Source organism: Equus quagga, chromosome 10, assembly GCF_021613505.1.
Source record: "Equus quagga isolate Etosha38 chromosome 10, UCLA_HA_Equagga_1.0, whole genome shotgun sequence".
Lineage (NCBI taxonomy): Eukaryota > Metazoa > Chordata > Mammalia > Perissodactyla > Equidae > Equus > Equus quagga.
In genome coordinates this window covers 38,282,403-38,393,090 of record NC_060276.1, presented here as the reverse complement: position 1 = coordinate 38,393,090, position 110,688 = coordinate 38,282,403, and the positions used below count along the sequence as shown (strand labels likewise).

The following is a 110,688-nucleotide window of genomic DNA, read 5'->3' as shown; positions in this document are numbered from 1 at the left end:
AGCCCTGAGCTAACTACTGCCAGTCCTCCTCTTTTTTTTGCTGAGGAAGCCTGGCCCGGAGCTAACATCCGTGCCCATCTTCCTCTACTTTATACGTGGGACGCCTACGACAGCATGGCTTTTTGCCAAGCGGCGCCATGTCCGCACCCGGGATCCGAACTGGCGAACTCGGGGCCACCGGGAAGCGGAACGTACGAACTTAACCACTGCGCCACGGGGCCGGCCCTCCAGAGCTACTTTTTTAAACATTGGTTTGTGCTATGCTGCAAATCTTTTATCAGAGATCCTTCATAATCAAGTCCCTTGCTTAGGATCTTCTGGAATCTTGGATTTTGTCCCGTATTTTTTTATCCCCCCACTTTTTTTTAGCATTAGTTTTAATGTAAGTTCTACTGTTCTAATTGGCATAGACTTGAACATTACATTTAAAGCTTGCCTTCAATCCCACCCCTTAAATTATATTTGCATTAGTCTTGGATAAAATTAAAGTAAGTTACATATTTAGCATTCATTCCTAATAAATTGATAAGCATAGCACTGGAGACTCAGGTATTTATATTGTGTTGAATTGAATATTTTTCAATGAGAAATTAGACTTAATCAAGTAAATACCCTAGAGATGCATCACTTCCTTGTGAGTACATTTCCCCAATGGTGTCATAGTACTTGTTGCTTAAGCTCAAATCAGAAGTGCTTTAAAGACAGAATATAAAATGATTGTCAAAGGCTTATCATCAACTACATTTTTTCCTTTTCCCATTTTCTCTTGTTGGCTCTATTTTTTGTCATTTGTATTTTTTTCATCTTGGTGTCTAAATAAATCATCTATGTGAAAAGAAGCAGTGATATTTGGAAGTCTAGGCCAGGACCAGGACCCTGTGGGCATGCTGGTTGTTCACTGTAAGGACTGGCCACAATTTGACAGACAATAGAATCCAGGAGTTGGAAAAACTTGAAAAGGCAGCTAATTTGTAGATGGATGTATTGTAAATAATCTTGGAATATGAAGAGCAGAGTTCTAGTACCAGCTCTATCATTTAGAGGCTGCATGCCCTTTTGGATGAGTTATTTTACTTTTCCAAGCCTCCACTTGCTCATCTTTAAAATGGGGATATTATCTTCTTCAGGGTATTGTTGCAAGGATTAAATGAGGTAATAGATATCAAAAATAATTTTTAAATTATAAAACAACTATGAATATAAGGAAGTAGTAATACTAGCTTCTTGCTCCAAGCTAGTCAAAAAAGATGGTTACCTTGATATCAGGGCAAGGAACACAACTCTGTGCTTTGGTAGAACTGACACTAACCAACTCTGAAAGCAAAGAAATAGTTTGGCTTGTAATCTCCTTGGCATTAAGCTGAATACCGTTCACAAAATGATGTCTGATATAGGAAACAGGTTTGGGTATTAAGGAATTTCCTCACCTACCTATACTCATAGATTATTCCCTTCCAGAGCATATTTGCCACAGATGTGTATAAACATGTTACAAGAACCCGTTATGCTTATTGATGAATAGTACTTTATATTTTCATTTAATAAACATTTTATTGAGTGTGTCTATTATATGCCAGACATTATTCTGGATACTTTACTTACATTGTCTCTAATTTTCACATAACCTTGGTGTCAGGTGGGGGTCTCTCTGCTGGGGATGGACAGAGGGTACATATAGGGCGATGAAGAGGCTGTTTACATTCTCACAATGACCTCTAGCTCTGAGGGCCTCCTTTTTGCTGAATTTCTATTGTTTGTTCATTTTACAGTTCAAATTGGAAGATTGCTTATCGTCTTGCCATGTTGTACATGCTTATTCTGTATTCCACACAGCATCCACTCAAAGTGTGAAACCTAGCTTCTTCTCCAATTTAGGCATAGATTATATTCACTTGAGGCATTCGTGTATATGGTCGATTTTACTAAAGGGGAAGGAAGGATTTAGTTGCAGCATCACAAATAACTTCAAATTAACATCTCATACCACCTGGGATTTTTTTCCTCTGGCCAGTTCACCCCACTTAGAGGGACAGTCTCTCATTGCTTACTCTCTTTCTCATCTTTCCCTCACATCTTTGATTTCTCCCTATACCCCAACTGCGCTGCTGATTCAATTATGTAAAATATTTTAGGAAAGGCTTATTTCCTAAATGAGCCTTGGGCTTTCCTTTGCATATCCAGACCCATCTAAGTATTAGCTCAGTGAAAAAGTAAAAAATAGCCTATTACTCTCGCTTTCAGGATCCATCCTCCTTATAAGGCAGTAATGGTTACAAATAGCTTTTTTTCCCATAATACCAAATAACACTGTAAGGGTTGGTATCATCCTCATTTTATAGATGAGTAAAAAACTCAAAGAATTAAATGATTTGTCCAGAATTAAAGTCAGATTTTGAATCTAGGTCCATTTGAATCCAGATCCTGTGGACTTTCTACCAAATAAGACATGATTCAAAAAAGAAATTGGAAAAGATGCACTTTAAGTTCTTCTGATCTTGAAAATAGGAAATTGCTTTGAAAATTCATAGCATCTGAATCCATTCGGAATAGGAACAGGTAGCTTTACCATTGTAGCACAAGGATGCTGTTTAAGAAGGTAGGGAAATACATTAAGTGACAAGTTTCAGTGATTTGAAAAATCCTGCGTGATATCAGATAAATGGGACATTTATTATGGTTAATTAAATTTCATCTTTTAAAATTCATTTATGCATTGATTGTACCTAATAAATATTTATTAATCCTTTCCACCTTTTGCATTGTATTTCTTTTAAAATAGGTTTTCTAATACCTGCTGTTTTTTATTACAGAGACAATTAAAGGCAGATGCTAAAAAGGCTATTGGAAGGCTTCAACTGCGCACACTGAAACAAGGAGACAAGGTGCATTTATGACTTTTAAATGCTATTTGTTTTAAAGCAATGCTTAGCAAGCCATTATTAAAGCTAAGTGTTCTTCCAAAGTATGCTTTTCCTTGGAACTTATGAATCTTACTGCCTTTTTAAAAATCTGTTTGATGCTGGAGGTAGGCTGAATAATGGCTCCGAAAGATATCTAGGTCCTAATCCGTGGAACCTATGAATGTCACCTTATATGGCAAAAAAGACTGCAGCTGTGATTAAGTTAAGGATCTTGAGATGGGGAGATTATCCTGGATTATCTGGGTGGGTCCTAAATTTAATCACAGTGTCATTATAGAAGGAAGGAAGAGGGAGATTTGACTTAGTATAGTAGGAGATGCAACGATGGAAGCAAGAGGTTGAGTGATGCAAGAAAGGGGCCATAAGCCAAGGAATGCAGACAGCCTCTAGAAGCTGGAAAAGATAAGGAAAAGGATTCTCCCCTGAAGCCTTCAAAGGAGCACAGCACTGCCAATACCTTGATTTTTAGACTTCTGATTTCCAGAACAATAAGAGAATAAATTCGTATTATTTTAAGCCACTAAATTACAGTAATTTGTTACAGCAATAACAGGAAACTAATACAATGCTTCAGTACAACTTTAATTGAACATCCATTTTCAGATTTAGGACAGTTGAAAGCTACCACTGATATGTAAAACAAGTATCAAAAATAGCTATAGAATTTATTGGAATAAAAAATACCATCTATAATAGCATCAAAACCATTAAATACTTAGGTATCAATCTTACAAAATATGTGCAAGATCTATATGCTGAAAATTGTAAAACACCGAAGAAAGAAAGAAATCAAAGAATAAATAAATGGAGAGAGACATCATGTTCATAGGGCAGAAGACTCACTTATCGAGTTGTCAATTCCGCCAATCTATAATCTATAGATTCAATGCAGTTTTAATTAAAATCCTAGTGGTAACTTTTGTATAAATCAACAAGTTGGTTGTAAGTTTACGTGGAAAAGCCAAAGAACTAGAGCAACCAAAATAATTTTGATAAAGAGGAACAAATTTGGATTGCTCACATTACCTCATTTGCAGAATTATTTTCAAGCTACAGTAGTTAAGATATTGTGGTACTGGAGAAAGGATAGACCTTTGGATCAATGGAACAGAAGACTCCAGAAATAGACCCACACGTAAATGATCAATTGATTTTCAACAAAGGTGCAAAGGCAATTCAATGAAGAAAGGATAGCCAATTGTTGGCTTTCTATATGTAATGATTGGATATCTATATGCAAAAAAATGAACCTCAAGCCATACATCATATACCCTCTGTAAAAATTAGCTCAAAATGGACCACAGACCTAAATACAAAACCTAGAACTGTGAAATTTTTAGAAGAAAACTTTGGAGAAAGCTATCTTCGTGAATTGAGGTAGGCAGAGATTACTTGGGTATGACAGGAAAACAAGTCCATTAAAGAAAAAAATGAGAAATTTAACTTTATCAAAGTTAAGAATTTTTGCTCTTTGAAAGATACTGTTAAGAGAATGAAATTACAAGCCGTATACTGGGAGAAAATATTTACAAATCACATATCTGATAAACTGTATTCAGAATATATAAAAAACTCTCCAGACTCAACAGTAAGAAAACAACCTAATGAAAAATGGGCAAAAAAGACATTTTACCAAACAATATATATGGATAGCAAAAAAACACATAAAAAGATGCTCAACATTATTAGTCATTAGGGAAATGCAAATTGAAACCACAATGAGATACTACAGCACATTCATTAGAATGACTAAAACAAATACGATACCAAGAGCTGACTAAGATGCGGAACAACTAGAACTCTCATACATTTGCTGATGAGAATGCAGTGTACAGGCAGTTTGGAAAAGAGTTTGGCAGTTCTTTATGAAGTCAAATATATACTTTTCAAACAACCCAGCAATCTTACTACTAGATATTTACCACACAGGAAAAAAATATGTTCGCATAAAAACATGTATGCAATTGTTCCTAGCAGCTTTATTCATAATTACCAAAAACTGGAAAGAACCCAAATGTCCTTCAACTGGTGAATGGATAAACAATTGTGGTATATCTATATTCTGGAATACTATTTAGCAATAAAAAGGAGGGGACCCTACTGATAGATCCAGCAACATGGATGAATCTCAAATGCATTATGTTAAGTGAAAGAAGCCACACTCAAAGGCTAGATAGTGCACAATTCCATTTATATGACATTCTGGAAGAGCCAAAATTATAGGAACTGAAAACAGATCAGTAGTTGCCAGAGAGTGGAGGTGAGAGGAGGGGTTAACTACAAAGGGGTACAGAGGAATTTCTTGGGGTAATAGAACTATTCTATATCTTGATTGTGGTGGGGATTAAGTGACTGCATGTTCGTGTACTAAAAAGAGTGAATTTTGCTGCATGTGGATTATACCTTAATTTTTCTTAATGGGAAAACATAGCTATAGAACTTGTACAAATGGCATTTGTGAATTCTAAAACCAGGAAAAACAGTTTAAATCAGTGCTACAAGTTTCTCTTTGTACTGCTCTTTTGGTTGACTTTATTCTTTTACCTTTTCTAAATCTAAATTATTTTATTTTCAAATTTCAGTTATACAATACAATGTTATCAACTATAGTCACCATATTTTACGTTAGATCCTCAGACCTTATTCATCTTATAACTGAAAGTTTGTACCCTTTTACCAACCTTGCCCTATTCCCCCCATCCCCCTGCCCCTGGCAACCACTTTTCTACTCTCTGATTCTATAAGTTTGACTGTTTTTTTAGATTCCAGTTAAGTCTGAATAATTTTAAATCACTTATTGAAACGTAGTCATTTAGTGATATGATGTTCCTCCTTCTGTAGGAATTTATGCAATTTAAATATGTGTATATTCTGATCTTGCTCTGTACTTTAATGTACTTTTCTTATCCATCGGAGTAACAATAACTATTTGCTCATAGGAAATTGGCCCTGATGGAGATAGTTGTGCTGTGTGCATTGAACTATATAAACCAAATGATTTGGTGCGCATTTTAACCTGCAAGTAAGTTTGATTTTCTTTTATATCATCGGTAAGAATAGCTGATTTACAAAAATAATTGTAATGGGGGAAACTATTTTGAATGTTCCCAAATTGATGTAAAGAGAGTGTATATTTGTAAATTGTTCTCGTTTAAATATAGATGAATGCTTTATTTTTTAATATCATTGAAATTGGTATAAGTCTAAAGTTCCCATAATCTGGCACAGTTTGGAAAGTAGTTCTATATGAAACTGAGAACTTAGCACCATAATTTTATATAGGTATTTAATTTAATTTAAATTCAATTATTTACTTATTTAATTTAAGGTCATTCTAATAATCCTATTAGGGAAAAAGTAAAATAAACTTATGAGCACCTACTTGGAAGTCTTCATTCCTAGTTCTTTATTATCTGTCTCCTAAAAGTTGTTCTTAACACTTTCTTTTAGGTAGTAAATAGTTTTTTCTTGGAACGTATCACATTGCCTAAGGAATCAGCATTATGTTGTACTCTGTACTTTATTGTACTATATTATTGAGAATGATGAACTGTGCCATTTTATAGTTAGAGAATGACAACACGATTAAGATCTGAAATACTGAACAAAGTCTTAGTTCAGGTAGCATCTTAGCCATTTTTCAAGTAATTAGTATTGAAAATAGTTTCTTTTTTAAGTTAGGGTAATGAGGCTTTTATATTTAAAAGTATAGTATTATGAAATTTCCAAATTTTGTTTCTGTGGCTCCTTCTTAGTATTTATGCTGTAATAGTGTGTTTAAAAGAAAAAAGGCATATTCAAAGACTAAGTAAAATTACAGGGTAACTTGTCAATATATTAGGCAAAGTAGAGCCACTGCTTTACAACTGATAACTAAATTATGTGTTTTTTCCTTCATTAGCCATATTTTCCATAAGACATGTGTTGACCCTTGGCTGCTAGAACACAGGACTTGCCCCATGTGCAAATGTGATATACTCAAAGCTTTGGGAATTGAGGTAAACATTGCTAAACTATTTACATGAAGGAACTTAAGCAGTCTGTTATTTATGTAGGTGGGCCTTCAGGAAAATAACATCCTTATTTTTTAGCTATGTAATGTACCAGACTTACAGTTTATACTGAAAATTGGAACTGTTTACATCATAGTGACAGTGAGGTGCCATGTTGGACCACCTCCATTTTCCTTCTTCCTCCCTCTCCTCAAATGTACTGATTGTTTGGTCAGAATGTGAAGTGATAGCCATATAAACTACCAACTGGCTTCTGATACCCCTTGCTGTTTTTTACTCTCTTACTATTGCATAGTAACCACACTTGTAATTAAATGAGCATGTATAGTTTGAGAAAGCACAATAGATATTAAATTATAATTATATTTGGTAAATGAAAAAAACTACCTATTTCGCAAGACACACAACAGAAGGTTGAGCTCAACAAAATCTTCGTGACTTGAAGAGATACGTAGATGACAGTGATTCTCAATTCCCCTAGGGGACAGCATTAATTTTTGTTTTAGTGCCTTCCTTGTACCAGGCATTATATTATGAAGTGCTGGGATCACCCAGATAAACATGTCAAATGTGAAGGCAGTCTGCCTATAACATCTTTCACCCCATTGGTGGACCCAGATACTCCAACTGCTCTGGCTGAGACCAGCAGGAGATTTTTGTGATCCTCAAAAGGGATTACAGGTTTGAAAGGTTAAGAAGCATTGCTCTAATATCACCTATGAAGAAACTTTGTAATGATATGTCAAGGAAAAGCATGCACTGTGAGAGTCTTTTAATTTGTTCAAATGCTTTCCAAAGGTGGATGTTGAAGATGGATCAGTGTCTTTACAAGTCCCTGTATCCAATGAAACATCCAATAGTGCCTCCCCTCATGAAGAAGATAATCGCAGTGAGACTGCGTCATCTGGATATGCTTCAGTTCAGGGAGCAGATGAACCGCCTTTGGAGGAGCACGTGCAGTCAGCAAGTAAGCACCATTCTGAGAGGCAATGAGTGCTCCACAAATGATCCATTGTGGATCATATGCCCAGCAGAGTACTCCTGCTTTTTAGCATTTGTTCCATTCATCCCTTAACACATTCCAGGTTTTTTCTAGTAATAACGATGCAATGCAAGAGGCACCCCTACCTTAACTTAGTATACACATATTCAAATGTACCTGAAACAGATGAAATGCATCAGGAGTGGGGACTATTCACAGAAGAAAAATTTTGTTGGAAAGCTTCTCTCTGATGCATTTATGTGTTAGCTTATTAACTTACAGAGGCTAAAGAGAAACTTTAAACTTTAGAAGCCGTTGTTTATTGCAGATCAATCAGAAACTAAACTAAAGGAGTCCTGAAATGATCAAATAGAATTCAATTTACAAAAGCTTGATTTATACACAACTTTTCAGGAACTCATCCTTTGCACAGTTTGGAAACTGTGCTTAAGAATGATATGTGCTGCCGCCTGTTGATTATTTACCATGAAATGAACAAACCATGGAAACTAAAATTGAAAATACTATTTTCAAAATTCACGTGAATCAGGGGCTGGCCCCGTGGCCGAGTGGTTAAGTTCGCACACTCCGCTGCAGGCGGCCCAGTGTTTCGTTGGTTTGAATCCTGGGCGCGGACATGGCACTGCGCGTCAGACCACGCTGAGGCAGCGTCCCACATGCCACAACTAGAAGAACCCACAATGAAGAATACACAACTATGTACCGGGGGGCTTTGGGGAGAAAAAGGAAAAAATAAAATCTTAAAAAAAAAAAAAATTCACGTGAATCAGCATTGCAACTTGGTAATGTCATACCTGTGGAGAAATTTTAGGGAATTCTGTTACCTTTTTCCTTAGAAAGAGAAAACCCCTATACGAATTATTTTTCCTGTCTTTAACTTCCACCCTTTTCATGGTTTTTCTTGGTTTGATAGTTTTTTCTCAGTCCTCATTTTGAGATAACCTAGTTCTGGCATAAAAGTAGAAGGAAAACTAAATGTCATGATGACTTGTGAAAGTTTCAGCTTCATGTGACATAAACCTTTGTACTCTGTAGGCTTATCAGTGCTATAGATACCATTTCTGAAGAAATCACAAAGAATATTATCATGCAAAAACAAACCTCATATTTCTTGTAATCTAATCTTCAGACGTCCTAGAGCACAAAGTAGTCATAAAAATCTTAGCAGTCTGTGGATTATTCTACCTATAATAGAGAATCATTGTCTGTTTGCCCCAGATGATTTTTTGTTCCCATTGCTGTGTGGTAATAGAATCCAGTAAAGATAAAGGAGAGCGTACAGGACAATTCAGTTTATTGCTAGGCTTATTTTTAAAAGTTCCAACCTACTTTTTTGTGTTCTCTTCTTCTTGGGGAGGAGGGTGGTAAGCAGAAAAATTTTTGAGAAGCAAATGAGAATTTGAGAAGCAAATGAAATGATGATCCACATTCTTCCTCCAGTGTTCTTTATCTGGATGAATAGTACTAATACCCACCCAGGTACCTCAAACCAGAAACTAGGGAGGTCCCAGATTCTTCTCTTTCCCCTTTCCTATTGATGCAATATCCTTCTTCTTTAATCCAGCCCTTAATTTACAGCCTTAATTCCACAGTCTTAGTCTGAGCCACTATCTTCTCTCTGCCCATTCCTTCCGCTCTTCTTCCCCCAAGAAATTGGGGGAGCCCATTCTAAATCTCGTTCCTCCTTTACAACTCGCCCCTCTTTGAGAAGCCTCCGTTGACTCGCATGTGTGGCTCTACTGTCTGCTTCCATAGAACTTCTATCATTGCACTTACTGCACTGAATTGGTTTAAAACTTTTAAAAGTTCGTTTGGGTAGGGACAGTGTCTTATTCATTGTTGTATACTCAGCACCTAGCACAGCCTGCCACATAGTAGATACTCAAAGAAGTATTGAATGAATGACCACACAGAATAGATTTAATTTTATTTAAGATTATGTATTACTAATTTGGGTATCTTTCCTATTAAGCATTGATTATTATGGCGATAGTTGATTTAAATAACTTTGTAAACATACAGTTGATTTGTTTATGTGTGTGTGTCCCATCCTTGTGCTAAGTTCTATTAGAGCACTGATTTTCAAACATAACCATATATCAAGTCACCTGGAGGGCTTGTTAAAACAGAGGGGCCGCCACCAGTTTCTAACTCAGTAGGTCTGGGGTAGGGCCTGAGAATTTTCATTTCTAAGAAGTTCGCAGGTGATACTGATACTGCTGGTCCAGGGACCACACCTTCAGAACCACTGCATAAGGGCCCCAGTTCTTAACCTTAGCTGCACATTAGAATCACCCGGAGAAACTTCAAACATTACTGATGCCCGGGCTCTACCTTAGAATGGTTGAATCAGAATCCATGAGGGGTGGGGCGCAAGCACAGGTATTTTTAATTTTTTTAATTTTAATTTTGAAATAATTTCAGGCTGACTGAAAAAAAGTTTCAAAAATAATACAAAGAATGCCCTATACCCTTCCCCCAACTTCTCCAAATGTTAACATCTTATATAACCATATACAATTATCAAAACCAGGAAATGAACTGGCAAAATATTATTAACTAGGCTACAGATCTTACTCAAATTTCACCAATTGACCCACTAATGTCCTGTTTCTCTCCTAGGATCCCACATTGCATTTCCTTTCTTCTCTTTTTTTTTCCAGCTTTATTGAGATATACTTGACATATAACATTGTGTAACTTTAAGGTGTACAACATGATGATTTGAATCACGTATATATTGCAAAATGATTACCACAGTAAGGTTAGTTAACAAATCCATCAGCTTGCATAATTAAAATTTGTGTGTGTGTATGTGGTGAGAACATTTAAGATCTACTCTCTTAGCAGCTTTCAAGTATACAATACACTCTTGGTAACTATAGTCATCATGCTGTACATTAAGCCCCAGAACTTATTCATCCTATAACTGGGAATTTGTACCCTTTGACCAACATTTCCCCATTTCTCTCACACTCCTAGCCCCTGGAAGCTACCATTCTACTCTCTGTTTGTATAAGTTTGCCTTTTTTTTTAATTTTAATTTTTTTTTTAGATTCCACATATAAGTGAGATCATACAGTATTTGTCTTTTTCTGTCTGACTTATTTCACTTAGCACAAGGCCTTCAAGCGTCATCCATGTTATTGCAAATGGCAGGATTTCCTTCTTTCTCCTTGCTGAATAATATTCCATTTTATATATACATATATATACACACACATATATATGTATATACACACACACATATATATACATATATATATACATACACACATTACTTTTTTACTACTTTTTTTTTTTTGGTGAGGAAGATTGGTGCCCTAAACTAGCATCTATTGCCAATCTTCCTTTTTGCTTGAGGAAAATTGTCGCTGAGCTAACATCTGTGCCCATCTTCTTCTATTTTTTGCATGTGGGACACCACCACAGCATGGGTTGATGAGTGGTGTGTAGGTCCACGCCCAGGATCTGAACCTGTTAACCCAGGCTGCCAAAGTGGAGTGCGTGAACTTAACCACACCGCATTTTCTGAATCCATTCATCTGTCAATGGACACTTATGTTGTTTCTCTGTTTGGCTATTGTGAATAATGCTGCAGTGAACATGGAGGTGCAGATATCTCTTTAAGATGGTGATTTCATCTCCTTCGGATAAATACCCACTAATGGAGATTGCTGGATCATATGGTGGTTCTCTTTTTAATTTTTTGAGGATCCTCCATTCTGTTTTCCATAGTGACTGCACCAATTTACATTCCCACCAGCAGTGCACAAGCGTTCCCTTTTCTCCACGTCCTTGCCAACATTTATCTCTCATCTTTTTTTTTTTTTTTTGAGGAAGATCAGCCCTGAGCTAACATCTACCAATCCTCCTCTTTTTGCTGAGGAAGACTGGCCCTGAGCTAACATCCCTGCCCATCTTCCTCTACTTTATATGTGGGACGCCTACCACAGCATGGCTTGGTGAGCAGTGTCACGTCCGCACCCAGGATCTGAACTGGTGGACCCCAGGCCACTGAAGCAGAAAGTGCAAACTTAACAGCACCACCGGGCCAGCCCCTATCTCTTGTCTTTTTGATAGTAGCTATTCTAACAAGTGTGTGGAGGTATCTCACTGTGGTTTTGATTTGCATTTCCCTGATGATTAGTCATGTTGAGCGTCTTTTTATGTACATGTTGGCCGTTTGTATGTATTCTTTGGAAAAATATCTATTCAGTTCCTCTGCCCATTTTTTAATTGGATTATTCAGTTTTTTTGCTATTGAGTTGTATGAGTTCCCTATATATTTTGTATATTAGCCCCTTATCTCATATGTGATTTGCATATATTTTCTCCCATTCTGTGGGCTGCCTCTTCATTCTCTTGATTGTTTCTTTTGTGATGCTTTTTAGTTTGACGTTGTCCCACTTTTTGATTTTTGCTTTTGTTACTTCTGCTTTTGATGTCATATCCAAAAAATCATTGCCAAGACCAATGTCAAGGAGCTTTTCCCCTATGTTTTCTTCTAGGAATTTTATGGTTTCAGGTCTTATGTTTAAGCCCTTAATCCATTTTGAGTTCATTTTTGTGAATGGTGTAAGATGTCCAGTAAGGGATCCAGTTTCATTCTATTGCATGTGAATATCCAGATTATCCAAGGCCATTTGTAGAAAAGACTATCTTTTCTCCATTGAATGTTTTTGACTCCCTTGTCAAATATTAGTCGACCACATATGCTTGGGTTTACTTCTAGGCTCTCAGTTCTGTTCCATTGATCTATGTGTCTGTTTTTATGCCAGTACCATATTATTTTGATTATGATAGCTTTGTAGTATACTTTGAAATCAGGAAGTGTGATGCCTCCTGCTTTGTTCTTCTTAGGAATTGCTTTGGATATCTGGAGTCTTTTGTGGTTCCATATGAATTTTTGGATTTTTTTTTCTATTTCTGTGAAAAATGCTATTGGAAGTTTGATAGAGATTGCATTGAATCTACAGATGTCTTTGGGTATATGGACATTTTAACAATATTAATTCTTCTGATCCACGAACACAGGATATCTTTCAGTTTATTTGTATCTTCTTCCATATCTTTCATCAGTGTCTTATAGTTTTCAGAACAGATCTTTTACCTCCTTGGTTAAATTTATGCATAAGTATTTTATTGTTTTTGATGCTGCTTTAAATGAGATTGTTTATTTCTCTTTCAGATATTTCATTATTAGTGTACAGAAATGCAACTGATTTTTATATGTTGATTTTGTATGCTGCAAATGTACTGAATGCATTTATTAGTTTAACAGTCTTTTGGTCGAGTTGTTAGCATTTTCTCTATATAATGAGGTCATGTCATCTGGAAACAGAGTTTTACTTCTTCCCTTCCAATTTAGAAGCCTTTGATTTCTTTTTCTTGACTAATTGCTCTGACTAGGACTTCCAGTACTACGTTGAATAGGAGTAGCGAGACCAGGTACCCTTGTCTTATTTCTGATTTTAAAGGAAGAGCTTTCAGCTTTTCACCCTTGAGTGTGATGTTAGCTGTGGGTTTGTCATATATGGCTTTTGTTGTCTTTGGGTATATTCCCTCTATACCCAATTTGTTAAAAGGTCCATATTGCATTTAATTGTCATGTCTTCCTAGTCTCTAATCTGTGACTGTTCTTTAATCTTTGTCTTTCATGACCCTGACGCTTTTGAAAACTACTGGTCAGGTGTTTTGTAGAATATCCTCCAATTTGGACTTATCTGCTGTTTCCTAGTGATTAAATTCATTGTCCATTCCCTATTTCTGGCAAAAATACCACAGAAATGATGATGTACCCTTCTCTGCCTCACATCATATAATGAGGCACATGGTGTCCATGTTTTATTACTGATGATTTTAACTTTGCTCACTTGGTTAAGGTGGTGTCTGGTAAGCTTCTCCTTTTAAAGTTACTATTTTTCCCTTTATAATTATTAATTACCTTATAGAGAGACAGTTGGAGACTATGCAAATATCCTATTTTTCATCATACTTTTACCCACTAATTTTAGCATCACTGATGCTTGTTTGCAATAATTATTACTGAAGTGTGTGCCAAGTGATGATTTTCTATTTCCATCCTTTTTTCTACATTAATTAAGCTTCTATTTTAAGGAAGAGCTATCCTTTCTCCATTTATTTATTAAATTATTTATTTATAATAGTATGGACTCATAGGTATTTCTTCTATTCTACAATATTATTCTCGTGTTTTTTTTTTAAAGATTGGCCCTGAGCTAACATCTGTTGCCAGTCTTTTTCTTTTCTTCTTCTTCTCCCCAAAGCCCCCCAGTATGTAGTTATATATTCTAGTTATACGTCCTTCTGCTTCTGCTATGTGGGACGCCGCCTCAGCATGGCTTGATGAGTGGTGCTACATCTGCACCCAGGATCCAAACTGGTGAAACCCTGGGCTACTGAAGCAGAACCACTCAGCTACGGGGCTGGCCCCTCTGGTGACTTTTATTGTTTAGATCATCCTAGATTTGGTCATTGGGAGCTCCCTCAAGTTGGTTTTTGTTTTCTTTCAACATGGCCCCTCAGTTTTTTGAGCACTGCCTTATTTTGTGGCACCACAAGATGTCCTAGGCCAGGGATTGTCAAACTTTTTCTGTAAAGGGCCAGATAGTAAATATTTTGGGCTCTGAAGGCCATAAGTCTTTGTTGCATTTTTTCTTTTTTGCTTTGTTTGTCTTACAACCTTTTAAAAATGTGAAAACTACTCTTATCTGTGGAGTTGACTTGCAGTCTGTTGTTTGCTCACCCCTAGGCTAGAATCTAAGTTAATCTTGCTCTCGCCCTGCCCTTGCCCTAGAATCAGCAATTTCTTCAGGGGGGCCATTTATTGGAGAACAGTACTTTGAAAACAAGATCTGGGCACTAGGTATGCTCATTGCTGTTGGGGTGTCATTGCTATTAGCCCTTTCAATGAATAAAGCTTAGAAGTATGTGTATGTACTCACACAAATATCCACACACCTCTATATCTGTCTATCTATCTATCTATCTATCTATCTATCTATCTATCTATATGTCTGTCTTTCTGTCTGTCTGAGAAACAGTGAGCTCATACTAATACATCTGATTCCAGTCTAACACCACAGAGTTTATTCTAGCCCTCCCCTTTCCTTATTTGCAACTCCTTTCTCTAACAGTGAGAAACCTGGCTCTCATTATCCACAATATATTTACTTATTTGTTCAATCCTAGAATACACAAAGTAATTTCAACATTGCTAACTCACACTCCTGTGAAAAACAATTTCACTAACTAGTGTAGTTCCCTTTGTTTTTAGCCTCTAGGATATAGTCAAAATACTGTTTTCCAAAGTTACTTACATTAGTTCTTTTCTTCCCCACTCTTTTCAGGATGGTTATATATTTTATTCATAATATAATTATGTTCATTTGTTACTGTTTGTATTCCATTTTGGGAACTCCTCCCAACTTCCTGGTTGGTTTTTTTTTTTTTAGTCTGTCTATCTATCTATGCATATGAAAAAGCATAGGTAATTTTTTAAAGCGCCCAAGTGACTGAAATGGGAAGCCAAGTTTAAGAACTGTTATGTTTAGGACAGAGAAGAAGCAGAAGACATAACTTGTGCTCTTAAGGAGGCTATAATCTAGGTAGAAGTAAACACACATGTGAATCAGAAAAAGAGAAATTGTAGATCAATATAATAATGTCATATGTGCTTTAGTAAGTATAGCATAAACCGTATAATTATTAAACAAATCCGAGTATGATGGAATTAGACAAGACAGCCTTCTTAGATATGAGTGTTGAATTTTGTCTTAAAGAAGAGAGAGGTAAAATCATCCTAAAATTGTCATTTTTTTTAAAGATGAAAATCTTCAGCTGGTAAACCATGAAGCAAATTCTGTGGCAGTGGATGTTGTTCCTCATGTTGACAACCCAACCTTTGAAGAAGATGAAACTCCTGATCAAGATAACGCTGTTCGAGAAATTAAATCATAAAATCTGTGTAAATAGAAAACTTGAACCTTTAGTAATAACAGAACTGCCAATCAGGGCCTAGTTTACTATTAATGAACTGGATAAACAATAAAGTAAGGATGATATTGAAAGTGCTGAGATGACTACTATTATGCTATAGTTAAATGGCTTAAAATATTTAACCTATTAACTTTTTTCCAAAAACTCATTATAATGTTTTTCATAGGCAAGTTTCCTCTCAATAGTGATAGCAACATTTTTAAACATTTAAAACTCTCTTCAAGTAGTCATGTTTTTCATTTATAACAATTTTCTTATAAAAAACATGGTTGCTTTTAAAATGTGGAGTAGCTGTAATCACTTTATTTTGTGATAGTATCTTAATTAAAAATACTACTACTTGAGCTTGGGCTATATGTGTCAGGGTTTTTCTCCAGGTGCTTATATTGATCTGGAATTGTAATGTAAAAAGCAATGCAAACTTAGGCTAGTACTTCATGAAATGTCTATTTAAGCTACATTAAGTTGATAGAACAAGATTAAAGCAAAATATTCATTTTAACTATTTCTTGTTTTTAAAATTAGGCTAAATGTACTTCATGTGAGTGTCAAGCATAGTTTATCAGAGAATATGGACTGGACTGGATTGATTGGTATATTAGTGACACCAATTTCACATGTGATTATAGACAAAAAGTTTCCTTACAAAAATGCCGTATAACTATTTCTCAAACTTTACTTATGGGATTTTCAAAAGCAGAGTGTATAAATTATCATACTATTTGAAAATGATAATGAGTAAGTCACACAAAAATTGGTAATTGATCTTTGTGTATGAATTAGTCTACAGAAATTAGTCTGTAGAAAGTGTTCTCCAAACAATGTTGACTTTGAAAATTGAGTTTACATTTTACCTAAATGGGCTTAAATTACACTAGGTAAAGTAAAATTCTGTCCATGTAGCTATAAATTTCGTGAATGCATTTTCTTGGTGTTTGAAAAAGAATTGGGGGGAGGGTGGGGAGAATTCCAGGTGCCTTAATATAAAGTTTGAAACTTCATCCACCAAAGTTAAATAGAGCTATTTAAAATGCACTTTACTTGTATTCTGTGTGGCTTATCTTTGGTTTTAGAGTTTTGTTTCCAGCGAAAATTCAGCAGAATTTAGGCAAAAGCAGAAAAGACATGTATTTTTGTTTGCTAAGTGTAGAATGGATGAAACCATTGCATTCTTGTATACTGATTTGAAATGCTGTAAATAAGTTCCAATTTGTATTGATTCTCTTTAAATATGAAATGTAAATAAAATATTCCAATAAAAGTTTGTGTCTGGTATTTAGTTTAGCTATCATATATTAACTTTCCATATATGCTTGGGTTTGGGAGGAAAAATGGTTGGATGTAAATGGTCATTGATATGTTTGGTCAATAAAAACTAAAACTTTAGCATGATCTATATTTACATATTTCATTACATAGAGAGAAACTGCTGCTATTGTAATATAACTGAACCTGCAATGAATTATTTTTCAATGTTGGCAAGGTAAATAATGAGGTTGACCACTGATAAGATAAGATTAGAAAAAGAACTTGATGCCAGTCCATCTTTATATTACCCAAGACATAAGGCCATTTTATTACTTTAAAGTTTTCTTTTCCTTCAACCTTCTCTTTGGCAGTATGATTGTTGGGATGCTGTTAATGAGTTAAGTGCATCTCTTTCTTTTGTAAAACATGTTAAGAATAAACAGGTGCTTGGAACACTTCAGAACCATGATTATCAAACCAGGGTACACATGTCTTATGTGACACTATACCAGGTGTATGTGTGTGTGATGCCACGCAGTAAACTTGGCCTATAGTCTTAGAGTTAATTATTTAAGTTTTATGGGGGTTCTTTGTGGGGGGAGTTTATAATTTTTTAATTTTTAACAGCTGTATTGAAGTATAATTTACACACCAAAAATTCATCCATTGTAAATGTACAGTTCCATGATGTATAGAGTTGTGCAACTATCACCACAATCCAGTTTTAGAACATTCCATCACCCTAGAAAGTTCCCTCATACCCATTTGCAATCAATTTCTGCTCCATTCCCAGTCCCAGGTAACCACCAATCTGCTTTCTGTCCCTATAGATTTGCCTATTCTGGACATGTCCTATAAATGGAATCAGACAATATGTGGTCTTTTGTAACTGGCTTCTTCCACTTAGCATAATGTTTTCAACGTTCATCCATGTTGAAGCATGCATCAGTACTTCATTCCTTTTCAATGCTGAATAACATTCCATCGTATGGATATGCCACATTTGGTTATCATTTCATCAGTTAATGAGCACTTGGATTGTTCCCATTTTTTTGACCATTATGGATAATGCTGCTATGAATATCCACATACAAGTCTTTGTATAGATGTATGTTTTTGATTCTCTTGGGTATATATAAAGGAGAGGAATTCTATGTCACTTGTGAATTTTCTTCCTGCTATTATCTTTTGATAATAAAAAAGATAGTTTGTGCAACAGACTCTATTACTCTCACATAATAATAAAAATAAAAGCTGATTCCTTTAAGAGTGGCAGTAGATACATTTATACTATTTAGGGAATCTGACTTAAGAAGGAGGGGTCTTCTGAAAGTTCATTTGTAAGTTTAGCAGAAGTCAGATTGTATTATCTTATAAATAAGAATGTACATGGTCCCAGGTAAAACAGTACAAATACATTTAGATATAATTGGAATGCTAGGAACATTCCTTCTCCCCCCCACATCTAGTTTTTGTTCATTTACTAAATATTTTAATTAAGTTCTATAACATCTAGAGAAATTCTATAACCTTAGGGCTATAACAAATTTTGAGGTAGTTACCTTACTCATTGCCTCTTCTGTTTGGAGTGGGTTTTAAAAATATTTTTAAACATATTAAACAATATCAAGTTTAGATTTACATAATACATGAAACTTAAAAGAAATTCATGATTATCATGGGCACTTTGTCCTCCAGAGATAAATGTTCATTGTCCCCTGCCTTAAAGCTAATTCAGTGAAAATTTTGAAAAACACTACCCACTAATTCTTTACTTTTTTTCCTCCAGAAACGAGATCTCATAAATGTGAGACACTTGCGGACACACCTAGATTTTGATGGTTAGAGAGCAGTATGTATAAATAGGGTTTAGCATGCATGGTTAGTGGCAATTTCTACTCCAACTGATATCCCAGTTCCAAACCACTGCCTTAGAAAATTTTAATGGGCATGTCCTGATATAAACTTTTTCAAAAGCAATTCAGTCATGTAAAATTCATTAACAGAGCTTATTTTTTTAAAAGATACCTATGTAGGTCTTAATGGAAATGTGATTAATTACCCCCAATTTGTTGTAGAGTTTGATTTCCAAATATCTAATTTGCTTTAAATCAGTGCATCTAAAACTTTATGTGCCCACAAATTACCTGGAGATCTTGTTAAAATGTACGCTCTGATTCAGCTGGTCTGGAATGGGGTCTGAGATTCTGAATTTCCATCTAGCTCCGTGGGTGATACAGATGTTGCTGGTCCAGGCACCGCATTTTGAGTAGCAGAGCTTTAAATGGTTCTCCTCTAGCAGTGCTCCACCTGTTTTCTTACTGCTTCTAAACCTGCTGCAGACTGTAAAGCAGCAACTAAGCTGGTGGAATTCGTTTCAAATAAGAATCCAGTAGAATCTTGAGTGACAGCCTCAGCTTTTCTATGGCACAGGGTTTGGAATTGCTATTTGGGTTTTCCTAGTATCTTTTCACGTAGGTGTTTGAGGTTATGATTTAGAAGTCTGAGCCAGCTAGAAGACTAACCTCTGGATAAATGAAGTATTATTCAACTCTGCGTGGTATAACATTGTGTCCATAAATATGTGGCTTGGATAAGTCAGAAAACAAGAATGGAAGCAGACCGATGAGTTGGAAAGCTACTATAATAGTGTAGCAGGAAAGTGATGTGAGGCTGATCTGCAGTGATAATAGGAGGATGGGATGGCCTTTTGAAAAAGAAGTAGAGGTGTGTGTATGAGACAGCGTAGATGGTAAGAGTAAGAAGTTTAAGATTTTTCCAAGGTTCTTAGCTTCAGCACCTTGGCGAACAGTGGTGCTCTGAACTATGAGAACCTAGTAGGAGAAGCAACTTTGGACAGGGGGGATTTGGGAGAAATTAGTCTGGCTTTGGACATGTTGTATTTGAGGTATCTATAAACCATATGCATAGGTAGTAGAGTGTCATGGTTTGCAGTCAGACAAATCTAGATTCAAATCCCAGCTCTGTCATGTATTTAGCTATTTGATCTTAGGCAAGTTACTTAACTTCTCTGAGCCTTCTGTTATTCATCTTTAAAGTAAAGATGTACAAATGTGCAAGCTTATTAATGAGGATTAAATGACTATATAGTACCAGTACAGTACCAGCAGTGATATCCAAGGCAGTTTGTAATTCCAGTTCTTACCTAAAAACAATTTACATGACCGTACACAACTGAATAGTGAATAGAGTGACATGTTTTGTTTTTTAAGGCACTTTCAGAAAAATAGTTTTATTTGCAAAGGGTGGAAATACAGTTTATGATCAAGCCAAAATTTTATATCACAGGGGTGATTTAATTTGGAAAAAAATCTTTTCTTACATAATCAGTGAAATATTTGTTTACTAAAGCAGGAACTCTCTAAATGCCCTGCTATGAACCAAAAGTGGGTCTGATTCTATAACAGGGAGCATGTAGATATATCTGGTTGAAGTTACCGAGTAAGGAGGCAGAGGAACCGTCCAGTTTTGGACAGCCTTTGCCACAACTCTAACTTTTAAGGGTATTGGAAAAGAATGGGGTTTGATGAGGAAGGAAATAAAAATGGAAAGTAACGGTGAATGAAAGAAGGACACCTCACATCTCTCCATTTGCTTCATTTACTGATCTTTCACCAAGAAGGTAAGAAATGATCTTCCTTAGTACACATCCAAATTGGGATGGCTTTTCCCAAGAATACATTGCAGTTTGGGCTGTGGGAAGATTGCCTCCTCCTATCCTCTCCAGAAAGCTGCCTTGGGACTACTTACTGCCTCTTAGTGGAAGAGAATCCCAAATTGACCCTGTTCTCACCCCCAAGAAAAATCCCTGCTTGTAGCACACACCTGCTTCCCTTGAGCTGGCCCACATCTTGGGAAGGTTAAGCCAGAGACGTTCCTCCAAGGCAGAGTTCTTTGGCTCCATGACTTGGCATCTGGGTGTGCCGCACCCCATTTTTTATCCAAATGGCCTTGAGGCTTCATTCTCAAAATAGCTTGCCAAGAGCCCCTTGTTTTTTGTGCACTGCCTCCCAAGTCGTTCATTCCTATAAACCTGTTTTCGCTTTTAGTGCACTCTTTAATTTTGGTGGGTTTAGTTATCGCAATAAATAAAACGCGTCCCTCAAATAATTCCTCACTGCGATGTCATGCAAATTACCGACCTCATTCACCTTAATGTTTAAGTGGCTGCATATCATTGCCAAGGTACGAAGAGGTGAAGGCTGCGCTGAAAAGGATTTTTTAAAAGAGTTTAAGAAAGAAAAAAAATTGCTCATAAATTGTTTAGATCTTGAAAAGCAAAATCGGACAAGACATTTTCTGTGGCTGATTACATTAGTTAAATAAACAGATTGAGGCGGCGATGGGGTAAGGGAGGGGTGCACCGCGTGAAGAAAACCGCGTGGCTTCTGGAGATTTTATATTCTTCCTGCATGGGCAGAAAGAGCTTAATCTAAGGAAGATTTTGAATTAGACAAGGAATCGTATCAGACTCCACTTACGTGTGACTTTGGATAAATCACCTCACCTGTCTGCACTTTTGTTTATTTACGTGCAAAGTGGGGAATAAGATCTACTTCGCAAGACTTCTGCAAGGATTACGTGAGATAATGTACGCGAAATCGCCTTAGTACGTAGTAAGAGCTCATGAAATATTAGTTGCTGCCACTGCTGCTTCCCAGAATGGGCAATTCGTTACTCCAAAATTCCGGAAACTTTGTTTTCTACAGTTCGACACCCTTGGCTGTAAAACGACCAGAAGCAGCAAGACTTCTATACCTGGGGCTCACTCATTTGAAGAAAAAACGCTTTAAACTTTAGATAGGCAACATACACTTAACTGGTGGCGGGACCCGCTTTGAAAGCACCCCTATCCAGCTCTCACCCCAGTGGATTGTGGGAAGTGTAGTCCCGCGCTCCAGTTGGTTGAGTCCGGAAAAGCGGGTAGGAAACTACAACTTCCAGGAGGTGAAGAAGCGGGACTATTTCCCAGTCGGGCGGTAGCGCGGTGGGAGGGAGTTGGCAAGCTCGCTGCATACGTGGGAGAGAAGGGAGGGTTGGGGGAAGTGTGGAAAACCTGAACCTGAGCCGCTGCCGCCTGAGGAAGATTTGGTGGGAGGAGAAGTAGAGGGGAAGAGGCGGGTGGAGGGTGAGGTGAGGAGGGCATCTGGGTCGCTGTTCCCGGGCGGCACAAAGTTCTTCGCGATGTGGCTGAAGCCTGAGGAAGTGCTCCTGAAAAATGCGCTGAAGCTGTGGCTGATGGAAAGGTCCAACGACTACTTCGTGCTGCAGCGGCGTCGGGGCTACGGGGAGGAAGGCGGAGGGGGGCTCACAGGTAAGCTGTGGCCACCCCCACCCGCCTCGGGGCCGTGTTCGCTGGTACTTAAAAGGTGGTGAGGAAAACTGTTACTCGTCGCCACCCGCCGCCGGATCCCAAACCCTGGGCGGAGGGGCTGGGTTTCTCCCGCCGCCACCTTTCGGTTGCCCTCCCTCCCCGACTCAGGAGACTGCCTCCCTGGACGAGCTGTTGCTCTTTGGGTGGGACGGGAAAGGGGAGGAGGGGTTGTTTCCGAGGCAGAGGAAGAATCTGAGGCAAAGGAGGGGTTCTTCTGAGGCAAAGTACCTGCCCTGTCGCTTCCCATGGGGGAGGGGGCTGATGACGAGTGTTAGACCTCGACAGGTCGCGTTTGGGCTGGTAACAGAGGCCAGTTCGCAGTTGGGTACTGAACTTTTTTCACAGACCCCCCTGTCGGTGATCGCCACCCTGGGGAGTGTAAGCGTGTCTGTGGGGGGCGGGGAGGATGGCGAGGAGACCGGGAGGACCCCCAATCACATCCTGAGGGATGGGCCTCAAATGGGAGATTGCGGGGGAGGGGCGCCCGGGTGTGAAGGAGGGCGAGGGGTAGGTCTCAGATTTGCCGACCTCTCCCCACTTGAGCGTCTTTTACTACGTCTCCAAATTCTCAATCCTGAGGATCCCTTCTCAAAGTAACCGTCGTAATTCATTTCTCTCGAGTGTTTGGCGCTGCCCTTTCTTTCAAAGCCATGATTGTAAGCAAACCAATTAAACAAACGGAAGTTGAAGTCTTCCCGCCGAATCCATCCTGCCTTCAATTCTTTGATTTACAAATCAAGTGTTCCTTGCTCAAGTGTTTAAAGCCTCCAAAGAATTGTACTTTGAGACCACTCGTCACGAGCAGGACATTCAAACTTTTGGACGTTGTGGAGACCAGAGCTCTTCTACCTGACAATTTCTAGTTTGTTACTGTGGTCTTGGACTGGTCGACTAGGCTTAATTTAGGCAGCATGATATAGTGGGAAGAGGCCAAAACCCTGCATTTTAGTCTCATCCTCCTCTTTTGAATGACATTTCGACAAATTCTTTTGTTTACTCAACCTTAAGCACTTACTGTGTGCCACATGAACTGCTAGGGTACAAAGACAATTAAAATTAAGTTCTCTGCCTTTGAAGTGCTCATTATCTGGATAAGGGGGAGAGGGTGAGGTTAGGGGGAAGTAACCAGTAAACCAGGCAAATTATAATTATAACCAAATAACTGAAGGTTTTGGTAAAGATTCATGGAGATGACATTGCTTTTCCTCTTCTGTAAAATGATGTCTACCTCACATCATAGTAGATGCCAAATCCCTATATGTTGTTAAGAAGGTGATAAACATGTACTATTTCCTTTTTGTAAGCCACCCCCAGAGTGGAAAGAATTTTGACATTCTACAGGATATATATTTTTTAAATCTTGCAAGACCTATTTGTCTGATCCAGCTTCTAAAAAGAGCCTCTTGAAAATACGGCAACAAAAATTGCCTCGTTATACTTGACATTTTGCCATTTTCTGATTTTTAAAAATTACAAGTGTTATTTTTCAAAGGAGTCTTTCCACTTAATAGATGCATATATTTTCCAGATTAAAATTTGAGAATCAATATTCACAATTACCCAGTGATGTAATTTACCCTCTTGCGTCTACTGAGACCAGGTCAGAATATATTTAAAATAGATCTTATAGCCCTGTGTTACAGCATAATATTTTGGTTCCCCATAATTTTACTTGACCAAAATTTTTCTGATGTTCCTGCCTACATTAACCAAAGAAGTGTATTTCATTTTGTACCATTGTATTCCTGAAAAGTAATAGGTAAATCAGATTCTTGAGAATCAAATCACTGTAATGTAGTATTAAGTGGATTTTTACTTGTTGCTAATTTCCTGTAAATAATCATTCCTTGTTTTCTGTGTCTTGTTTTTCATTTGGTAAACTTTCTTAAAGTATGGACCAGTTGCACCAGTTTCTTATCTCTATCCTTCCCACTCCCATTTACTCTTCCCCATGTCTCTGGAATAAGAAATTTGTCTGAAGAAATGAACCAAGATTTCTACCACACATGTATGTTGAGAATAGCTGTAGCCCCATTTTTGTGGTCAATTTGTTCTCTGCATGATTGTTTTACCTGTCAGATGCTTGAAATTACCACATGAGAGCTGGCACTGTATTTTATGTAAATTAAACAAACTGAATCAGAAAGGAGCAAAGAGACTTTTTTTAAGGTTTGGTGTGGTTTTTTTGGTCCGGAGCAGAAGTGTGTGCTGATTTTCATGGCTGCTCAATTACTGTATTCTTATTTAAAATGGTGAAGTCAAGAGCTTTGCTGTGCTTCGCCACTAATCCACATTTGCATTAGCTCTCACAGGAGTTTGTGTGCCAGCATAAGCTTGCCTTTGCCCATTTGGTTTGCTAAAATCCGATGTTATGTGCTACCCCTTTAAAAGAGTTGTTTACATATTTTGTTTAATAAAGAAAAGATAATGACCATCTAGAAATGTTAATAGTTGTACTTCTTTAAGATTTCATTTTTTTGCCCTGTGATAATTGGCAATAACTACCAGCAATGTAATGACTTTCTCTGTGGACTTGGTGAAGTTACTTGGCTCTCTCTTTTTTCTAATAATGGAATTTGAGCAACAGAGAACTCTAGGATGTTTATATCAGAAGCCTAGTTTGGAAGTTAGAATTCTGAGGTCCGTTTCTAAATTTCTGAAACACTTGTGGTGGAAATTTGGTAGATTACTTACTGTTTGCCTAACTTTAATTGTCCTAGTTTATAGCAGGGTGAACTATCTTGTGGACATTTTTATTATATATAAGATTTTTTTTTACAGATAAAGTGATTTTCTTTCATTTAGAGAAGTAATTCCTCCTTCTGAATTTTTGCAGTTCCTTTACATTATCCCTTGTTCCTCCTGGCTGATAAAATGACTTTTCTGTGGCAGCTAAATTTAGTACCTGGTTTTATGTAGTTAAAAATAATTCAGGCATATTTGGCTTATTAAGCACAAATCAACAATTTGCTCTGCTTGGCAGATGGGAGCTACTACATAAGTGGAACTATGGGGCTACATCCTATTGAGTACTCTGGGTTGTGGGACTTAGGAGGATCTGCCAGTCAGGAAGCTTTAATTTAGATAGTTTGTTATGCGTATTTTACTCTTGAATTTCCCATATCTGAATACTGTAAGCAAGTTGCTGTGTGTTGGATTGATAGTCTCCCTCAGTAGCCCTTGTTTTTGTGATGTAGAACAAAGACTAAGACATAAAGCTTATTAAAATGGAGGAGTTTTAGACATTCTGTTTCCTTATCTTCCTTCTCATCTTGGCAGCATTACTTTGAAATTAAAGCATCTGTAAAAACTAGAACATGATAACATTTGAAATGAGCTTTCCACTTCAAAATGTTTTATGATATTTATATAAACTTAACAAATCACCGCGTAAACAATTTGTCATAATTAAACACCTACCTAATAAACAGTAAGGTAGCCTTTTAAAAAACTTCTTAGTGACCATCCCTCAAATATGTAAGGCTTTTCGATTCTTTTTCTCCACCCTGAACTCAAGGAGCCCAACTCTGAAAATGTTCTCATTAAGTTTTTCTTAGCAAACTATTCCTTCATTCCATGCTTACAAAGGAACCATCTGATAAAATTTTGGCCTCCCAAGTACCTCATTACTGGGGCCGGGGTGCCCAAAGGGTGGCCATGCCATTTCATTTTAGATAAGAAAAGATCAACCCCTCTACACACACACACACACACACACACACACACACACGAACACACAGACAGTAAATTAATAAATCCCAAGGGAGGGCAAATCACAATGTGGGATCCCCTCCTACTTCCCTCCCTGGAATATTTTGATCCATGTGAAATCAAGTGAAAAAGTACCTTTAAAGATCTCTTTGAATGAGAAAGGACAGCTTTGTAGGAGGTTTTGAGATATGAAGGATGGTTAGTGCCACCACTTTTTCTTGGTGGTAGTGGAAGGATTATTGACTGCATACCTATAAGCTTCAGACCTTTTTTTAGATACCTATTGATACACTGCTCTCTCTCCCTTTCCCCTCCCTGCTTGCTACTGGGGTGTTTCCTTCCTTAAGCATAGGCTGGAAACTGCTACTCCAGTTCGCCTTAGGGTCATGAATCCTCAGTCTTCAAGAGTAAAGTTAAAGTAGTAATGATGTAGATGTGTGCAAAGAGGGTTTTTTTGGTTAAGATATTGGAGATTTCTAATGTAAGTAAGAAACTAATATTTGCTATCAAGTAGATTTCATTCTAATGAAAAACACAAGACTAAAAAGTGATGACACTTACTGACTTTTGTTTTTCAGAACCTCCTAAAAAGCTGTCCTTTCTTAGTCAGAGATGTTTAAAGGTACCTTTTTCCCTAATTTCACATGAATCAAAATGTTCCAGGGAGGGAACGGAGCACAGTGTAATTTTCCCTCCCCAGGGGTGACCCTATGGGATTTTGTTTATAAGTCAGCTACAAACCAACATCCACAAATACGTGAATGTCCCACCAAGTCCAGTGATTCTACTTACCCCATTAACCCTGCTTCTTTTATCTTCCCTGACTCTTTAATATTTTTATGTCTCTATTTAGCTGTGATTATTTTATAACGGCTTTGTTTTCTCATCTGTAAAGTGGGAACAAAACTTATCTTCCCTACCTCATGGCATTGTTATGTGAGTCAAATTAATTTTGAAACCTGTGAGCAACAGTATGAACATTTGATGCTCATTTGTCTATTAATGTAGGAGGATGGTAAGTGCCATTTTCTGTACCTGAAGACCAAAGGAGGATCTATATTTGTGCCATTTTCCCTAGTTATTACTTTTCCCATGTATATGGAAATGGATTTGGAGTAGTAACATTGAATACGTCCAGTATGCAATGATATCACAGCAAAAGCAAAACGTTGATAGTTATTCATTCAAGAATTTTGGTATGATAGAGATTATGCATTTATGATTTATAATCAGGATGAGGTACAAGTATTGGAATAAAATGTGATGAGAGCGTTTCTTTTTTATCTATGATTGCCCCAAACCTAGAAGTTCTCAAACAGTGCTTCGACAGATAGAAGCATCACTTGTCTTACTGAGTGATATCGAAGACTACATGTAACTTTAGTTCCCTTAGTTATATTTTTCAAAACATAATACTTGAAGAAAAAATAATGATTCAGCTGGTGAAAGCCCATGCTTCTGGTGGACGGTTGTGGAAGGACTATGGATATAAGTTAAGCTAAAAATTACTAATAAAATAAAGGGCACTATAATGTTTACCATGTTGCTGTACAGCTATGACATGGATTTTATATTAGCTTTGTGTTAGAAAATTTGCCCATTTTTCCACGTTTTGCTGCTGCTATATAAGCATAAAAGGTAAGAGTCAATCGTAAATGTGATGTACAGGATACATTCATTCAACAGATATTTACCAAATGCCTTCTAAAAACCAAGCACTGTTTTAGGTGCTGGAGACAACAGCAGTAAATAAAACAAAATCCCTATTGTCATGGGGCTAATATTCTAGTTGAGGATAGCAAATAAATAATATATTATATAGCTGGTGGTGACAAGTGATATGAAGAAAAAGAAAGTGAGGTATAGTGATAGGGGCAGGGGTTAGTATTTTAGATAATTTTGGTCTGGGAAGGCCTGTTTAAGGTGACCTATGAGCAGAGACCAGAGGGACTAGAGTATATGAGCCAAGCAGATATTTGCTGGTAGAGTGAATATATGTATTTCTTTCTAGGAATTTTGCTGTAAAGGGAAGCAGAGAAATGGGGTCATAGCTGGCTACTGTCATGAGTCTTGGATATAGAGTAGTGAATAATACAGAAATAGTTCTGGGCCTGGCCTGGTGGCACAGCGGTTAAGTACACACATTCCGCTTTGGCGGCCCGGGGTTTGCCGGTTCCCGATCCTGGGTACGGACATGGCAACGCTTGTCAAACCATGCTGTGAAAGGTATCCCACATAGAAAGAAGTGGAAGATGGGCACGGATGTTAGCTCAGGACCAGTCTTCCTCAGCAAAAAGAGGAGGATTGGTGGCAGATGTTAGTTCAGGGCTAATCTTCCTCAAAAAAAAAAAGAAAAAAAACAGAAATAGTTCCTACCCTCGCAGAGTTTATAATCTGGTGGGACAGACAAATAATAAACAAGCAAGCAAACAAATATATAATTACTGGGGTAATCAGTAATAATATCAGCCTGGTTTGGTAATCAGTAATAATATCAGCCTGGTTTTGGTGGTTTATAGTCATGAATGAGGGGTATTTGAAACCCCCAAAGCAGTTTTCCAAGGCGAGCTCTGGTGTAAAGTATGCTTCTCAGATGTCTTGTTAAATGATACAAAGATTTCCTAAAAGTGGTGATTAATAACAATAGGTGATATTCTGGTGGCAGAATTCATTCCAATGTGACATCTGTGAAGCATCTTGCCAAGAACCAGTTTGGATTGTTTTTTAATTAAATCAGCCAACTATGAGCCCTAACAATATCTGGAATATAGTTTGGTAAAGAGAAATGGGAGGACATTCTAAGTGGGAGGAATAATATGATGGTGCAAAAGCAAAAGATGGCAGTTGTTGGGGACACAGCAAGAATTCCAGATTCATTTGTTTGTGGTTGAAAATATGAGACTGAAGATACAGTGCCCTTAGCAACTAGAAAAAGTTGTTGAAGAGCAATGTCCTCATCTATAGAAGAGGAAAACCTGAGAATAGAGAATTAAAGGGAACTGAAAATTAAACCTTTGTTTTTTGTCTCCACTGCTCTTTCAACTCCAGCCTACGTGGTCTTGTTTTTTTCTCCCTTAATCCAGTATAAAAAAGTGAAGGTTTATAAAAGAAGGGATAATCACATTTGTTGATTTTTATCATTATATTAGTTGTCCTCTTGTTTTAAACTAAGCAGAATAATGGCCAGCTTCAGTTCTTTTAAATAATATTCTTAAAGTACTGTGCTGTATATGAGTTGATTCATTTGCTGCCACATTTGCTTGTTGCTTTGCACCTAGGAATTCAGTTGTTGTATTTTCTTTAAGTTTCTGAGGGCCACTCTTTTTATACATTGATATATAAGTCTTGAAGTGTAAAAAGGTGCTGTAAATAAAGATGGTAACAATTCTCATGTTTCCTTATGTTTTAATCTTTAGAAATGTAGGTGCGTTTGATTGATAATTCACGTATTTTTTTTCCCACATGACATCGTAATCTGCCATTTGTGGCATCAGTTACTTCCCTAAAAAAACTCTAAAACCTTTAATGAACTAAGATTTCAGTTAGGGAAGGAAATGAGTTCTTACATATATCCAGTTTTCGTAAATGTCTTTAAAAGAGTGCAGGGAGAGGGAAAACAGGACAAAAGAAGAATCATTTTTATTAACTGTTTTCCAAAACTCTTAAAGTTGGCAGCTTTCCCAGTCCTGTTTTAAGGACTTAGATCTGGTAGCAAAAGCAATAGAATCAGGAAAACCCACAACCTTTATTGAAAACACTACTTTCTCCTATTTGAGTGTATTTCCTGCTAAGTGTTTTGGCGTTTTACTAATTAGTTTGTTTATTAACATTTAAGGAAGTTGAGATTATAAAAAATTCAGTAAAGGTGTGTTTGTTTGACTGTATAAACATGGCAGCTTATGACAAGATACAGAATCTACTGTAACGTTCCAGCAGTCATTTCTATGGCCAAAATTTATACTCGAACATTTTACTTAGAATGGAAATAAACCTTGTTTGTAATTAGGAAGTTCATTTAAATGACTCTTCTGCAGCTAGAGCAGTGTTGCCTTACACAGTGCACTCAATCTAGTTTACAAGCAGAAAGAGCCACTTGTCAAACTGAAGTGTACTAAACCAACACTTTGATAATGAGTACCACCTTCAAGCTGTGGCTGTTTTAATGGTCTCTCCTCCACTACTCAGCCCTTGGTCTTGCCTGTTTGTCATTATCATTTACCTAATACAAAAAAAGGAATGTTTACCAAATTTGCGAGTGTCTGTAAGTTGAAAGGGACAATTAATAGCATAGATCAGTTTTCTCCATACTGGCTGCATGCTATATTCAACTGAGAACCTTTTAAAATAAACTAAATGACACTGGAGTATTTATGGGCAAAATAATATCTGGGATTTACTTTAAAATACTCCAGGAGGGATAAATGACAGAAAATTGACAAAACGATAATTATTAAAGTTAGGTGATGGGCACATAGAAGTTTCAAAATATTATTCTCTTTATTTTGTTCGTATGTTTGAAAAATTTTTTAATACAAAGTTAAGGAAAAAAATAGAGTACCCAGGCCCTACCCAGATAAATTAGAATTTCTGGGTTTTAGTAGTTTTGTGTTTTGGGGTTTTTTTTTTTTAAGTTTTTTTTTCCTTTTTCTCCCCAAAGCCCTCCGTGTATATGGTTGTATATTTTTAGTTGTGGGTCCTTCTAGTTGTGGCATGTGGGACGCCACCTCAGCATGGCCTGACCAGTGGTACCATGTCTGCGCCCAGGATTCCAACTGGCAAAACCCTGGGCTGCTGAAGCGGAACTCACAAACCTAACCACTCGGCCACGGGCCGGCCCCTGGGCTTTAGTAGTTTTGAAACTTAATCTTGAGTAGTTTCAGTAACTCTTCCAAATGATTCAAATTTGCAGTTTGGGTTGAGAATCACTATCATAGAAGATAAAAATCAAGATTCAGAAAGATCTTGGAAAGTTAGAATGCTCAGTTGAAATCAATGAGATAAAATTTAACGTGGGTAAATGTAAACTGCATTTAGGTTTTTAAATAAATCAGCTATACAGGATGGAGAATACCTAGGTTGGTGCTAATATTTGTGAAAGAGATAAAAGTAGGTTAGTTGATCACAAGCTTGGTATGATAATATGACATAGTGGCTAAAATGTGTGATCTTAGACTGCATTAATAGAACCATGGAGCCCACAATATTAAAAAACCCTCCAGGGGGCCAGCCCCGTGACGGATTGGTTAAGTTCGGGTGCTCCACTTCTGCAGCCCATGGTTTCGCTGGTTCAGATCCTGGGCACGGACATAGTGTCACTCCTCAGGCCACGTTGAGGCGGCGTCCCACATTCCACAACTAGAAGGACCCACAACTAAAATATACCACTATGTACTGGGGGACTTTGGGGAGAAAAAGCAAAAACAAACAAGCAAAAAACCCTGCATTTGTTCAGATTATATGTGGTCTTCAGGTTTGAATGACATTTTATAAAAGACTTTTATGTTAAGAGAATAGTAAAAGAAATAATAAGAGGCACAGACAATCTCATGCAACAAACATTTGAAAGAGCTAGGTATATTTTAAGCTAGGAGAAGAAAAGAATAAGCAAGAGCAGACGATAGCTATAACCCATAATATCTGAAGACCCGTCATGTTGGATAGAGTATATGTTTTGTATTGCCCCAAAGTTGCAAGGAAGTAGCATTTTATTTATCCTAGGAAAGATCTTCCTTTTTCTTTTTTTTTAAGTGTGTAAGAAATAGCTTTATTTTTCTATCTTAAAGGTTAAAAATACTCATAAAAATTTCAGAAAATCTGTATAAAGAAAATAATGATCACCCACTGCCCAGAGATAATCGCTGTAACTAGGATCGGCTACCTAATTTGTGGGGCCCAATACAAAATGAAAATGCAAGGCTCTTTGTTCAAGAATTAAGAATTTCAAGACGGTGACAGCATTAAACCAAGCACAGAGCCCTTTTGAGCATGGGGCCCTATGGACAGGTCACAATCTCATGAAGCCAGCCCGACTGTGACATTTGGATATATAAATCCTTTCATATTTTAGAGAAAGGCCTTTGTAATTAATAGAAATTCCCACCAATGCACTAGGCTGTCTTTGGGAGAAGTAAACTCACTGGGGTTTTAAAGGGAAAAGCTAGGCTTTCTACCAGGGATACTAGAGTAGATGAATGTTCTAAAGGTTGGACTACATGACCTGTTAGGATATTTTTCATCTCTAAGGTCAATGGTACTCTAGCTCCCTTCAGCCAAAAAAAAAAAAATGGTGAACAATAGTCATTACCTGCAAATTGTCTATTTTTAAAAAAAATCATAGAACTTTGCTTTTTTGTTATCTTGCTATGCCATTTGATAAAAAGTACTTCATGTCAGTTATGGTGGTGAGTTTCCTTAAGAAGTTTGGTGTTACTTATATGGCAGAATGCTACCAAAACCTCATAGACCTTTACCAGGTGTAGAACATCGGTACCTTACTTGGTTATAGACATTCAAAGGATGATTTGAATTTCTTGATATATTTAAATCTCTTGTTCTGTCATGCAGCTGGCAGTATCTGTTCTCTTCCCAATTTACTACAGTGTAGAACTTCCCATGTGTAGGCTGATTCATGACTTTGGATGTTCAGGCTGTCAGATGATAAACCTCTGTGTATATGGAAAAGCAACCCACAGTTATCTGCTTGTTTTCTTGTACTTTTAGAACCCAGACATTGGCACATATTGATTCCTGAATGACTTGCAGCGACTTGATGATGATTATAGCTTAATGAGCTGGAAGAGTTCCCCCAGCAACTGGAAATGTATTCTAGCGCTAGCTTCCAAATTATTTGTTGCAGTTTTACACTAACTGCCTGATTTAATGCACTGAAAAACTGAACAATTTCCTTTCTATATAGTGTAAGGCACTTAGAATCTTGCAAACATTTCTGCTGCAAAAAAATGACCTTCTTGTCAGTGATTTTGACCACTTTGTCCCCAGCCTCAAAATTTTCTATCAGAGAACTAATTGTTATTATGTTACTCAGGAATGATTATCTGTGGCCTGTCCTTTCTTCTGCCTCCTCACACATCCACACTACCACTGTTATCTTTCAGCTGAGCCAAACTTTTCTTTACCTCTTGGTTCTTTCTTGAGTTCTTCTAATACTGCTTTTTTTAGTGTATGTAAATAAGGAAATAGAATTTGAGCTAGTTTTATTTGAAGTGTGGTAAAGGTGAAATAAATGATTTTCCTCTCAAATTTAAAATTACTTTTTTGAAATCTATTTTAGAATTTAAATTTTTGGAAGGCAAATCTAGGAGCTAAAACAGTGCTGTGTTTAATAAATGCTATTTTTGCAGTTATAATTTATTTATTTTGATAATTTTGTCATTATTATATCTATATTTATATACATAGATGTTCATATACTTGAATCCGTTTTTTCAACCTGAAGATAGTTACCTCTTTTGGTTGTCTTTTACTACCACTCTTTTATCTTTGAGTATTTTTACTTTCTTGTCTTCAAACTGAGAACATTTTCCTTTTTTCCATTTCCTGGATAATTTCAGTCACATTGCTCTGAAGAGGCTATCTGCATATGTGTAGCTCTCACTTTTCTTTCTTTATCTTTGGACAACTTCCGCTTTTACTTTTTATCCTTGATCTCTTAGACAGATCTCCAATTTCTCAGTCACTTCTTCATACTGAAAATGATAGAATTATTTTTACTTTTATCTCCAAAACCCCTAGTAATTCATTATTAGTTGAAATATAATTACTTCCTCTGTCTCTCCTCTTCATTCCTATTCTCTCTTCCTAAGTACCTCCTCTTTCATAATATTTGTCTGGATTTTCTTATTTCTATTTCTTAAAGTCTTCTATTCATACTGTAACTTTTTTCATATCAGATAACTTTTTTCTTTTTTTGAGGAAGATGAGCCCTGAGCTAACTACTCCCAGTCCTCATCTTTTTCCTGAGGAAGACTGGCCGTGAGCTAACATCCATGCCCATCTTCCTCTACTTTATACATGGGACACCTACCACAGCATGGCTTTTGCCAAGCGGTGCCATGTCCGCACCCGGGATCCGAACTGGCGAATGCCCGGCCACTGAGAAGCAGAACTTGCGCGCTTAACCGCTGCGCCACTAGGCCGGCCCCCATATCAGACAACTTCTTTTCTCAATAATCTGCACACGTTCCCATTGCCAAAATCTTCTTTCTCGATATTTTATCCCTACTATCAAAACCCTCTGTCAGATTGCTAATTGATAATATGCTGCATTTGTGACTCCTATTTTTACTTTTTACTGATTCCTACATCCACTCGCCTACGTTTCCTTTCAGGTGAATGAAATTTCTCTTTATTTCTTTGTTCTATCTCCTACTCATCTAATTTACCTCCCTCTATGCTTATAATAACTTCCTAACTCACATCTGCCAACCTACCTATATTTTCATGCAAAGCTTGCTTGAAATCTTAACTTCTTTTAAGTGGGTAAAGATGGGAAAATAGCCAAAAACCTGGTTTATAATTGATTCAATTTTTTTCTCAAAAATCTGTATTCTAAATTAAAGAGAAATGCCTCAAAAAGCAAAACCAACACTCAACTAATCAAAGCTTCCAGAAAAGGAAGGTAGATATATATTTCAGCCATCTCATTGATATAGTTAAGTCAACAAATTTTGCTCCTATTGTGCCAGCAATATGTTGAAAGTTAGGGATACAAACCCACAAGTAGAAGGCATGTTTGTTCTCCTCTGAGAACTAATAATGTAGAGGAGACAAGATTAATATGTATGAAGCGCTTAGAAAGTAGTTGTAATAACTAGCCTAATAATCAAAATGCTAGGTTGTGTCGTATAGACTTTTAAGTGCTATAAGTAATCAGAGAAAAAGGAAGGCATTATTGCTTAGGGTTGCCAGTGAGGATTTCATAGGGGAAGTGGATCTTGAAGAAAATGTAGAATTTGGACTAGCTGGACTGAGCTAGATGACTTGCATTAGCATTTCTAGGTAAAAAGAGAATCGCTTAGCAAAGACCCTAAAGGAGAAATTGATTGATTGTTAAGAAAACAGCAAACGTTGTTCTAGGGAGGAGTAGGAATAATTAAATTGGAACGAATTGATCAAAAGCCTTGAATTCCAAATTGAGGAAAAAAGAATTGTTAAAAAGAAAATACCTTTACCTAAGCATTTTAATTAATCAAGGTTTTATCTTTTTTAAATATCCAGGATTTTCTTATATAATAATAGAATTAGCTAACGTTAAGTGTTTTACTATGTGCTGAGGATTGTTCTAAGTGTTTTATATGTAGTAATAACTCATTTCATCTTTACAACAACCTTTTGTGTTAAGTTCTATTTTAACCCCTTTATTTTATAAATGGGAATGATGAAAAGGTAATACAACTGGCTCAATTGACACAAGTAAGTAACAGAGCCAGGATTCAAACTCAGGTAGTCTCTGGTACCAAAATCTACATTCTTATCTGCTATATACACAGCCTTGTAAAGGAGGTATATAAGTGCTGCAAATATATCATGACATTTGGACAATTGAACCTGACTTTCTTTTTTATTGCAATATAATTTTCTCAAGCACAACTCACATCAGAACCCTGTAATCTCTTCATCCCAAATATATTTTTTCTTTAAGAAAAATATAAGGAAACCTTGGACTAGAAATTTAAAAAAAATTAATCCTTTGGTGGTTTGTCATATGAAGTGATATTGATTTTATGTCTTGTCAAATCCTTATTTCAATAGTCTCTTTATTACAACAGGGCTTCTGGTTGGGACTCTTGATTCAGTCTTAGACTCTACTGCTAAAGTAGCTCCATTTCGCATCCTACACCAGACACCAGATTCTCAAGTTTACCTGTCAATTGCATGTGGTAAGTATGATTTTAAAAATATTATTCAAGCAAATAAGGATATTAAGAAATTGAATATTTAGATTTATTTATACTCCCTAGTTGTTTTGATTTAGAAACGAGTTAAATGTGCAGCTCTATTTTGAGAGAATAGCAAGGCATCTAATTGCTTATTTAAGAAGGATTACAGATTATTATGGTTTTTAAAAAATCCATTAGTGTGGATTCAGGGACCTGAAGCATGTGTTCCAACAGTGCTGATTCTGAGCAAAGTTTGCTCAGTGCTACTGTTAGATGACTTCTTTCTTCAACTTCTCCTGCTTCACCCAACTGCTGGGAAGACGAGGACTCCCCATGAAATACTTTGTTTCATTTCTAGTAACTCAGATGAGGAGAATCAAGCCCAAAACTTAAAGGATGTCCCCTAAGTAAGTATAAGCCTAAAAAAGTGACCCTTTTTTAGGTAGACACTTATGTTCTCACAAAGAAATATGAAGGGATATCTTACAGGTAATGCTACATATTCATTCATGCTGGGGTGGTTCAGACGCTTCCACATATATAAATTGTGGGTTGAAAAGGAATTAGAATATTTTTCCTAATAAAGCAACTCAAAATAAAAAAAAACACAGTGACAATTTGTTATTTCTTTTATGATGCCATTGTAATGTTGGTCTAAATTAGAATTCCAGATTTCTGGCCTTTTAATGCTGAAAGACTGCCTTTTTCTCTTTCTCTCTTTCTTCTCCCCCTCTTTATACTCTTTAAGTATATCAAGTAGATATACTTTTAAAAAAAGCATGTGAATTTCTGGATAGTTCATATGTGTGAACATATAACATACAATTAATTTTTTAAGATGTGTGGCTTGTTTTTTGCATCTCCCTCTAAATTTTCATTAGTGTTTTGGGGAGTGTTTTCTCTTGGCTCTCTTAAATTGAATGCCATTTCACCTAAATGAAAAAGACATTACACCTGCTGACATCATGAGACATCTCTAACTTCAACTCTAAATCTGGTTGGTAGAAATTATTTAGACTAAAATATCCTTTCTACTTAAAAAAAGTATGATTATACAACTTATTCCCCCAAATTAACCTGATGCAGAAATTTAGTAATTATCTGCTAGTGAAACTTCCTTATACCTAAAAGATCAAAAATAAAGGCCTTAAAATTTCCTCATGACTTTTATTTGTGGTTCATCTAAGAAAGTTATTACACTTGGTATGATGACTTTAGTAAGATGAAAACAATTCTAACTGAATTCTAGGGAATAGGCAATTTTGCAGTTTCAGTAAATTTTTTAATGTGTCCCTTTCCATACATCATAAAACATACTAAGAAGTCAAGATATTTCTTTTGAATGAGATTTGTATAATCTTCAATGCTAGGGAGATCTTAAAGGTATGTGGGTTGTAGAGGGAGATTGATAGATATTGAAATGTTCTTCAAGCCAAAGGAACCCAGAGTCAACTGTAATATTTAGTCTGACCCTTAACAAGCCACCTAACACTGATTCAGTAGGTCACATGGATTTAACCTTGCTACAGGGTTTCTAACCTTCATGAAATTTCTTTAAGTTGAGTAGGTCTTTTAGTGAAAGAGTTGACTCTGAGCAAAGGCTTCATACCTTCTGAGATAAGTAGAGTTGCCACAATTGAAATCCACGTTTATACAGTGTGCATAGGATTGTCACATGCATGCTGTTTTCAGTCACAGATTATAGACACAATACTAACTGTATTATTTGAAGACCGAGGACTAAATTATGTATATTTATGTTCTGGTACTCTGCATAGTCTCTTAAAAGATACCGGTTACTGTAGGCACCAGTTATTAACATCTTGTTTTTAGAATTTTATATCTTTTCTCATGAGTTATATTTACTTTTCTTTCATTAAATATTTTATTCTATTTATAATGAAAAATAGTGTTCATGTCCACATATAAGGATGAAATAGAGAATAAATATAATACCTTTATTCCTTTATGATCATTATTTTTTAAAATAAGCAAATATAATTTTATTTCTTTTTAAACTAAGATTGTGAATATCAAGAGCAGTTTTGTTGTGGAGTTTTCTTTCAGTCTTTTATTCTCTTTCATTGTTCATCAGGAGCCAACAGAGAAGAAATAACCAAACATTGGGATTGGTTGGAACAAAATATCATGAAGACCTTATCTGTGTTTGATTCAAATGAAGATATTACTAATTTTGTACAAGGAAAAATAAGAGTAAGTGGCATGGATATATTTTGTAGATGGAGTATTAAAATCTTTGAAGCTCTTATTTGAGGATCAAATGTTGCACGGAAGGTCACTGTTTTACTGGCGCCTTTCAGGAATGGCAGAAGCTCGCATATGAATGTCAGAATCAGTGTTAAAGAACATTGTAAAGCCAGTGATTATTCTTTGGTGCCCTTGTCAGTGCTCTTAGGGATATTTTCATTTCAATATCTCTTGAGTTTGGAGTTTGAATGAACCCTTCGTTCAATCAAAAGAATATTTAGCACCTGTATTTGTGGTAGCTCCTTGTGAGGCATTAGAAAAAGCCTAATTACAAAATTAAAGAAAATATGCTATTCTCTGCCTTAAGAGAAACATGTATGTGTACACATAAATGCATATGATATATGTACTTGTGTAGATATACTGTACACAGTTGTATTCAACAAACTGTTTAAATATGTGAACTATATTTTCACTGGTAGGTAATGATTAATTTTCAGAAAACATTTTGTCTCCTTTAGGGATTGATTGCTGAAGAGGGAAAACATTCTTTTGCAAAAGAAGATGATCCTGAGAAATTTCGAGAAGCCCTTTTGAAATTTGAAAAATGTTTTGGTTTACCAGAGCAGGAGAAGTTAGTGACCTATTACTCGTGCAGTTATTGGAAAGGACGGGTTCCTTGTCAGGGTTGGCTCTATCTTAGCACCAACTTTCTGAGCTTCTATTCTTTTCTGTTGGGATCAGAAAGTAAGTGGTTTCTGTTACTTACCATGACTTTGAACTTGCTGACTGACCTATCAACTCTGTGGTGGTGTTAGGTTATATATAAAGTAATAGGATTAATATTAAGGGTAATTAAACTATACATTAAAAAGTTCACTTCATCTAGAGAAAGAATCCTTTTAAGGCTAGTTGCTTAATATAGGAACCATTAGAAGTGTGTATAGAATACCTTGCATTTTGTGAGAAGTGAATGAATATTTAATAAGTGATGATGGTCATCTGGCATATAACTCTTTTCTTTTCCTTGTTCTAAACTACCTACTTTATTCAATCCATGTTTCAAAGGATAAATATAGTAGCCATAGTACCTAGTGGCCCACAGCTGCAAAGAAGAATCAAACAGTACTGTTCATAGCACACGTATAGCTTTTACATCAGTGTTTATGTAATTATGTAAAGTAGCAGATTTAAATATAAAATCAGAATAACTTTTAAAAAAATCTTTAGAATTATATCTTTTCCTAGAATCAGTAATTATTGTATGTTCATGGTTATGCTTGAAAATTTTAACTAATCTTGAACTCTAAAATATTTTCTTCGTTCATAGCATTTTTCAAGTGGTTAACCATTGTTTTGAAAGACCTGAGTGACAAACATTAATCAATATTGAGAAATTTAATCATATCTGCTTATGACTCTTATTTGCAGTAAAACTCATCATCTCCTGGGATGCTGTCTCAAAACTTGAAAAGACTTCAAATGTCATACTGACAGAGAGTATTCATGTGTGTTCCCAAGGGGAGAATCACTACTTTTCCATGTTTTTGCATATTAACCAAACATACCTTCTTATGGAACAGCTAGCAAACTATGCTATAAAGAGACTTTTTGATAAGGAAACGTTTGATAATGACCCATTCCTTGATGATCCTCTACAAATCACCAAAAGGTATTCAAAGCTTAATTAAGATTTATTTTTTAAAGTATTGTTTGACCAAAGAATGGTAGCATTGATTAGCATTATAAATTAACTGTTCTGTGTTACATAATAGTTTTCCTTTAGGGTTAATCATCGAGTGGCTTTTTTTTAGTTTATTCATATGCATTTCACGAATAGTATTCTCCCCATGAAATTTAATCCTAAGAAGTAATAGACGTTAGGTTTGAAAATTACTTCTTGAGATCCCAGTAGGATTTGCCCTCGAGTGCTTTTAGAAATGTGGAGATTTTTGTGTGTCTGGTTAGTCTAACTCTAAATTTCTCTGTCAATAGTCTAGATAATTTCAGGTCCAAAGTTATTAAATGTGCTGTTTATTTTTAAACATAATTTACAGACAGCATCATTTTTTATGAAGAGGCAGGTTAGTGGGATCAGTGGAGCAAGGGCTTTAGAACGAGTAGAGCAACCCTTGGATGAGGCATAATCTCTCAGGACCTCACTTCCTCATCTGTCATTTATACCTCAGAGAGCACTGGGAAGGAATGAACAATATAATGTGTGAAAAAGCACTTTGTAAAATAGAAAGCACTAGATAAGTATTAAACACCATTAGTGCCTGCATCAGAAGTATCTGATAGCTGTTTGCTACTATATTTGGTTTGCTGAAGCTGACCAGAGCCCTTTCATCCTGCTCAACACTCAGAACAGTTGACTGAAATGAGCATGCCAAACAGAGGGGAGAGAGAAGATCCAGAAATAGCTAGTGAAAGCAGCTTCTGGCAAGGAGGATGAGGGTATAGACTGTATGGGAAAGTGTAAGCGGAACCTAAGCCGCAGTCCTATGGACAGACCAGAATGAGTGACCTGGAGGGCTGTGTGATTACTACATAGCCCTAACTGGGTACAGTTGTTCCTCTTGCCTGTTTCTAGACAATTCCTAAAATCTATATGCATAAGAATTCCTTTGGCAGCCTACTTGCTTCTCTAAAAAATAGATCAGTGAGGTGAACTTTTTACTCCTTATTACCAAAATTAGGTTCCAGTGTGCATGATTTATAAATAGAACTCTATAAGGATTAAGAATCCTGGTTATGTTATATTATAGTTGGGCATTTGTTTTTGTAATTTGTTCCCTGATTGGCCCCCATAAACATAAAATTTTTATCATTTTATTTCCCTTCAAATATCCTCTAAATGGTCATCTATAAATGAGTTATTCATTACCAAGTCTGTATTTAATGAGATATAGGAAATCCGTTTTTGTCTATGTGTATTTATAAGAGAAGCTATTGAAAATCATATATAGCTAAATCCTTTTTTCTAGTAAGATAAAAAGAATAATAGCTTACTTAGACTTAATCTCCGAATAACTTTTTTCTAAAATGGAATATCTTTATTGCTTTGGCTTATTGTTTTTACAAATATGTATTACTTCTATAACTTAAACAATACATAAGCATAATAACAATAGTTAAGATTAGTATAGGGGCCAGCCTGGTGGCACAGCAGTTAAGTGCGCACCTTCCGCTTTGGCGGCCCGAGGTTTGCCGATTCGGATCCCGGGTGTGGACATGGCACTGCTTGTCAAGCCATGCTGTGGTAGGTGTCCCACATATAAAGTAGAGGAAGATGGGCATGGATGTTAGCTCAGGGCCAGTCTTCCTCAGCAAAAAGAGGAGGATTGGTAGTAAATGTTAGCTCAGGGCTAATCTTCCTCAAAACAACAACAAAAAAACACAAATGATCAGTGTATATCCTTCCAGGCACTTTAATGCTTGAGTTGAAAAAATATTTGCAAAAAACATGAATGGGACTAAACATCACATATTATTCTACAACCTGCTTTTTTTCCCCTTAAAATAACATGCCATGGACATCTTTTCCTTCATATAAATAGACCTCATCCTTTTAAATAATAGTGAAATAACCCACCAAAGTATAATTTAAGTGAGGTTAAAATTGATATGGTTTTCTGTTCATATTTACCAGAATTATTTTGAAAGACATGATGAAGTGCCACATATTCAAATAGTATATGCTGGAATGGTGAATTTAGTTTTAACTTTGTTGGCTTTGAGTTAGAACTTGCATAATTTACTCACTATCCCAGGTGGCATTGCTGCTTAGCACAAGTGTTTAGTCCCTCTAGAAAAATTGTATTATTTTAAGCAATTGTTTTTTATTTATATATTTATATATCAGTTAACAAGTAATCTGTATTTATTGGCATATATCCTGTGCCCAGTACTGTGTAAGCATGTTGTTTCATCTTGCCTCTATTTTGGATTTTTTTAAACATTCATTTAAATTTTTGCTTCACTTAATTTTTTTTTTTTAAGATTTTATTTTTTTCCTTTGTCTCCCCAAAGCCCCCCGATACATAGTTGTATATTCTTCATTGTGGGTCCTTCTAGTTGTGACATGTGGGACGCTGCCTCAGCGTGGTTTGATGAGCAGTGCCATGTCCATGCCCAGGATTCGAACCAACAAAACACTGGGCCACCTGCAGCAGAGTGCACGAACTTAACCACTCAGCCACGGGACCAGCCCCTGCTTCGCTTAATTTTAATATTATCTTTTATGCACTATTCTTCCTAAATTTTGATGCCATAAATTTTCATTTTTTAATTTTGTTTGAATTGGGGAACTCTCTTGATTTTCTGATAATGAGATATAAAAATTATTGTCTGCCAAGATTGGTTTTAGCCATATTCACACACTATGAATATATAATAATATAATAATAATCTTCCAGCAAATGACCCCTTAACAGATGGTTTGAAGACCTACATCATCTCTAACTTTTGGTCATTGTAATCTACTAATAAAACAAAATTGGAAAAGAGAACAAACAAATTTGTTAGGAATCAATGTGTTTCTTCCATTTCATAATTTGTTGAAGAACATAGCATGTAGTGTTTAATCTTTCTGCTTTACAGCACATTTAGATTAATCAATATAGGCATGTGTACACTTTATAAGTCATCATTTGAGCCCCCCTTTTTTCTTTCCTACAGAGGTCTGGAAAATCGAGCCCACAGTGAGCAGTTTAATGCTTTTTTTAGGCTACCCAAAGAAGAGACTTTGAAAGAAGTACATGAGTGTTTCTTATGGCTACCATTCAGTCACTTCAATACTCATGGAAAAATGTGCATCTCAGAAAACTATATCTGCTTTGCTAGCCAGGATGGCAATCTGTGTAGTGTAATCATTCCATTACGAGAGGTAATGTAAATTTGGATATATATCAGTTTTCAGTTTGAAAATGTTATTCACAGAGTAAATTGTCCTTTAGTTCTGTAAATTATTAAAAGTTCAATATCCAACATCCTTTTAGTAATTTTAAAATAATCATTTTTTTAAGTTCAGTATTATTCTTCAGGATAAGACTACCATTCTTCAGGGTAAGAGAGCTAGGATAAGAGCCTTATAGCTCTTACTGAAAGTGAAAATAGAAAAAAATTAAAAATTGATAAACAAGATAAGGGTTTAGGATGACTCAGTGGAACATGATCACTCAGACATTTATGAGATTAATACCAAAACTTAGACTGTTGCATTTGATACACACAGTCAAAAAGAATGGCACTGATAGCTTTTTTGTAAGTCAGAAGTAGTCAGCTTTGGAGCACTGAATTTATCATTTTTAAAGGCTTCAAGTTAGTTAAACTTTTTCCCTGAGAAGTGAAAGAACTTGCACTGAGGTTCCTTGTATCAGTGGTACAACTAGTTTCCAAAGTCTATTTCTTTTTCTTTTTTTTTTTTTTAAAGATTTTATTTTTTCCTTTTTGTCCCCAAAGCCCCCCGGTACATAGTTGTATATTCTTCGTTGTGGGTCCTCCTAGTTGTGGCATGTGGGACGCTGCCTCAGCGTGGTCTGATGAGCAGTGCCATGTCCGTGCCCAGGATTCGAACCAACGAAACACTGGGCCGCCTGCAGCGGAGCGCACGAACTTAACCACTCAGCCACGGCGCCAGCCCCTCCAAAGTCTATTTCTTAGTAAGTCATACCACAGGCCCAAACTTTTAGCCACAAAAGGGTAAGCTAAAAACATTTTGCGTTAAGGTGTCAGCAACAAGGGAAAATGTGATTCATTTGTAATATGTTTTCACCCCGCAGGTCTTAGCCGTAGATAAGACAAATGAGTCCAGCAAATCTGTCATCATTAGCATCAAAGGAAAGACAGCTTTTCGCTTCATTGAAGTTAAAGACTTTGAGCAACTGGTGGCAAAACTCAGGCTCAAGTGTGGGGCAGCTTCAACTCAGTATCATGATATTAGCACAGAGGTAATTATATAGTAATCAAATCAGTTTGAAAACAAGGTTTGTGTTTCGGGTGGTGCATTCTTTCAAAAGGAGTTCATAGTACCTTTTTTATTCATACTTAGGTTTATTTTTTAAAAGACTAAAATCAAAGAAATTATATTCTCTAAGTCACACCATAAAACAGAAGTAAGAATTAAGGACTATCCTTTTTTAGAAACTCATACTTTCAAAAAATTATCATTTGGTCTTTCTTGACTATATTTACTGTTTATCATGTACACACCTTGTATTTTCATATATCATGGCTTTTAACAACTCAAACTGTATTTGAGAATTCAAGAATGCCTTGAAAAAGGACCTCTCCTCTTATTCTTATAGAGGGGCAGCAATCTTAAACCAATCTGACTACCTTTTATTTAATAACCAGTAGGCCAGCCTTATTTACATAATCTAGTCCAAAGCAAAATAGTGGCGTATGTATTTACTAGTTTAATATTAGAGAAGGGAAATATTCTTGGCAAAGAGTGGTTCAGAGCCTAATTTTAATGTTTAGTATGTCGTTCATGGAACTGTATAGTTACAATTCCAATTAATTTTCTTTTTCAATGCCTGGGAACATGTTTTAATAGATTGATAAGACTTACCACATTGTAACTATATATATTTTAATTAAAATTTCAAAGAAAAAATCAAGATTGGCTTTACTGGCTATATTTTATTTGGATTGGATTTTAGAGGCTCTTGCCTCTCTCTCCAGAGTAGAGACTAGAAATATTACATTAAGTCAATTATAATGCAGTATTGATAAGAATAACTTTCCGTTTGATAATAGAAAAGCACAATGAAAACATGTAATTAAAAAAATACATATATCTCAGTTCCAGACACAGAACCTTCATGTTGACCATCGGTTTTCATGCCCCAACTTTCTAATCTTTTATTCTCTTCAAGTATGTACCCAGGATATTCCTTAGTTTGATGTGAGGACACAAGTAAAATCTGATCAGTCTTTGTAGTTTCTCTTCCAGTGGTCTCATATTCTTTCTTATATCACTTTTTTTCCTGTCCTATTCCATTTCAGATTCAGTGTGTTAGATTTAGTGCTCTTCTTATGTTTCCTTCTCCTTCAATTTATCTGTGTCTCTTAAACCTGAAGAACTAGAATTTTTCCCCTGAAAACTCTCAAGTGCCTCTAGTATACTGGGTATACTCAGTTGTCAAGAAAGAATTTTGTTTCAAAATGAGTTTACCATCTTTTCAGATGTATGTCAGAGTTCTACAATTTTCTAGTTTCTCTTAGCTGTATTTAGAGGTTTTAGTAAAGATATGTACAAAATACCAGTCAGTATATTAATTTTCTTGGAAATTTGTTTTGTCATAACATCCTATTTTCACTTAAGATTTTTATGTTAGCAATGGTGAAAATATTGACTTGTTTTAGTATTATCTGTGTATGTCTAGCTTTAATGATGGCACATTTTAAAAATTAGCAGAGCTTTTAAACAAGAGCTAGTTCCATTTGATCTCTAAATGACAGAAATTGTAGTTACGTTAGTTATAGCTAGACCTAGAATGCTGAAACAAAAAGAAAAAATTGCATTCTATAATTCTACCATATCTGGTAAATTTTACACAAACAACAAGACTTTTTAATCTAAATCTCAAAGCAGTTTAAATCAACAAATCTAAATATGAATACGGAAAGGACTTTAGGAAATTTTTCTTTTGAGTACATCAAAAACTGATGCAAAAGAAAGTGTTCCCAGAAGTAGTTGGGATTATGGGTAAGTACCAGTTCTGTCCAAATTTTTGAATGTGTCAATTAAAATTGTCCACATTCTATTAAGTTATGTTAAAATCTGGGTACATACACAGGTTTTGAAAAATTCTAATTAAGTGCTTAGAAAACATATTACTCTTAACTTTTATTGACACATATACTCAAGAAATATGACTAGATACGGTAATTTTTCAAAACTACTAAATGAAAGAAAAATGAGCCCTTTTAGCTAAGTTTTAAGCAAAGTGGCCTAAGAAAGAAGAGCACTGCTGAATATCCTTTACTTGATGCTTTGAAGCTGCATTATAAGTGGATCTTAGGAACTATGGAATGTCAAGACGGGGTAGAAATTGAGCTTTGCCTTAAAGTGTTTAAAAGGGCAAATATCTTCTACAGATTATCAAAGCATATGTAAACATACTTGTTTCACTAGTTCTCATAACCAGCACTATCTATCTTTCTAAGTTTTTAAATTAGAAGTAATAGCTTCCTTATCCTACACAATAATGCGGATAAAAATTATAGTGTAACCCGAGCAACTGGTGTTTACTTTAATAAGAATAAAGTAATGTCTCCTGTAACTATAAATTAGACATAGGTGTTTTAGCTGTAAGGAGTAGATTTATTTCTATGCAAGGAAAACAAATTTTATTAAAAGTAAAAGTAACACTAATTTTATATTATTCACTATGAACAGGAGCCTATGTTAAGATAAGCTTCTGATCTTTAAGAGAAGTGTTTCTTTGTGTTTTTTGTTATAATTTTTGCTTTTACAGGTCGTTTCTGGACCCCAAGCATCATTATTATGCTGAGTTTGTGAGATATTCTAATTTAAATCTGGTAGTTTGTAGAACAGTTACACATAAAGAAATGTTAATCTTAGCCGTGTCTTTCCTTCACTGTTAGAAGCCATATACTACTTCTAAAGTCACCCAAAAACCAAACTGGTCTAAGAGTACATGTTATAGAGTCAACAACCTACGTTGCTTCCTCACATGATTGGATTTTGCCTAGGCACTAAATGTCTGATGAGTGCCAAATTTATTCCCGTCACAAGGGTGAGCACCCAAATTAATGGGCATATAGAATCGGAATGGCCATGAAGTAAAACTTTCCATTCAAAAGAGCCAGAGCGAAAAAAAAAGTTCAGAAATTTAAGCTTGGTTTCTTGAATAATCTACTTTATTATACTCTTCAAACAATTCCAATATTAAATTGCTTTAAGCCGACATCTTTGAAGGTGAATGTGTTAATGTGATTTTATAAATGCTTAAGACGTAATCATAGATAGAACTGGCACTTTTGCCATCCCTTTTATAAATTTATGTTTGGGATCTCATTACTTAGATTATTTTTCTTTTCCTTCTTGGATACTTGTCCTGTGGTTTGGATATATTACTAATAGATAAACTGGTACTTCAATCATATGCCTTAAACTAAGGGAATGTACTTTGTTTGAGATCCAGAGCTACAACCATGAATTTTTCAATCTGTTTTGCAAAAACATAACCCCTCATTAAAACAGCAAATTTTAAAATGAACAGTAAGTAGATTTGTCAATAAAAGCTTTTTAAAAAGGAAGAGAAGTGTTGTAATTTGGACCTATACTCGCTAATCATTATTTTTTATTGTAAGCTTCTTCTGTCCTACCCTTATATTCGGACATTGATTTGAATACTCCTTTCTAACTTTCCCTGAATCCTCTTAATATCCAACCCTTCTAGGGCTTGTTGGCTTCTTGGGTTTCAAGCTGAAACACCGCTGGACTGCTCTACCCTAAGCTTCTACGTTTCCTCTGCCTCAGTCATGGGCATTCTTTTCATCTTGCTTAAGCTACTAAAGTTAAAGAGATTATGTTAGTGAGCTTTTTTTCCCCACTACCTCTAGTGGTAACAGTAGTACCTCTAGTGGTAACTTCTGGTATAGTTAGAATCCACAGAAGCTGGGTAACTGATCTGTTTTAAAAAGTAAAGCTTGGGAGATAATAAAATTCATGTGGAAATGCAAGGGACCCAGAATAGCTAAAACAGTATTGAAGAGGAAGAATAAAGTTGGACTCACCCTTTTCAATTTCAAAACTTTCAACAAGAGTGCCAAGTAAATTCAACTAGGGGAAGATAGTCTTTTCAACAAATAGTCCTGGAACAATGGATATCAACATACCAAAAAAAATGAAGTTTGACCCTTTCCTTAGACCATACACAAAAATTAATTCAAAATGAATTGAAGACCTAAATGTAAGAGCTGAAACTGTAAAACTCTTAGAGAAAACATAGAAGTAAATCTTCATGTCCTTGAACTAGGCAGTTTTTTCTTACCTGTGACACCAAAAGTACATGACAAAAGAAAATAAATAGGCAAATTGGACTAAATCAAAATTAAAAGCTTTTGTCCTACAAATGATAACATCAAGAAAGTGAAAAGACAATCCACAGAATGGGAGAAAATATTTGCAAATTATCTATCTGGTAAAAGACATCTATCCAGAATGCATAAAGAACTCTTAACAACTCAATAATAAAAGGCAAACCCAATTTTTTAAAATGGTAAAAGGATTTGAATAAACATTTCTCCAAACAAGGTAAGGGATTGACCAGTAAGCACATGAAGATGGTCAACATAATTAGTCATTAGGGAAATTCAAATTAAAACCACAATAAGATACCATTTCATACCCACTAGGGTGGTTATAATACAAAAGACAGACAATAACAAGTGTTGAGGAGGATATGAACAAATTGAAATCCTCATACTTTGTTGACTGATTCTTTTTTAAAAAAATAATTTCTCTTTTCTGATATGCACTATTTGGTGGGACATACTTTCCTTTATATTTTTAATTCATAGACTTTATTTCTTAGAGCAGTTTTAGGTTTATGGAAAAATTGAACAGACAATACAGAGAGTTCTCATATACATACACCCACCCTCTACCCTGCCAGTTGTTCCTATTATTAACATCTTGCATTTACATGGTACATTTGTTACAATGATGAACCAATATTGATACATTATTATTAACTAAAGTCCATAGTTTACATTAGGGTCCACTCTTTGTATTGTACAGTTCTATAGGTTTTGTCAAATGCATAATATCATGTGTCCACCATTATAGTATCATGCTGAATAATTTCCCTGCGCTAAAAATCCCCTTGGTTTAACTGTTTGTCCTTCCCCCCAACTATTGGCAACCACTGATCTTTTTACTGTCTCTGTAATCTTGCCTTTTCCAGAATGTTATATAGTTGGAATCATACCATATATATCCTTTTCAAACTGGCTTCTTTTCCTTAGCAATATGCATTTAAGGTTCCTCTATATCTTTTTGTGGTTTGCTAGCTCATTTCTTTTTTTTAGAATTAAAAAAAAATCCAACAGATATTTATTGAACTTCAGCCATGTGTGTCAGGAACTGTGCTAGGTTCTTTTTTTCCAGCTTTATTTTGATATAAGTGATATATAACATTGTGTAAGTTTAAGGTGTACAATGTGATGATTTGGTACACGTATATATTTTGAAATGATTACCACAGTTAGGTTAGTTAACATATCCTTCACCACACATAATTACAATTTTGTTGTTGTTATAGTGAGAACATTTAGAATCAACTCTCATAGCAACTTTCCAGTATACAATACAGTATTGTTAACTCTAGTCACCATGCTGTACATTAGACCCCTAGAACTTATTCCTCATATAATTGGCAGTTTGTACCCATTGACCAACACCTCCTCATTTCCCCCTACTTCTAGCCCCTGGCAACCAGCATTTTACTCTCTGCTTCTATGAGTTTCGGTATTTGAGATTCTACATATAAGTGAGATCATATGGTATTTGTCTTTCTCTGTCTTATTTCACTTAGTGTAATGCCCTCGAGGTCCATCCATATTAAAAATGGCAGGACTTCTTTTTGTAATGGCTGAATAATATTCCATTGTATATGTGTATATATATCACATTTTCTTTATCCATTCATTTGTCAACAAACAGTTTGTTTCCGTTTCTCGGCTATTGTAAATAATGCTGCAGTGAACATGGGAGTGCAGATACCTCTTCAAGATAGTGATTTCATTTCCTCTGGAGAAATACCCAGAAGTGAGATTGCTGGATCATATGGTAGTTCTACTTTTAATTTTTTGAGGAACCTTCATACTATTTTCCATAGTGGCTGCACCAATTTAAATTTTCACCAACAGTGCACTAGGGTTCCCTTTTCTCTACATCCTCATCAATACTTATCTCCTCTTTTTTTTTTTTTTAAAGATTGGCACCTGAACTAATATCTGTTGCCAGTCTTTTTTTCTTCTTCTTCTTCTCCCTCCCAAAGGCCCCCCAGTAAAACATAGTTGGATATTCTAGTTGTGAGTGCTTCTGGTTTTGCTCTGTGGGATGCTGCCTCAGCATGACCTGACAAGCAGTGCCATGTCTGCACCCAGGATCCGAACCAGTGAAACCCTGGGCTGCCGAAGCGGAGGGCACGAACTTAACCACTCGGACCTGGGTCCGGCCCCTCCTCTTTTTGATAATAGTCATTCTAGCAGATGTGAGGTGATATCTCATTGTGGTTTTGATGTGCATTTCCTGATGATTAGTAGTGTTGAGCACCTTTTTATGTACTTGTTGGCCATTTGTATGTCGTCTTTATAAAAATAGCTATTCAGGTCCTTTGTCCATTTTTAAATTGGATTTTTTATTTTTGCTATTGAGTTGTGTGAGTTCTTTTTATATTGTGGATATTAACCCCTTGTCTCATATAGGGTTTGCAAATATTTTCTTCCATTCCATATGTTGCCTTTTCATTTTGTTGATTTTTCTTTTCCTATGCAGAAGTTTCTTATCTTGATGTAGTCTCATTTATTGATTTTTGCCTATGCTTTTGGTGTCATATCCAAAAAATCATTACTAAAACCAGTGTCAAGGAAATTTTTCCCTGTGTTTTCTTCTAGGAGTTATACGGTTTCATGTCTTACGTTTAAGTTCTTAATTCATTTCCCCAGTGAGTAGTCTTGGCTCCCTTGTCAAATATTAGTTTACTGTATATGTGGGTTTATTTCTGGGCTCTCAGTTCTGTTCCATTTGTCTGTGTGTCTGTTTTTATGCCTGTACCACACTGTTTTGATTACTGTAGCTATGTAATATGGTTTGAAATCAGGAGGTGTGATGCCTCGAACTTTCTTCTTTCTACAGGACTGCTTTGGCAATTCAGGGTCTCTTGTGATTCCATATGAATTTTAGGATTTTTTTCTATTTCTGTGAAAAATGCCATTGTAAATTTGATAGGGATTTCCTTGAATCTGTAGATGGCTTTGGATAGCGTGGACGTTTTAATATTAATTCTTCTGATCCATGAACACAAGATATGTTTCCATTTATTTGTATCTTCCTCAGTTTCTTTCATCACTGTCTTATAGTTTTTGGTGTATAGATCTTTCACTTCCCTGGTTTAATTTATTCCTAAGTATTTTGTTGTTTTTAATGCTAATGTAAATAAGATTTTTTTTTAATTTCTTTTTCAGATAGTTCATTGTTACTGTATAGAAACACAACTGGTTTTGTTTGTTAATTTTATATCCTGAAACTACTGAATTCATTGATTAATTCTAGCAGGTTTTTGGTAGAGTGTTTAGGATTTTCTATATATAAGATCTTCAGCAAACAGAGACAATTTTACTTCTTTCTTTCTGATTTAGATGCCTTTTCTTTCTTTTTCTTGCCTAATTTCTCTGGCTAAGACTTTCTAGTACTATGTTGAATAGGAGTGGCGAGGATAGGCACCCTTATCTTGTTCCTGATCTTAGAGTGAAAGCTTTCAACCTTTTACCATGGAGTATAATGTTAGTTGTCGACTCGTCATATATGGCCTTTATTATATTGAGGTATGTTCCTTCTGTACCGATTTTGTTGAGAGTTTTCAGCATGAAAGGATGTTAAATTTTGTCAAATGCTTTTTCTGCATCTATTGAGATGATCATATGATTTTTATCTTTAATTCTATTAATGTAGTGTATCACATTTATTGATTTGTGTATGCTGAATTATCCTTGCCTCCAAGGGAGCATGATCCTTTCAATGTGCTGTTGAATTCGGTTTGCTAGTACTTTGTTGGTAATTTTTACATCTGTAATCATCAGGAATTTTTGCCTGTAGTTTTGTTTCTTGCAGTGTCCTTATCTGGCTTTAGTATCAGGGAAATGCTGGCCTCATAAAATGAGTTTGGGAGTGTTCTCTCCTCTTCAATTTTTTGGAAGAGTTTGAGAAAGATTAGTATTCTTATTTAAATGTTTGATAAAATTCACCTGTAAAGCCATCTGGTCCAGGACTCTTCTTTGTTGGGAGGTTTTGGATTACAGATTCAGTCTCTTTTAAAAAATCAACTCTTAGTTTTGTTGATAGTTCATTTCTCTTTATTGCTGAAAAATATTCCATTGTCTGGATATAACACAGTGTTTATCCATTCACCTATTGAAAGACACCTTAGTTGCTTCCAATTTTTGCCAATTATGAATAAAGCTGCTATAAATATTTAATTGCAGGTTTTTGTGTGTACATAAGTTTTCAGTTTACTTTGATACATGCCTAGGAGTATAATTGCTGAATCATATGCTAAGACTATGTTTCGCTTTGTAAAAACTTCCCATATCATTGTCTAAAGTGGCTGTACCATTTTGCATTCCCACCAGCAATGAATGAGAGTTCTTGTTCCACATCTTCAGTAGCACTTGGTGTTGTCAGTGGTTTCAATTTTACCATTTTAATAGGTGTGCAGAGGTATCTCCTTGTTGTTTTAATTTGCAGTTCCCTAATGACATGATGTTGAGCATCTCTTTGTATGATTATTTGTCATCTTTATATCTTCTTTGGTGAAGTCTCTGTTTAGATCTTTTGCCCACTTTTTAACTGGGTCCTTTATTTTTTTAAACATAGTTTCCTTTAGTTTTGTGAATATATTTATAATAGCTGCTTTACATTCTTAATTTGCAAAATCCAAGAACTAGGCCCCTTTAGGGACATTTTCTTTCTGTTGCTTTTTTTTTTTTAATAGTTCTTGTTTTCATTTTTAAACCTGGCTTTCTTGGATCACTCCCTGAGTCAGTATAAATTAGTGGTCAGCCAATGATGAGTCAGAAGATTTCCCTAAATGCCTTGAACCATTAAGTTTTCTACCTTTTGTCAAGGGGATCTTTTTGTGAAGGAGTTCCTCAAACTTCAGACAGTTTATAAATAAGCTTTAGCTTTGATTTCTTATTTCCAAAGTCAGCCAGAGCTGAGTGACTGGGGCCTTCTCCTATCCCATTCCTTTCCCCGGCAGGTTCACAGCACTGTTCATGCACACATACTTCCAGATCCCCTCGAATATGTTGGAACCTTTCAGAGTTCCCTGTGGTCATCTGGTTCTCCAGGTTTTCCTTTTAAATTTTTAGCCAGGCTCTTATTTGCCCTAAACTGAAATCACAGCCTTAGGCAGCTGTGATGTTATCAGCGGGATTGCTATGGTTTTCTGTAATGCCTTGGTAATGGGGCTTTTTTTCACAGAGCTGAGCTCTGAGTCAAATCAAATGATACCAACCCCCTAGGAATGGAGATTTTCGAGGGAGCTGCTGGTTTGGTCAAAATATTGACTGAGTTCTGGGGATGGGGCTTTTAATGAAACTCCAAAAGATCCATTGGCTGTGATAATGCTGCCTTTCATGGTTACCACACTGTAGAGCTTGGGAGGGAGTGGGGATGGTAATAGCCTCAAGTTAAAACTTCACAAACTCTGGCCTTCTTAGTGAGGTTCATTAGTTTTGCTTGAGTTGATGGTTTTCAGTTTATTCTGTGCCTTTGATTAATTTCCAGTGTTCTGAACTATTTTTTTCAAAGTTTTGCCAGTATTTTGTTGCTTTTGTAGGGGAGTGGGTTCACTTAAGGTCCTGAGTTTCCTGTTCCAGAAGTTGGCTTGTTGCCATCTCTAATTTTGATAGAAAAACAATGTCTCTCTGAGATATTGCTTTAATATTATTATTTATATAGATTGTGGTTTATAAGTAATGGATAAAGCATTAGCACTTTTCCTTCTCGCACAAACTTTTAAACATACATTTAGAACAATTTACATTCTTTCTTTTTTAGGTTCCAATTAGTTCTGATTCTACAGACCCATCTGATAATATTGAGGTACGATCTTTGACATGTCAGAGAGAATGCAGTAAAACTGTGAACACCGAAGCCTTAATGACGGTATTTCACCCTCAGAATTTGGAGACTCTTAATACCAAAATGGTAGGAAAACAAAATATTTAAATCTCTGGACTGAAACAGTTGATCAAAAATAAAAATCTTAAAGCAGACTAAAAAGTACTACATCTGAAAACTCTTCGTTTGGGCTTGAAAAGGTTTTCCAGCGGGTGCTACTGTGTGACTTGTTTGGTTCCGTTACATAAAAGGATTATTATCGAGAACTAAGATAAAAGGTGAAAGTTGAACATTGAGTTTTATTTGTGTAGATTTCTAATAATCAATCCTAATTGAGGTAATTTGGGGAGAATGATGGTTCAAAGCTTTACCGCCTAAGTGTCATGCTTTTCCCATTTTTATGTGAGTTTAGCTAAGAATTAAAATAGTGAATTAAAGCTGTTTTGCTCACATGGATTTAAAAGATTTTCACGATGACAGTGGTCCAGTGTTTGGCCCCTCTGTGAATACTGATTTTGACTTTCTGTGTTATTGATTTCCGTAGGTATTGTTTCATGGTGAAGAGAGTTATCAAGTTGTTTGAAAGAAGTTACTTTCTCACCTTAGTTGCTTTGGTTTTTTTGTTATAGTTAAAAGAAAAGATGAAGGAACAGTCATGGAACATCCTATTTGCAGAATGTGGGCGTGGTGTTAGCATGTTTCGGACCAAAAAGACTCGAGATCTGGTTGTACGAGGGATTCCAGAGACCTTAAGAGGAGAGCTCTGGATGCTTTTTTCAGGTATTACATTTATTCACTTTATTCATTTTACAGACATTAACTATGCCCCTTCTAGGAGTTACGCACTAAACTAAATAAAAATAATTACAAAGATGGCTAGGACAAAGTCTTAATCATCATGAGTTCAGACTAGTCAAAGAGAGTAAGGTTAAGATAGTTATGTGTACTATATCCACACATCCATTGTGTGAGCAGATTGGTTTATTAGGCAAGATATGACTAATTGGAGGGGGCAGAATCTCCATCTGTAGTGTCAAAGGAAAGTTAAGGGGAAAAAAACATTTCATGAAAATGTTATTTTGTTGGATAAGGTTAGTGTCCTGATGTTATAGATTCTAGTGTGAAGCTTTTTCTTTTCTTTTGTTTGTACTCAGATATCACTTGAGCATAAAGCTAAATTTAAAGGTAATTCAATTCTTCATGTATATATGCACATAGTAGCTTTATTATATTCCTGTTCTTTTGTATGTTACAGGTGCTGTTAATGACATGGCTGCTAATCCTGGCTATTATGCTGAAGTGGTTGAGCAGTCCTTAGGGACCAGCAACTTGGCTACTGAAGAAATTGAACGTGATTTGCGCCGCTCCCTCCCTGAGCACCCAGCCTTTCAGAGTGACACTGGCATATCTGCTCTGAGGCGGGTACTCACTGCTTATGCATACAGGAATCCCAAAATTGGATACTGCCAGGTATGACTTCATCATGAGCCCACTGTGTACATGTTCCAAATGATAAAATCACATTAAATCCAGCTCTACTAATTTGAAAACTGTGATAATAAGGACAGAGGTTGGGCTGAGATTGATAGTGGATTTTTGTGTGTGTGTATGTGAGGAAAATTGGCCCTGAGCTAACATCTGTTGCCAGTCTTCCTCTTTTTGCTTGAGGAAGATGTCACTGAGCTAACATCTGTGCCAATCTTCCTCTATTTTATGCGAGATGCTACCACAGCATGGCTTGACCAGCAGTGCTAGATCTGCGCCTGGGATCCAAACATGCAAACCCAGGGTTGCCAAAGCAGAACGTGCGAACTTAACCACTACAGCAACGGGCCAACCCTGATAGTGGATTCTTTTAATCTAAGTAGAATGGTAGTAGGAATACCTAATAGAATTGATACTTTGTTAATTCATTTTTCTTTTACATTTAACAAAGATTTATTGAATTCCTGCTCTGTAAGAGATACTGTACTAGTTGCTTAAGACTGTATAAAGGTGAATCAGATAAGAATCCTGCCCTTAAAAGTATATAGACTCGTAGGTATTGTAGGGCAGGAAGACAAGACCTCTAGGTCCTTCTAGCTGGGCTACCAATTAAATTGACTTGAGACAGAATAACAAGAGAAAATCTAACCAAGCTTTATAACATGTATACATGGAGGAAACCCAGAAAAAACTGAGCAACTTGCCAGAATGGCTGAGGTTGCTACCTTAAATACTATCTTCAGCTAAAGACAAAGGAGGATGTTGGGAGTGGCAGGAGTCAGTTACTGGAGATTACCAGAGAAGCACAGTATACAAGAGTAAGCTTATTATACAGATTTAAGTCCTTGCCTTCCACATTGATAAGAGTTTCTAGAGATAAAGTCATCCCCCTCTTCCTGGTACAGAGAGGCAGATATCTTTACAAATGGATATTTCCCTTACAAATGTAAATATCTCTTACAAAGGGTAACTTCTGCTTGGTTTTCAGAGCTTTTTCCATGTCTGCAGTTTTTACAAAAATAACCAGCCAAATATAATCCTCATGCCAAAGACACACATGTTGAGGTGGCAAATTCTGATCCCCGACAGTATTAAAACATATTCATTAGCAAATAAAAAACAAATGAGAAAAATTTTTAGAGAAATAGAAAGTCCCCTCAGGATTTACAATAGGGATAAATTATTTTCATCTGGAGGAATCAGAGGCTTCATGGAAGAGCTAGTATTTGTAGGTTTCGAAAAATTGGTGAATTTTGGATGTATGGAGAGGGAATGAAAAAACATTCCAGGTGAAGGGATCAGTGTAACCAAACACAGACAGAGGTAAATGTGGAATGTATATAGGCCCATGTTCTGTTTAGAAGTGTAGGGTGAATGAAGTGAATAGTTGGAGAAAAAAATCAATAAGGTAGATTGGGATAGGCCAGGAGTTTGAATTTTATTTTGTAGGCAGTGGAGGAATCATTAAAAAAAAGTCCTTTAGGAGCACACTCCTGGCGTATGATAGACCGCTAACACAAATATAATGTCAAACAGGTAAGAACTCAAACACGATAGAATTTTACTCAAAGGAATAAACCGAGGAGGGCGAGTATTCAAGTCAGTAGGCAGCTCTCCTCCATGAGATTATTCTGAGACGTAGGCTGACAGCAGGCTCTGTCATCTGCAAAACATGGTTTCCAAGGTGCTCTTTCATTGCCATTACTATTCACAGGATGGAGAAGAAAGCATGGAGAAACAATTGTGGGAGATTTTATCAGCTAGACCTGGAAGGTGCACAGATTACTTCATCCACATTCTATTGAAGGATCTTGGTCTCAGGGCCACATATATTCACAAAGAAATCTGCAAAATGTAGTGTAGCTGAGCATACATACATCCAGAGACTATGGAAGAAGGGGAGATTGGATTATGGTGGATAACTAGTACTCTCCTCACCACACATTCATTTATAATGGGTTGAGCACCCATAATAATTACATATAAATCCTATCTATCAGTAGAAATTTAACAATAGGGAATTTTTTTTGAAAAGCAATTTAAGTGAATGGATCATCTAAATGACAAGTATTTCGCATATTTTAGCATCTCTGAAAGGTACAAAAGAAGCATAATGCATCTTTTCTCAAAGAGCTTACAGTCACAGAACCTGCCTGCAATATTATCTATTTGCAGTAGTTTAGAGGCAGCTTCAAAGTAGGCAGTGCTTGATTTTGACTTCTAAAAGATAAGAGCAAAGTTAGAAACATGGAAGACCAGAGGAAAGTTATTCCGAGTTAAGGTAACAATGTAAACAACACCGTTCAGGCAACAATAAGCCTTCCATGGAGATCAGACTGGCTAGGTTCATGTTGCAATCAAGAAGTAAATAAGTTTGTGTGGGACAAGGTCATAGAGACTCTTTCAAGCCTAGGAAGAGTTTGAATTTAATATGGTAAACAAGTTTTATTACTTTTGATCAAAAACCCATGTGAGCCATACTGACTCATTATGGCTGGCTGACTAGCTTGCTTTATTTATCTTTCCTTCCTTCCCCCCTCCCTGCCTCCTTTCCTTCCATCTATCAGATCTATCTTCCTTCCCTCCCCTCCCCTCCCTCCTCCCCTCTCCTCCCCCCTCCCCTCTCCTCTTCTCCCCCTCCACTCCCCCCTGCCCCCTTCCCTTCCCACCCCTTCCCTCTAGAAATATAACTCACATACCACAAAATTTGCCCCTTAGTGTTTTTTATTAAATGTGCAAAGTCATGCAACCATCATCAGTATCGAATTCCAGGCACTTTTATCACCCCAAAAAGAAGCCCCATATATATTAGCAGTTACTCCCCATTTCTCCCTACCCACAACCCTGGGCAGTCACTCTGCTTTTCTGTCCCTATGGATTTGCCTATTGTGGACATTTTATCTAAGTGGAATGATACAATATGTAGTCTTTTATGTCTGCCTTCTTTAACTTAGCATATTGTTTTCAAGGTCCATGTTGTAGCATGTGTTAGTACTTCGTTTCTTGTTAGAGCTGAGTAATATTCCATTGTATGGATATATCACATTTTGTTTATTCAACAGTTGATGGGTTTTTTGGGTTGTTTCCATGTCTTGTCTGTTACAAATATTGCTGCTGTGGATATTCATGTACAGCTATTTGTGTAAACATTGGTTTTAATTTTTTGGATATATATCTAGAAGTAGAATTGCTGAGTTATATGGAAACTCTACGTTTAACATTTTGGGGCACTGCCAAAATATTTTTCAAAGAGACTGCACCATTTTATATTCCCACCAGCAATGTATAAGGGTTCTAATTTCTCCAAATCCTCGATTACACTTCTTATTGTCTCTCTTGATTATATCTGTAAGGGAAGAAGACAATTCCCCTACCCTCTAGGTCCTCCTAGCTGGTCTAGAAATTAAATTGACATGAGACAGAATAACAGGAGAAAATCAAACAAAGCTTTGTAACATGTATATGTGGGAGAAACCCAGGAAAACTGAGGAACTCAGCCAGAATGGCTGAGGCTGTCAACTTAAATACCATCTGCAGCTAATGACAAAGAAGGATGTTGAGCATAGTGGTTTGGGACTTCAAAGGGGAGGAAGGCAATTCACAAGGAAATGGAAAAGCAAATGATTAATAGACATTACTTAGATAAGAATGGGCTTAGCAAGTACTGTCACCATTTACCAATACCCAGAGTCATCTATGATGATGGCCTGTCCTGAGGACAGGCCTTTTATCTTTTTCTTTTTTTTTTTTTGAGGAAGATTAACCCTGAGCTAACTACTGCCAGTCCTCCTCTTTTTTGCTGAGGCAACCTGGCACTGAGCTAACATCTGTGCCCATCTTCCTCTACTTTATATGTGGGGCGCCTACCACAGCATGGTGTGCCAATCAGTGCCATGTCCGCATCCAAGATCTGAACTGGCAAACCATGGGCCACCAAGAAGCAGAATGTGCGCACTTAACTGCTGTGCCACTGGACCGGCCCCCAGGCCTTTTATCTTAAATTCTTTGAAGCAGTTGTTGGGGAAGGTCAAAGTTTGTTTCAGAGTCTTTTGTCCTTAAAAATAATAAAGCCAAAATGTTGGGGTAGCCAATTCTGATCCCCCACAATCCCACCTTTGAAACTTTAAGAAGTTTCATAGTCCAGAAGCTGAGTTGGTAGATCAGTCCAGTTAAATTCATTTAGGAGATGGTGGTGCAGGTGGGCTCCCAAAGTTAAGCCTATATTGTTTAAGTAAGCAATCAGGTATTTAACAAGAAGCATTTCTATGGAAACAAAAAGGGAAACAAGGTTAATGCGTGGAGAAAACTATAAACCAGATTCTGAGCCCTGGGAACAGTCTGTCAAGATTTTTAAATGTCAGGATTGAAGCAGCTTTTGCAGCTTGAAATGTCTCTGATGGTGTCACTTGGTGTTCAGGTATCCTTTTGAGTGGCTTACATAGCAACAGGCATACTATTTTTGTGATCTCAAGTTTATATCAAGTTATCCAGCTTTATTTTGCAGGGCTTTAGGAACAAGGGTGGTTTTAGTTCTCAGTGATTTCAAATGAAAATGATGGAAAAAATTGAAAACGTTAGTTTGGAGATTTGTAGTCAGATATTTCAGGAAACTAGAAGAATTCAGGATCCAGTCCACTTTACAAGTAGAAAACAAAAATCTCAAAGACAATTAAGAGAACTAGAATCTAATATCCACAATTGTGTGTTATATTTTTTACTGAAACATATTTTTTTTCTCTAAAATCACCCTCATTTTTACCAAAGATAGCTAAATTAAGACTCATTGGTTGGAAAAATTAGTCTAGTTTCAATAAACTTGGCCCAATTATTTACATAAGTACAACAAGAATAGCAATTGATCACATAGGAAGCTTTAAATCTGTTTTGTTGCAACATTTCATAAGGAATATCAGATTGAACTTTATAGGCCTCTTGAGGCCAAGAAAACCAAACCAAAGACTTGTCAGAATTCATCTGTCATACCTATAGATTTTGGTGAATTTTTTTCTTCTCTTGAGGTTTCCCAAAATATTCTGAGGTTTCTTGCACCTGTCAGAGAAATGACCTTCTTTACTCACCTGGTAAGGTGGATAGAAACCCTGTAAATAAGCTACCAGGCCAATATTTCCAAGGGGCTTTATTTCATAAAGTCCAATCTTTGTTTTTCAAAAGCTGTCTGGTTATATCTGAGTTTATGCCTGTTTCTCTCAAATATTTCATTCCAGTCAAATCTTTGGTAGTATAACTGAAGATTTCAGTTGTGTCCTGTTATAAGGAGAACAGATTCTTATTGAACTTATGTATATAACTATATTGCCATGAAAATAAAAATATTTACTTGCTAAGAGTTTTTAAATTCTGGAGGGATCAGGTAGGGAGAAAAAGATAAATGTTTCAATTCTGTTTACAAACGTACAACTTACCAAATTGTTACAAGTTATAGTTAGCTTAAGAGGAAAAAGAAGTTTTTTGTTTTCTTTTCTTTTTAATCTGGAAAAGCAAGACATTAAAAATCAATATTTTAAAGAAAAGTCATAAAAATTCAGATCATTCTCATCAGTTTATTCATCCCCATGTAATCAACTCTTGATCCTGATCTTCTGATAGCAGTTTTATGAAGTTATCAGTTTCTCAGAGTTCTGTAATTTTTTGCCCAGTTTTATGATCTAAAAATTTATCGGAATCCTGTATTCTAGAGGAAGTGTCAGAGTCCTCTCAATGAATCTTTCCAAAGATGAAAACATATTTGCAAAAGCATCAGAGTAAAACAATAACTGTCTGTTAATGACAAAAGACTTAAAGATGACAATTGACAGAGAAACTTGGTTATTTTTATGACATACAATACTTTAAGATAATAACTAGAATTATGACTGATAACCAAGACAGAGCAGAATTTTAGGAATGTTATATAATTTTTTAAACACTTATATCAATAACATTTACCCACAAATATCATAGGTCTGTATGAAACAATGCTTAGTTATCCATTTAACCACGGTGACAATTAAAGATTTTTAGTTGAATGTAGATTAAATAGCTGTAAGAAAAACCTTAGTACCTTTGATTAAAGACCTGATAATACAGGAAATTTATTTTGATAAAGCATAAAATCAAAGAAAAAGCCTTTTATAATCTCTTTATCCAGAGCAAACTAAAAGTTTAAGAAAATTATCCTTTTAGGAGAGGGAAAAAACCAAATTCTAATTTTGTACTAGCTTACTTTTGATATTAAAAGTCATTTATTTAATTAAATTCATTTTAATTTTAGCCAACTTGGGGCCAGCCCTGTGGCTGAGTGGTTAAGTTCACAGGCTCCTCTTCAGCGGCCCAGGGTTTTGCCAGTTTGGATCCTGGGCATGGACATGGCACTGCTCATCAAGCCATGTTGAGGTTGCATCCCCACATAGCACAACCAGAAGGACCTACAACTAGAATATACAACTATGTACTGGGGGTCTTTGGGAATAAAAAGAAGGAAAAAAACAAGAAGATTGGCCACAGATGTTAGCTCCAGTGCCAGTCTTTAAAAAAAATTTTTTTAGCCAGGTTGACCATGTACAACTCTTTCCTCGGAGTTCCTCCTCTACAAACCTTCTATAACTTTTTTTTACATTCGGAATTTGTCCCATGCCTTTTTTCTTCCCTTCTAGTACTTTAGGACAAATTTATCTTTCTTAACCAAACAAACAAAAATATTTCCATTTTTTATACCTTCTTTACTGAATACATATTTTACTTTCCTTCAATACAAAGATATTTCCCTTATTAATTTTTAGTAATTTTAATCACATATATTAATTTAAATCTCTAACCCTTCTGACCTTAATTTTAGTGAAAACTAAGAAGTAAGCAATCATAGACTGTCTTTTACATTAGCATTCTGTGGCTTGTAAAATTTATAAACACTTTTCATAATTTCTAGAAACATGTTACTTCATAGTATAATCTTTCAATAAATACAAGAGATGTTTACTAATAGACCCAATCACTTTTTAGTTCTTTTGTACTAAGAAGCTGAGTAGAAAACTTATATTTAATAATTAATGTCTAATATTTTAATTAATTTAGAAATAACAGATATTGTATGAATTTTCCACCATTCAATTCAATTGAGCAAAACTTCGAAGTTTTAATTTACTAAAGAGATTTTGGAAGTATTTTATATATACATGCCATAAACTATAATTATTGTTAAAAGTTTACCCATAAACTCTTATTTCACTTACATCTAAATCATTTGTTCCCAACAGTTATCTTTAGATAACCCACGAAAACTTCATGAGACTTTAGTCAAAATTAGCTGTCATTTTAAGCTATTTTTGTTGACAGATTTGTAACAGGGATAACATGAGTTTATTTCACTAGTGAACCCAGGCTGCATGTCTACGTCATATCCAATGCTGATAAGCATGAGGACATGTCTATTTTAGTCAAACCAACAAACTTAAGCTTTCATTCACCAAGGCTTATTTCATATCACCTTATCTTGAAAGACATTTGGGATAGTTTCTTTTACATTTAGAAATAATTTCTGTAAGTGCTTACTTTAAGCCAACTAGACAGAGCTCTTAATTTTGGCCATGCCATCTGGAGGTAGAAAAATATCTCACATTTACAACATATACATATAGACATACGTGAACACACAGGTAGACACAGAGACCTTATAGCTTTAGTTAAATTTTTGTTATGAATCAGTTGCAATATAAAACTCACTAGTTTTTGAGAAACATTTGCATCTCAGCGAATGGTTCTCAGGTCCTAGAGAAGATGGGAGTAGAAAATCTGCATCATAAAGGCAGAGAAAGCAGTAAAGTTTTCTTCAAGATGGTGTTTTTGGGCATATTTGCATTATCAGTTTCTCGTGTCTCAATCTTTTATCTCAGCTAATACCTAGGAGCATTTTGAGGGGAACAGAGGAGGCTTTGGGATTGCCAAAGGACAAGTGAACTTTGAATTGCTTTCTAGAGCCATGCTTCCAGCCTTGCAGAGATTTGCAAGACAATTGCTTCCAGTTCCCCTAAGAACTGGATTACAGTTTGAATGACAAAAAGAGGTTGACCCACCCTTCCAGCTACATTTTTCCAATTGCTTTTTTTATATCAGGGGAATTTTATTGACTTGAGGTGCATTAAATATTTTTATGTTCTAAAACTTCAGGATGACGTATTGCACCTTTACAAAGTCTGCACAAAGCATTTAACAAAGATTCCCTTTTCTTTTAACTGTAAAATTTAACCCTAGACCAATTTGCCTTGGGGGGATTGGTGTCTTATATTATCCTTTTTATTAGCACCTGGTATTAGCCTCTAGTTTTTACCTCATACAGTGTGTGATCAGGCAACCCTATTAACTTCCCTTAAGCATGTTTAATTAACATTGTCTGAAGGGCAGATTTATATGCTGTTTTACAATCAGGCAGGGGAAACGTCCCCCAGTGAGACACAATGTCTGTCCCCACAATACAATCTGTAATATAATCAGCCAAAAAGAGATACAATCACTTTACCTAAAGCCCGTAAATATATCAGGTTTTCTACAAAATTTCATCAACACTTATACCTCTAATTGTAGTTTTTATAAGGACTTTATCAATGGGTCATGGTCTTATTATTTTGGATAAGGGAAGCATTCCCAGTCAGACATTTTAAAACATACTCAGGCAAAGTTGATATAATCTCTTTATATAAAATTAACTCAAGCATTCCAACCTTTATAATCTTATCAACATCTATACTTTTACATTTTCTCAGTTCAATTGTAGCCCAAGTCAGGGTCTTAAGGCTAGTCATTATTTTTTTGTACTTCCTTTTTTAATTTGGCCTTGTTATAGGTACCAATAAAACAATTATGACAAGAGCCATCAAAAAGGTTTTTTTTCTAATTTAGAAGTTGTTCCAATTTTTTTATTTTATTTTTCTGAGGAATATTTGCCCTGAGCTAACATCTGTTGCCAATCTTCCTCTTTTTGCTTGAGGAAGATTTACATTGTGCTAACATCTGTGCCCATCTTCTGCTATTTTGTATGTGGGTCACTGCCACAGAATGGCCACTGACAAGTGATGTAGGTCCACACCTGGTATATGAACCTGGGCTGGTGAAGCAGAAGGCACCAAACTTAACCAGTAGGCCATGGGGCCAGCCCCCAGAAGTTTTTCCAATTTAAATGATCCATATCTGGCCATATTGACGAGTAGAATCTTAACAGTGACTCACACCAATAAGCTTAACCATGGAGGCAAGAGGCATCACCAAAACAGATCCAGAAAGTTCGGTCCCAAAAATAGTCTAAGAAAGCAAAGGCCTTCATTGCACAGGCAGAGTGTACTAAGAAGCAACGAAAGTTGAAATGACAAAGGCCCCTAATGAAAGCAGTTGGGATCGCTTATGACAAACTCACTTGAGAGCTGACATAGCTGGACAAGGAGAGAGTGTCTTGGAACCCCAGTCTATTCGACTGGCCAGCAAGATGCATGCCAGTACGTGCATCCTCCAGATGGCAGAGACCAAAATGGTCACAAAGCCACATTCTCAAGACATAGAACAAGACAAAAAAAAACACTCATAACCCACTGCAACATTTAATGCGGGACTGGCAAAGACAACAGGCTTATAGAGATGCCTCTGTCTTGCCTTATGGTTTTTCCTTTTATGACAAATGACACAGAAGACAGAGACAAGGAAAAATAGTGACCATCTCTGGGAGGAAAAGGGTCAATTAACCAATGAGTACTCAAACCAGATTTCCTAGAGTCACTGAGTCTAGCTTCACCAGTATTTTGTCCTCCTAATCTAAATTTAGAAAAGGAAACAAAACTCACCATTCTCGCTTCCATTGGACCCAGCTGGCAGAGATCCAGGAGACTAATGTGGTAAGAAGTCTTACCTCCTGCCGGGTCTTGTCAGGGGTCCAGGATCTCTCAGCTGCAGTAGTCCAGGAGTGAGCAGTGTCCAGCCAATTAACTTTTATCCTGTTCAAGTTGCCTAACTGTATGGGAGGAAGACAATTCCTCTGCCCTCTAGGTCCTTCTGGCTGGTCTATGAATTAAATTGACATGAGACAGAATAAGAGGAGAAAATCAAACAAAGCTTTATAACATGTATACATGGGAAAAACCCAGGAAAACTGAGGAACTCAGCCAGAATGGCTGAGGCTGTCCCCTTAAATACCATCTTCAGCTAAATACAAAGGAGGATGTTAGGGGTAATGGTTTGAGACTTCAAAGAGGAGGAAGGCAATTCACATGGAAATGGAAAAGCAAATGTTTGGTAGATAAAACTTTGATAAAAATGGGCTTAGCCCAGTCAGAGAAAGACGAACTCTATATGACTCCACTCATAGGTGGAAGTTAATATATTGACAAGGAGATCTGATCGGTGGTTACCAGGGAAAAGGGGGGGTGGGGGGGAGGGCACAAAGGGGGAAGTGGTGTACCCACAACATGACTACCAATAATGTACAACTGAAATCTCACAAGGTTGTAATCTATCATAACATTAATAAAAAAAAAATGGGCTTAGCAAGGATCCTCACAATCTACCGAAACCCAGAGTTATCTATGATGATGGCCTGTCCTGGACACAGGCCTTTTATCTTAAACTCTTTTAGGCAGTTAGAGGGGGAAGGTCAAAGTTTGTTTTGGAGTCTTTTGTTCTTAACAATAAGCCAAAGAGACATATGTTGGGGTGGCCGGTTCTGATCCCCTACATAGCCATCCTACTGAATATGAAGTGGTATCTCATTGTGGTTTTGATTTGCATTTCCCTAATATGTTTATTGGCCATTTGTATATCTTCTTAGGAGAAATGTCTATTCAAATTCTTTGCCCATTTTTATTTATTTTTTATTTTATTTTTTTTGCTGAGGAAGATTTGCCCTGAACTGACATCTGTTGCAAATCTCCCTCTTTTTTTGCTTGAGGAAGATCAGCCCTGAGTTAACATCGGTGCCAGTCTTCCTCCTCTTTATATGTGGGTCACTGCCACAGCATGGCCACTGACGAGTGGTATAGATCCATGCCTGGGAACTGAGCCTGGGCCACTGAAGTAGAGCACACTGGACTTAACCACTAGGCCATGGGGCCAGCCCCCCTCTTTGCCCATTTTTAAAATTGGGTTATTTATCTTGTTATTGTTGAGTTGCAATGGTTCTTTATATATTCTGGATACAAATCCCTTATAATATATAACATTTGCAAAACTGTTCTCCTATTATGTGGGTTGTCTTTTCACTTTCTTGATGATGTTCTTTGAAGCATAATAGTTTTAATTTTTATGTAGTCCAATTTATCTATTTTTCTTTTGTTGTGTGTGCTTTTGATGTCATATCTAGGGAGCTATTGCTTAATCCAAGGTCAAAAAGATTTACTCCTATATTGTCTTTTAAGAGTTTCATAGTTTTAATGCTTAAATTTAGGCCTCTCAGCCATTTCCTGTTAATTTTTGTGTATACTCTATGGAAGGGGTCCAGCTTCATTCTTTTACTTGTAGATAACCAGTTGTCCCAGTGCCATTTGTTGAAAAAACCATTGTTTCACTCATTGAATTGCTTTGGCATCCTTGTTGAAAATCAATTGACCGTAAATGTCAGGGGCTGTTTCTGGACTCACAATTCTATTCCATTAATTTATATTTCTGTTCTTATGCCAGTATCACACTGTTGTTTTTTGTTTTTAAGAGATACCCTTTTTTTAAAGATTGGCACCTGAGCTAACATCTGTTGTCAATCTTCTTTTTTTTCCTCTCCTTCTTCTCCCCAAAGCCCCCCAGTACATAGTCATATATACTAGTTGTAGGTCCTTCTGGTTGTGCTATGTGGGATGCTGCCTCAGCATGGCTTGATGAGCGGTGCCATGTCCATGCCCGGGATCCGAACCCACAAAACCCTGCGCTGCTGAAGCAGAGCACGCAAACTTAACCACTCAGCCACAGGGCCAGCCCCGACTCTGTCTTTTTTACTATAGTCATGTAGTAAGTTCTGAGTACAGGAAATGTGAATCCTTTAATTTTATTCTTTTCCAAGATTATTTTTGGGTCCCTTGCATTTCCATATGAATTTTAGAATCAGCTTGTCAATTTCTGAAAAAAAAAGAAAAAGCCAGCTGAGATTTTGATAGTCATTGCATAGAATCTGTAGATCAACTTGGGGAATACTGTATATTAACAAGATTGTCTTGCAATCCATGAATGCAGGATGTCTTTCTTTTCCATTTATTTGGTTCTTTTTAAATTTCATTCAAGGTTGTTTTATAGTTTCCAGTGTGTAAGCTTGGTTCTTCCTTTGTTAATTTTATTTCTAAGTATTTTATTCTTTTTGATATTTTGATATTCTTTATCTTGTTTGATATTTTATTTATTCTATTATTAGATATTAGAATATTTTATTCTATTTGATATTATATTCTATTTGATAGTTAATGGAATTGTTTTCTTGATTTTATTTTTGGGTTGTTCATTGCCAATATATAGAAATACAATTGATTTTTGTATATATTAATCTTGTATACTGCAACCTTGCTGAGCCTGTTAGTTCTAGTAGATTTTTTTGTGAATTCCCTAAGACTTTCTATATACAAGTCATGGAATCTGAATAGTGATGTTTTTACTTCTTCTATTCCAATCTAGATGCCTTTTTTCTTTTTCTTGCCTAATTGATATGGCTAGAACCTTCAGTTTAGTGTTGAAGAGCAATACTGAAAATGCATGTTCTTGTCGTGTTATTTATCTAAGGGGTAAGCAATTGGTCTTGCATCATTAAGTATGAGGTTAGGTGTGGAGGGTTGTAGATTCTCTTCATCAGGTTGAGGAAGTTCCCTTATATTCCTAGTTTGTTGAGTGTTTTTGTCATGAAAGGTGTTGGATTTTGTCACCCACTTTTTCTGTGTCTATTGACATAATCATGGGATTTTTTCCCTTTATTAATATTGTGTATTGTGTTGATTGATTTTCAAATGTTGAACCACTCTTGTATTCTCAGGATAAATCTCACTGTGTCTTGGTGTGTAATTTTTTTTTTTTTTGAGGAAGATTAGCCCTGAGCTAACTGCTGCCAATCCTCCTCTTTTTGCTAAGAAAGACCGGCCCTGAGCTAACATCCATGCCCATCTTCCTCTACTTTATATGTGGAACACCTACCATAACATGGCATGCCAACACTGCTTGGGATCCAAACTGGCGAACCCCAGGCCACGGAAGCAGAATGTGTGAACTTAACCACCGCGCCACCAGGCCAGCTAATTTTTTTTTATATATTACTGGATTCAGTTTGCTAGTATTTTGTTTAGGATTTTTGCATTTATATTCATAAAATATATTGACACATAGTCTTCTTGTGATGTCTTTATCTGGTTTTGTTATCAGAGCCTCATAGAATGAGCTGGTTAGTGTTTCCTCCTCTCCTATTTTTTGAAGAGTTTATGAAGGATTGGTATTAATTCTTCTTTAAATATTTGGTAGAATTTGCTAGTGAAGCCATCTGTTCCTAGAGTTTTCTTTGTGGGAAGTTTTGTCATTACTAATTCAATCTCTTTACTTGTTATAGGTCTAGTCAGATTTTTCTATTTCTTCTTGAGTTGGTCTCCATAGTTATTTTTTTTTGGAATTTGTCCCATTTATCTAGGTTATCTAATTTGTTAGCATACAGTTGTTCATCATATTCCCTTATAATGCTTTTTATTTCTGTTAAGGTTGGTAGTAATATTCTCTATTTCCTGATTTTAATAATTTGAGCTCTCTCTCTCTCTCCCCCTCTTTCTCTGTTTGTTGTCTTTTTGGTTAGGCTACCAAAAGGTGTTTCAGTTTTCTTAAATCTTTTTTATCTTTTCAAAGAACCAACTTTTGATTTTGTTGATTTTTCCCCATGTTTTTCTATTCTCTACCACTTCCTGCTTGAGCAGAGCCTCAAGATTAGCCAGAGGTGAGAGCTTAGGGCATTTTCTGTTCTTTCCTGAGCATACATACAGCTCTGGTATGCATAAAGCCATATCATGCACATGGCCTTCTAGATTCCCAGGAATATGTCAGAGCTTTTCAAAGTCCCCTTTGTATAATTCATTCCCCAGCTTTTCATTTTAGCCCTTTATTAACCTATTGTTTGGCCCAGCTGTTATTCACTGCCTCAGGCAACCACATGTTCAACAACTGCCTCTGAGTGTTTTCAAGGAACACTCTGGGGAGAAGGCTGTTTGCCTTGAGTGAGCTCTGTGTCGGGTCAAATAAAGACAGCCTTGTAAGTGGGGTCTTCCAGGGAACCAACAGATAGGTCAAATAATGACAATTTTCTGAAAATGGGCCTTTGAAGGAGCTACAAGCCCATTCTGTTCCCTCTGGTGGCTGCCTGGTGCTGGTCTTCAACCATGATTGCTGAGTGTTAGTTTTTAAGGCAACTGTTTATAAAGCTGAGGAGTGGGGATGGGGATAGGGCAATTTAAAATGCCACAGAGCTCACTTTTTTACTGAGATTCAGCCATTTTATTAAATAAATGCTTCCTGAGTTGCTATAAGCTTTTGGTTAATTTTCAGAGTTTGAAAAATTGATTCTGACAATTTTTTGCCAGTGTTCTTGTTGCTTTTATAAAGGAGAGCATTTTCAGAGGGGCTTTCTCTCCCATTTTCACTGACACCCCCTCCCATTATGGCTTCTTGAACAGGAATGTGATGGAGTAAAAATTGAGCTTGAGGTCAAACATTGTGCCAGATCTCACAAAGAATTGACATTCTTAATATACAAATTTATAAGAAAAGTATTAAAATACAAAAATGAACAACGGACATGAAAAGATTAGTCACAAAACAAACAACACAAATTGATAATAAAGCCTAAAAAAAGAAAGTTCAACCTCAAAGAAATTCAAATTAAAACCATCAGATGCCATTTTCTGTAACAAATCAGCAAAGACAATTATAATTATTCCAATTCTTAGTATTGACAAAGAAGCAGTAAAATAAACCTCCAAATACTATTAGTCAGAAATATAAATTGGTACAATCTTTCTGAAATACCATTTGGCAATAATATTAAGTCATTTAAAAATAATATCCTTTGACCAAATAATTTCATTTCTGTGTATCCTGAGAAAATAGTAAAACACCTCGATAAAGATTTATATACAAAAATATTCACTGCAGTGTTATATATAATAGTGAAAAATTGGACTCGACCTAGATGTCCAATAATAGTAGAATGGTTAAATAGGTTAAATAATTTGTAGTATGTTCAACTTATTAGATTATTTTACAGTCATTAAAAATACTCTTTTTAGAAGAAATATTTAATGGCATTGGAAATGTAAAATATGATACTAAGTGAAAAAATAAAACTTGAATGTAGGGGCTGGCTCCGTGGTTGAGTGGTTAAGTTCGCGTGCTCTGCTGCAGGTGGCCCAGTGTTTCGTTGGTTCGAATCCTGGGTGCAGACATGGCACTGCTCGGCAAACCATGCTGAGGCAGCATCCCACATGCCACAACTAGAAGAACCCACAACTAAGAATATACAACTATGTACCGGGCGTCTTTGGGGAGAAAAAGGAAAAAAATAAAATCTTAAGAAAAAAAAACCAAAAAAAAAACTTTAATGTACAATTTGGTCCAAATTTTTGAAGGGGAAAAGGGAAGGGAGAAAAAAACCCACAAAAAAATACATCAGCTTGTTAACAGTGGTAGTCTCTGGGTAGGTAGGGTACAGGAGATTTTTCTTCACACACATCCATTATTTCCAAATTCTGTATTTGTTACCTTTATAATAAGGGCTATGGCCAAATGGTGTATAAAAGTAGTGATCTGACATTTGTACTCAGGATAGGTTAGAAGAAGGAGAAAGTTAGGGTGGTAGTGGGAATGGAGAGGAGATGAAGACAAATTGGATGTGGCAGACAAAGGATTTCTAGCCTGATCAAAAATTAGGGTAGCAAAGAAGAGAATCCTATTTAATAGGGGAAAGAAGCTGTTTAGTTTTGGACACAATTGAGGATGATTGACATCTTAGGGGTGTTCTTCTGTAGACAGTTGAAAATACAGGTGAAGTTTGTTTCTTCAATTTGAGTACATCCTTGAAAATTATGTCTTTTTTGCCAGATTTGTGATAATTAAGATTTTTCACTTGTTGAAATTAGTGTAAATTAGAGAAGTTTTACTTATTATTTTCTATATTTATGATGTTACTGCTTCATTTTCCTTGAATTTGCTGTATGAAATAACTGATCAGCAAGTGTTAGCCTGACTTCACCTTGTTTTGCTTTGGACTGGCTCAGAGTTCTCATGTTTGCACTATGAGTACTTTCCTAGTTGTTATTACTGAAAATTACTGTTTGAAGAAGAAATGTAATTATTACCAAAACAACATTTATTTTTTTCTTTTCTTTTGAATTTTAGGCAATGAACATTTTGACTTCAGTGTTGCTTCTGTATGCAAAAGAGGAAGAAGCTTTTTGGCTTCTGGTTGCTGTATGTGAACGAATGTTACCTGATTATTTTAATCGTCGAATCATTGGTAAAAAAACACACATAGACATATACAAACAAATGTTTCTTTTCTAAACAATTTATATGTCTCTTGTCTATCCAATTACCTATCAAGTGGAAAAACATTAATTAGGTTTTGAAATATACAAAATGCAAGCAATATCAAAATGTCACATTCATTGACATGCTCAAGAGAAGAGCTTTTTGTACTGAATCTATGATTGGAAAGACTGTTTCATATGTTGCTTTTTTAAAAAATAAAGCACCTGGTCTATTTCTTAATAAAATAGAAATTTTAAGTTTATTATCTCTGTATTGCTAAAACAATGGTGATATGAAACATCTAGAGCTACTGAAAAATTTTTAAGTTTCTTGATGAGAGAGAGATTTTAATGAGCTTTAAGTCTTCACCTTTATATGAATTGTATAGGTATTTGCAAGATTCAAAAGAAGGATCAAGTTCTTAGTTTCTTAATTGTATGATATTTCCTTCAGCCATCAAATATTTATAGATTTGTGATCCCCTACCTTAAAACCATAGGTGGTCTCTCCTTTGTACCCTCATAAGCCTTCAGTATCATAGCTAGCTCATTGATTGTATTGCCTTTTGTTATAGTTACTTGTGTATTTATCTTAAGTTCTACTAGATATTAAGCTCTTTTAACACAAGACCATTTCATTAATTAGTATATCTCTCATAGCACCTATTACAGGTTTCTGCACATAATAAAGATTCAATAAGTAACTGTTCAAATGAATTTGAATTGAGTTTCTCAAGTGCTTCTTGATGCATGACACTGCTAGCAGATAAATGTGTGACATATAGAAAAGGTACTGAAGAAGTTCATAATTTAAGTAAGGGAAATGAGATATATCAGCATACTAATAGAAGCGGGAAGGTATTGGAAACATGTCCCTTTGAAAGGAGTTCATTTTTAAACTTCTTTTTATGTTTTCCAGGTGCCTTGGTGGATCAGGCAGTCTTTGAAGAACTTATCAGGGATCACCTTCCCCAGCTGACAGAATACATGACTGATATGACATTCTTTTCCTCAGTTTCTCTCTCATGGTTCCTCACACTTTTTATTAGTGTGCTACCTATTGAAAGTGCGGTGAATGTGGTGGACTGTTTCTTCTATGATGGAATAAAGGCCATTTTACAGCTGGGATTGGCAATACTTGACTATAATTTAGACAAACTGCTAGTATGTAAAGATGATGCTGAAGCCGTGACAGCTTTAAACAGGTACTGTAAGAATTATAACATTTAAATATGGAGAGCCCCTTTGAGATTATGTTGTTCATTCTCCTTATTTTACAGATGAGGAAACTGAGCCCTAGAAACTTTAGACAGTTTGCCCAAGGCTACAAAGCTAGTTGAATGAAAAAGCTAGACCTAAAGTCCACTGCTCTGTTTTAAAATAGAATATAACAAAAGTAAATCACTTGGAAGTAAACCACTAGGTTATATACACATTTACACTAATATTGTTGATTCAGTATGCTGGGACTTTCATACTCCCAGTTTGAATATAAAGTGTTGTTGTGTAAAAGTAGTTTGAGGGAGAAAGGGTAGTTGATAAGAATGTTAAATATCCGGTGGGGAAAATTGTTCTACTATCAGGACGTTTCCATCAGGTAGGCTGAGCTTTATTTTCCTAGTGCATTGTCTATGAATGCTATTTTGTATTGGAGCACATGTGTGGGTTTCTATGTGTGTGTGTGTGTGTGTGTGCGCGCATTTGTATACACACTATGTTTGTATATGCTAAATGAAGGAATATTTGATTGGGCAACTTTTGTAATGGTATTTCAAATCCCATTATATACAGCATAAAATATAAACACCGCACTCTGGCATTCTATATTAAGCCCTGAATGTACCTTTCTTAATTTATTTCTCCTTACATGCTTCTACATACGCTGTATTCCATCCTTACTGGGCTAAGTGCTCTCTGAGCCTGTTTGCTTCCTTCGTGCTCTCCTCCCTGTCCCTGAAATAATTTCTTCACCATCCCATTCCCCCTGCCTTGTCCTCCTGATTCCCAACCATTTTCAAATTTCGCTTCTTCGTAAGACTGTCCCTTGTCCTCTCAATTGAAATTAACCTCTGACTAGGGAGAAATTAGCTGTCATTTTCTCTGCATTTTCCTTCCACTAATAAGTATTACTATCACTTTTGGATAGGTTTTTTGACAATGTCACTAATAAGGATAGCCCATTGCCTTCAAGTGTTCAGCAGGGTTCCAATGTGAGTGATGAAAAAAGCAGTCATGTTAGAGTGGATATTACAGATTTGATTAGAGAGTCAAATGAGGTAAGATTTTTTTATGCCATAAATATAATTACATAGCATATTTAAAATAATACTGTAGTTATATCTCTAGTGATATATTAGGAGTAAGATAATAATACAAGTAAAGATTTAATTAAAATCCAACTTCGTTTTAAAAATGAGTTCTGTGAACTGTTCCTAGGTTACATAGCCTCCTCTACTTCAGTTTGCTTTTCGTTAAATGAAACTATATTCACTTGCTTTCACAAATAATGACTACTTTTAAATATCTATCACTATATGAAAAGGTGAAAATTATTCTCAGAGACTAAGAATTTTTGCCAATGTTCTTGTACTTAGTCTAGACACATAGTACATGGAATTCTCTTCAGTGAATATATAGAAAAACTGAAATGTGGGAGGTGAAAATTTGCATCATCACTGAACAAGTTAGGAAAATAACTAGAAATAGAACCAAGGCCTCTGAGAATTGAGTCTGATGAAATTCAATTGTAAGAGAAGTGGTGTTTATTATGAATGAGTATCCACTGAAATCATATTTCTTGCAGAAATATGGTGGTATCCGCTATGAAGATATACACAGCATGCGCTGTCGAAATAGGTTGTATGTGATACAGACCCTAGAGGAAACAACAAAGCAGAATGTGGTGAGTATCCACCCAATGGGGTAATATTTTATTGCAGTAATATTTTTTCTTCAACTTCCTATAAAAATTATCATTCTATGTGAAGAAAATGAAAATAACTAAACTTTTGAGCTAGATTCTGGCCACAGCTTAGCTCACCGTAAATTTTTGGAGAGGAAATGTTATTTTCTTCTGGTTGAATTATGTTGGTTTCTCCAACGTGTTTTGTGTTATTTGACCTTCAAATTGAATGCTGTGATGGAGGCATTTAAGCATAACGTATTTGTGATGCGCTTCATCAATAAGAACAGCTGACCTACATAGTAGTCTGTGCTGTTAATATATCTCATTATCCTTGAATGCCTAAGATAAAGTGAAAAAGGTATAAAGCAGTGTGTTTTAAATACTCTCCTTTTTAATATTTGGGTGGCTACATAAGAAGCTGTTAAGATCGGTGGCCTCTGGTGGGTGGGATTAGTAGATTGCTGCTTGCAAGAGGGAGAGTCTTCCTTTGCTGTGTCCTTCTGTGCTGTTTGAGCTTTTATCATGAGCACGTATTGTTTTGTAAACCTGCTTGCTTAAAGGCCAAGTCATCAGAGATACAAATCTGGGAAGATCAACATTTCTGAAGATTCTGGGTTTAGATTCCAATTAAATAATTCAGTGATGTTATTGTGACATAGTTAGCAGGGAGCCTCCTTGTTTAGTTTTTATATATTAACTTAGAAAATACTGAAGTAACACATGCTCATCGTAAAGTTTTCAAATATTATAGAAATGTAAGAAAATAAAGGTCCCTACCCCAGGAGTAACCAATATTAAAATGATTTGGGATATATCCTTCCAGATCTTTTTTCTATGTATCTGTAGACATAAATGTGTATGTGTGTTGGAGGGGGAATAATATAGTTTTTTAAATGAAGTCATACCAATCACTTTATTCTGCAACTTCGCTCGGAAATATATTATGGTCATTTCCTATTAGTACATAAGATCTACCTCACTTTTCTTAATGTACTAAATGATACACTATAGTGTGGATATGCTATACTTTATTTAATATTCCTTGTTGACATACATTTAGCATGTCTCTTTTTTTTGCTCTTACAGGTAATACCTTATCTAAACATCCTTGTATATCTATTCTTGCACATTTGTAAGAGTATTTCTATAAGGTAGATTCCTGGAAGTGGAAGCTGGGTCAAAGGGTGTGCCCATTTAAAAATTGACAGCTCCTGCCAAATTGTCCTCCAAAACATTTGTTCCAAATTATAATCCCACTAACAGTGTGTAAGAATGCAGCAGACTCCCACTAACATCAGATATGGTCATGCGCCACATAATGATGTTTTGGTCAGTGACAGATCACATATACAATAGTGGTCCCATAAAATTAGTGCTGTATAGCCTAGGTGTGTAGTAGGCTATACCATGTAGGTTTGTTTTTTGTTTTTGTTTTTTTTTTGAGGAAGATCAGCCCTGAGCTAACTACTGCCAATCCTCCTCTTTTTGCCGAGGAAGACTGGCCCTGAGCTAATATCCATGCCCATCTTCCTCTACTTTATACGTGGGATGCCTACCACAGCATGCATGGCTTTTTGCCAAGTGGTGCCATGTCCGCACCCGGGGTCCGAACCAGCGAACCCCGGGCTGCTGAGAAGCGGAATGTGCGAACTTAACCGCTGCGCCACTACGCCGGACCCCTTTTTTGTTTTGTTTTTTTTCCTTTTTGTTTTTTTTTTTTGAGGAAGATTAGCCCTGAGCTAATTGCTACCAATCCTCCACTTTTTGCTGAGTAAGACTAGCCCTGAGCTAACATCCATGCCGATCTTCCTCTATTTTATATGTGGGACGCATACCACAGCCTGACATGCCAAGCGGTGCCGTGTCCGCACCTGGGATCCGAACCGGTGAACCCCGGGCCGAGAAGCAGAACGTGCAAACTTAACCACTGCGCCAGTAAGGCTGGCCCTTAGGTTTGTTTAAGTACACTATCTGATGTTTGCACAACGATGAAATCACCTAATAATGCATTTCTCAGAGTGTATCCCCGTTGTTAAGTGACTCATAACTATATTAAAAATCTTTAATTTGGGTCAATTTGATAGATAAAAACTCAAATCTCACATTTTCATTTTACTGATCACATGTGTTTATTAGCTTTTTTCATTCTTTTCTTAATTGCCTGTTCATAGCCTTTGTCCATTTTTCTGTGAGGTTGTCTTTTTCTTATTAATTTGTAGGAGTTCTTTGTATATTAGTGGTGTTAATTCTTTGTCAGTTATATCCTTGGCTAATATTTCCCCCCAGTCTTGTTGCTTCTTTCCTTTTCTTTATGGTGTATTTCAGAGTATATGTGATTCAAATTTTTGTGTAGTCAAGTCTCTTTCTTACATGTTGTATGGATTTCGTATCAAACTTAGCAAGGCTTTCCCTGTATAAAATTATATAATTTATGAACATTCTCATATTGACTTATAGTACTGGCATTGCTTTGGTTTTTTTAATGTTTAGATCTTTAATACACCTTAAGTATGTATTTTGTTTATAGTGTGAGATAGGACTCTAATGGTATTTTTTTCCAACTGAAATACTCCATTGTTTGAATACCATTTGTTGAATAGTCCATCCTTGCTGTATTCTACTTTGCCTTTTTCATATGCTAAATACTTATGTGCATACATGGGTTTATTTATGGAGTATTTTTCTTCTGCAACAACACCACACTGTTTTTTAATTACTGTGACTTTATAGTCCATTTTGAATCTAGTAAGCCTTTTAAAATTCCTTTTTAATGTCCACTTTAATAATGTCTTTTTAAATGTCTTTTAGTAAGCATTTGTAGTTTCATCATATAGGTCTTATACATTTCTTGTTGGGGTTTATCTACTCCTGTTTATTGACTCAATGGCACTAACAACAACCAATGTATTTTATGGTTTTGTTACTAATATGAATGTGATCTTTTTTCCTTTACATTTTCTAATTTGTTTATTGCTGTGTATGTAAAAGCTATTGATTTGTACGTGTTGCTTTTTTAAGTGGCCATGTACTGACTCTCATTAATTCTAATATTTTTTTGGTTTAATTTCTCAAATTTTCTGAATAGACAAGCATACGATTTCTACTCTTAGAGTTTTGACTCTTCCTAATATTTTTACCTCTTTTACTTTTTTTGTGTTGTCGTATTGGGTTGGATCTTCAGAGAGGTGTTAGATAATAGCAGCGGGCACAGGCTTCCTTTCTTATTCCTGAATTTAATAGGAATGCCTCTAGTATTTGATTAAGTATGATGTTTGCTATTGATTTCTGAAGGTGCCTTTTATAAAATTAAAGAGTTTCATTCAATTTCTAAGTTAAGAGGTTTTGGACATTTTTAAAAGATCAATACTGAGTGTTAACTTTGATCAAATGACTTTTCCATATCTTGAGATTATATATTTTTCTACTTTATTAATGTAATAAATTATATTAAAGAACGCCTAATATTAAACTTCTGTTGGATTCTTGACATGAATCTTATTTGGTCATGTTGTATTATTCTTTTAATATTCTGCTTTTGATAATTTTGCTAAATAGTTTAGCTAGGTTCTTTATATCTATGTTAAAGTGACATTGGCTTACAGTTTTCTTTTTGTGTGTGTGCTAAGTTTAGTTTTCATATCGGAATTGCACTCATGTCATTCAATGAATTTTGGAATAAATCATATTTTTTCTATGCTCTGGAATAGTTTAGATCACATAGGAAATTATCTATTACCTGAAAGTTTGAGGAAATGACCCTGTAAAACTGTCTAGACCTGCTACCTTTTGATGGAAGGCAGATCTTTTTTTTAGTGAATTTTTTTTTTGGCGAGGAAGATTGGCCCTGAGCTAACATCTGTTGGCAATATTCCTCTTTTTTCCTCTCTGAAAACCCCAATACATGGTTGTATATCTTACTTGTAAGTCATTCTAGTTCTTCTATATGGGACGCCACCTCAGCATGGCTTGAGAAGCGGTGTGTAGGTCCACACTCAGGATCCAAACTGGTGAACCCCAGGCCACCGAAGCAGAGTGCACAAACTTAAGTACTTGGCAAGGGGGCCCACCCCAGGAGGCAGATCTTTGGTTACCTTTTCAGTTCTATTTAGAGCTTGCTCTTCCTGATTTAATTTTTGTCATTTATAGTTTCCTAGAGAATTATCCATTTCATCTAGACTTTCAGATGTATTGATATAAAGCTTATTGAATTTATTCAGCAGGTATTTAATGCTACCTTCTATGTGCTGAACACTTTAAATGGCCTCTATATCTATGTTTATATTATCCTTTTCCTTCTCAATAATATTTATTCATGTTTTCTTTTATCACAGTTGCCAGATATTTCTCTACTTTACTTTGTCACTTGAGCAACTTTGGTTTTATTTGAGTCTACTGTTTTTTTTTTTAAATTTCCACTGTTTCATTAATTCTAGCCTGTATCTTTACCGTTGCTTCTAAATTTCTTAAATACCAAAATTATTGTGCCATTAGTGCTTCTTCTTCATGGAGCAGGATAAAATAACATATTTCCTAAGCTTATTACTTCTTGGACAATGTTTTTTGGCACACACAGGGAATGTACATCTCCAAATGCCTTTGAAGTATTTAATGACAACCCCCGTGATGACTTAACAAATTGCTTAAGTGGCAAGAGAGCAATATATGGAATGAGACTTAGAATACTGTTGCTTATATTTATAGACATTAAGTGACTGTCCTTTGGCAGTGATTTCTGGGTATGAAGAGAGGAAGGTCAAAGTACATATCAGAGTCGAATTGAACTGTGGTCTATGTACAACCTTTTTAAAGGGCAAAATCAGTGCATTTACCTTTCGTTATTCCTTTAAAAATTTGGAAGAAAAATATTTTATTTTGACAAAGAGAGATTTCTAAATGGTTTCAAAGAGAATTTCTATACTGAGGTGTTAAATTCTAAATTGCTCTTATCTTTTTTAAAGTTGCGTGTTGTGTCACAAGATGTCAAATTGAGCCTTCCTGAATTGGATGAACTTTATGTCATCTTTAAGGTACTGTTGTTCTTCTTTAAATGAAAAATAATACTCTTTTAGCAGAATTTTACCACACCACTCTTAAATATTTTTAATTATTTTAGTAGATACGTTTAAAAGAAAAATTCTTATGAAATTACTTTTTCTGATTTAATGACTTTCCTTTTTTATTTTTTTAATAGAAAGAGCTGTTTTTTTCTTATTATTGGTGTTTGAGTTGCCCAGTATTGAAGCACCATGACCCCAGTCTGCCATATTTGGAACAGTATCAGATTGACTGCCAGCAGTTCAGAGCGTTGTATCACTTGTTGAGTCCCTGGGCTCATTCTGCAAACAGAGACTCACTAGCTTTATGGACATTCAGATTGTTGGATGAAAACTCTGACTGCCTTATAAACTTCAAAGAATTCTCCTCTGCAATTGGTAGGATGATATCCAATAATTTTCTTTTCTAAAAAACAATAAAGGTACCCTTAGAAATACTTACTACTCCCTATTATTGCCAATTTAGTCACGTTTTATCAGCTTGAGTTACATTGTCTCCAGCTTTAGCATTTACTGGACCTTTTTCTGTTTGTTGCTAAATCTAAGTATATTGGTCTCATTTTGCCCAGCCCTCCCAGAAAAGCAAGCTGTTAGATATGGATGTTTTGATGGTTAACATGAAGGGAAGAAATGTCTTGATTTTCCCACACTCGGGCACATGGATACTTCAGGAGCATTTTCCCTCTCAGTAAAAATCCAACCACATAGGCTAGAAAAGTGGTAGAGAAGTATCCAGCAAAAACATTGTACTTGTAGATAGTGCACCAGTTTTATCCTTCCTTTGCTTTTCCAGACACCCCAACATGCTTTCTTATGAGAGATTGCCTCTTGAAGAGGAGTTCTCTCCTCAAATGAGGTATAAGGCCTCATTCAAAAGAAAAAAATCTGAGGTTGGGAGAAGGGAGATCAGCAGGAGAGCATTTTATCCCTCTGATAAAGGGTATTTTGCTTGCACACGTGGAGAGAATCTGGCTGACTGGGTGGTAGTTTAACTGTTAGCTTAAGTAACAGAAGGTTTCTGAATCTTAATCCCTGGCTAATGTCTGATCTTAATTAATCTGTATTGCTGGAATGATTGAATGTTCTTTGGATATGTGATTATTTGCAATTGAATTTTGTTGAACAGACATAATGTACAATGGAAGTTTTACTGAGAAGCTTAAGCTGCTTTTTAAGCTACATATTCCTCCAGGTAAGAGTTCCACAGTCTGTGATGATGTACAGCAGTTGATTCCACTGTAATAAGTATAATTACAAATATAACTCCATTCTTTGTTATAATTACAAATAACATAATTTTCAATATGATAGAAAGTCATTGCTTCATTGGGGCCCATGGATCATATTACCAGTATTTTTACTGATATTTAGGTACAGTGAAATCTGTGGAGGAGAATCTGTGTAACAGATGGGGTCACAGGTTCCCTTCCTGTTAGCGGTCAATCCATTTAGTGATAAATAGTTTGTGTATAAGAACTTCCTATCATTTGAATATTGATACAATGTTGAATTTTTGTTGTTGTCATGAGCGAGTACAATTTAACTTTAGACAAACTGCCTAACTTGCGAAATACTACAAAATTATTCACAAAACTGAGACTGGGCAGCACGGATATTATCATTTCCTGAGCAATTACTCTGTCAAGGCATTTACTTTACATGCATTCTTTTATTCTCACAATATCCCTGAAAGGTGGTATTATCCTTCCCATTTTGATGATGTGGAAACTAAGGGTCAGAAAGATTAAGTTATTTGCCCAAGATCACATAGCTAATAAATTACATAGCTGAGATTCAAACTGAGTTCTGACCCCAAAGCTCAGGTTTTTTTCTGTTCTACCATACTACCTCAGCATTACCACACCATTCCAGTTTACTTAAGTGTTTCCCACTAACCTAAAGAGACCGCCTTTCCCAGGCCTGACCCATATTTTTGGAAAACAGTCCTAGGCTTTAAATTAAAGGAACATTGCAAAAGTACCCTTTAACTTAGATAGGGTGATTCACAAAAACAAACAGCACCTCATAATTTGTCTAAAGCTACACCTGGGATCTCTTTTAGAGTCTTCCCAGAATAGCCAGGAACCATCCTTTACCAGACCAAAAATCTAAAAGCCATCTTTAACCCTTCACGTGTTCAAATCATAAACACAGCATTTTAAAAATTAAAGACAAACCACCTGATAATTATGCAGGACTTTACATTGTCAAGTCAAATTGCCATTAGAATAATCTAATATTGCCATGGAATGAATACGCTTTCAGTAGAAGGAGCAAAAATAGAAAACACACTATGTGTCTGTTAGAGCACTCAACTTCATGTTTTCCTTGTTATCGAAGATGTTTTTAAATGACTGAGGTCACATCTTCGGAGCATTTCAGATGCCAGATTTTCTTATTTCAACTTGTAATGGCTCTTGGAAAACTATTAAAAAGCAAGTAGGAGAAATAATAGAACACAAAGTGATCAAGTACTTCTTGTTATTTGCTATACAGTAGAGTAGCACCACTTCTGCATTTCTGCACGTCTGTCTTTCTTACACAGAGGCCCTTTGTTTAATTCTCTGCCCGCAGCTTTACTTGACCCATTATAGGACCCGTTTCTGTCCTTCATTGTTAGTAAATGTGACTTGGGTTATCTGTTTTCAGCTTATACTGAAGTGAAATCTAAGGACCCTTCAAAGGGAGATGAACTTTCTGAGGAAGAATTACTTTATTTCAGTCGGCTCCATGGTAATTATCTGTTAAAAATATATCTGTTTTGATGATTAGTCCACTCATAGAGATCTTCCTGGCTTAAACATTCTTTACCCAGCTACCACTAGTAAAATTTGGATTAATTATACCTTATACTTCTTCTGTGCTACCATAGCATTTAGCACCGTGCTAAATGTATCGTAAATACTCCATAAATGTTTGACTAATTAACTAAACGATACTTTGGGTTTTGACTTACAGAATTTTTATTTACTGAAGACTTATAAAAAATGCATTTTGTTCCTACTTATGTTGCAGAGATTTCTAAAATGTATCAGACCATTCTCATGCCTTGTTAAAATACGATGAAGACAATAGAATCTTTGATGATTGAAGGTCATAGCTGTTATTCAAACAGTGAATATTTATCATAAATCACTGTAGGTGTAGGAGATAGGGATGAGTCTGTCTCCAAGACATAATTTGGAAGTGTTATGAGCTGATTTTTGTGTCCTTTGCTGCTTTTTCATGAATAGGAATGTCTTATAGAGGGAAAAGTCCTGATTAACATATGTTTATGGTTACTATATGTTAGTGTTTGAACATTAAGTTTGAAGAGACCTTACAAATCATCTAGTCAAGTCCCTTAGTTACATAGATAAGGGCACTGAGGCCCAGACAGGAGAAGCGACTTGTGCAAGATCTCACAATGAGTTGTTGCCACATAGACTAGTAGCTGGCTTCAGACTTCCAGTATGTATTTTTCTTAATAAGAAAAGTAACACAACTTAATTTGAAGAAAAGTCACAAAGGAGAAAAGACCACCCAGAAGTAAATTCTTAATATTCGGTATACTTTCCTCTGGGATGTTTTTCATGTGAATTTCCCCCCAGTGTTTTTTTTGCTATAAAAGTTCTTGAATACTTTGTCTTTTAATTAATGATAGGAGGTCAGATCAGCTGAAACTGGTTTGCTGAATTGAAGAAAATGTGCTGTAAGGCATTATATAAAATATTATTCTACTTCCAAAAGGTATTTGTTAACTATTTTACAAAATGCAATTGTTCTCTTTTCCCATAGTTTCCAAGCCTGCAAATGAGAAGGAAGCAGAATCAGTAAAAAACAGCCCTGAAAAAGGTACTATGATCTAGGAATATCATTTAGTTCGTTTAAGTAATTGTTTTTGTGAATAGGGTTAACTACACAAAGGGGAAATGTGGATTCCCTTTAAAGCCTATTGATGTGTCCTGAGAGCTTTTTTAGTTTCTTTGTGTTAGTTCACCAATTTACTCTTTCCTCTCGTGATACTTAAGTCTCAGAAGTTACAGAAAATGTAATAGTAAATGATCCATATTCAATTTTTTATTTTGAAAATATTTATTTTTAATTACAAAAGTAATAGATAATCCTTGTAAAAGAAATTTAAACAGTACAGAAGTCCTCATACCCTCACTGAACCTCACCTTGAAGTAAATCTGAAAAAATTTCATCTATATCCTTTCCAGACCCGTTTCTATGTATACACAAACATATTTAGACATCGCCCTTTTTAAAAAAGACACAGTCCATAAATACTGTTCTACAATTTGCTTTTTGATTTTGTGATGTATCATGGACATCTTTTTGTATCAGTACATTTGGATCCATCTTAATTCTTTTTAATGTGTGCAGAGTATTCCATCGTTTGGTTGTACCATGATTTACTTCAATAACTAGCACAATATTGATGGACATCTAGGTTGTGTCCAATTATTTATATTGCAAACCATGCTGCAACAAACATTTTTATACTTACATTTTAGGATACTTTTACACATATTTCTTTAGGATAAGATAAATTCATAGAGGTATGAGAATGTTGGATCACAAATAATGTGCATATTTAATATTTTGATGGAAGCTGCCAATTGTTCTCCAAAAGCCCATCATTCCTTTTATGTTTTTGAGTAACATTTAGTTAAATAATTGCTGAAGCTCTGTTTAAATACGACAACTTCCCCGGGTTGTTTAGTATATCCACCTAGTTTTCCAAGGGATCTTAAATAATCATTAATACAGTCACTTTTATATCACCTTGATTGAACTCTTCAAAGGAATGAGTGAATAAGTAGTGTTTTGAATTTTTGAAAAAGAGCCACCATAAGCCACTTTGGTGTCTGCATATTAAGAACATCATATTGAAGCTATTTTAAACTTAATGAGTATGCATGAGAACGTCTACATGAAATTTACATCGTCAAGCCATGGTGCACATCTAAAATGCATCCTTCTCCGTCTCTCCACGTCTTCCCTAGTTCCCAATCTTCCCAAATTAAAAGTTTTAGTTTAATTGAAATGGAGAACATATTCTGAGAGTTGGTGGGTGAAGTAAAAGATTAAAAAGGTGAAATCTTATATCTCAATCTTATATCTCAACCTTATATCTCTTCAATCATAACTATTCTTTTTGAAATTTGGGAAAATATAGTGGGCTGTTGATTAAAAGATGGTTTTATTACCCTCATTCAGGCAAAGGAAAAGTTGATATTCAAGCATATCTAAGTCAATGGCAAGATGAGCTTTTCAAAAAAGAAGAAAACATTAAGGATTTACCAAGAATGAATCAGGTATAGTATTTTCAAAGAAAAAATTCTAGGTTCTTGTTTTTTTCATGAGTATGGATGTATCCCACTCTAAAATAGCTAACGTTGGGGCCAGCCTGGTAGCGCAGCTGTTAAGTTCACACGTTCCACTTCTCGGTGGCCTGGGGTTCACCGGTTCAGATCCCAGGTGTGGACATGGCACCGCTTGGCCAAAAAAAAAGCCATGCTGTGGTAGGCGTCCCGCATATAAAGTAGAGGAAGATGGGCATGGGTGTTAGCTCAGGGCCAGGCTTCCTCAGCAAAAAGAGGAGGATTGGCAGCAGTTAGCTCAGGGCTAATCTTCTTCTTCAAAAAAAGTAAAATAAATAAAATAAAATAGTTAACGTTATTACAAAAGTAGTTAAATAGTCTATGTATCATCCCTGTAAGTTTCAGGTGAGCAAGAAAAGGGGGAGGAAATTTTTTAAAGTAATAAAATTAATTAATTAATAAAATTTAAATGATTTTCTAAAACACTAAAATGCATCTAGTGTTTCAGTATAGTTCCTCTACTATGATAACATTTGTACTTGTAGAACAGAGGTATGTATAACACATAAAGATAAATATACTTAAAGATATACACACAAAAGATGTATGTATAACATATGTTTCAGTGTTTTCTTTTTCCAGCTTTATTGGAAATGTTCATTTATTCTACGTGTTTTTAGTACCTAGCAGCATGACACACCCAGTGCTAGATACTGACTAGGAAGAAGAAATTACTAAAGTAGGTCACACCCTGGTTCCTAATCATCTTCTATTTGAACCTGCTCAAGCAATACTGATGGCTACTATTGACGCAATTCTAAATCCGTCTCTTTCTTACACACTATTCAGTCAGTGTATATTATATTTTTTAATTAAAATCTGTTGGTATAGATACAGAGGATTCCCAGAACTTTATCAAAATGAGAACTATCAAGTAACTTAGCATTTCTCAGTGGACTAGGTAATTTGATAGTTAGTTGAATAAGTACTTTTTTAAATGAATCAATATGGCATATTTATTCTAAAATTTTTATAAATAAACAGTACTTCAGGCTAAGAAAGAAATAAAAATAAAACTTAAAAGTTTGGTACAATATGTTTTTATGAAGTATATCCTTTGAGTTTGCTTTTTATTTACAGATAAACGTTTCTGGTAGGATAATTGACTTATAGGACTCTTGTGCTGGGATTTTCTTTTTAATTGACACGTATCTTCTAGGAATGTTAATGGATTATATAGGTGCAATTAGCAAACAAACCAGTTTATTTCTCCACTTGGGTCCCACCTCAGTCTTTAAAGAGAAGCATGTCCGAATGGGCTCCTTAGCGCCACCTTGTACTGTTAGGTCTCAAAACCTTCTTCCCTAAATTTAAGTCATCCTCGTTGAGCTGCCCTCTCAGGCCCTTGGGGAGATCAAGGGAAACTCATTCTCAATCCTTTCGTTAAGATTGGTTAATGAGTGAATGATTTACATGTAAGGAAATATGGGACTTTGCCTAAATTAAAAATACCACCTAACATTGAAGGAATGTTGGCAGGGAAACTGTCCAGGAATTATTGTATATAAAAATAATATATCTATATAATGTACTGCTATTAGCCAACAAGTGAGAAGACTTAAATGGAAGTTTTTTCCATGGTTCATACCCATCTTTCTAGAACCAAGAGTTATTTTGAGATGAATCATAAGTTCTTGTAACTGCTATGGTGAAAGTTATATGGTAGAAATTCTAAATAGAATACTATTCACTTCTAAATTTTCTTTATATTTGCTAAATCTAATATCAAATGTGATATTTCTAACTTGTGTCTTCTAGTCACAATTTATTCAGTTTTCAAAGACCCTATATAACTTATTTCATGGGGACCCTGAAGAAGAGTCATTATATCAAGCCATTGCTGTTGTAACCAGCCTTTTGCTCAGGATGGAAGAAGTTGGAAGGAAACTACATAGCCCTACATCATCAGCCAGAGGATTCTCTGGTGCAATCTGTGCTTCCGGAGAATCCAGTGAGGGGAAAATAGAGAGCCACTTGGAGAAAGATCCCTCCTCTCTCAGGGAAGAACCTCAGTGGTCATTTGCATTTGAACAGATTCTTGCGTCTTTGTTGAATGAACCGGCATTGGTGAGGTTTTTTGAGAAACCCATAGATGTAAAAGCCAAACTAGAAAATGCAAAAACCTCTCAGTTGAGTTCTAGAACCAAGATGTAAATATCTTAACAGGAATTGCCTATCGTAGATAAGTCTGCCAAGATTCCTGTAGCTTCCACTTGGTTCCTGGGAGTAGGGTCAGGGGTTTATCTTGGTACCAATGTGTTTGAAGGCTAAAAAAAAGATACTTGGAAGCACAATGATTCATTCCTTTGTGGTAATCTCTAATTTTGATATTTTCCAATACAGATGTGCTTTTTATATTTCACAAGATATGCAATATTAGGGGAGTATGCTAAATGTTACCACCAGAGGGCACCACCATGTCACTTTTAGTAAGGAGATTACTAGTTTGTGCTGCTATTTACATATGATAATTTTGAAAATGTGTTGTTATGTTTGAGTGTTAGTGATGCTGATATGAATCGATAGACCTTACTTTCCAAATTGTCTCGGTCCTATTAGAAAGCCAGGCTTTTAGATCTATATAGCCTTAATTATCTAGAAGATCACCATATGGGGGCCTCATTTTTAAAGTTGATCTCATTCAGTCTTCTAATAATAAATGGTTTTTTAGTAGCTTCTGCATTCGCCCTACTTGAGCAGTTCAGAAGCTGCTAACTCACTTCTAACTCTGATATTGATAAAAACAAATTAGGAACTCAAAACTCTGGGCCGATATAAGGGAAAACAATATTGGACTTGGATTGAAGCTGGGTAAAGCCAGCCTTTTCAGAAGGATTAAGAAATAGTTCAGTTAACTGTATTGTCTCTCATTAGACTGAGAAATTACTTGAAATTCTTCTGAGCACTGCTGTTGGGGCATTTGACTCAGAGTAGCTCGTGACCGCTTTGGTTCTAGCTTTAGATTTTGGATTTTCATCAGTCGTGTTTTAGATTAGATACGCTGAATTGTTATATTAGTCTGGCAAGTTCATAAAGTGTACTTGTGTGCAATGATTGTTAAGGTAATGTATAGAACTGCTGGCATCTGTCTAAAAAGTTTTGACTATCCGATTGAGGTATGTAATTTCTATATACTTTATGCTGCTTATATTTCAGTCATTACAGTGAAAGTCCATTTAGAAATAATGGGCTTTGTTAGCACTTTAAAGAAAAAACAAACCAACCAACCACATCTGTTCAATCTTCTGTGCTGTTTCTGACAACAGCAATTTATTAATCAATTGACTTGGGGAAACGTGGGGAGAAATCATCCATTGGCGCTTCTTTCTTCACAAAAGACTTTGGTTTTAAGCCCTTTGACTTTTCAGCTGTGAAACAATGAAAGGGTATACATCCTTTAGTGTGACCCAAGAAGTCTCCCTTTCTGGAAGGAAATTGGTGTAATCAGCTTTTGGCAAGAATCCACTGTGAACAAGGCCTAACACAGAGGGCTGCATCACCATAGAATATGTTATTTTCAGAAAAACTCGAGAAGTTTTAGGTTAACTCTTTGAAAGTTTCATAAATTGGGCTTGGCCAAACACTAGTAGTGTCTTTAAAATGATTTGGTCAATCTTGTCTTTTCAAGGAAATTACCACTTAAAGAGATAGTTGGTAAATAAGCATCTCTGCCTTTTCTCAGAAATGATTTGCTGAAAGGTGTCCAAATTTTAGAGTTTAGTTACTCGTTTATATGTTAAACTATCACACCTCTGCTATTATGCAGTGATGGTTAAATTATACTACAATAGCTCTAGAAAGGCTCTAAGCTTACAAAGACACTATTGCACATACTTTGTTGAATATTTTGTCAGTTGTATTTTCAAAAAAGATACTTTCTTAAGAGCATATGTTATTAATATTTGATATGATTTTAAAGTCAAAATATTAAAGATTACTTAGTATTGTATTTTAGCTTAGATTAAAGTTGAATACTTAAAGAGATTTTTTAGTTGCAAAACGATTATAAATGTAAGTTAAAAAGACAAACGTTTATTTTCTGATTCTGCAAGAAAAACAAGCTGAGCACATAGTTTTATAGTTACTAACTTGTTAAACAAATGGGTTGTTCTTAATATTAAAAATCTTATGTGGTTGTCTCAAACTGAACCAGTGCATTATAAATTAAATTAAATGTGTTATAAGGTGGCTTTACTTGTCTTTATAAAAATATTATAATAAACATGAAAAATGGTTTACTTAATTTACTATTATTTATTTTGATGTATTTTTATTTACACTTAATTATCACTTAAGGACTTCTCTCTTATATTGGTTAAGGTTCAGTTGCAGACAACAGAATTCATTCTAATTGGTTTAGGCAGGAAAAAATTTATTACAAGACATTAAGTGGCTTACAGAATTATCAAGAGGACTGACTCTAAATTGAGCTTTCAAGAACAACTTCCAAAGCTACACCACAGAACCAAGCCACCAAGGAAATTGCTAGTTCTTCTATGATTAGGAAACTGCTACTTCCCACTGCCATGATAAAAAACCAACACTACAGCTGCTACCTCCTGAACAATGCTCTACCTGCTATGATTTCCACCAGCAAAATGGAGGCCAAGCCTCTCAGTCTCCACAAGCTAGTGACTAAGTTACAATAGAACAACCAGACATCTTCACAACCACGTTTACCAGCAGAAATGCCACAAACATAGCCTCCACCTCCCTTCTGTCGTTCAAGTCTCACGAGTATCATCTGATTGGCCTATAATATATCCAGAATCCTAGTTGCAAGGGAATCTGGGAAATGTGGAATGGACATTGAATGCTGTGTTTGTTTTCCATTGCTATGGAACAAATTACCACAACATAAATTTATCATCTCACCATTTCAGTGGCTTAGGACTCTGGGCTCAACTTAGTTGGCTTCGCTGCTTAGGATCTCAGTAGCTTGCAAACAAGGTGTCAGGCCAAGCTGGTTCTCATGTAGAGGCTCAACTGTGGAAGAATCCACTTCCAAGCTCACTCAAGCTGTTGGCAGAATTCATTTCATTATGGTTGTAGGTCTAGAGGCCCCAGCTTCCTGCTGGTAGTGAACTGCAGGCCGCCCTCAGCTCCTAGAGGCTTCTCTCAGTTCCCAGCAGCCGCCCTCAGCTTCCTCAGGCTGCCCACAGTTTCTTGCCATGTGGGCTTCCCCAAAATGGCCACTTCTACCAAATGTGGTAGATCTGCCAGTTGCTGAGTACGGCTATTTCAAATGTGCATTCAGAAACTAAGAAATAACCATATGATGTATTTGCAGATCCATCGGACCCATTGTAGACAGATTCAGGATAAAGTTCAGTCTCTTGACTCCATAAGCCCTGACTCTGACCAGTGGATGACTGTTGTATTCTAACCACCAGCCCTCAGCCCTGATAGACTATGAGCTCAGAGTCAGTGTCCAATAATCTCTGAAAAGTATGAGTATTTCCAGTTGCCCAGTGCATGGTTATCCTGGTAAACGGCCACAGGTCCCTCTGGCTAGAAAGAAAAAGGAAAGTTAGAAAACTTACAACACGTGCTTATAGTATTGCAGAGTCCTTCCTTAAGGGTACCTGGCTTTCCCTTTGAGGGCCTTTGGGTACATGAACTGACTCAGGTCTTCAAAGTGGGTGAGAGGTGATGAATCTCCATCATAATGACTCAAATAGGATCTCTGTTCTCCAGACAGAAATATCTGGGCTATGAAGATCAAGTAAGAATTAGTACGCTGCTCATTTACTTCCATCTAAGGGACCTGAAGAACAGTTAGCCACTGCCACACTTCTGTGCAGGTCAAAACATTCAGATTATTCTCTGGCCATGCTTCTACCATGTTAACCATGCTCACCCCATATCTGGTCATTCAGTGCTGCCACTTGGTCTCTGCCATTCTAAGATCCCATTTTTCTCATTGAAATTAGCAAGTTCCTTTCAGTGGCAGCATCTCTCACCTTTATCCCAGGCCTCCTGAAGACTGCCACTGTAGCCGGTCTCAAGAATAATAAGGCTCCTTTCATCAGTGTATTTTTTCAATGCCCTGGGGAAGAGAACATTCTCTGGGTCCCGTTGGGGGACATGGTTAGGATGTAGGTGAGTGGGTAATATATCATAAATGTACTCAAGTGTTGCTATTTCCCAAAGTCTTTGGAGTATTTATCCCACATCATACCAAGGAACATCTGGCACATCAACTTTATTTAATATGGGCTAGTTTTCAGCCTTGGCTTCAGTCAACCAAGCAAATAGAACCACTTTCAACTGGGCAAGCTAGTGATTGAATACAGAATTTCTGGTAAGTATTCAGGTGTTGACATATTTGGCCCAATCTAAAATTACATTCCTTCCTTCATGGTATAGTATCCTCAGAATACATTCCCACACATATTTTCCAGATTTCTGCCATTATAAGTTAGCAAAATTTTGCAATTCTTACCTCCTTCCAGGTCAGACTGAGATTTGTATCCTTGGAGCATACTGTGATCTACCTCTGGTTACAGGTCTGGAAGCAATGAGAGGTGGTAGGGATGGTAGGGGAGGAAAATTGGCATTCCCTTGCAAGTAACTTCAGGTGTTTAAGCAAGGCAGAAACAGCCTCATCAAACAGGAGATGCTTCTACTGGCAAAGGCGGCTCATTGGTGAAGTACTTAGACTCATCTGAATCCACCCAAATATCCCCATTTCTATTCTAGGGGTCTCATTATAACCTAACAAGTGCCTTTACTTTCACAAAAGTGACCTGACAAGGCTATGAGTTCAATGTGTATTATAATTTACCAATCCGTAGGATCAGACTTTGTGACTAATTTTCAGCTGTCAGCTCTATGTCAACAAGAGATAAGAGAATAGAATCTCATTGTCTTCTGTTCCTTGAGCTGGGCATTTAAATCTTGAGATTGCCATTTTATTTCTTAAACCTCTGGAGCACAGTTAGAGGAAGATATCCTATTTAACAGTTCGTGGGTTCGTCCTTAGTGTCAAAATAATCTGTAGGAGCAGCTACCTAGTCCATCAAGACTTGCTTCATTGCAGATGCCTACTGGTGATCATTTGATTGGTTTTCTATTATGTGCCATGTACTACCAACATCCCGTCTTCTGTTACTAACAGAATTATCACTGCTTTCAAATCCAATCAAGCTATATAATCAATCCCAGTTTCCCATTTTCTTGAAAAACTATTGCCTGCAAGCATTCCTGGTACTACATCATTTATTGGTCAGGATTCAGTTTCAGAGAACAGAAGCCACTCTAGCTGTTTAAGGAAGAAGCAAGTTATGGCTTATAGAATCATTAAGGCGGGCTGAAGAAACACACTAAGCTGAGCCTTCATGAATGACTCTCAAAGCCACATCACAAAACCAAGCCATCAAGGAGTGCTGCTGTCTCTCCATACAGTCAGTACAGTACATCTCTGGCTCCAGAATCGTGATATTATTGCCACAGTCAGGAAGCCAATACTACTGCTACCAGCTCCAGAAACATGCCACATCCAGTACAATCGGCACCAGCAAAATGGGTGTGGCATGCACCACCTCTTGAAGGTATATGCCATAACTCCCGTGAGGTTAATGACTGGACTCTGGGACCGCTACTAACCCTCCTGAAGAATAACAACATCTCCACCACTGTGCTTGTCAGGAGAGGCAGAAGAAATGAAGCAAGAGCCATATCCCACCTTCTAAGTCTCATGCATGTGCATCTGACTAGCTGAACCTAAATCACATTCAGAACCTCAGCTGCAGGGAAGTCTGGGAAATGTGTGTGTGTGTACTTTCCATCATCTGCAGTACAGGATGACACACTAACATGAGTTGAACACCAAACCACCATGTCTACCTTAGACCTCATCAAAGATTTAGTATATTTGGCTTGAACCCCAATTCCAGGATCACAGGAAGCTCAGACTTCTTTTTTTTTTTTTTTTGAGGTCACATTGGTTTATAACATTATACAAATTTCAGGGGTGCATCATTATATTCCAACTTCTGTATAGACTGCATCATGTTCACCAAAAGTCTAGTTTCCATCCGTCACCATAAACACATGCCCCTTTACCCCTTTCACCCTCCCCCCACCCCCTTCCCCTCCGGTAACTACCAATCTGTTCTCTGTATCTGTTTGTTGTTTTGTTGTTGTTTTTAATCGCCCAGATATGAGTGAAATCATACAGTATTTGTCTTTCTCTGTCTGACTTATTTCGCTTAGCATAATACCTCAAGGTCCATCCATGTTGTCGCAAATGGCAAGATTTCATCTTTTTATGGCTGAGTAGTATTCCAGTGTATAGATATACCACCTCTTCTTTATCCCTTCAAATAGAACAAAGAATCCTAAAATTTATATGGAACAACAAAAAGCCTCGACTTGCCAAAGCAGTCCTGAGAAAAAAGGACAAAGCTGGAGGTATCACACTCTCTGACTTCAAACTATACTACAAGGATAATCAAAACACTATGGTATTGGCAGAAAAAAAGACACAGATCAATGGAACAGAACTGAGAGCTCAGAGTTCTTTCTGTAGTTCTGCCTGTATTTTCTTGTGTTTCTCTGAATCATTTTCTGCTTCTAAATGCACACAGTCTTTCTGAGGCCTCTAATCAGAACCTGGCCAAAACCCCACTCCTCTCACCATCTTCTAAAATAAACCGAAAACACACTAAGCATAGGAGGATTTTTGTATTTTTCTTCAAGATTTGTGAAGTATAGGGGAGAAAGGTCATATCGAGGAGCACATAGCCGTCTGTCATCTCACTGGTCCCCATTCTTCCTCACTTTCTCTTGAAACTGATTCCTGAAGTTCACGTCCTTCCACAAGTCCACACTCTCCATCTATGACTCTCCCTGCCATATGAAGGCCTTTGAGAAGCATTAAGCACTCCCTCTGCTCTGGGCTATGTCTCTTGTATGGTGAAGCCCACCGGTCCTGTGTACATTTTTCCCAGGTTCCCCTGAAATTCCAATAAATATTTTTCTCATTTCACAATATGCATGTATTTCAAATTTTATGTCTAATTCACTTAATTTATTCATGTCATATTGTATGAAGTGTAGCTTATTTTCTCGTGGCTTCAAAATGAGTAAGAAAAAGAAGGAGGCAGGGACCAGTCTCTTTATACAAAACATGAGAAATATTTTGCTCATCCCCAGCACAGGGAACTGGCTTTTTCCATGTCCTGTTATTTCCGGAACCTATTCAGAGTTGCTACCTGTTCCCTAAGCATCTCCCTTTAACTAGTGAGACTTGCTCAGCTCCTTGCTTACCACCCCTGGAGGCATCTCCTTATATGATTAAAATGGAAAATTGGAGTTAGCTGTGGCTCTCTTCTTCCTGTTTGACTAGTAATTTTCAGATGCCCACGGTAACTGTTCCTCTCCTAAAGCCAAGACCTGAATCAACAATAGGAAAGTGGTTGAATTCTAAATACTGGCCTTTGTCTGATCACCAATTTATAAAGAAACGAAGAAGAGTGGAAAAATGTAGTAGGACTGAAATTGGAATCCACGAATTGTTTTATTCCTTCTCTCTTCAATCTTCTCCAAACTTTTTCATCATTAGTTTAACTATTTTCAATAGAAATAACCCCTTTTGAAAAGCTTCTTTGGGGAAAGGGCTATCACAACTTCTCTTGGCATATATTTCAATGAGAACTAGTTCTTCTGGCCCAGAGGTTATGTACTTCCAAGTTCTACTTTCAGTGTAAAATCTTGTTCTGACTCAAGTAGACAAAAACACAGTATCGGTCAACATCTTCTTTTTCTTCAAATTTGTTAGATTTTTTAAGTAATAAAAACAAATCAAATATTCTTGAAAAGGCAAAGCTATATTGATGGGGAATATATCAGTGACTGCCAGGGGTTAATGGCAGGGGAAGATGTGATTATCAAGGGAATTTTTGGTGGTTGATGGAAGTGTTCTGTATCCTGATTGTAGTGGTGGTTACATAAATCTATATATGTGTTAGAAATCAATAATTCAAAAAGATTTATGCACCCCTATGTTCATCACAGCATTATTCACAATAGCCAAGATGTGGAAGCAACCCAAGTTCTGAACCATCAACAGATAAATAGATAAAGACGATGTGGTGTACACACACACACACACACACACACACAGTGGAATACTACACAGCCATGAAAAAGACACAATGGTGCTATTTGCAACAACGTGGATGGACCTTGAGGGTATAATGCTAAGCAAAATAAGTTAGACAGAGAAAGACAAATATTGTATGACTTCACTCATATGTGGAAGATAAAAAAACACATAGATGAGGAGAACAGATTAGTGGTTACCAGAGGAGAAGGGGGCAGAAGAAGGGTGAAAGGGGTAAAGGGGCACATATGTATGGTGAAGGACAAACACTCGACAATTGGTGGTGAGAACGATGCAGTCTCTACAGAAACTGATAAATAATAATGTACACCTGAAATTACACAATGTTGTAAACCAATATGATCTCAATAAAATAATTTTTAAAAACTCATAGAACTGTACACCAAATGAAAAAATCAATTTTACAATATGATCATTTAAAAATAAAATTTTTCAAGAGAAAAAAAAGACTGTGTATACTTCATAAGCTGTATCTAGAAAGATACATAAGGTGCATGTTTCAGTGATTTCCTCTGAGGAAGGCAGCTCGATAGATGGAGAAGTGGGGTTGGAGAAACATCCTTATTTCCTGTTCACTTTGTGTATGTTTTGAATTTTTAAAATAAATTATTTTATTAAAGTTTAACATACGTATACATTTAGATGGATTATCACCAAGTGAACGCACTGATGCAGTCACCACTCAGGGCACAATAGAGAATATTGCCAGCACCCCAGGAGCCTCTCTCCTGCCATCTCCAAATCATTATCTCTTTCCCTCCTCCCCAGAGAAAACCACAATTCTGACTTCTAAGACCACAGACTAGTTGTGCCTATTTTAAAATTTATATAAATGGAGTCATACAATATGTATTCTTTTGTGTTTGGCTTCTTTCACTGAACATTATGTTTGTGGGATTCATTCATATAGCATATCAGTAGCTCATAACCTTTTATTGTGGTGTGGTATTCCATTATATGGATATATCACAATTGTTTTTAATCCATTCTACCATTGATGGACATTTGGGTTAGTTCCAGTTTGGGAGTAGTATAAATAATGTGGTTTCAAACACACATTATTTGTATTAGTCTTTCAGTGCCCATATTTATGTATCTCTTGGGAATATATTTACATATCTAGGAATGGAATTACCAGGTCGATAGGCTATGTATACGTTCAGCTTTGATAGGTGCCTAACAGTGTTTCAAGTGGCCATGCCAATTGACACTCCAGTCCATCATACATAAAAGTTCTAGGCAGCTCAGTATCCTCATCAGCATTTGGAATGGTCTGCCTTTTCATCTTAGCCCTTCTGGTAGGTGCACAATGGTATCTCGTTGCTGTTTTAATTTGCATTTCCCTGATTATTTTTTAAAATAAACTCTATTGAGGTATAATTTACATACAAATTAATGTCCTCATTTAAAACATACATTTGGATGAGTTTGACAAATTCACACACCTGTGTAACCAACCACACGACAATCAAGGTATAGAACGTTTCTAACACCCTAAAAGTTCCCTTGTTCCCCAACCAGGGCAACCTCCCTTACCCCCAGACCCAGGCAACCTTTGATCTGTTTCTGCCATATATTAAATTTGTCTTTATTAGAATTTCATAGAAATTGAGTCATACAAGTTCTCTTTTATGTCTGCCATTTCTTGCTCAGCATAATGTCTGTAAGATTCATCCATGTTGTTGTCCATATCAGAAGTGTATTCTTTTTAGTATTGCATTAGTACGAATATACCACAATTTGTATATCCTTTTACCTGTTCATTGTCATTTGAGTTGCATCCAGTTTGGGGCTATTATAAATAATGTTGCTGGGAGCATTTGCATAGAAGTCTATTGTGAACATACTTTCATTTCTCTAAAATAAATACCCCAAAATGGAATTGATGGGACATATAAATACATTTTTAACCTCATAAGGAACTTCCAAACGGTTTCCTGGAGTAGCCGTATCATTTTGCATTCCTACCAGCATATATGAGAGTTCCAACTGTTCCACGTTCTAGCCAGCACTTGGCATTCTTAAATTTTGGCTTTTTTAATTTTGATCCTTCTAGTAGTATTTCATATTGTAGTATGAATGTGCATTTCACTGGTCACTGATGAAATTCAGCATCGTTTCATGCTCGTGGGCCATTCTTACATCTTCTTTTGTGAAGAGTCTGTTAGAATCCTTCCCTGATTTTTTAAAACTCTTTTCCAGTTTTATTGAGAAATAATTGACATACATCACTGTATAAGTTTAAGGTGTACAGCATAATGGTTTGATTTACATATATTGTGAAATGATTACCACAATAGGTTTAGTTAACATTCATCCTCTCACATAGATAGAATAAAGGAGAAGAAAAAATTCTCCTTGTGATGAAAACTCTTAGGATGTACTACCTTAACTTTCCTATGTATCATACAGCAGTGTTAGCTATAGTCATCATGCTGTACATTACATCTTCATGGCTTATTTATCTTATAACTGGAAGTTCGTACCCGTTGACCACCTTCCTCCAATCCCCACTCCCTCCACCTCCTGCTTCTGATAACCACGAATCTGATCTATTTTTTCTATTAATTTGGTGGGGGTTTTTTAGGATCCATATATAAGTGAGATCATACAGTATTTGTCTTTCTCTGTCTGACTTATTTCACTTAGCATAATGCCTTCCAGGTCCATTCACGTTGATCCTCACTCCAGTTCACCCATCTCCACTTCTCACTGCTTGTTCTTTACCTTATACTGTCTTCAAAATCCAGTGTGTGTTTCATATTTACAGAAAATCTCACCCTGGACTAGCCACATTTCAAGTACTCAATCATGCTATGTGGCCAGTAACTACTGTATTGGACAAGCACAATTCTGTAGCTTTACCAATTTTTGTCTGCTTCTTCTGTCATTTACAGAAAGAGGTAAGATAGAATTGTCCTGTGATGATGAATGTATCGACTTTTATTTCTGTCCAGTTTTTCTTTAAAAATTTTGAGTCTGGATGCTGGCCCCATGGCCAAGTGGTTGAAGTTCTGCCCACTCTGCTTCAGTGGCCCTGGGTTGCAGGTTCAGATCCCTGGTGCAGACCTACTCCAGTCACGAGCCATGCTGTGGCAGCTTCCCACATACAAAATAGAGGAAGATTGGCACAGATGTTAGCTCAGGGCTAATCTTCCTCAAGCAAAAAAAGAGGAGGGTTGGCAATGGATGTTAGCTCAGGGCAAATATTCCTCACCAAAAAAACCAAATTAAATAAATAAATAAATAAATAAAAGAAATGTTGAGTCTAGGTATTGTTTACATTAAAATTTAAAAATCTTCTCTCTCCCTGGAGGATTGAATCTATTATCATGAAATAATCCTTGTTATCTCTAGTTCATGCTTCTTGCATGAACTCTTTAACCTTATTTATTCTCCTCATGACTTATTTGTTATTGTTGCTGTGTAATTTAATTCTCTGTTTATTGTTGACCTTACATGACATTATTATTGTTAATTTATACCGTCAATATTTACTTAGATTTGCCAACAGATTTACTATTTTTTTGTTCTTCATTACTTCATGCAACTCTAAGCTGCCATCTTGGATCATTTGTATTTAATATTTCTTTTAGTGTGAGTCTACTGGTGACAGATTTTCTCAGTTTATGTTTATCTGAAAATATCTTTAGTTTACTGTCCTTTTCTGCCGGGGTCCAGCCCCAGCCGAACAGGGTCTCCTGAGGGATGGACGGCATCAGCGAAGGAGGAGGCAGTGAGCCAAGGAGTTTGGTGTCCAAGTCTAACTTTATTTTGTGTATGTATGATTTATATAGGGCTCAGGATATGCAAGGATGATTTCATGAAACAGTCCCAGTACATATTTTTGGCTCGCGTAAGCGGGTTTTTGTAAGGTAGACAATAGTCCTAAGAGCAATTGACTGCAAGGTAGACAATAGTCCTAAGAGCAGTTGATTGTGTGTAGGCCCGGGGGGAGTCAAGCTTCTGTAATTCTTTACTTCAAGGAGGCTACCCCCAGCGGCCTCCTGACTCAATGGGCCGTGGCAACCACCGTCCTCCCAGAGAGATCTGTGGGGGCCACAGATTTCTTTGTTCCCTCTCCACTCCCACCACTTTACCCGGCCAAAGGACGGGTCAGAATGTTCTTTCCTTAGAAGATGTTTTTCCCCAGAACTTTGCCTAGAATATTGTATTGTATCATTCTCATTCCCAGGGCCGGGCTGACTTCCCCTGAAATAACCCCAGGTGCAGAACAGAGTAAGCAGAAGCAGGAAAGTCAAAAGTACCAGGGAGACTTGTTGCAGGGGCAGCCTGGTAGATTCCCTTGAGGGTCGCCGTGCGTCCCCTCATCTCTCTCCCGGACCATGTCACAAGGCAGAGGCTTAACTTGTAGGCTGACGGCTCCCGGCATTTTTCTAAATTTTTTATCGTGAATTAAATTTACACACGGTTATAAGAAATAATATAGAAAGATCCCATATAGCTTTTACCCGGTTTCCCCCAATGGTAACATCTTGCATAAATATAGTACAATATTACAACCAAGAAATTGACGTTGATTCAATACACTGACCTTAATGAGATTTCTCCAGTTTTAATTGTATTCATATGTGTGTGTGTTTCATTCTATGAAGTTTTATCACTTGTTAGATTCATCTGACCACCACCACATCCAAGATACAGAGCAGTTCTATATCACAAGGCAGTCTGGTGCTACCTCTTACAGCCACATCCATCTCCCTCCCACCCATCCCAGCTCCTGGAAACCACTAATATATTCTCCTTTCCTAAAAGTTTATCCTTTCAAATATTATATAAATGGAATCATACACTATGTGGCCTCCGGGGATTGGCTTTTTTCATTCCTCACAATTCCCTGGAGATTCACTCAGGTTGTCATTTATATCAATAGTTAGTTCCTTTTTATTGCTGAGTAGTATTCCATGGTATGGATGTGCCCAGTTTGTTTAACCATTCACTTATTGAAGTATATCTGGACTGTTTCCAGTTTTGGGATATTATGAATAAAACTACTGTGAAAATTGGTGTACAAGTTTTGGTGTGAACATGAGTTTTCATTCATCTGGGATAAATGACCAAGAGTGCAGTTGCTGGGTTGTATGGCTTATGCATGTTTAATTTTGTGAAAAACTGCCATATTTTTTCCCCAGGGCGCCTGTACCACTTTACATTCCCACCAACAATGTATAAGTGATCCAGCTTCTCAGTATCCTCTCTAGCATTAGGTGTTGTCACTATTTTTTTTAGCCAATCTGATAGGCATGTAGTGGTATCTCATTGTGGTTTTAATTTGCATTTCCATGATGGTTAATTTTATGGCCTGAATTGTGTCCTCCCAAAATTCATATGTTAAAGTCCCAGCCCCTAGCACCTCAGACTGCAACTGTATTTGGAGATAAGGTCTTTGAAGCGGTGATTAAGTTAAAATGAGGCTGTTAGGGTGAGAACCTAATCCAATAGGACTGGCGTCTTTATAGGAAGAGAAAGAGACATGCACATCTCTATGGGACGCCCAAGTAAAGAGGCTGCAAGAGAACAGATATCAGCAAGCCAAGGAGAGAGGCCTCAAAAGAAACCAACACTACCAACACCTTGATCTTGGACCTCCAGCCTCCAGACCTATGAGAAAATAAATTTTTGTTGTTTAAGCCAGTTTGTGGTATTTTCTTATGGCAGCCCCAGCAAACTAATACAGGTAATGATGTTGAATATCTTTTCATGTGTCTATTTATCATGTGTATATTCTCTCCAGTGAAATGTCTGTTCATGTCTTTTGCCCATTTTCTAATTGGATTGTTTGTGTTTTTACTGTTGAATTTTGAGAGTTCTTTTTATATTCTAGGTACAGGTCCTTTGTCAGCTATGTGATTTGCAAATATTTTCTCCCAGTATGTAGCTCATCTTTTCATGCAATTCACAGAACTTTGATGAGGCCCAATTAATCAATTTTTCTCTTATAGTATGGTGATTTGGGTGTCAAGTCTAAGAATTCTTTGACTCGTTGTAGATCCCAAAGATTTACTGCTATGGTTTTCTCTAAATGTTTTATAATTTTATGTTTTACATTTGTCTGTTATCCATTTTGTATAAGGTGTAAGGTTGAGGTTGAGGTTCATTTTTTTGTCTCTGCATGTCCGATTGTTCCAGCACCATTTTTTGAAAAGGGTATCTTTCTCCATTGAATTGCTTTTGCACCTTTGTCAAAAATCAATTGGACATTTTTGTGTGGGTGTGTTCACTTTCATTTTTGAAAGATATCTTTTCTGGATATCAAATTCTAGATTGCTCTTTTGTTTTCTTTTCCAGCAGTTGGACAATACCATCACATTGTCTTTCGATTTCTATTGTTTCTTTTAAGCTGTCAGTTTTATTGTTGCTCTTTTGAAGTTGATCTTTCTTTTTTTCCTCTGACTTCTTTAACCCTTAACTTAAAAGAAAAGTCTAAAAACAATGTAAGCCCTTTAAGGAGCATTTGGAACAAAGAGAAAATAAAGTAAAATCACGTCTAATGTTACAACCCAAACACAACCATAGATTTTCACTTTTGGATACTAGTTTCTGTAAGCATTTTTAAGATGGCTAATTCTTTAATCCTCTATTTCTTTCCTTTCAATCATACTCTCCTCTATCTGGTTTCAGTTATGGCATCTCCAACTGCACATAATATTCTTGGATTCACAAGAATAGATATAAGGAAGACTTGCAAACATCTACATTTATAATTCTTACCTTCTATTCAATAGTAACAGAAACATTTTCCTTTCTACTAACTCTTCAAGGACCTATTTATAGTTTTTATGTGTCTCAGAGGGGAAGGGTACAAAAAAAGAGTATAGTATATTACATAAAGACTAGTATCTCCACCCTTCCCTTTCTTAAAAGTAAAAAGAAACTCTCTTACTTTTAAAATTTTATTTTTAGTCCCATGACTCTGCCTTCATTTTACTTTTTATGTTTCAGTAAATGTTTGGGTCAGTTTGGATTTCTCTTACCATTTTTAGTGCTGTTCTTATGCCTGTGGTAATTCTTTTACAGATTGTTTGTAAGTTTTTGACCCATTTTAGAGAGCAATTTCTTAGAATTTCCAATATCTTTTTGGAATTTAATAGCATGAATCCTTACAGTGGTTTCTAGAAAAAAAAATCCATTTTCCTAACATACTGAGTACATTCAGAGTAGCTTAATATGTTTATTTTACTCAATTGCGCAGGCAGCATAGCTCTGAAGAAATAGCATGAACTGAAGATTTTGTAAGCCAATGCCAATGGCAACTACCAAAAGTCACTGCTCCCAGCAATTCAAGCATAGCTACTGCTCCCATATGCAAAGTCTTGTACACAGAGCCTCTTGGACAACTTCCCCAAGTTAATTGGAAAATGAGGTATCCGGGAAAGGTGGGCAGACAGAAAAACAGAAATCTTTCAGTTACCTCTAGAAGTAAAGCCAGAAGCTTTAGCTTCTCTACTAATTTCACTGAATGGCTTTTATGACAAATCTCCAATGGTTTCTCCCAGAAATTTCTGGGGTTTGTGTCTGTTTTTGGAAAGGCAGATAATTATACTGAAGTTCCTTTTGCAGTGCTTATTAAAATACAACTGTATATAACACTTTACAATTTTCAGAGTGGTTTCATCATAGAACTATCCACTCGGACCTCATTTCCAACAAACCTATGAGCTTGATAGGCTAAAGACTGTCCCCATTTAGAGATGAAGAAACTAAGTCAATTGTCCAAGATGTTACAGATAATAATTGACAGAACCTGAACAAGTACCTGAGTCAAGTCTCCTGATTCTGGTGTTCTTTCCTTCCCACGACACTGCCTCCACCTCAGAAAATATTAAATAGTCATTAAAAAAGCGTTTAAAATAAGTTTACAAAGAACGGATTTTTATTTTAAACTTAACTTACCTACGGCAATTGTCATCAGCTTTCCAAAAGTGCTTAAAGTTTCCATGAATCTGTTTGAGCAGGGGAAATTTTCACTGCTAACCCAAGGCAAAACCCCTAAGCCCAGGCTAACAATCCCACTACAGTCAGGTCACATCTGGATGCCCATGAAAGAGCAACACACAACTAGAAGCTCAGTATGGAATTTGAATGGAAATTGAATTTGTTCCCCAGGTCCTCAGAGCTCAGTGGAAGGTGAAGAAATTGAACAAGTGCCCCTTCCCTGCCCAGTGTAGACATAGGCTGGGACCAGACTCTGATCCCGCACTAATCTTTCTAGGTGTTGTGGGTTTAAGGCGGAGTTTTCATGCCTGAATCCAACTACTCACCCTTCTTCTCTAGGCTTCACACTGAGAAAGCTATAAGCACAAGGAGATATGAGTAGAACAGCAAGCAAAGTACCATTTATTAATAAAAGCTTGATTCAAGAATACAGCATATGCTTGGTAACCCTGCCTCCCCTTTTTCTATCCTTCTGTTGCAAGGTTCTCTGGTTAAAAAAAAAATGGGTTGGAAATTGCAGCTTAATCTACTCCCTCCCCTCTGAATCTGAGAAGCCAAGGTATTCAGAATAAATTTGGCCTAACCTAATCATCCATAGCAGGTGGAACCAACGATATAGTCACAGATGTATATCACTTTTCACTGTGATGACTCTGCTCACTGGTGAGATGTAGCCTAATGATTGATCTCAGACCAATCAAATTAGTAGATCCTATGCAGGAAGATCTATATCAAGTGCCTGGAATTGTGAGTGAAAGTATTTGCTCTCCACCAAGGACCAACTCTGAAGCATGGAGATAGGGTTAAAAATGTTCCCCTTCCCTAATATTAGAGAGGGTACATTTGCTGTTCCACATATGTCTGTGGGGAGGAGTTGATTTCAGTGCTGGCTCCCTCTCCTGGGTTGCCATAGTGAAGAAAGAGTGAAGAGCAAGTGACAACAGAAAGGGAAATTCAGTGCCACCCAGAGAGCCAATGCTCCAGAAGGAAGTAACAAGATTCCCCTCTCAAAAGAACAAAGCTTGCCAGGGCTTCAGTGTCACATAGGGGCTAAGGAGGGGGTCTTTGGGCTCAATGAGTTGTTATCTCAGCAGTGCTTGTGCTGTTGCCAGTGTGTTAGAGTGAGAGGAGACCAGCCTCTGGTACTGACAGTCAAGCCTGCATTCTCTACCCCTAGAGTCATGTCAAGCGACACTGAGAGCTATTATCATACTGCTTCTCTCAGTGCCTGCAAACAGGTGCTGCCATCTGGACCCATGCTGATGACACACATCACCACCTCCTGATCTTTGTACTGACTAAGGACAGAGTGGCCCCTTTGAGCTCCTGATGGTCATGTCCAACATGAGATGAGTGGCTAAATCCAGCTGGCTGTGAGTACCAGACAGCAGTTAATTTCTCAGCAGTGCATGCTGCTTGGCTGGGGAGATAATGTTCATCTCTCCTCAAACCTGTCATCTAACATTTAATTGTACTCTTGGCATGTGTTGGAGATGTGGCTGTCTTGGATCACCAGTTCTGGTAACTGGCTGCCATTTCTTTTAGGAGAAGAATCATAGTTTGAGAGTTTACTGGGGATACAGCTTTGGCCTCAGCAGAAGCAGGAGACTTGTTGTCAGAGTGCAGTGATGTGGGACCAAACAGTAAGCTGTATCCTGGATTATAGATGCTTCACATATAGCCGGAGCTCAGGGAAGACTGCAAGAGTTGGTGGAAAAGCACTGGACTCAGTGCAAGATTCTGGGTCCAGTCTTGACTCCTGCACTGACTTGCTGTACGTCCTTGAGCAAGTCACTTCCCTTCCCATCATCTTCAATTTTCTCATTGAAAAATGGGAATATATCAGAGAGTATTAATAGATTCCAATGAGATCATGGATATAAAGCTGCTCTGAGACTCAAAAAGAGTCTAGCACCTGTCTAAAGCAAGCTTATTAACATTCTCCGGATAGTGAAGGACAAAGATATATGGTCCAAGATTCTTGAAAGTATACATGGAGAAAAGCAAGTGTTTTAGCACAGGTTTTGCCCACAAGCCTCAGGTGAGTGTGTTGTCAGTGCCTCCCTTGGGGCAAGACAGTGGGCTTGGGGGCACCAGGGACCTAATAGAGCTAGACAGGGAAGTCAAGGGGAGCCAAAGATCCAACTCTCAAATGATAGCGAGTGCCAAGAAAAGAACAATGATTTTACATATACACACACACATACATATGTATCTCACACCTATAAAGTGCCCTGTACTCTGCTAAGTCCTTTACATGTATTACCTCATTTAGTCCTTAAAATAACCCTGTAAAATTTGTATTATATCATCCCTATCTTACACATGAAGAAACTGAGGGTTAGAGATTAATTTGCTATTTTTCCCATGGTCACTTAGCTAGCAAGGAAGAGAACCAATATTTGAACCAAGGGCTAGCACGACTCCAGAGCCTGTCCCCATAACCACCAGGCACTAAACTGCTGGCCATAGAATCCTCTGAGTGGATGGGCCTCCTGATCCTTTACCTAGCGCTGTAGGTCCAGGCTTAGTCTAGAGCTCAGCCACTAGGGGGCGCTGCCTCTCCTGCTGTTAACAGACACCCGTTGAATTTCGAGGAACTTGTGGGAGCTGGCTGTTCTCTCCCAGGAGTGGAAGAATTCTCGAAGAACCCAGAGCCTGACTCCAGCTTGTTCTCGGGCTCTTCTTCAAGCCCTTTTAAATCACACTTGGCCCCAGGCCCCAGGTGTCCCCAATGATGGGGATAGAAATCCCTTTGCATGACAGTTTACTGCTTCTGCGGGGAAGGGAGTAGAAGGGGAGGAGGAGCCTAGTAGTTAAGAGCCAGGACTCTGTAGCTACACTGTCCCGGTTCTCCCCCAAGCTTCCTCAGTTCTTGGCTGTCGCTTCGCCTCTCTGCGCCCCAGTTTCCTATCTGTAAACATGAAGATAGCACTACCCACCCGGCGGGATTTGGTGTGCCTTGTTCAGGATAAAGCGTGTGCGGTGCTAGCCCTGTGCCTGGTGCACCACGGGAGAGCTCGGCAATTGGTAGTCCCTCCCTCTGGGCCCAGACTCCTCAGCCAGGACCCCTTCCTCTAAGAGGCCGCACAGCGGTGAGCGGCAGGAACAGAAGTCCCTCATCAGCGCCTTGCCTCTGGTAGCCCTGTGCCTGAAGCAGCCCAGGTTCTGTGAGAGCCCACCACTGCCCAGGAGGAGGCCCCCAAATGTCCCTCCCTTGGTGACACATTTCAGTAGCCTTCAGCTTTTCCAGGCCCAGAATTGTTCCTAACCTCTGACTCACTTCCCTCCAGCCAGAATTGAAAGCTTTTCTCTCCAGTCCTCCCAAAGATTTAATCCTACACCAAGCCTTGTAGATGCCACCTCCTGAAATCACAAGGCTTTCGAATGAGACAGACTTGAATCCCGGTCCTGCTACTTGTCATTCGTGTAACCCAAGGGCAAGTGCTCAAATCTTGCCTCAGCCATTTATTCATTGTGCGACCTGGAGCAAATTTCTTAATCTCTCTGAACCTCAGTTTCCTCATCTATAAAAGGAGGATAATAATAGTACTTATGTCTCAGGGTTGTTGTCAGGATTAAATGAGGCAATACATGTCAAGTGCCTTAATTTAGAAGGTGCCACAGATTACCAGCTGTGTGATTTGGGGCAAGTTATTATTTTTTTATAAAAATGCTCTAAGCCTCAGTTTTCCTAACTGTACCTATCCCTCAGGGTTGTTACATTAAAGGAGTTAATCCACGTCAGCTTGTGAACTCTCAGTTTTCTCATTCATAAATGAGCATAAAAATTGTGCCTATCATCTCCTGGGATTGCGGCGATTGTACTACCATAGGAGCTCATGGCGGTAACATGAGTAGCAAGTGCCCGGCAGAGTGTTGTGACTGTCACTTCCTGGGCACTCCCTGTTTCCCAGGTTTTTGCATGTGTGTTTGTCTGCTTGCATGGAGGTTGCTGCAAGCCTTGCCAATTGGGAGTAAACCAAAAACACAGTAACCAACGCCAGGCCCCCGAGAGGTCAGAACAGTGAACTCAGGCCACCTAACAACCTTGTTTGTGAGGAGGATTGGCAACCACTTTACAACAGGGGCCTGGGGCAGGAAGGAGACAAACTGCCCACTAGATAATCACACGGGGGTGGGGGGCTTGGGGTGGCATTGTAGCACCCGCTGTGGTAGGGGAGGGCCCTTTCCTTGCCCAGAGACAGAGGAGAATAGGCTACTATTTTAATGAGCATGTGCGGGGGTGGGGTATGTGGTATAATAAGGGACTACAGAGGTGGTAGTGAGAGGGCTAAGAACACAGACCTGACTTTGACCCCTGAGGGGAGTGGGCCTATGGATAGAGCCAGCATGTGGCAGGTAGGGGATTCGAACCCAAGTACCTCTGCCTCCAAAGCCCATGCTCTCAATCATTACAATATTAATGCCGGGCACAGAGTAAGTAGCTGCTCAATAAATACTTGTTTAATGACGGAATTCATACTGCTGCCTCTTTCTGGAAAGTTTTCTCCCTCCATCTCTACCTTGGCCCATCCTTCAAGGCCCATCTCAAATGCAGCCTGATGCTCACCCTCTGTGCCCTCTCTCTGTTGCCATGGGGTGGGGGAAACAGGAGGCATCAGTGCTGGGGTGAGGAAGTATAGGGCACTAGGATGGGCTAGCTGGGGTGGAACCGGAGGAAGGACTCTGAATTTTGCATAGAGATTTTTCTCCGGAGTTTGTGCACTGGATTTGAAGTTGCTACGAGGGCTGGATACACCCATAACAAAGTAACTCACACTGGGCTCTGTTAGTCAGAATTCCAATCACTTAGCAACCATGTGTGGGAAAGAAGATTGGAAGCCGTTTCAGGGCAGGCGACAGGGAGGAAAGTGAGACAAAATGTCTGCTGCTGACCAACAGCAAGTGTGCAGTAAGGGGCGGGGGGCGGGTCGGGGGAGGGAAAGCGAGAGGAGCTCATTGGGAGTTAAGAATTACTGCTCCAAGGGTTTTATTGTCTTTAAACTCCGGGGGATTTAGGGATTTGTAATTCTATGCTATATAATACCCTAAAACCAAGGATATTGGGATTCCAAGGATTTTAAACCTCTACAACCTATGGTACTAGGACTTGAGCAATTTTTGAGCTATGACATGCTGGAAGCTTAGAACCCGAAACAAGGATTTTAAACAGAATACTGGACGCGTTAAAATACTAACCCCCCTGAGACTTCTCATCAATCTTGTTTTAACCGTTGGGACAGTGGTTTCAAACAGTCTTCCCCACAACCTAGGAACCCCGAAGGTGCCTGAGAGAAGGAGGAGTTAGTTTACAAGAGAGAGGACACCAGGGTAGGGATTCTGCCTCCCCCACTGTGGCCTCCACCAAGGCAGCTCCATCTTTATTTGGTCTGTATACTGGGCCTCTGCATTCAAAAGAAAAGTGTTCCTGCTAAGGCACAAAAAATAAGTTTTCAAACCTCTGTCCTAAGAAAAAGGGACTGGAGACCTGGAAAGAGTGGCCCAGGAAGCCACATTTGGCCTCTGTTTCATTTTTTTGTTATGAGAGACAGACACTGCAAAGATGGTTTGACTGGTAAACCATCAAATGGTGCGAGGAGATCAGGCGGAGACGACTGGGAAATGAGTCATTAGTTGAGTACACCAGTCATTAGTTATCTCTAGCCTATAAGCTCATTTCTGTTATCAAATTAATAATAACCACTGCTATGACTATGATTGCTGTGACTACTACCACTTATTGAGTGCTTTTACTTGGTTCCAGGGGCTGTGCTCAGTACTTTCCATATATTATCTCATTGAATCTTCACTCTGAGAGGAAGTATCATTATTTCCCCCTTGTCACAGATGAGGAGACTAGGGCTCAGAGCGGATAAGTAACTTGCCCGAGGTCATACAATTATCACACGGTAGATTCCACTTTTCTTACAAGCAAAAAAAGAATGGACTAAAGGAATTAAAGTGGGCAAAGGTCAACTGCTTGGCAACATTAATTGAGGGACAAGGTTAAATTTTGACCAATAGATGGCACCAGTGTGTGAGTTTGGTGGCCTGCTCAAGGCTGCGTCCAGTTCATGGAAGTCCCAGCTGGGCTCAGAACTGTAGCAGCCTGTCTCAAGTTGAGGGAGGAGGGAAAGGAAGATGGGCAGCATTTTGCTTCTGAATCAGATGACGTTACTCTCTCCTGTTAGTAGCTAAGCGAAGATGCAGGAAGCCAGAAGCGGGGGGATGGAGGCAGCTCTGCCAAGAACTGCTTTAAGAAGACCTAAGAATCCTTTTCCTTCAACATTTCTTGAGTGCTTCCTTTGTGCCAGGCAGTTTGCTGTGCAGTGAAGTCACACAGGGATATCAAACACAGCCCTGTCTTACTGCACGGGAAGGGGGACAGATGCTGTGGTTGGAGAGGCATTGAATGTAATGGGGGCACCCAACCTGGACTTGGGGGCAGGGGAGACCTTCTTACAGGAGCGGTGTCTGAGTCTTCCTATTGGGTGAATGGGAGTTTATCAGACATGCAAAAGTGGAAAGGCATTCCAGACAGAGATTAAAGTCACAGAGGTGTTAGAAAGCATGACACATTCGTGGACAGGCAGCTTAGGCTTCAAGTGTTAAGAGATGAGTCTGAAGAGACAGGTAAGAACAAGGCAGTTGGACAGCCCAGAATATCAAGTAAAGGGCTTGATCTGTGAATATATGCATAAAGAAGCAGGAGTCTCAAGAGGATCTGTGATCAAAAAAAAAAAAAAGATAAGTCCGCCTATTGGTGAGGCAATGAAGAGCCACGGTAGGGCTTTAAGCAGGGGCACAACACGGTCTGATCTGATGGCCAGTGTGGAGGACGAATCACAAAGTCATGTGCAGGAGGCAAGAAAATTACTTAAAGAGTCATTGGGGCAGGGGTCAGCATGAGGGCCTGAACTGTGGGACATATAAAGGGAATTGAGGAGGTAAAATTGCTAGGACTTAGTAGCCCCTCAAT

At 36.9% G+C, this 110,688-nt stretch overlaps 2 protein-coding genes across 3 annotated transcripts in view; both read left to right on the top strand.

The window, feature by feature from the left end:
* RNF128 (ring finger protein 128) overlaps positions 1 to 17,215 on the top strand; it is a 50,276-nt gene extending 33,061 nt beyond the window's left edge. The window contains exons 3-7 of the mRNA XM_046673230.1: positions 2,811 to 2,882; positions 5,861 to 5,943; positions 6,823 to 6,919; positions 7,733 to 7,901; positions 15,787 to 17,215. Of these exons, the coding sequence (XP_046529186.1) occupies positions 2,811 to 2,882; positions 5,861 to 5,943; positions 6,823 to 6,919; positions 7,733 to 7,901; positions 15,787 to 15,920 (555 nt within the window). The 3' untranslated portion in view covers positions 15,921 to 17,215. The remainder of the gene's footprint in view (positions 1 to 2,810; positions 2,883 to 5,860; positions 5,944 to 6,822; positions 6,920 to 7,732; positions 7,902 to 15,786) is intronic.
* A 5,170-nt stretch (positions 17,216 to 22,385) lies between these two features.
* On the top strand, positions 22,386 to 89,847 carry TBC1D8B (TBC1 domain family member 8B). Of its 2 annotated transcripts, none has more exons than XM_046674096.1 (21): positions 22,386 to 22,542; positions 36,102 to 36,212; positions 38,308 to 38,426; positions 38,942 to 39,167; positions 39,852 to 40,092; positions 43,101 to 43,308; positions 44,204 to 44,371; positions 54,244 to 54,288; positions 54,936 to 55,086; positions 55,562 to 55,776; positions 72,163 to 72,280; positions 73,213 to 73,498; positions 74,440 to 74,569; positions 75,097 to 75,195; positions 80,157 to 80,225; positions 80,390 to 80,630; positions 81,379 to 81,444; positions 82,902 to 82,985; positions 84,030 to 84,086; positions 85,458 to 85,555; positions 87,380 to 89,847. In XM_046674096.1, the coding sequence occupies exons 1-21, from the start codon at positions 22,413 to 22,415 to the stop codon at positions 87,773 to 87,775; spliced, it is 3,258 nt and encodes a 1,085-aa protein (XP_046530052.1). In that variant the 5' UTR covers positions 22,386 to 22,412; the 3' UTR covers positions 87,776 to 89,847. The 2 variants fall into 2 exon arrangements, with proteins under 2 accessions (XP_046530052.1, XP_046530051.1); XM_046674095.1 differs by having other exon boundaries at positions 54,244 to 54,393.
* Positions 89,848 to 110,688: the final 20,841 nt, after the last annotated feature.

Excerpts from the sequence above, each read along its gene's own strand:
- TBC1D8B (XM_046674095.1), top strand. The coding sequence starts at position 22,413 with ATGTGGCTGAAGCCTGAGGAAGTGCTCCTGAAAAATGCGCTGAAGCTG. Across the intron at positions 39,168-39,851 it reads TTTTCTGTTGGGATCAGAAA|TAAAACTCATCATCTCCTGG; the intron begins GTAAGTGGTTTC and ends TCTTATTTGCAG. Across the intron at positions 80,631-81,378 it reads AGAATTCTCCTCTGCAATTG|ACATAATGTACAATGGAAGT; the intron begins GTAGGATGATAT and ends TTTGTTGAACAG.